General features: G+C 49.2%; 21 protein-coding genes and 1 non-coding gene across 22 annotated transcripts; 8 read left to right on the top strand and 14 right to left on the bottom strand.

The window, feature by feature from the left end:
• Positions 1–18,882: 18,882 nt before the first annotated feature.
• On the bottom strand, positions 18,883–19,230 carry LOC134152334 (beta-keratin-related protein-like). Its single transcript, XM_062597600.1, has one exon. It carries the CDS (start codon positions 19,228–19,230, stop codon positions 18,883–18,885), a length of 348 nt encoding a protein of 115 aa, XP_062453584.1.
• An 18,635-nt stretch (positions 19,231–37,865) lies between these two features.
• Positions 37,866–38,396, bottom strand: LOC134152527 (scale keratin-like). Its single transcript, XM_062597973.1, has one exon. The coding sequence runs from the start codon at positions 38,394–38,396 to the stop codon at positions 38,001–38,003; it is 396 nt and encodes a 131-aa protein (XP_062453957.1). The 3' UTR covers positions 37,866–38,000.
• A 6,049-nt stretch (positions 38,397–44,445) lies between these two features.
• On the bottom strand, positions 44,446–44,892 carry LOC134152481 (scale keratin-like). Its single transcript, XM_062597904.1, has one exon. It carries the CDS (start codon positions 44,890–44,892, stop codon positions 44,446–44,448), a length of 447 nt encoding a protein of 148 aa, XP_062453888.1.
• Positions 44,893–50,264: 5,372 nt separating this feature from the next.
• On the top strand, positions 50,265–50,762 carry LOC134152474 (scale keratin-like). Its single transcript, XM_062597892.1, has one exon. The coding sequence runs from the start codon at positions 50,265–50,267 to the stop codon at positions 50,760–50,762; it is 498 nt and encodes a 165-aa protein (XP_062453876.1).
• A 2,103-nt stretch (positions 50,763–52,865) lies between these two features.
• On the bottom strand, positions 52,866–53,309 carry LOC134152480 (scale keratin-like). Its single transcript, XM_062597903.1, has one exon. It carries the CDS (start codon positions 53,307–53,309, stop codon positions 52,866–52,868), a length of 444 nt encoding a protein of 147 aa, XP_062453887.1.
• Positions 53,310–57,244: 3,935 nt separating this feature from the next.
• Positions 57,245–57,743, top strand: LOC134152464 (scale keratin-like). Its single transcript, XM_062597870.1, is given in 2 exon segments — positions 57,245–57,292; positions 57,294–57,743. Coding segments are annotated over 2 exon segments (498 nt in total).
• Positions 57,744–61,563: 3,820 nt separating this feature from the next.
• On the bottom strand, positions 61,564–61,958 carry LOC134152532 (scale keratin-like). The gene has a single exon (XM_062597979.1). The coding sequence runs from the start codon at positions 61,927–61,929 to the stop codon at positions 61,564–61,566; it is 366 nt and encodes a 121-aa protein (XP_062453963.1). The 5' UTR covers positions 61,930–61,958.
• Positions 61,959–63,645: 1,687 nt separating this feature from the next.
• Positions 63,646–64,011, top strand: LOC134152536 (scale keratin-like). The gene has a single exon (XM_062597982.1). The coding sequence runs from the start codon at positions 63,646–63,648 to the stop codon at positions 64,009–64,011; it is 366 nt and encodes a 121-aa protein (XP_062453966.1).
• Positions 64,012–66,029: 2,018 nt separating this feature from the next.
• On the bottom strand, positions 66,030–66,395 carry LOC134152541 (scale keratin-like). Its single transcript, XM_062597988.1, has one exon. The coding sequence runs from the start codon at positions 66,393–66,395 to the stop codon at positions 66,030–66,032; it is 366 nt and encodes a 121-aa protein (XP_062453972.1).
• Positions 66,396–68,115: 1,720 nt separating this feature from the next.
• On the top strand, positions 68,116–68,484 carry LOC134152543 (scale keratin-like). Its single transcript, XM_062597992.1, has one exon. The coding sequence runs from the start codon at positions 68,119–68,121 to the stop codon at positions 68,482–68,484; it is 366 nt and encodes a 121-aa protein (XP_062453976.1). The 5' UTR covers positions 68,116–68,118.
• A 2,018-nt stretch (positions 68,485–70,502) lies between these two features.
• LOC134152542 (scale keratin-like) lies at positions 70,503–70,868 on the bottom strand. Its single transcript, XM_062597989.1, has one exon. It carries the CDS (start codon positions 70,866–70,868, stop codon positions 70,503–70,505), a length of 366 nt encoding a protein of 121 aa, XP_062453973.1.
• A 1,687-nt stretch (positions 70,869–72,555) lies between these two features.
• Positions 72,556–72,950, top strand: LOC134152538 (scale keratin-like). The gene has a single exon (XM_062597985.1). It carries the CDS (start codon positions 72,585–72,587, stop codon positions 72,948–72,950), a length of 366 nt encoding a protein of 121 aa, XP_062453969.1. The 5' UTR covers positions 72,556–72,584.
• Positions 72,951–74,968: 2,018 nt separating this feature from the next.
• On the bottom strand, positions 74,969–75,334 carry LOC134152534 (scale keratin-like). Its single transcript, XM_062597980.1, has one exon. The coding sequence runs from the start codon at positions 75,332–75,334 to the stop codon at positions 74,969–74,971; it is 366 nt and encodes a 121-aa protein (XP_062453964.1).
• Positions 75,335–77,044: 1,710 nt separating this feature from the next.
• On the top strand, positions 77,045–77,413 carry LOC134152539 (scale keratin-like). The gene has a single exon (XM_062597986.1). It carries the CDS (start codon positions 77,048–77,050, stop codon positions 77,411–77,413), a length of 366 nt encoding a protein of 121 aa, XP_062453970.1. The 5' UTR covers positions 77,045–77,047.
• Positions 77,414–79,433: 2,020 nt separating this feature from the next.
• LOC134152537 (scale keratin-like) lies at positions 79,434–79,799 on the bottom strand. The gene has a single exon (XM_062597984.1). It carries the CDS (start codon positions 79,797–79,799, stop codon positions 79,434–79,436), a length of 366 nt encoding a protein of 121 aa, XP_062453968.1.
• Positions 79,800–81,509: 1,710 nt separating this feature from the next.
• LOC134152608 (scale keratin-like) lies at positions 81,510–81,878 on the top strand. Its single transcript, XM_062598148.1, has one exon. It carries the CDS (start codon positions 81,513–81,515, stop codon positions 81,876–81,878), a length of 366 nt encoding a protein of 121 aa, XP_062454132.1. The 5' UTR covers positions 81,510–81,512.
• A 4,715-nt stretch (positions 81,879–86,593) lies between these two features.
• Positions 86,594–86,665, bottom strand: TRNAP-AGG (transfer RNA proline (anticodon AGG)). Its single transcript has one exon. It is a non-coding gene; the product is annotated as a tRNA-Pro (tRNA).
• Positions 86,666–87,465: 800 nt separating this feature from the next.
• Positions 87,466–88,209, bottom strand: LOC134152606 (scale keratin-like). Its single transcript, XM_062598146.1, has 2 exons — positions 87,909–88,209; positions 87,466–87,839 (listed from the first exon to the last, which is right to left on the bottom strand). Exons 1-2 carry the CDS (start codon positions 88,207–88,209, stop codon positions 87,466–87,468), a joined length of 675 nt encoding a protein of 224 aa, XP_062454130.1.
• Positions 88,210–91,809: 3,600 nt separating this feature from the next.
• LOC134152607 (scale keratin-like) lies at positions 91,810–92,553 on the top strand. The gene is made up of 2 exons (XM_062598147.1): positions 91,810–92,110; positions 92,180–92,553. The coding sequence occupies exons 1-2, from the start codon at positions 91,810–91,812 to the stop codon at positions 92,551–92,553; spliced, it is 675 nt and encodes a 224-aa protein (XP_062454131.1).
• A 4,058-nt stretch (positions 92,554–96,611) lies between these two features.
• Positions 96,612–96,980, bottom strand: LOC134152610 (feather beta keratin-like). The gene has a single exon (XM_062598149.1). The coding sequence runs from the start codon at positions 96,960–96,962 to the stop codon at positions 96,612–96,614; it is 351 nt and encodes a 116-aa protein (XP_062454133.1). The 5' UTR covers positions 96,963–96,980.
• Positions 96,981–103,062: 6,082 nt separating this feature from the next.
• LOC134152420 (feather beta keratin-like) lies at positions 103,063–103,413 on the bottom strand. The gene has a single exon (XM_062597761.1). It carries the CDS (start codon positions 103,411–103,413, stop codon positions 103,063–103,065), a length of 351 nt encoding a protein of 116 aa, XP_062453745.1.
• A 10,068-nt stretch (positions 103,414–113,481) lies between these two features.
• Positions 113,482–113,778, bottom strand: LOC134152332 (feather keratin 2-like). Its single transcript, XM_062597599.1, has one exon. It carries the CDS (start codon positions 113,776–113,778, stop codon positions 113,482–113,484), a length of 297 nt encoding a protein of 98 aa, XP_062453583.1.
• Positions 113,779–131,258: the final 17,480 nt, after the last annotated feature.

Here is a 131,258-nt window from a genome sequence, read left to right as displayed (position 1 = left end):
TTCCTCTTCCCCTTTGAAGAATCTACCTTTTACCTCTTCATTAAAACCAAGGTGAAATAGCAATAAGGCAAATTTCACTTGAGAGCTTTTCTGGGGACAGTCAAAAAAAGAATTTATAGAATACTAACACAATTAAGCAATTACTTAAGTCTCCTATGTTCTAAGAGGATACAGAAACTTATGATTAATTGAATGATTGTTCCAGGCAAGAAATTTAAGCGCTTCAAGCAAAGCCTTAATATGACTGAAGAAGTAGGCTCAGTTTAAAAACAATTAGATAATTTGATTATAATCTTTATGTGACTCTGTAGTTAGGTGGCAGAGTAATCACACATCTTCAGGAAGTGAAATTCCAGTCCCATGGCACAAACCCTGAAATGTGTCACAGGGTGCGACATCTTCCACTCCTAAAAAATCCTGCCGTCTACTAAAGTGGCCCAATATTCTTTTAATGATTTAAGCCTGTAAGTTTTGGGCTGTCTGCCAGCCACATGGCAGTGTGTTTCACAGTCGAAGTGGTTTGTAGGTGAATAGGTAAAAAAGGAGATACCAGCCTAACACATTGATGCAGCATAGTTTTAATGGCAGAAGTACAGAACGTGTTTGACAGAGACCATCAAGCAGAGCACAGGGGAGGCTCCCCAGGCCTTTGGGAAGGGCTGCAGCTCCGCGCACACTCGTGAGCAGGTCGGCTGGGTGTCACGGGACTGCAGCTTCTCCTCTGCAGCGAGCGCAGCCCAGGGCTGCCGCAGCAGGAGACGCGGCCCCTTCAGAAACCACCAGCGTTGCAGCTTCCTCCGCCCACGGACGACGCTCCAGAAGTGTACGACCTCCTGTAACCAGAGGAGCCCCCCAGGCCAAAGGACCTGCCTCCTCCGTAGGAGCCCCCGCTGAAGGAGGACCTACGTCCTCCATAGCAGCTCCCAAAGCCCAAGGAGCTGCCACCACCATACGAGCCCCCAAAACCCCCTCCATACGAGCCCCCAAAGCCTAAGGAGCCACCCCCTCCATAGTAGCCCCCAGAGCCAAATGATCTTCTGCCACTGTACAAGCTCCCAGAGCCAAACGACCTGCCCCCTCCGTATGAGCCACCCACACCTAGGGAACTGCCACCACCATATGAGCCACCCGCTCCAAACGAACTGCCTCCTCCGTACAAGCCCCCAGCACCAAATGAGCCCCCATATTCAGCCGAGTCTGCTATCCTCAGGAAGCCTCCGTCGTTTGGGAGCACGGTGCCCACAAAGCTCTCCTGCGGGCAGGAGCTGAGGATGGGGCCTGGGAAGGTGAGGACCACGGGCGGCGGGTAGACCACAGCGCGGGAGTCTGCGCAGGAGGTGACGTAGGGCTCGTTCCAGGCACCAGCACATGGCTGTGGGCAGGTCACCTCGCATGGTGAAGAGCATCTGCTGCTAAGGAGCTGTCCACCTGAAGACATCTTTTACGATGGATATAAACCTGTAGCACAAGTCAAGGGGTAGAAGTAACAAGAAATGCAGCTCTACAGCTTTATACAACCTCTGTTGATGATAAAAGCTATATGTTTCCTGCTAGAATAAATTATTATATTTCCCATAATATGAGAATTACTCTTGTGAGATGGGTATTGCTAACCCAGTCTGAAATATTTCTTCAGTATGTCCAAAGCTAGATAATACAGAAACAAAGTCTACTGCACTTCAGTATTGCTGTCAGTAAGTGATATAGCTTTCTAAAATGCTTTCAGCTTGTTTTTGTTCTGCGAGTGTATCTTACCGTCTTTTAGCACTATCAGTTCTACTGAGGCTATTCACCAATTTCAACTCTTACATATTTCCTGGAAACAGTTTTGATAGATTCAGTACTTATAAACCAACAGTGGTTCTTGCCATCTAGTAATGTGCATGCATACATATAAGCATACATATGTACATATATATATAAATACATACACACACCGATTTTAAGAAATGCCAAACTAGTCATGTCTAACATGGGAGTATGGTTTTAGCTGTGAACCAATGGAATATTTACGTTTCGGCCTCCTTATTTAATTAAAAGGGTTTAATTGACATTTTCCTCTTCTGGCTTGGCAGAACACAGCCTTGTATTTTAACACATTCCCCTACCAGTGGCTACTGCTGAATGGCTAAAAAAGCTCAACTATGGAAGAAATTAAACAAAACTGGTAATTGCTGATCATTGGAAAGTATTGGTGTAGGCTTCTTTCCCAAGTTAAACTCCGATAGCAACATCCCCAATATTACAGAAGAACTTAAAGAAAGAGAGCTTACCAGGTTCGCAGAGAAAACCAGATGAAGCGAGGAGGCTGGTGAACCTGGAGTAAACACTACGCTTTATATACCCTTTCAGACTGGCCCCAGGTATGCAACATGCTTTTGTATATGAGGCTTAATAGTTAGCCAGCAAAATATTTTGCTGCATAAGCTTCTTCTAATTGTTATAAGTGTTTTGATAACTGATAATGATTAGTAAATCAGCCTCACATCATACAATATGTGCAATACACCCTTGATCTTACTTTAATCCTTAAATAATTTTTATATCCTTTTTATTACTAATGCCACTTCCTGACCTCATTCGAATTGCAGTGGCACTGATTAGAGCTCCATTTGCTTAAGCTACTTTTAAGCAAGCTAAAGACATGAATTTGGTTCTGACAGGAGAAGTGTTTTCAGTTCTGCAAAAGACCCCATTAAATTCAGAATTGCAGAGAGCTGAGAAAAGTGCGTATTTCATCTTTGCAACTCCTCAGATGGAGCAAATCACTTTTTTCTGCCTGTTAATCATCCACCCAAACAGCTGCTTATAAAAGTGCTTTGTCATTCAAGTATGTACAAAGAAGCACCATGGGAGAACATGAGGGAATTTTGACATCTTCCTTCTCCTTTTGTCATCTTTCAGGAGATCTGAAATCATAGAATCATAGAAATATTCTAGCAGATGCACTGCCATTGCCCAGGCAAAAGTAAAGTCTTTTTGGACAAGGAATGCATGTGTGTAGATTAATGTGTCTACAGTTGCTTGGATCTAAACCAAAAAATAAACTTCTTAAGAGCGGTAAAGACTCTTTTTTCAAGAAAGCCACTCCAGTATCCCTAAATGAGTACTTACAAGTCTCTTATTTGCAGATATAGAAAGAAGTCTCTAAATAGGAAGATATCTAAGCAAAATTTTCTTTATCAATAATGAGAAATGTAAGGAGAACATTAGATGTGATCAATATTTTTGTGGCATTGTAACATATAGACTTGATTCTGGTATGTGCTAGCAACAGCAAACACTTTAATGCTTTGTTTTTAAATCAAAATAAAGTAATTCTAGATTTTGACTCAGTCACAGTCATGAGGAGAGAGTAAATGCAACCTATCTGGAATTCAATGGTTGGTTTTTCAAACTGCCACTTTTTGCATTATGTTTAATGTTTCTTTCACACACTTCTGGCATTTTCAAACCTGGTAAGAAAATGGAGCAAGGGAGCTTATAAGGTTAAGATCTTGCATCAGAATGAGAGCGAGTTCTATCAGGCATCAGTGGGCAGCCCTTGATTTAGCAGTTTTGATAGTCAGCAGTTCTTCCTGAGCTCCTCAGTCAATGTGTACCTTCCCAGTTTCCTGCAGTTGGGTTGAGAAATACCAACTTACTTAAAGGAACCTGGACACTGACTGCTGCTTCTCCCCACATTTCAGCACCATTTGGGTGACTTCTACAAGCCACCAGTCTATTTGCAATTCAGACTTTAAAGAAGAAAAATGGAGTATTATGCACAAAAGCAATTTATAAGCTTGATACATCCCTCAGCCAGATGCACCTAGACTCACTCCCTTTTCAACTCTAGTAAGGGCCAGGTATGATATCAGCTGTCAGTTGACTTTGTCAGATTTGGAGGATAAAATAAAACACAGGGTGTGTAACACTTGTCAACCGACTTGGAATTGAGAATAAACTAACGATCGTATCGCTTATGAGAACAATTAGAACAATTACAGAAATAATCCATACAGCAAAACATGGTTTGGCAACACGCAAGGAGCTCTTGCACAAAGCATAGCTCACATCCTACAGGTGGTCTGAGAAGGTATATAAGAGCACTGTGAACACTTCAGCCTCATAACAACTGCTCTTCTGCAACTCTTCTACGCTTCTCCAGATTTGGTAAGTTGAATTTCTTTCATTTTTTAATTTCATTTATTTATATATATTTATGGACCATTAGGAAAATATTTTCATCATTTACTAAGGGCTCAGTCTTCCACAAGAAGTGTGATACACGGCTCTTTGTCTTGTCTTACATATATATATATATGTATAGTCATTTAAATGTACACCTGTGTAGACACAGATGTTAATTGTAAGACTGGATTCTACTAGGCACTAGGATTAGTTCAATATTGTTAATAAGCTCTGGAGTTGTGTATTATAGTCCTACAAAATCAAAAAGAGGAGCTACTTCCAAAGACACAGAGAGCTTGTCTTTGCTTTCCATTGGGATATAACAGTAGAAATTAAGTTTGGAAGATTCAGGTGTATTAGTCCATGCATATGCAATAAAACTTAAGAGAGAGAAATATAATTTTTTCCTAAATCTCTTCTTACAGTCCTTTTCCATGCTTGCAAAAGGGCTCAGATCTACAAGCTCTTTTCCCTCTGGCTTTTGAGCATTTCACTTAAGCTTTATCACATGCTGCAGGTTTACTTCCATCGTAAAAGATGTCTTTAGGTGGACAGCTCCTTAGCAGCAGATGCTCTTCACCATGCGAGGTGACCTGCCCACAGCCATGTGTTGATGCCTGGAACGAGCCCTACGTCACCTCCTGCGCAGACTCCCGCGCTGTGGTCTACCCACCGCCCGTGGTCCTCACCTTCCCAGGCCCCATCCTCAGCTCCTGCCCCCAGGAGAGCTTTGTGGGCACCGTGCTCCCAAACGACGGAGGCTTCCTGAGGATAGCAGACTCGGCTGAATATGGGGGCTCATTTGGTGCTGGGGGCTTGTACGGAGGAGGCAGTTCGTTTGGAGCGGGTGGCTCATATGGTGGTGGCAGTTCCCTAGGTGTGGGTGGCTCATACGGAGGGGGCAGGTCGTTTGGCTCTGGGAGCTTGTACAGTGGCAGAAGATCATTTGGCTCTGGGGGCTACTATGGAGGGGGTGGCTCCTTAGGCTTTGGGGGCTCGTATGGAGGGGGTTTTGGGGGCTCGTATGGTGGTGGCAGCTCCTTGGGCTTTGGGAGCTGCTACGGAGGACGTAGGTCCTCCTTCAGCGGGGGCTCCTACGGAGGAGGCAGGTCCTTTGGCCTGGGGGGCTCCTCTGGTTACAGGAGGTCGTACACTTCTGGAGCGTCGTCCGTGGGCGGAGGAAGCTGCAACGCTGGTGGTTTCTGAAGGGGCCGCGTCTCCTGCTGCGGCAGCCCTGGGCTGCGCTCGCTGCAGAGGAGAAGCTGCAGTCCCGTGACACCCAGCCGACCTGCTCACGAGTGTGCGCGGAGCTGCAGCCCTTCCCAAAGGCCTGGGGAGCCTCCCCTGTGCTCTGCTTGATGGTCTCTGTCAAACACGTTCTGTACTTCTGCCATTAAAACTATGCTGCATTCAAACACAATCCGGATATTTTTTTTTTCCTTGTAGTTTGTTTTCAACTTTGGGATAATTCTGCAGTACCCCTGCAAAAACTAAGTGTCCTAAAGGCCTGAAATAAGAGTCATATTCCTTTATCATGCCATAGAGTTGTGTTTTATGGTGGGAACACAAGTCTTGCATAACATACTTCAGCATTGCTGATGTTATCTGACATAGGCTCAAAAGGTTAAGTCAGCTGATACCTTCCTAGAACTATTAAATAATTGCAGACATGCTCTTCTTGAAAATAAGGACCTATAATATCAGTTTAAGTTCGTTGTTAATTTAACAATTCTTTTACACAGAGATCTCACTGTTTAGATTTTGTAATGAAACATTCAATACTTAGCTCTGTGCACACACATGCCCTTCAGCTCTTGCTTGATTGAGTGCTCTCTGCTCCTCTTAATTGTTTTTGAGATACTTTCCCATAAAGGCATGACTCATCTTTTGAATCTGGTCAGACTGCTCTGCTAACAATGAAGCACCTGTTCGTGTCTTTATAAAAATGGGACCTAAATGTGAATAAGTAAAAGAAAAAAAAAGAAAAAAACAAGAAATCCTCAAAAAAACAGATGAAAACACAGGAATATCAGCTGTGATTTGCTCTTGTCTCTCCCATGCCGTTGGAGGTCTGGGAAGGCAACAGAGAGAGAAACAAGGCAGCAGCAAGGAGTCATCATGAGCATCATATGGCCAGGGAAAGCAACAAGAGAGAGGAAAATGAATCTCAGATCTTTATCCGAATTTTAGCGTGAAGGGAAGAAGCTCTTTCCTTCCCATGTCTGTACTGCCAGAAAAAGCTCCTCTAGCTAGCTAAAGGCTGTATCTACTACGCTTATATGAATTGTAGCCATAGTTTTAATGGCAATGTAGACATAGCCATGAGGTTTACTACAAAATTGTACAACTCTTCAATTTTTTTCTAAATTTAATCAGAAATCTTGCAACAGCCACTTCCCTCCTGGTGTATGTGCACATCAGGTTTTCTTTCTAAGATCTTTATGGGATTCTACATGCTGGAATGGAGATGTGGAAGTCGTGGGTTTGGAGACTGGATGCTAGCGCAGTTACTAAATAAATGTTTGTTGCATACCTGGAGACTCTTCCCCTCCTTATAGACACTTGCAAGTTGACATGTGAAGTTTCTTCTTGGTCTGATTTCACGGAAACTATCCAGCACACTTGATTTGTTTATTTTAGAGAAGAAGAGCATAAGGGGGTTGTATATATACTTGTACACATATACGGCCCCGGGAAGGCAGGCAGGTCTGGGGAAGTGCAACCAGCTCCTCCTGCGTGCAGCTCTGCTCCTCCTGCTGGGCTGTGCAGAAAATGCTCCCCGGTTAGAAATGCGGCCAAGGCATGAGCTGCAGAAGCTGGAAGTGTCTCTCAGGCAGCCAAATGCGGTGCACATGATTCAGGTGGACACTGTCCTGCAAGCTTAGCATTACCAGGAGCATTCATAGACTGACACTGCTTTTCCAAAGCCTTAAACGCACCGTCGAGACTGGGCTTTTTCCCATACTTCCCAACAACAACTGACAGATACTCTTCAAAGCAGACCTAATCTCCCATGTAGACCAGTAGGATAAAAGTTATGTGAGCACATTCAGTTGGGCAGTACTGGCCGGGCTGTCACTGGGCTCTTTGGATCTGCCAGACAGAACAGAGGGTGCATGCACACATTGCATAGTTTCTGGTTTTGTTTCCTCACCTTCATTTCCATATATATATGACATTTGTGTTTATTATTTATGATGCAACTTTTAGGCTATCAATTATCTCTTGGAAGCAAAGTGACTTTGTAGGATCCTCTAGGCAAGAACACTTATTGAAAATGTTCTGAGGAAATGCTTTCAAATAGTTTTGGAAACACCCACTAATGTTTTATACATGCAAAGTATTGTGGTGTTATGATGTTAATAATAGGTTACTAGTATTAAACTCCAGAGGACTGAATCATAGCGTCACTTTGAAATATGTATGTCAGGGCCACCCATGTGATTCTCTAAATCAGGTAATGAAAAACGCCTTGGGAATTTGGATCCCTTTGATTTTTTTTTTTTTTTTTTGATTGAAAGTCAGCTTGGCATTTGTTATCCAAATCATTTAAAATATATTGGCCAAGTATTCACCATTCCACATCAGAATATATTTACCTATTTCAATAGTATGATACTTCTATCATCTGAGGGGCTGGGTCATTAGAAACATGGTGTGAAATGCTACATCTCAACATGTCAAGCTGGGAACAAATGAGTACAGTAACTCAGTTCTCTGTTTAGCCTTCCTGAGTAATGTTAGATAAATCAATTGCTCCTCTTTTTCCTGGTATCCCTGTACATTAAGCAGGGTTAAGTCAGCTTTGCTAGCTTTCCTGAAGCGTTGTTCACTTCTCCCAGGTTTTCCACAGCACCCTTTTCCATACTCACCAGCACTTTTCTGACACAAGTGTGACCATAACCACTGTGGAAGGGACTGGACATACAGTGATCTCATCCAAACCAAACAGAGCAACTTCTAGATCCCTCTCACCATCCCTTTTTAACCAAAAAAGCTTTATCTCCTCGTGTTTCTTCTTTACTGCATAGGGAGAACTATACTGCAGAGTAGGAGACTTCTCACTCTCAGCTGTGGCAAAGGCTACCATGTCAGTCCCTTGCAAAGTAGTATATCCTTGCCTTGGAAGCACCTTGAACATCATGTGAGGAGCTGGCCACCACAGGCAAGGCTGGGCTCTCTAGGAGTGTCTCTCCAAGACAATTCTGACACTACAGTCATGCAGTGACTGTTGTTTTTGTAAACACATCCTAACAAGCTTTAAACTGGCTAGCTTGCTTGCTACTAATACTAGGTTAGGCCCTAATGCATTCTTGGAGGTGTTGATCCTAAGCATAAAACATGTTCCTCTTTTCTAAGGAACTGCAAGAATCAGTCCTACTGAGCCTCCCATGAACAGCAGGACTGAAAGGGCTCCCACGCAAGCCTGGATTTAACCCTTTAACCCTGCAGACCTGCTGTCTGGGCTGCAAGCATGGGTCTGATGCTTAAAACTAGGAAATGAAAAGAATCCATGGATGGGAATGTGCATGTCACATGCTGGTGAGAATAGGGTAGCGAACACAAACACTAAGCAAAACAATTACTGTAATTACACACCAAATTTTGTTTGGGGAGTAATGGAACCTAATGCACAAATATGACGTCATTTTCTTGCATCAGCCTGGTGGTCGAGGAAGGTATATAAAAACATTCATGATTCACAACCTTCCAGCAGGTTCTCTTGACTTCTCCTCCGTGAACTGAGTAAGTTGGATTCTGATGTAGCCTTTTATTGCCAAAAGATGTCACTTTTGAAATCTTTGGGTTTACTTCAGGACTGCATTTTGAATACATATTCTGTGATTCTTTACAGTATTCAGGAGTTTCTTTTCATAAAGGAGCTATTTGCTAAGCAGTCATTTCGAGGCACTGGTGGATTGAGGTTTAAAAATTCATTTGAAGTCTAGATCATGTTGTTTCGTGTATTTAGCCTTAAAATATCTTAGCCAGCAGTATGCATTTGGCAATGTTGTTCTGGACTTGTGGCTTCTGAATTTCGTCTAATTTTGGAGAGAGGCATCATGTGTAAATATGGAGATAGATGATATGAATACTGTGCTGGTAAGACAGCTAGAGTCAGAGTAGAGCCAGCTGGTCATATACAGTGTCTCTAGGGATGTGATATTATAAAATATGCCCGTTTAGGGCTCCTAATTTGTCTTCTGAAATATGTCATATTGGACCTAGGTGGTTACAGCCAGGGAACTCCTACAGCATCTGTCAGTGTAGCTACCTAGAGAAAATGAGAATCTGGAAAATCTCTACTATATAATACTACTTGCTTTTAGGTAAAACATTCAGAAGGCTGTCAGAGAATATATTATACACTGTAAGTATTCTGTACTGTATGTTACATTTTGGGTCTATTTTTTAAGCCATCTATGGCTTTCATTTTGCTGTAGGATTTGTAGCTTAATTCAAAAATATAGAGCTAATAGATATAATAGAATGAAAGGGTGGGAGCTTGGAGATAAGATCCCAATTTAGATTTAAAGGTTTAGACATTTCAGATGAATAATGTGCATTATGGCAACATGTTCAAAACAACAAAAGGAAAAAAAAGGGGAGAAATAACTTGAGTCAAACCAAGTCCCACCTATGTGTTTTTTCTACTTTGCTGCTCAGCTAGACAAAAAAATAAGTAATCACCTTCGCTAAAACAAAAATATTTCATACCATCTGAAACAACACATTACCTAGCTCCTTCATTCCACCTTTTGATCTTGAGTTTGATTAAGTTTGCACTGCTGTCTTGAAATGGGGTTTTATGGCATTTTCCAGATTACCTCCCCATCCTTCAATTTATTTCAAAATAAAGAAATCATAAAATTCATCCCAGATTTATTAGGAATTTTACTTCCTCAGAAATTAAAAAAAAAGAGAGAGCGGGAGAGAGAGCAAAGCAAAGAGGAACAGGATGGTGGTAGCCTAGCTGTTGACCTATGTCCCTTCAGGGCTCACGCTAGTTTAGTCTCATGCTTTGATAATGCCCTACTGGCTCATTTGCTTTTATATTTGCTCCATCCTGCACCTCTCAGGTCTACTCCAGTGTGGCAAGATGTCCTGCGAGAAGACGTTGTGCACTGAGCCATGTTCTGCCCCCTGTGGGGCCAATTGCCCCGAGCCCCTTGCTGCCGCCTGCAACGAGCCCTGCGTGGTGGCCTGCCCTGACTCCCGGGTGATCATCTTCCCACCACCCGTCACTGTCACCTTCCCGGGGCCCATCCTCACCACCTACCCACAGGAAACACTCGTGGGCTCCACAGAGTCGGCAGAGCTTGCCCAGGTCCAGGCTGCCGCAGGGGTGGCTGCGGTGAAGACTGCTGAGCGCGTGGAGCCCTGCGTGCAGCCCTGCGTGCAGCCATGCGTGCAGCCGTGCATCCAGCCATGTGTCCAGCCCTGTGTCCAACCTTGCGTCCAGCCATGTGTTCAGCCCTGTGTCCAGCCGTGCGTCCAGCCCTGCGTCCAGTCCTGCGTCCAGACATGTGCCCCAAGAAGCGAGCCCATCTGTGTCCCAAGAAGCGAGCCCCCATGTGTCCCACAGTGTGCCCCAAGATGTGAGCCTGCCTGTGTCCCAAGGTGTGAGCCCCCATGTGCCTCAAAGTGTGTCTCTGAGCGCTCCTACAGCTATTCCACCAAGTGGACCCATCCTTGCAAGAGGAGCATCTGCAGAAAGGTCTAATTGGCTTAAAACAGAAAGAATACTGGGGAAAAAGAAGCGAAAGAGCACGGCATTTGGTTTCTAGGCATGGCTTTGAGGGTGCTGAGCATCCTGACTTCCTATCAAAGTCAAGGCAAACAGTTCCAAAAACAAAGACCCAACATTGAAATCTATTACAATGCTGGAGCTTAGATTAATGAACTCTTTCTTCTTACGGCTTTGCATCTTGCACTTACGCTTTTAACTTTCTCTACTCAGTTTGATATTGCCCATGCTTTAGAAAGCAATCACACGTAGGGACTGGAAATGAAATTTGAATGTCAGACTCAGCAAGTGTGAGAAAAGTGAACATCTTCATGAAATGTGTCACGTTGGAATGGGGAATTGGTTTTAGCTTTCTTGTCTCTAGCAATATACTCTTTCTAGTCTGCATTAGTCTCTCTGCAAATGTTTACTCCACTTTGCATTTACATTAAAATGCAGCTGCATCAAACCATTGGCCTTTTGAATCTCCTTTTTCCTTTGCTACTTATAATTTGCAGTGCTTTTTCAGCAACTCTCAGCCTTGTATATAGAGAAACAGAAACAGCTCTAAGTCACAGAAATAGTCCTTCCACTGGATCAGTGAGCACCATATTCATTCCTATTTGGAGCCTTATTTTTCTATAAACAAAATGAATCCATATTCAAGATATTCTTCATATTCCTGCATCAAAACTTTTCTGGCTGGCTTTTGCGAGGAATGCTTTTTCACATGAAAATGTTGACAGGTACGTGGGGATCCGGGAGTTTCTTACTATCTCCTGGGTGTTTGTCGAAGCCCAAGGTCTTCAGTCTGCCCAGCTGATGCAAGTGGTGGGTCCCTCTAGGCAGATGCCATTTAGGACATGAAATATGTTCTACTCGCATCAAGCAATTTCAGATGCTGATTTTTATGCTAAATATTATGTTAACTTCCTCCTTCTCTAATGCCTATGTATGTGTGCTCGTTTACTCAAGTCATGGTCTTTTTGTGCCTGGGTAATACCATGTCATTTTGGCAATTATACCCACCCAGAAATGTGCTGAGACTTCTGCAGAGCAAAGGGCTGCGAGGGCACTTTGCAGACACACATCTATGTATTACACAGGTAAAGTGGTATGTTAATGTAATGCTAACAGTATATTACTTGGGTTACATTCCCCAAGACACTGTAATAACTCTACTTTGCAAAAGAAGGTCACGGTTTCACACATGTCAACCTCCACGTCTACTAAGGATATACATATTTTTTCCTAGTAAACTGATGATTTTCAGTAAGTTGTTTTTCTTTTGCTTTATGATGTTTCCTTTTATATTAATGACCAAGATGCTTGGCTGTTGCCGATCAGTCCGAGTTTTGGGGAGGGGCTCAAGAAATGCATTCAGACTCTTTAGCAGAGCAGTTCCAGGGGGCACAGCCCCACTCACCAGGCGACCACATTTTAAAACAAGTTATTTTCCTAACAACTTAAAAACCCCAAAAGGAAAGAGGAAAACCTAAAAAGGAACCAGCTCTAGATAAAACTGCAAAGCAGCAACAACCAGGCACCCATCTTCTTCCTGCAGCTGGAAATATGTGGTCGAGGAAGCAGCAAACACCTTGTCCGGTGGATTTGGAGGTTCATCTTCATGGCCAACTCCCAGTCCATCCCTGGAGACACTCTCCCAGGCAGGTTCAGCTCTCCCGCCCGTGGTAGGAGTGCTGGGGCTGGATGCTCCTCACCAGGGCTGCTGCCCTCCTGTGGCACCGGCTGCAGCAGGGACTGCCAAACCTGTCTCCACGCACGCAACCCTGCGGGCCAGGGACAACTTGAACCACCCACAAAAAGCTCCACTGGGGTGCCCAGAGTGGGTGCTGGCGCCTACTCGCCCACGAGGGCTGCGCTACGCCCAGCCGGCTCCTTTCCCTTTGCTGACGGGCTGCAGACGACCGCCAGGGTCTGAGCTCCGCTCCGGGCTCGGAGCACAGCTCCAGCTTGCGTCACGGGAGGCGCAGTGAGAAGGTGCCACAGAAGTCAGAAGCCTCCTAATTTCCTTCCCCCGTGAGAAAAGGGTTCCCTTTGCAAAGCTGTTGCCAATGCCTCTCCCAGGGTGGTGATCAGCCTGCGCTGCTGCCAACCCTCCATCACCTCTGTCTACACTGTGAGGAGGTGCTGCCTGGCACTCTGCTGGCTGCTTTGCATTTCACTACGTTTTTGCCATTGCTAATGTTTTATGGAAAGCAGGGAGTTATTGCATCACTTTTTTTGTAGAAAAGATAATTGCTGTCTTAAAGCTAATTGACTTGCTACAGCACAAAGGCTGGGATTATAGTCAGTTGCTGCTAGCTTTTTGTGTTTAACATAAATTCTAGTGTTTCCTGCACATCACAGCTAAATTTTAGTTTTTGACAGTCCTGATATAAGCAAAATAGCAGACAATTTCTTCACGGCAGCACCTAAAAGCTACTAGAGAAGGCAAAAAAAAAAAAAAAAAAAAAAGATGTTTGGGCAGATTATTGTTTTGTATTTGCAGAAGAGGTACAGACGCACTAAGTGGCAAATATTGAAAACAAGCTATCAAACATAAAGACTTTGAAAAGTCTGGGCCTCGTGGATTTGTGTGTTACCTGGCCGCAAGCAATGCAATCGGTTATCTGGGCCCCCAATTACTCCTTGGAAGAGCTGTGATAAAATGCAGTATTAAGACCAGTATCGTGAACATATTAAAAAGATTGACAAGTAGCAACAATTATCACATTATGAGCAAGTGGCATTTTTAAAGCAGGTAGGAATGTTTCACCACACATTTGGGCAAGGACAGGGCAATGTCATATCCCTCATCAACATTTAATTTTTGTGCATGAATCAGCTCTGCAAATCATCACAGTAAGACACTTCACTTTCCAAAACTTGAGTCAGTAAGACATGGTAATGAACTAAAACATATTCTTTTGCAAAAGTGATGCATAAGAGGCAGATTCTCCCATGATGCAAAAATCTATTCTGTCCCTGTAACGCTTTTATGTCAGTCTATAAGAATCAGTCACTGGACTCTGAAATGGCATAAGCAAAAGCTGTATGCCAAATACAAGGGCTGGAGAGACCTAACTTTTTGCATTCACCTCTGGAGCTGAGCATCAGCTGAAAATACATCTGCCCATGACATGTCATGTTCAGGCAGACCAAAATCTCTTTGCAGACAGAGCAAAACCCCTGGTATAATTAGCGTGGTAAAGCCAGGATGGTGCTGAAGGTCTTGGTGCTGGTGGCTACGCTTTGTAAGAAAAAGTCAGGAAGCAGCTCTGTACCCTGGGAGCACACTTCACTCCTCAGCATGAGGAATGAATTTGTTTCTGTACTGAATCTGCTTATGTTTTGCTCTTGGTAGATCAAGAGGTTTGGCGTGCTGCCTGCATGTCAAAATGGCCTCTAGAGAGTGTTGAGTCACTGAGGAGATCCCTGAAGCAACACTCTGAGAAAGCCTGCTCAAAACAAGGAGTTTCAGAAGATGTTGACAACGATGGTTCCCTGACCACAGCGATGTGCAGGGTTAGTAACTGCCAGGTAATTGCTGGAGAGAGACGCCCCAACATTGAGTAATTGCTCCTCTCTGAAATATAACATTGGCGGTGCTTCCCCAAGCAGGACACGATGGAGAGCACTGATGGTCAGGTTATGCTACTTAAAACAAACTCTTTTGACTTCTGTGTCGGGGTGTCATTTTTTTTTTTTTAATCAGTGGCCCAAACCCGCATTTATCTCCATAGCCGAGAGCCTGGGTATGGGCAGGAGCCAGCGTGCTCATGGCAGAGGCTGCATGGCCTGCAGCTGCTCTCTGGAGGATGCTCCAGTGTTGCACCTGGTTGTTTTCTAGTGTTTGAGGGATGAATGTGTCAGCACATTTGCTGCTCCGAGCATGTGCTGTTCCTGAAGCCCCGAAGCAGGGCAGGATGTCTATACAGCTTCCTGGGAACAGAATGAAGAAGAGGAAATTAGCTCTTTCCAAGAGGAAATTAGCTACGGGATGGTCAGAGCTCCTGGTAATGACAGCCTGGGATCCTCTGAGTGGCAACTCTCATCTCTTCTAATTGATAGGTTTCCAGACGAAATAGCTCCAAAGTCGTAGTAATCTAGTTCATCGTTTCTGGCTCTTATGCTTTCTTCAGAAACATTTGATGTTGGCCACAGCTACGGTATCCAGCCTGAGCAGTCAGCGTGCACTATGTCACCCCCCAGGGTACTGATTTGGGGCTGTGCACCAGGGTGCCCATCCTGTCCTGGCCCAGGCACACAGGGTGGAGATGGCAACTAGGCTTGCTCTGATCTTTAAGGACTGAGTGTCCATTCCTCATGTCCAGTTTCCACCAGTAGCTGTCAGCAAACCATCAGCCAAGTGACAGGAGCTCTGAACTCACTGAGAAAGCTCATTCCTAAAGTTATATTTTCATTCTGTAAATTATTCATTTGTTACTGAGTCACAAGCACTAGAGACCAAAGTGCTGACCAGAGGGAGGAGGAATGCTGAGGGCAAATGTTAGTAAAGACACTGCTAATGCTGTTAAAGCTAGTGTTAAAATGATTAGCACATGCATCATTTCTTAATTCCTAGTGCAACTGCTGCTGTTATGGCATCTGTTAACTGTTAAATGAAATTATTATCACTAGTACTATGAATTTGTCCCTGGCAATTATGCATGCTGTTATTTTATGCTTATATGTTAAACACCTCAGGAAAGACAGTGTCTCCTGTTCTGGATTTGTGCAATATCTGTCCCTTTAGGGTGTTAAATGAAGCATCTGAGCATTGCTGGCATTTACAAGCTACCTAATAAGATTAAGAGTAGGTAAATGCTAATCTGGGATTTTCTGCTTACTCCCCAGGAGGGTGTCAGCTGTTTTGAGAATGGGTCAGGAATCTTCCCCCAGGAATTCACTTGCTCCTGTGTCTTATTTTTACTGTGATTTTTCACTATAGCTCCCAGCTGTGTGTTTCAAGTTTACAGAGACCTGAGTCTCCATCTCAGGAAAAAAGTCTTTTAATGCAGAGTTAGACAAAATGTTGGAGGAATTTGGCTTAGGCACGTAACTGAGGGCTAACTGAGTCATCTATTAGCCCTCAGAAAATAAGGTGTTGGGAGGCCATAAACATCCACCTGCTTTTCTGCTTTCTGGTTTTTAGTGGATATGTCACCAGCCCCTGGGAGCAGGAACGTGCCCAGGGCAGCAGCGGGATAAGGGAGGCACTTGTAAGGGGCAGGAGGTGCATGGCCCTGGCACGGCGCATTGGACCTCAATGTTCGCATCTGCTCCAGCCTTGCCTGGGGCCAGCATCCCCATGAGACCCAGATAAAAAGGTGGGAGAAAGCCTGCAGCTGTGTTGGTTTGCAAAAATGAGAGGCGTTCAGGGAAATGACAGTCGCTTGGCTGTTAAACTGTGCCTCGTTTAACCAAGACCTTGGTTTCTGGTCAGCACAGCGTTTGCTGCAGTTCACTCCTCTTGATTTGCGTCTCTGTTTAAACCATTCCCCAGACACAGACTCTTTTCTGGCCTTCCCTTCTGACCTCTGGATAAGGTCCATTGCTGCTGCCAACGGTGCGGTAGTCGTTCTGCCCCTCGGTTCGGCTAGATAAACCAGAGGGTGCCTCCTGTGCAGGCTGAGCAGCATTAACCTGCCTCGCCAAATTCTTATTCTTCTCTCGTATTTACGCCTTTACTGCTTGACAATTTAATCTCCGTCCTTTATTATACAGATTATGCTTAAATTATGTGGGCTGGTTATGAGGAAGCTCGAGGCAATGCTTATCTGAGTTGTTCTAATTTTTTCCACGGAATAAAGGACTTCAAAGCGAAGTGTTAATCACTTCCATGTGATTAACATGCTGTAGATGTGTCCTACTAGAATAAGATTAATGACTTGTTGCTACAGTTTTAGGTCTTGGTAATGAGTAATAGTTTCACTTTAAAACATGATCATATCACCCATCTAAGCAGGCTCTTCATAGCCATGCAGGTCAAGGTTATTTTCTGTCCTATAAAAGACAAACCTGTGTCTCTACTCTAGTAAATTTGAGTTCTTACATTTGTGAGCCTTACGGTTTATTTCATGGCATAAATTTGCTCTATCAATTGAAAAGGTACTACAGGAGATTACCCTACACAGAACCTGAGTTTATATTGTAGAAAAAGATAGAAAATCAACCCCATCAAGTGCTAGACTAAGCTCTCCTAATTAAAACATCCATATTACAAATGATACAAGTCCTCCTTTGAAAATGATAACTTTTCTTGCTACTTCATTGTGCAAAGAAGCTGTAATTCTCCGTAGAAATAAATGCCTGCAGTTGTACACAGCTGGAGCTAAGTTGGAGGTTTTGGCTTTCTTCAGCACATAGAAGAACAAATTCAAGCCAAGATTTTCAAAACCTGATGATAAATTTTGTATGCTTTGTTTGCAAAGAAAATTCTTATGCTGCCAGCCAATACTATTGATAATAAAGAAGTCCAAGTCAGTTCTCAGATGAATATCACACTATGCGGGGCTCAGAACTGTGTAACACCACTAAGGAAAATAATTACAGCAATTGAAGGAATGATCCTTGCAACAACATCTGATTTACAAGTAGATGAGCTAATTGCCAACACATGTGTCTTCTAGCCTCTAGGCAGCTGGAAAAATTGGATAAAAGCACTTGCAGCTCCAGGCTCTTTACCTGCTTTTCTAAAGTTTCTCTCTTTGGGGAAACAAGTTTGGCTGGGTTTTTTTGTGGGACTCTATAACTCTCAGAATTGCTAGAGTTGTCTGCTATAAATAAGTCTTTATTGGAATCAGACTGATATAGGTTTTGACAGATGAAGATTTTTGGGACTGATTTCTCTTCTACAAGGTACGATAAGTCTCTAATAGGCATCTGTGCAAAAGACATTTTTCTTCTGCTTGCAGGAGCTCAGTTTCTCTGGAAATAAGAGCATGAATCCTTTGGTTTTAGCCAAAAAAAAAAAAAAAAAAAAAAAAAAAAGCGCTTTAACAGGGGAAAGCTCTCCCTCCATGCTATCTGGGTACAGCTTCATGCAGGGATTCAAGCCAGGGTTGTCTCTGTCAGGTTTGCTGTAGAGCTGCAAACTGAAATCTGTTCTTAGTGCTGCCATTGGCAATTAGCAGAAGGGCTTTACAAGAAATAAGTTTTTGAGAAGTACTGAAAAAACTGAGAGTCCCTTCTCCTTGTAAGCTCTTGGGAGGGTGAAGATAAAACCCACCCCAGCAGGACGATTTAATCCCACCCCTTTCACCATACATCTTTATAAAAGGTTGTGGGGGTGCCAAGCTATCCTGAATGAACATAGCATGCACGCAACACCCAGAACATTGCTCTTTGCCATTGAATAACACCCAGCTGAGGAGAAAAGAAAACCAGAAGTCGAGCATAGTGATGCAATATAAATTTTAATTGGAATACAAGAAGGACTTTGCAGAGGCAGAACACAGTAATACAGAGAGTGCAGGATACACTTGCTGGGGATGGATGTTGTCATCTTCAGGGCTGCAGTTTGTAAGATTCACTTCTGTCTTTGGATCTATAGTATTTGACTGTCGAAACTGGTTGTCTTTTTTTTTTTTTTTCTTTCTAAATCCCAGACTGTGTGAAATAGGGTTGATACAAGCATCAAAATGGATACTTGAAAGGTGTTTTCATTACACATCAGAAGCCATGAAGCCATGCTCCATATATTTAGACAGGCTAGAATATACCAGATCATACATACTCAAGTGCATGTCCCATCAACCACATTGAGTTGAGATGTCATTAGCAGATACCTAATCCAACAGGAAGAAAATATTTCTGGGGTTGTTTCTCAGGATGGACGAGTGTTCCCAGCTCATAAGGGCTCCCACGGGAGCCCAGTGCTCTGCACCTCTGAAAGCCATGCCCTTCTGCTCAGTCGCTAATCAGGATTTTGCTCTGGTCCCCACTGGGTCTCACTTGCTGGAGTGGTTATGGGCGGCTTAGCAGGGCCCACAGGTCCCACGGCGGTAGGTCGTGGACTTGTGGGAGTAGCCACTGCCCTGGGAGATGCCGGACCCAAAGGAGCTGCCGGCGCCCAGGTAGTTGCTCTGGCGAAAGGGGCTGCTCAGCCACAGGGGTGCTGAGGTGCCCACAAAGCTCTCCTGGGGGCAGGAGCTGAGGATGGGGCCCGGGAAGGTGACGACCACGGGCGGCGGGTAGACCACGGCGCGGGAGTCCCCGCAGGAGGTGACGCAGGGCTCGTTCCAGGCATCGGTGTAGGGTGCGGGGCACCTCACGTCACACGGCAGGTAGGGGCGGGTGTCGCAGACCTGCCTGTAGAGAGACATGGTGCTGGCGGGGAGCAAGCCTGCAACACAGGGTGGGGAGAGCGTGGTCAACATTTGTGAGTGGGAGCCCTCGTGTATTCAAACCATAGTACAGTCAAAAAGTTAATCATCTCTAGCTAGGTATAAATCTGATTGCAGTTTCTATGCAGAAATAAAGAAGCCCAGGTGATCTGTTAGAAGTTAGCAAAGTTTCATTAAGATGAAGTGAGAATTTAGCCAGAAGGTTTTAGTAAAAACATTTCCTAAAGCAAAGCACCCCCTGGCCCAGATGAAAGCCGTTGGCACGCTGTTTCTGAAACAAGGAGACTGTCTCCGAGGCCCCGTGGCCTCAGCATAAAACCCGCACCCTGCAAAGCCTACCAAGAAAAAGAAGTTAATGAATCTTTTCTATGAAACTAAGATTCTTCCAAAAATACTCCAAGACATACTAAATATTCATAAGTAAGTATATAAAAACTCATACTATAAAAGTGACTTTAAGTCATACAAAGCATTTAACTGAAGTCAGACTTACTCAGTTCACCTCCAAGAAGATACTGGGAAGAGTGGTTGGAAGAGCTCTGTGCTCCCATCTTTTTTATACGGTTTCTTAAACACCTCCAGGGTCTGAGCCATGCTTTGGGCATGCAGTCCTTCCTAATTACAAAATACACTTTCCTGCATTTGTCATGCCAATAGGTGGAGCAATCATTTTGCATATTGTTTGCTATTAAGCAATTATAATCCTGAATGATGTTATATCCATTTTAGAGCCTACAGATGTCTTCCGTCTCAGAGCTTTGGGGACGATATTCTTCCTCAGTTTCTTTCTGCTCATACAGCAAAAAATAACTTACTTCCTTCGCTCATTTAAGCATCAAAGTATATGTAACTCAGCTCAATAGGACAGTGAACTACTGATCTCACAAAATAAATCTTTTTTTTTTGCAAAATAACATTGATTTTGCCACATTTTGTTCAAAGGTTTTCAAATCTTCTAGTCTCAAAGGCAGATGAAGCTTAGAGACTTTAATTCAAAGCCTTGGCATGATACCTTTTGGCTCACTTCTGTCTCCATTCTCTTTTTCCTCAACAAGGGAAAAAAATCAGCCCTTAGAGACTACAGTTATGGCACTCAACTTGTTCTGCACAAGAAAGAAGCAGTCCTGTGATATGAGGGCATTTCTGAAGCTAATTTCTACTGCCTTATTTTGAAGGGAGAGGGGAAGGGGACTTCAGTACTGCAGAACTTTTCTTATGCCATTTTATTCCTCTTGAACATTATTGTGTATGGCTGTAGTTTGGAAAAAGAAAGAAAGAAAGAAAGAAAGAAAGAAAATAGTCTTAAATGATTTATACATCAAAAAATGTTGCTTACAATGTTCAGCAGCCAGAGCACTGAATTAGGTTATACCTGATGGTTACCTCTTGACAACAAAACTCATGTAAGCGATCGTGTCCCTGCCCTATAGTGAGCTATAATCTGCGCTTGTATAAGTGTATCCAGCCAAGTGGAAATGCTCTCGGGTCTTTGCTCTTTTTTTTTACAGTTACTGGCCTTGCCCCACTCTTGCTCCTGAACCTTCTAGAAAACTACAGTGTGGAAAAGAGAAAATGACATATCGAGGCAAACCAGGGTCAGGGTAAAGAAGTCCTGGTTAAGGACCCCCTTCTGGGGTGATGGGAGCCAGTGGTCCCCCTTTCACCACGTATCGCATTTGTTCATTTGTTCCTGGGAGTAGTGACTGTCTCAGCTCTCTACTTTCACGGTAGCTAAGATCCTGGGCGCCAACGTTATTTACATAATCTAAGAGATAATAGAGTTATAATCACAAGTAATAACACTAATGAGTATCAGACATGACTGTGATCTCCTCCCAGTGGCTCTCTTAATTGCCGAGAGAGGTTGGGTAAATGATCTGGCTTCTGTCTCAGTCATCCCTTCTAGAAATCAGCAGTAGACATTGCCCATTTCATATGGCTGTTGCCCAGGTTTGTGCAGAGAACATCCTGCTGTGTCAGATGTTTAACACGGTGTGAACTGCAGAAGGGAAAGGCCAACTCAGAGGCAGAAGAAGCGGCCAAATGAAAAATGTGGCCATAGCATGCACACTCCTTACACAGAAATTGAAATTGCTTTGTGATCACCCCAATGTCGCTGCAGCCTTTTTAATATTTTCACCCTTTTTTGGCCCACTTTAGTCTTTTCTTACTGCATCTCAAGAGAATGCAAATACTTGCCTTTTCACTGCTTTCTGTAAAGCCACTTATTTGTACAACACCCAAATGAATTGGGTAATTTTTTATTGTTGGTTTCTTGATGGGATAATTAAAGACGGTGGCTTAGTGATGTACCCATCATCTTGTTGATTCAGTGGGACAGCTGGGAGGAGCACTCAAGCATACCAAATCCTCAGCCTTTTATCTCCCATACTTGACTCTGAGTCAAGGACCATTGTTTTGAAAACTGTAAAAATGAAAATAGGCAATTGTCCTGCACTGACTTAAACAAACACCCTCAAGACATTATAGGAAGAAAAATTACTGTCTACACTGCCCAGAAGAAAAGCTCATGTACAGGAAATTAAGGCTGAACAACCAATACTGTGAAAAATACTTGACACAGACTTTCTGGAAATCTGGCTCATCTCAGTCTAGAAAATTAGTAGGGCAGGGACATGGTTGCTAAAACAGGTTGTTGAGATTTAATCATATTATTTCAGCACCTCTGTTTCCAGATAACAATGTATGTTGATGTATGAAACGTTAAGAATTATTAAATGGTATTCCTTAAGTGAAGGCTGTTTAGTATGACACTATTTTTAACTTGAATTTAAGCCCAATTAAATTAGCTGAGAACTGGACATGAATTTCTGTTTTGTGTGTAAAAGTTAAGTCCTGTCATATTACACCAAGCACAGCCAAGTACCCTCTTTCGCAGTGCTCCCAGGTATTTCAGAAGATACTTCTCATGATGGAAATTCATTTCTAATAGTTCAATGCTAAAGATTGTCTTTGAATTTAAAAAAGAAAGATTTACAGTTTTTGCTTCCAACACTTAGGTTTTGTTTTTTGAAATTGAATTGCTAGAAATAGTTGAAAAGTTAGACTGAAAAACTGATTTCAGTAGTTGCAGAGCAATAAAAGGGTCATGCATCTTGCCAAGACTTTGGACAGAGGTCTGGGACCTTTATCTCCGGCTCTGACACTATAAAAGACAAGCAAATATCAATATGTGGCCAACTCATATGGACATTGCTGAAGCTATAAACCAGTAAAATATTTTGAAAAGTTATTTGCAGCTTCATTTCAAAGTCAATCTGAGTAAGTAGAGTAAGTCTCTAATGAAGTCAATAGAATTACAACAAAGATACAGATCTGCTCCCCCTCCTTGACCCGCAATACATCTGCAGGCTATAACGTAGATGTCATACTATTTGAGGTGGAGTTGCTTACTTAGGAGAAACAACATGCAAAACAATTACCGTCATTGTTTGAGTGACACATGCAAAAAAGTTTACTTCGTAATTAGAGGGATAATGAGCAAAAAGCATGGTTCACTTCCCCCAGGCAAACCAACAAACTGTATAAAAGCACCTCTGGCTGAGAGTCTTCAAACCACTTCCCTTCGTTTCTCTTCAATTCTCCTCTTGTGTTGAACAGGTAAGTGATTTTCTTTGTGGGTGGGCAGGGGAGAATTAAGATGTCAGTTTGATTTATCTTTTTAGATTGATTTTATACCCCCTACTCTGCATCCTTATAGACTATTAGATAGGTGCTATTTCCACAGAGAGGCTTTTTCAGAGGATAAGTTGCAGCTTGACCCAGCTGAGGGATTCAGACTTGCAGCTGCAAAGGTCTCAACCACTGTTTCACCCCCGGTGAAGGAAGATATTCTGGCTAGTAAGGCCAGAACTGTTTTGTATCCTTTCATCTCCTTGCATTAAACTGCTAATTCCTGCATCAGAGGCAGTCTGTATGCATCTACCCTAAAAAGGGAGACTGAGGCAGAGTGTAGCAGAGTAGTAAGGGGTGCTGCAGGAAATAGAGTAAATAGAGGAAAATAAAGAAAAATGTATTTCATCTTTCTCATGTCTATTTATAATCAGATTTACCTGTGATGCTTTCTCTTTGAACGTCTTTCTCTGCTGCCGTTGACCACGCTCTCCCCACCCTGTGTTGCAGGCTTGCTCCCCGCCAGCACCATGTCTCTCTACAGGCAGGTCTGCGACACCCGCCCCTACCTGCCGTGCGACGTGAGGTGCCCCGCGCCCTACACCGATGCCTGGAACGAGCCCTGCGTCACCTCCTGCGGGGACTCCTGCGCCGTGGTCTACCCGCCGCCCGTGGTCGTCACCTTCCCGGGCCCCATCCTCAGCTCCTGCCCCCAGGAGAGCTTTGTGGGCACCTCAGCACCCCTGTGGCTGAGCAGCCCCTTTCGCCAGAGCAACTACCTGGGCGCCGGCAGCTCCTTTGGGTCCGGCATCTCCCAGGGCAGTGGCTACTCCCACAAGTCCACGACCTACCGCCGTGGGACCTGTGGGCCCTGCTAAATCTTGCACAACTGCCCCAGCGAGTGAGACCCAGTGGGAACCAGAGCAAAATCCTGATTAGCGACTGAGCAGAAGGGCATGGCTTTCAGAGGTGCAGAGCACTGGGCTCCCGTGGGAGCCCTTATGAGCTGGGAACACTCGTCCATCCTGAGAAACAACCCCAGAAAATCCATTTCCCATTCGTATCAGTCTTCTGCTCATAATGTTCTGGTTCAGTGCTTAATCCCATTTTACTTTGACATGGTATAAGTGTAACCAAATTCCTCTCTGTTGTTCTCTGCAGTATCGCTGTGGTCTGGTTCAAACCCACTTGTCACTCCAAATAAAATCCTTCCTGCATTACAATGTCATCTTTTCTGTGTTCTTTGTTTGGTTTCTAAAGCTTATTGCTGCTAAAATAATCCTCAGTGACTAGTCTCTTGCACCAATTAAGGTTTGAGAAGAAATCCCAGACTTTTGGTGTACATCTAAAATGCTTCATTTACATGGATGCTAACTCAGTTTGCTGCATTCAATAGTCTCAAGATCCAAAAGAAAATCAGATGCAGGTGTGTATATGAGGAACGCTAGCTCAACCCCTTTTTTCTCTCAATCCAGCAGTATAAATTCAGCCACATTGGGACCATGATAAGCCTCCCAGTACCTCCCTGAAGGATGTGGGTATGGAGAAGAAATTAAGATCTCATGCAACAGCTTAAAAAACATCTCCTACACATCCTACATATGCTCCTGGACTATACAAGGGCATTAGCAGTGTGCCGGGCAACACATTCATGTTGTGATGGGTAGCAAAAATAGGCACTGTGCAAGCCTGTTTGCCTCTCTTTTGGATGGCGTCGTGCCAGGGACTGTTTGGAGGCCCTGGGAAGCCTTGAGGGCTGTGGGGATGCAGGTGTGGCCCTCCTTCAGCCAGAGGCTCGGCAACCTGGAAGGCAGCTCTCACTTTGACAGTCGGCATTTTACAACATCCTGTGGTCTAGGTGGTTCTTATTGGCAAGTCAGTTGAGACATCCCGGCAAAGTGTTTTTCTTAGCCTCGTTGGCTGATTCAGAGGAAGAGCAAGGAGGAAAAATGCAGGTAAGCCTGATCAGGCTGGTGCTTTTTACAGTTAGAATTCAGGTATTTTATGTGTTTGGCAATGGAATCCCCTTGTCCTTGGCCACAGAAAATGCAGAGTACCCATCTCTCCCCGAAAGAAATAAAAGACACATGATTTAGTGTCATAGGAGGTCCCAGATGACGAGAAGAAGTGCTCCATGAAGCAGAGCACTCACAAGCTTCGATCTGCCACTGCTAAGTCCACAAGGATTGGTTAGCAAGGCAAGAGACTTATTCAGAATGAAATCAAAAAAAAAAAAAAAAAAAAAAAAGGAAATGCAGAATAGCCTGTTTAGAGCACCAGCTGTCTGTGCCGAGATAATTTTCTGCCTTATGTCACCTAATTCAGTTTTTTCTTTTTCATTGTTCTTTTTTCTGCTCTGTATTTCCCTTCAAATATTTTGATGAAATCAGTGGTGGCAAACCAAGCCTGGACAAACACCCTGGGTTTAGCAAAAATAAACACTGAACCCTGGGTATTTGCACAGGGAGTTGTATTTTTTTTCCTGCTGGTAGCTCAGGACAGGGCAGGGACATGACCATGAGTGCTTGTGTCCTTGCTCACACTCAGAGCATCTGCACTGTTCTGTTTGAAGCTATAAATAATATTTCCTGATGTGTAATCCTCAACCATCTTTCAATCCATCCCCCAAAGGAGCAGCGCTTAGCTGGCATAGCTGGGTACAGTTTTTCTTGTTTTTCTGTTTTTCTTGTTTCTCCATGCAGATCTGCTGCAGTCTATGGGCAAGGATCAGCCAAGAAGCCCATTTAGATCAGAATCTCCTCTCTCACATGTCGGGTGTTTGCTTTTTTTTTTTTTTTTTTGTAAAAAGACCCTGAATGGATATAAAAAGAACTGATGCCTAAACATCCCTGATTTATGAATTGGCTTTGCTTCCTACAATGAGGCTACTGTCCTTAGGTAAAAAATTAAATGAAAAGATGGGTGATAGTACACTTCAGCATGACCATATAGGAATTCCTCTTTTTCTGCCAGTGTAGAAAACTCCTGGGTGGTATGAGTTGTCAGTCAGCTGGTGGCTGAGCTGTTTGGGACATTGACAATCCTATATCAAAACTAAAAGAGATGAAAAATTAAGGTTGCCCACAGGAAAATGCTTTCATGTTTAGGTACTATGAAATTATTTAAAGATTATACGCTTCCTGTAACCCATGAAAAAATAAGAGCAAGTGGGTACTCCAAGCAATTTTCTACTGTCACAGAAATTCCTGCCTAATAATTTGTAAACAAGCACTCATGGACTGCTTCAAACCGAAATGGCAGAAAAGACTTCCCTGGAGATAGATTCATGTCAAACTCCACAAGAATCAGGGTTTTTAGCAGAATATACAGCCACCAACTAAAGCTACTCTTCTATTTGCAATCCAGTATTTAATAAACCATTGAATAAACTCAGTATTAGGCAAGTAATCACACACTGTATAACAAGAGAAGTGGCTGGAAGAGTTTTGACCAGTGAGCACTATTATCCAGTTTCTCAGCCTCCTTGTGGAAGTGTCAACCTCTGTTGACCGTAAACCACTGCTTGTGAAGACCTGCTGAGTTATCAAACAATATTTATTGCATATGTAACTCATCTAGATGATGCAAAAAAATTCCCTGCTTCATCATTTCATTACACAGTGTTACATTGCATAGTTCATTTCCTTCCAAAACTTCAGTGACCAAATCCTTCCTGGTATCAATCCACTCCCTTCGCTGGTTTTGGGTAGGAATGAATCAAGCTCCTTTTTAGTGATTGCTCTTTTGTTTGACCCCTTCACCATTCTAAGCTGTATTAGGGATCTGGTTGCAGGGTCTGTAATGCCATGATGGATATTCATTGGAATTTGTCTCCGTAATTCATTATTTGCAGAAAGTCTGTAAGCAGTATGCTTTGCATTCCCCTCCAGATATCCCACTGTCAACCTGACTGATTGCTTTATTTTATTTCAAGCAATTGCCGTTTGCTCTGGCTGGTGGGATCACAAGGTCTTTGCAAGATGTTTGTATGAATTAGGACTGTGGTTTAAAGTCGCAGTAGCATTTCATTTGTGCATGAACTAAATGCTCATTTTCTGCCTCGCAGTGAACTGCGCAGATTTCATTCAGAAGGAAGCTGCTTCTATTGGAAGGATGATGTAGCAATGTGTGAGGGGAAACTGGGAATTGCCTAATAACAGCAAACAATGAGCAAAATGATTATATGTTTGTGAGGTGTGACATGTAATCACTTCTGTTTTGAAGGTAATCAAACCTCATATGGACAGAGTGCCTCAGATCCTCCAGGCTGTCTGAGAAGCAGTATAAAAGCACCGGCTGTTCACAGCACTTCCACCAGCTCCTCCTGACTTCTTCCCATCGGTGACTTGAGTAAGTTTTTAATTCTTTGTGTCTTTTGGTATGCTCTCTTAATGATAAATCTAACTCAGTCCTTTACGCCTGTCTGTTGGGGCATTGGCAGGGCCCGCTTTTCCATAAGAGGCTCCTTAGCTGTGCAGAGACCTTGAGGTTGGCATTACCCCGTCTACTGAAGAACTTTTGCAGACCTCATTAAGTATTGTGCTTCAAAAGTTTGGAGACTTTTAATTCCTAAAGCTGATATAGAAATGAGCTGAGCCAGAGCTGGGCTTTAGCAAGAGGCGAAGTTCAGTTTTGAAACCCTGAGGTGCCAAATAGTCTTAAATTTTTGTTGCTATAATGTTTATTATTTCTAATTTGGGGTTATTTCACTACTTCAACCAGCTTGGAAAAAATCAATCTCTAACTGTCCTGTCTTTAAGGACAACTGGTGTGAATGTCTACTTCCTTTGCTGTACAATCAACATTTTTAAGCCTTTATCAATGCTTTGAAGGTTGGTAGCCCTAACCTACCAGGTGTTGGAATCGGGTATTTGTGACCAGGGGAATAACCACACTAGCTGTGCTTGTAATCCTGTCCTACAGGATAACTACTGGAAAGAGTGCTGGGTTAGATGGCCATTGGTCTCATGAAATACAGATTTTTTTTTTTAACTCTCCTTTACAATAGAAGCAAACACAATTGAAGCAAACACCACTTATGATGTAGCCCCCAGGGTTTTGTTTGGTACATTCTGTGTAGACATGTCAAAAAATGTAGGTTATCTGAAGTATGCAGGGAGGTTGAGAGTTCAGAGCTTGGCAAGGAGAGAGGGTAAGTGTGAATCAAGCAACATAACAAAAGAGAAGAGCTAGAAACTAAGGTTCCACATCATCTGTGCTCTTGCAGCTACCCACTGACCAGATGTCATTACCTGAGTGTCTGAACATGAATCTCTTGCTCTACCGCCCACTTGCTTTACATTATTCATCTATGTCTCTGTATTTCAGAGTCGCTTCCCCTGCAGAGCGATGTCGTCCTACAGACAGCTGTGCAATTATCCCTGCGCCACGCCGTGCGAGGTGACCTGCCCCCAGCCCATCACTGATGCCTGGAACAAGCCATGCGTTACGTCGTGCGGTGACTCCAGGGCAGTCGTCTACCCACCTCCTGTGGTCATCACTTTTCCTGGGCCGATTCTCAGTTCTTGCCCTCAGGAAAGCATAGTGGGATCCTCAGCACCAGCTGGCTTCGGGAGCTCCTTTGGCTATGGGGGCTCTTTTGGCTACAGAGGCTCTCTTGCTTATGGGGGTTCACTGGGAACCAAATTCTCATACCCTTACTGCTCTCAGAGGTTCAATTGCTACAGGTCTAGAAGCTATGAGCCATGCAAAACCCAGCAGGAATACACCTGCACTAAGAGCAGTCAGGAATCTGAGTGCAAGATCCAAAATCAAGAGTAAGATAAACAAGATGGGCCTCTAAGTTGATGGCATAAAAAAGGCTGATTCTCTCTAACACTTTATATCATATTTGTCCTTATATCTGCTTATGTATTTCTTACTTCTTAATTATAAATATATTGTTCTATTTTTCTCATGGTCAGCATTTTCAAACATATTAATATTCCTTTTGCATTTAGTCTAATGCTGTGTAAGAAGCATAGTGGAACAGTTTCTATACTGCAGTTTCTCTCACTTTACACTGCCTGATGTCAATTAACAATTATGTGAAGGGATGGGAACTGGACTGCACTGCCAAACTGACAGCTGTGAAAGAAGAAAACTGTTTGAAATGAAGCTTCTTCATACACAAAAACTTACTGACTATCCGTAAAGGCCTGGAATTCTGCATTTTCTGTGTGATTATGTTTTACTACTGTAAACTTTGCTTCTCAGTCTCCCATTAAAGATCATGCAGCATCATAATATTAGTATTCTGGTTTTGCATTCTCTGTTTTTGTGAATCAACATGACTGAGATAATCATGGTAATTCATAACCCATCATGGGTAAGCCCTGTGATGAGAGGAGAGTGAAGACCTTTAACTGATTAAAAGCATAGTGCTGGCCCTCTGCTCAGCAAAGAATTTGCCCATGTGGGTTACTCATTTTAGCCCCTGTAGGGAACCATCCTGCACTGCTAGAAAATTGTTGGGAAGAAAACTATGCAGGGAACCATGCTGAGCATCACTGCAGCAGTGTTGAATGCATCTAAGTTAACAATAGTCATGTTTTTTGAAATCTGGTCATACTAAGGCATAAGTATTATTTCCAAAGGATTCTTAAATACTGTTTCTAAATTGGAAAGTGCTGTGCAGCCCCTTCTGTGTGGCAATTATTCCTCTTTCCATCGCACTTCTCTTTTCTTTCAGTCCCTCTGCTGATATTTGACTCCACCCAAGGTATAGGATACATGTCAGTATGACCTGGGTGTGCTATATTTCCAGAGGAGCTAGTTTACTCCCACACGGTAATAGCTGCATTCCAGGATAGGTGACTGTACAGCCGTCTACCACAGACTTGGAAGAATCACGCAGATATCTAGCCATCATGAGCAGAACTGAGATTTCAGCTGAAAGTTGAAATGAAAAATATCCCTTCCTTATTCTCAATTGTGATGTTCCTCTGAGTCAGCTAGGAAGAATTTTTCATCATACTTATACAGAAATAATCCCAATTCAATTAATGGAAGTTTTTGCAGAGCCAGTGAATGTATTTTTCACTATGTTACTATAGAACTTAGTGTTTGATATAGATTTTGTGCTAATTTAGCATATATATCTTAAACTAATTCAGTAAATGGGTTTAATGATTGCTCAGATGCAATGGATCCACACTTCCAGCATCTGCAAGTCACACAGCAGCACTGTGACTGTCAAACATACATGAAAGATATAGTAAACATGAACATCTGCGCAAAGCTAGTTCATATATCATACTAGATTTGCATTTGATAAAGTGTTCAGAGCCAAATACCTTTAATACCATATTTACACTGGCAAAAATGACTCTGGTTCCAGTCAGTAAAGTGCATTAATTTGTCTTTATACTGGGTGAGGGGGGAAACATTATTTTAAGGCTGGGATCCAGAAGCTGCTGGAAATTTGTAAGTGTAAAGGAAGTGGCTATAACCCTGAATTATAATGAGTAAAAAGTCGTGATATGATGCTTTGGGGTGTCAGCAGTACCAATAGATGCCAGCAGGTAGCTTTCTGTGCCCTTTCAGGATGGAATGACAGTTAGAAGAGATGTCTCTTAAAGAATTATGTGATTTATTTGTAGGTAACAGCATCAGTGTCATCAGCCTCTTCCACACTAAGTGAAACCAGGTGTGGCTCTGGCAGGAGGAGCAGACTGGGTGGGTTGGATTTTAGAGGAGAACAACTCACTTCTGGGGGGAATAAAAAAGCTTTTATAAATTATATCAGTTTGGATACACAATGTCCATAACCTCTGTTGAGAACAGTAGTTTTACAGTTAACCACTGCCAGGCCTGAGGCAATCAGTGTGAATCCAGAATGTCTCTCCCCTGTGTGTAAGGGAAACAAAATGCCCGTTGGTTCTGAGCCAGAACTGACGACAGGGTTTGGGGTTGGAGGAACGAGTGTGCTGAAATAAGCAGCCAGTTGTCTGCATCAGCTGTGTTTCAGTCTGAGGCATTTGCAGGGAGATTTGTGACTTCACTCTGACCTGTTTCATCCCAAACTGAAAAGGTCCTCACTCAGCAGGGAGGAGGATAGACTTCATAATGCACCCTTAATAGAGCATGATTTGGAAAAGCAAGGTGCTACCCCAGGTCTGTTTGCTGAAGAGCTTCTGAGCTGTCTTTGTTCTTCGAGGCGTTCAGGGGAAACAAAACAAAACAAGGGCAGACTCATTCCACACCAAGGTGCACAATTGACAGGAAGGCAGCGATGAAGCTCGGTGATGAAAGGATTTGCCAGACTGCCTGTCACAGTGCCAATGACGGGAACACATTAGTGATCCCAGCTCTGATAGTTCTTCGCTAATTGGGGCAGTTACAGGTGGAGTGAATTTTTGCTCAATAACACAATGGGGCTTCACACGCAAAATCTGGCTCGCAGCCACCTGCTTGCCCAAACACAAGTATAAAAGCAGGCACAGTGCAGGGCTCTGCTTGTTATTTCTCTTCCATCTCTCTGCTGTAAAGAGGTAAATTTGAGTCTCTGTCCTTATTACTATTACAGCATTGCTGTAGCAAGCCAGGATCGCTCCTGAGACTAAACTTGATTCTTAGAAATACTTGAAGTATTTGAAGTTTTCTTTCAGTAAGGACTGTTTCTTAATTATTTAGTGGCAGGTAGTGGTGGATAGAAGCTCTTAAAAGTCAGGAACAGGGTTTTCAGAACAGTGGGAAATTCAGGTTATACGAACTTCTTTATAGTGAGATCTTAAACTACCAAATGAAGTCTTGATTTAACTCACCTGTGAATATTTGAGCATTTGTCCATACACAGGTTAAGTCCTGCATTCATAAATCTCCCCTGGTGTTTTTTTTTTTATTATTATTATTTTTCTTTTATTTCTTTTCCCTCCTTCTCTGTGTAAAATAGAGCAGGAGGAGCACTGCTGATGAGATTGCTGTATTAAAGCTACATCCTTAGCTGATGAAACTTAGTTTAGGAAGAAAAAAAGAAAATCAACAAAAACTGATGGGACTGAGGTGGCTTCTGCAGCCTGATCATCCTGCCTTTGGGAAATTGCCTTCCCTCTGAACTCATTGATTTGCAACAGTGACTGCTAAATCAAAATGAATCTGAGTCTAAAACCGAACCAGGAAGCCATCAATAGTAATGTTGTTTTGTCTTGCTCCCTGCAGTTATTTCTGTACGAGATACGAAGCCTGTCATGCATTATGTTGTACACTTGCTTGTTACGCTTGACTTTTTATGCCTAAATTGTTCCTTTTTTAAGGGTTTTAGTAAGGCAAGGCAGAGATTAAGAGGAGCTGCAAAGCAATTTTGAGTGACCAAGTGATTTCATGATTAAAGTAGGTACTCAGCAAAATCATGCATAACTCCTATTTCTGCCCCAATTGATACCACATTCACAGCAGTCCTAGCTCTACTGGAAACCTCACTATGCTGCATTCCCACCCCAAAAGGGGATATTCTGTGGAGCAAACTCTCTTTACGAGCTTCAGCAGTGGGATTGCTGCTTATCTTGCACAGTACCTGCAGGGGAGCCCTAGCAGCTATGTGATTTGGGAGTATCAGTGTCACTAATGACTAGACTTGTTTGAATTTTTTCCTCTGCTGTTACCTCACCAAATGGCTCTGGGTAATGGATTCACGTCTCAGTTATTTCTTTCATAAAGCTGTATGAAGCAAGCCATTGCTATTCCAATTGTTGTAATGATTAGAAGTGGCACAGAATCAGTAAAGAATGTGTTACTACATCAGTGCTAGCCAGTAATTCTAGTCATTTCTGCAGATATTTATTGAAAAAAAAAATCAAGGGTCACAGGAAGTCATAGTCAGGAAAGATGGTGGAAAAGAGAAACGGTAAGGGAGATGAGACTAGCTCAAGTTGAAAGGCACAATTTCTTTGGTAGTTAAAGACAGTTTTATGCATCATATCAGCTCCATAATCAGGAGCCAAAGGAAATGGCGATGGATCCCCAGGGAAGAGGGGCATGAGAAGACTAGAAAATGGATATAACTGCAGAGACATAACTGTGAAGTCATCAACCTCCATCTACTCTTCTCCCAAGCTTTCATTTTTCCCTTTCTTGCTCAGTCTCCATTATTCTACTGTCTGAAATTTCAATTTCGTGTTGCATCAACGATGTGTTTCAGGTTTATCTCCATTCCCAGAAAATCTCTTTCTATGGAGAGATGATCAGCTCCTACTGCCTTGCACCCTGTGAGGTTACTTGCCCTCAACCCATGGAGCCAGCTGTGTGTTATGTCCTGTGGTGACTCAAGAGCTGTGATCTATCCACCCAGGACCAGTTCTCAGTTCTTGCCCTCAGAGTGTGCTGTGCAGCTCAGCACCATCCGACATTGGGAGCTCATTTGGATTCATGAACTTTCTGGGTCTCTGGGATTTCTATGAATCTGGAAGCTTGTACAATTATGGGAAGACATATTCTTCATACGGGTCCAGTAGGTATGGCTTTGGGAGCTGTAGACTGTGCTAAATGTGCAATGAAGAATGAGCAAGGTTCAGTTGCCCGGCAGAAGAAGAGACACCTTAACACACTGTTACTGGCCTGACTTTCCAGGAGCAACAGCCCAGTATTTTCGGAAAATTGTGTTTTTATGGAACTCAAGATAATGATTTAATTTAGTTTTTATGATTATTCTCTCCAGTGGCTCCTGACAATAATATCCATGAATTGGTTATATAAGTGATCTTTATTTGATTGAAAGTGGAACAAGACTGTGTAAGTCTTCCCCTGCTATGAAAAAAAAGAGGAGTACGTGTGGAATGCATAGCCCTGGAGCAATTCTTTGGTTACAGTCTTTAATGAGACACTGGCAACTTATTCTCTGTATTTTTCATTCTCATTAATGCAGTCTACTTTTTACTTATTAAAGTGTTTACATAAAAATTCTGAGCTTTCTACCTTTTTTCTGTCCACCACTTGTTCATAAGCCATTCTGGATGAGAATCAGTCTCTGTGGAGGACCATCAGTGTTTGCGTTTTCAGTTGCACTCGGCACCTAAAGTTGGAAGACGACCGGGTCCTTTAAGCAGGAGGAAGCATAATGATTAGCTTCTGCAAGAAAGTAATTTTATGCTCAATAAACAAGTGTTACAATTCATACAGCTAAGCTTGAAACTTCCTCCAAGACTAGTGCGGTTACAGTGTTTGTCTTGGCTGCATAGTAACAAAGTTGAATACATGAGTAACTTTGAAGATCTTCCTTGTGCTTCACCAATTGCCCAAGGCTCCAACTTAATATTGACTTTATATTCACATATATAAATCTTATATTGACATTATAAAAGCCATTGTTTAAAAATAGCTGGTAGTCATCTGTGGGTAAAACTTTTCTTTGACTAGTCTTTTTCAGTCTTCCTCTTTGCCCCCCTCCTCTCAGTGCCTCCTATGGTTGCGATACCATCCAGGACCCCCAGCAGTCACACACAGCTCTGCAACTCTGCTGTTCCCTATGTGAATCTGCTCTTCCTGGGAATACCTGGAATGCACCAGAGTATCTCCCTGTGCTCCAGCAGGCTAATTCTAGGAAAAGCCTCATTCTCATGCTGGAGAAATTCATCTGGACAGGAACCAACATGTGGTAATAACTTCAAAGTGTTTGGAGGTGTTACTTTACTTGTAAAACCAGCTGGAATGAAATGAGCCTACAAAGTTTTATGCAAACAACACCTCTTCCTTCTCTAAATGTATCTGAAGATGCTGCTTCTCTCTTTCTTCTATCTCCAGTCCTTTGTGATTATTTATGCAGTTGCTGGGACTCTGTCAAAGAGGAAGTATTCATTTGCACAGGTATGCAGACCACCAGCACAAAGCTCTGCAGACTAACTAGAGTAGATATTTTCCAGCCACATCTCTATGATATAGATCACTTCAAAAGATGCATGCAGGCTTTTTTCTTTTTTCTTTTTTCTTTTTTTTTCCTTCCTCCTTTTTTTGAGAGAGAGCTTTGGTTTCATCTGGAAAAGTATCCATCCTCTTTGCGTTCTTTGTCTTGCTACACCTGTGTGCTGAACTTGCAGCAGTTACCAGTTTGCTGTGCTTTGGTAAAAGGGTGCAGCCAGGGATCTTTCCCTGCAGATGGTTGTCAGCACACCTGAGTGAAGCTGCTCTGCCCACATACTTGTTATGCTACAGCAATGACACACATGGGAGCTAGAAGTTAAAGCCTGGGCTATTTAGAGAGAGTGGTAGCGTGTACTAATTGAATAATGTACTCTAATGACTTTGAATGGAGCTTGAAGGGCAGCACTCCACAGCCTGTTATTTGATACAGTGACCTGCAGAGATTGTCACTTGTATGGAAAAAAACTGCAAAATTTGTGTTGCTGATTCTCATGGGCCAGTCTGAATTTGCATGTTGTGGTCATATACCAAAGGAAATACTGGGGAATGACTCCGACTGCCTTCTGTTGTTCTTAAACTTCTCTTGACAATCAGTAACCTGCCACTTTCCAGATGGCTGCACGGCCAGGGCAGTAAGGGAAACGCAGCAAGCTGAACTTGGATTACAGTCACCTGTAAGCGGAATCACAGATGAACACAATAGAAAGAAGAGAGCTAATTTCGCTGGCAGCTACAACACAGATCATGTGCAGATATGAGATGGGAGGAATGCAGGCTGCTGTTGAGCATGATCTTCTTGGCACAGCACTGGGCTCCTGGCGTGGCGCTGGGACCATGTCTGACTGCGATGTCTCCTGCAGTCCTTGGTCAGCTGTGGGAGACTGGGGAAGTCCAGGCTGTCAGCAGTAGGTGCCAGCAACTCCAGCTCCTTTTCCTCCTCTTGGCTCTGATAGCAATGCTGCAGAAGTGGTGAATCATGTCAAACCCCACAGAATTGTCAGTGGAACATATAACTACTAAGAGCAGGAAAAAAACGCATAAATGAAATCAGATCACTATCTGTGCTTGAACCATAGACGTCACTGCACTCTCCTCTGTCTAGTCTAGAAATATTATGAGCGTGTGTTTATAGCCAAACACAAGGTAACACTATCAATAAAGGAGATGCAATCAGAAGCTGATTCATAAAGACGTTGTAAACACACTGAAAGAATCTGTTCTCCCCACGCACAAAATCACAGTTCAGGACAGATATCTGTGGGAGTTAAGCCTCTCATGTTTGATTTTTAATGAACAGTTTCACTAAATACTTGCTCACTAATAGAGTCTAATGCTTTTTATGTGGTTCAGACTCGCATCACAAGCAAATGGCCTGCAGGCGCAGTGACTCAGTATAACTGAACCAGAAATAAGCCTCTCTGACTGCCAGCTTCCTCCCAGGGTTTGACTCCAGAGGAATTAGCAAGTTGCCTATTTACAGTCAACCTTTTGTCAGCTTTGTAACTGTAGGATCCGAATTCTAACGTTTCAGTGGTTTTAAATAAAATGCTCTAGCAGTGAAACTTGAAGAAAGGAAACTTTTTAATGTTCATATTCCATATTTACTTAGGAAACATTCTATAATAAGCCATGTATGGAATCTGTTATTATTTCCTGAAATGTCTCACAATGGACTCTGGGGAAATTTCTTATGTTCCGTGTACTACATGCCATGTGATGTATAGTCTTTCAGCTAGTGTAAGCAGAAGTCCACAAAAATGTGCCAGTTTGATTACCTCACTTTCAGAGTTTTCTTTTTTAAAAATATAATAAGAATGTTTTCTGTTTTGAGCAGCAGCATAAGTGACTCATGACCAAGATGACAGGCAAGTAGGAGTGTGGAAATTCACTTTACTGAAATTCCTCCTGCGCCAGTGTGTGCCAGAGTTCTTGACACCAGAATAGTCCAGGAATATCCCACTGTGTGCTCCTTTCTCCTTCCTGTTTTCCTCCTGAATCTAGATGAGAAGAGCAAGACTGAGCTAACCAGAGGAATAGAAAACTGGAAATGCAGATTTATCTTACGTCAGTTGTTAAATGGGGATCTTGGAGACATGAGCTCAGTTCTGGGCTTTGCCAGGTGTTTCCTATATAACTTGTTGTAACAATGTTACAACAATATTGTAACATTGGCAAATGTTAACTAACTTTTTATCAGAACAGGAAAAAAAAGAAAGGTCCTTTAAATTCTGAATAAAAGATGCCTATCTGCCAAATATCTTGTCTAGGCACTCTGGTAGCACCTCAGGGCAGGGACAGGCTTTATTTGTTTGCACAGCACTGAACATGCCTCATTTGCGGCCTCATTACAACTAGAATTGATCATATTCCCAATGAGCCAGAAGCCCTGTGTCTCTGCTGTTCATGTGATGCTTGTTGTACTGGTATTACTTAGAGGGAGCAGGGGTTGTTGCTCTCCCCTTCTTGGTGGAGGTGGAAAGGCTAATAACTGCAAGGAGCAATAAGAGTGTTAGCTACTTGGGATGTCTAAGCAATCTAAATGGCATAAGTTAAGCATCATCTCAGTCAATTTAGAAGTGCAGATGTAGACATGCAAAATCCTCTGCTGGGCATCTGCTTCAGTTATAAATACATGTTATTTCTAACCTTTAATATCTCCATAGAATCAAAAACTTCCCACTCAGGAGGGTCCTTAAGGAAAGTGACACAGTGTAAATGCAGTCTGTGCATGCAGCATGAAACTGTCCTTTGGTGGCTTTGTCCTGTCCATGGCACAGTATCGCCCAGAAATGGTTGTGCATGGAGAGGGCGTGGAGGTCAAGAAAGAGAAAGCAGAAGGACATTGTAGGAAATAACAACATTTTAATGAGAAAGAAATGCCTCTATCTGCAACATGAGGTATCACAGAATAGGCAAAATCTGTTTCCAGACAGTTTCAGAGACTGTTCAACAAATGCCCTGCTCAGAGATGCCACCTTCTCTGAGGTTTTTCTTCTGTCTGTTGTGCAGTTCTGAAGATAATTGTCATTAAAAGTGACTTTCACATTGCAGAGTCTGTTCCATGGCAGTTTAAGAATAGGAAAGCTGGAACAGGTGATGATAGGAAATAAAAAACTAGAAACCAATGGGAAAACAAAAAGCAGAAAGACCCGAAGTGCTCTGCTGCAGAGCTGCAGGAAGGCAGCACTCCTCCTCCTCACCGCTCTGAATCTGAGTCTTTCCTTCTTGTCACCCTCTGCTCCTCTGTAGCTTTTCTGCTGCCGTTAGCATGGCCCGCAGCTTCCGCGGAGGAACTGGCTGTACCGGCAGGCGGTGGACGGGATGTGGTACCCACCACGGAGCGCTGGAAGCGCAGAAGCCCTGGATCCATAGCCGAGAGCAGCGCCAGCGCTGTACGGGGAGGTGGCCGGGCTTCCCGAGGTGACGTATCCCACCGAAGCAACGGGGCCACCAAAGGCGGGTGCTCCGGACGAGCCCACGACGGACTGCTGGGGGAAGGAGCTGAGGATGGGTCCGGGGAAGGTGACCACCACGGGGGGCAGCTGGATGAGGGCCGTCGAGTCGGGGCACTGCTGCGCACACAGCTCGTTGCGGCTGTCGGCGAGGGGCTGCGGGCAGGCGATGCCAGTATGGGGAACGCACAGGTCGTAGCAGGACATTTCTTTCCCGTGGAGGTGATCCTGAAACAGAGAGCTGAGTAAGCACAAACTCTACTGGAACGACAGGTCAGATGGTTGGTGCTGTGTTGTTGGGAACATGCAAAGCGATAGCCAGGGGAAGAGACAAAATTGTTGCGTTTCCTGTGAATCGCTGCTGCTCTGATCTTCCACATCCCGTAATCCCCTCACTTGTCCCACCTGCCAAACCCTCGGAAAGCGCTGCTCTTTTCTTCTTATTTCCTCACAGAGAAACACAGAGCATCAGCAGGACAATTTGTGCTATAATATGAGCACACTCCCTTGCTGAGCACAGCCTGAAATCCAGTAGTCGCGGAAGCTGTGCCCCAAGTCAATATATCCTAAAAAATATTTCTGTCCAAATATTTCCTGGCATAACAATACAGTTTCATATAGGGTATGGAGTAGATGAGGAAAATGTAAGGAGCTGTCTTTCTGCAACCTATTATTTCAGCTACAGCTTTTGTCACTAAAACATTGTGGCTCAGCAAAAATCCAGTAAAAATCAGCAAATATTATTTCATTCAGAAAGTAGCCCTGTAATGCAGAAAATCAAAGCATTGAAGTCAGTGCGTTTAAACAGCTCATCTAGATCTCAATTTGCAAAGAGATATGAGAAACACACTGGATCAGACCCGCCTTCTACATCTCCTGTTATCTCTGGGGAAAACAAGTAGGATTTAAACAAATCCCTTCCAAATGATAGTTTTTACTTATCCGTAAAAACTCAATAACAACTAGAATTACTTTGCAATAAAACTGCCATGCAGGTAATATGTTTCTTCAGCCGCGTCATTAAACACAGCTTAGGCTATAGCCATGTCTCTGTGAGCTAGTTCTTCACCAAAGCGGTACAGGATAATTCTGCATTTTAAAGCTTATGCCTCCCTACACTCTCAAAGCTGCTGGCAGAACAAGCATGCCCAAACTGGAATTACTGTGGTATAACTGCCTCAAACCCTGTTTTTTACTCCTAGATTCTGTCAATAACAAAGCTTGCAAGCATATCAAAAAAAAAAAAAAAAAAAAGGCAAAAGAAAAAAGAGAGAGAGAACGAGAAGCAAAAGCAGAGTCACAAAAGATTCCCAAAATCTTAGTGTAATGGTAGCAAATAAAGCTCTAAGCTAAAAATTATGAAGCAGAAGGCATTTTGCTGCTTAGAAAGAGATGAAGGATCAGACTTACCTGAAGAAAAGGAGAATATGCAGGAGAAGGAGAACAGATTCATGCAGCAGCACCTTTTATACCATGCTTCAGATGGCCCGGGGGGGCTGAGGCACACAGCACGCATGAAGTCATACTCACCGACCAGCCCAAATTCATAGTACTTTTAACTTCTCCAAGTGATGAAACTGTTTTGGCTTGCTGTTTGCAAAATCACCCTAAATCTCTAAAGAGCCTGATATGCACATTCCAGCTCCAAGGTCTCTTTCATCTGGCATCCTAATTGAGTGGCTTGGTTGCTGGTATCATTCCACCCTCCTTGCCAGCATTGCAAGAGGAATAAAACTGACTTTATGTATTTAGCACTTCCTTCATTAACTTCCCATAATGATTTTAATCAGAGCTATAACCTGCTGTCACACACATTTGTACTTAAGCCCTTCAGAGCTAGGCTATAATCTAACCTACTCACAGAGTTTGCAATTAAATTTTCAGTGAGATAGAAGAAATCTGATCCTGTTCCCACCCACAGCCGCAAAATAAGAGAGTGATCCTGTACCAATAGGAACCCACAGACGCTGGAGAATGTTCTTTGGCTCAGGATTTTTTTAATTGCCCTTGCTGCCTGGGGAGACCAGCAGAAGATATATTAGTAGCTGGAATAGTGTTTAAACAGAAAATTATGTTTTGCTCTGAAGAGATATGACACTATTATTTCAGGATTAGGGCTATTTTGAGGCAGCAAAGCTTAAAGAGAAATCTGCTCTGTCTTTAATGTAAACTTAATAGTGATTGTACAATCAATGCTGAATTTCCCAGTATTTTTGTTTCATCTGGAATATACAAAGGCACACAGAGATTTTCTGCAGGCAAGGGTAACCATTTGCAGCCACACAGAGTGGTTGCAAATACCGACAGCTCATGTAGACACTAGCTGCCCTGCACAGAGATTGCACAGCTCTGACAGATGAGAAGGCACAAGACGGTGGTGGAGCTGGTGCAAATGTCTCAGTTTCTCTGTCAGACTATACATTTCTCTCCAACATTTTAGACCATTAATTCATCCAATATTTTCTCATTCTTCTTTTATATATATATATATAGTGAAAAGTAGCTTGCCCTCGGATCTGCTCCTTCACCTTACAGAGGAATTAAATGGCAGCTTCACTGGAGGATGTCACGAAACAATTTTTGAGGGTTTTCTTCCCAAGCATAGCAGGTTAAGTGGTAGTAAAAGCAATAGAAGTGTCCAGGGAATCACTATTACAGGAATGGATTACTTTTTCTTTTCTTTTTTTTTCTTTCTTTATTACCAAGATATTACCTGCAGAATGCGTACAGTTGCAGAGCCCAATCTTGACTCTCCAGATTTCAAGTGACTTGTCTAAACTATATACTCAGACTTCTCAAAACAAGGGCAAGGACAATAATTACCAGAAGACTATTCATCTTGTCTCAGATGTTTGCCTAAAAAGTAGTTATATCATCCTCAAAACATGACAATTTTACTCCTTTGACTACTGAGAGACTTAGACTGCAAGCTCAAATGAAATGTAGTTTTTAGATAGGGAAGGTTTGAAATGTATTCTGGCCATAGTCCCATATTCCAGAATCCTGTTCAACAAACAGTGCCTGGCCAAGCCTCAGGTTTCCTGTTGATCTGTTGTCTGCTAAATAGCAAACATTGCAACATTTCAACCATAAATTATCCTTAAATTACAAGGTTCTTTTTTTCCAGGACTTTGAGATGGCCCTGGGGGATTGCGAGAGCAAGAGCGCTCACAAAGGGTGTTCCACAGTTTTGTGTGTGGTTTTTAAGCACTCTGCAAATCCTCAATAATGGTTTACGCATAAACTGATGGGTCTTTATTTTAGCACAAGTGTGTGGTTGGATTCAAACAGCCCAGTGTTTTGAAGTATATTCTTAAAATTGTTCTACTCCAGTGCACCCGTTGTGTTCACCTAGCCAGCTGATGATTAGAATTTCAGATCAGCTGGTTTCTTTGTAGAAAGCAGTTTTTCATTTATTTGTTTAACTTTTGCTTACAAGCTCCTTTAATGCTGATCTTGTTTGAACTGTCTCCTCTGAGCTGGCATATCTCCTGCGGTGTCACTGGCAAAATGTTATGCAACATCTGCATCTGTCCTTGTATCTCCCAAGCTTTTCCGAGGATATTCCAAGTCTATCTGTGAGTTTTCTGCCTTTCTTCTGCATTACAAACACATGCTCAGCTTCCTTAAGAAGTGCATTTAGTGAGTTGCCTGTAATCTGGCTAAGAAACTGTTTATATTTGTCACGACCAATGAACTTACCTCTAAGATACAAGGGAACAGAAGGATCAGGTATTCTGGGAGGCAAGGGACAGGCTGCAGTGATTTTTGAAAGTGTTTTGTAGTGAGCCTTTTGATTTTTCCACCGAAATGGTGCAGGATGCTCCTGTTCAAATGTGAGTTCCAACCTCATATAAAGATCACTGATCTCACAAGAAAGACCCTATGTTTTGTATCAATTATACTTTATTTGGCGTGGGTAAAGATGGATGGAAAGAAAATCTGCTTATCACAGCAGATGGCAATTATGACTAACATCAGAGCCACCATCCTTATGTCAGCTCAATAAAATGAGTAAAGAAATGAAGCCAATGTAATTCCTACTGTCATTCTAATGCAGTTAATGGAACATTACCAGGCATGAATGTTGCCAATTAAGTGTTAAGATGAAAGAAATGTTTGTTTTGTCATTTGCTTTTTATGCTGTGTGAGAATTTGAATTAAATAGCAAACATAAATATTGAGCAAATCTATTTCATCATTTGAGGTGAACCATGTGTGATAAATAGGCGTTGTTGTTAATGTGAGTTTCGGATTCTTCAGGCAGTTTGAGGAATTGTGTAAAAGTCCCTCTCCAAAATCCTGTTTATTTACTTCTCTTGCCTTTTTCTTCTTGAACCTACTCATTTTCTAGATATCAAACTGTTCCTTTTTTGTAAGTTTAAATTAATCCTTTTTGTTTGTCACTTATGAGGAGGCAATGTTATATGTGGGTTTTTAAGGCTAAGCTGGTATTTTCCACAACATATTGCTTAGGAGATATCATCTCTCCACAGAATCGGGTCTCAGGGGTGTAATCTGCTAACTAGCTATGAAAACCCAGGACTGCAGTGCTCCAAACTGTGCTGTGCTCCCACACTGCAAATATCTCAATCACAGCCACTTTTAAAGGGGGAGAGTTAATTTCTGGTTAGTTTCTGACAGTTAGTTACTTGATCCAGCTCCTTTTCTAATTAATTTATGTGGAAGAAAGCCCAAGCTTGTAAGAGATGTAAGTAAAGCTTCCTTAGGCAGTGCAGGAGGGGCCTCTGGGGTGTCAGGAGCCGGGTACGCCTTTGGGCAACTATTCCGTATTGGACAGCATCAGGATTTTTGCACATAACATCAGACCAGGTGGAGCTGGCTTTTATCAGAGACAAGATAAGAGCAGCCATTTGTCTGATGAGGCAGGTAACCTTCTATATCCCTATGTTTCCACTGAACGATGGTTAACCATCACTTAAAAAATATTTTTTCTACAGAACTCATACAAATTTGATTAATTACATTGGTCTGAGCAGGTAATAGCTGGGTAATTGCAATTAGGTGGGATGGATCTGGGAGGAATTGGTGTTTCAAGGAAGCCAGGCAGCTGTACATTTCCCATTACGATGGGATCTAGGCTTTTTCTCCTGTTCCAGGGAACCTGTGCTGTGTTAATTCACAGTTCCCCTCACGTTTCTGAGTGACTTGCAGAGAGATGCCTTGCTGTAACATTTGCCCCACAAGTGTGTCCAGCACAAGTGCCCATGGCTGCAAGGAGCCGGTGCCCTGACCTCGGGGTGGTGACTGAGCCAGTACCCATTGCCATCGCTGTCGCCACCACCTTTCCAGGCCGGATGTTTAGTTCCTTCCTTCAGGACTGTACAGCACCCATATTAAGGGCTCCTTTTGTCCTGGGAGCTTTGGCCAGTCTACCACAACAGATTTTCACATGCATTTTCAGCCCTAGGCAGCACGCAGTGCAGGGACCCAGGCTGGTTGGGGCACATCAGTCTCAGTGCTAGAGTAATAGTAATTCTGAAGTTCGTTAAGTATCAGCTGCCAGTCTGCCACGAACTGCGGTGGTGAGAGTCCTTGTACGGTATGGGACTGCAAGTCTGCAGTGACATGTGCAAGGGCTGAGCTTTCAGTGTGTGACTACGCAATTCAGGATATTATCTCACCGACTCAGAAGTTTTCAGGAGTGGGAATCTAATGAAATAATGCTTTTAGAGCAGGCTGCTGTCCTATGGCCAGTGTGCTGTGGCCGTATTGTTCCAGTTCGGTTCAGAAATAGGCCTAAGCAAGGGCTCACCAGAGGGGCTTTTGCCATGCGAGGAGGATTTGCACGGTGTTACTGCAGCTAAATGTGCAATAGGCAGTTTTACACAGAGAAGTTGGCAAACTCAGAATGGATGAAAACAGGAAAACCACAAAAGTGCTTTTTTTAAAAGATGCAACAAAAGTTTAATGAGAATGAAAAGAACAAAAATATTTTGCAGTATCAAGGAGACATATTTAAGATGTCAGGGTCGATTACATTCTGAAAGGTACTAAGTTACATGCTTTGCGGCATTCAGTAACAAACATGATAAAGTAGAAGACAGCAAGGAATTGAATCTGTGAAGGTATCAGAGCAAAACTCAAAGGAAAAAGGAGACTTGCGGAGCATGGAGAGAGACGCTGCGCTGAACAGGATGTGTGAGTGCTTGCACAAAGCTATCACTCATCTGCTCACTGATGAATACGCATTTTTTTTCACTTGTAGGCTATTCAGTGGATTTTCCTGTTGTGTTTAGCATGGCCCGCAGCTTCCACGGCGGTACCTGCTGTACCGGTAGGAGTAGGGGCTGCAGTATCCAGCCCCATAGGATCTTCCATAGCCATAGAGGCCCCTGTAACCCAGGGAGGAGCCCCCATAGCCATAGACGCCCCCATAGCCACTCAGGCCCCCATAGAGGCCCCCATAGCCCCCATAGCCACTCAGGCCCCCATAGCCCAGGGAGGAGCTCCCAGAGCTCAGGGAGGCTGCAACGACTGGTGCTCCGGAGGAGCCCACGACGGACTGCTGGGGGAAGGAGCTGAGGATGGGGCCAGGGAAGGTGACGACCGCAGGGGGTGGCTGGATCACGACCGTCGAGTCGGGGCACTGCCGGACGCAGGGCTCGTTGCAGCTGTCGGCGATGGGCTGGGGCTGGGCGATGCCGCCGTTGGTGGTGAGGCACAGGTCGTAGCAAGACATCTTGTGGTGGTGGAGGTAAGTCTGCAAGACACACTGATGTGTAAATAAAAGGCACACGTTCTACTGGAAAAAGAATTTAGAAGTTGCACAGGCAGACTAGAACAATGACTTTATCTTTCGGTTCTTTATTTTCTTTCCCCCTCTTCAGTTTTATTCATGTGACACCTTTCGCTCTTGTAAAAATCAGCATTGCTGAGATTGCACGCTGTCCAGTCATCATTTTTATGGTCTTGTTCCTAGTTTTTGATGTTTGTTTTCCTGTAAGAATTTGCTCTTTGTTCTACCCCCTTATCAGACACTGTAAAAATACTATCTATCTTACTTTGAAAATTAACTTCCACTGTACTTTGCATCCCTTCTTACAATGTCTGTGTCAAAAAGGTGATTTTATCTCTGATTTATGCTAGCAAAAATAAAGAAGACTGACCTGACAATCAGTAGAGCTCATGTATTGAATTAACAACTAGCTGGAAGAACATCTTTGGCATACTGACTTGTAACATGTTTCTAGAAGCAATAACTAAAACCACGTTGCCAGTACACTGATCCTCCTTTAAATATGGATTAAATGAGGCATTCCCTGCCCTAAAATGCTTGCAATTTAGCTTAAGAATCACAGGGTGGGGAAAAAGATTATTTGGCTGATTTTCCAGATGGAAAACTGGTAAGCTTAGTAAATTTCTATTGCAAGTAAGTACACTCGTATCTGAGCTCTTCTGAAAGATTGTCACTGTAGGATCTGATCCCATCTCAAAGAAAACTCGTGGTAGAGTTAAGACTCAGTACCTCATACACACTTTTTTTTTTTAATTTTCTTTTCTTTTTTTCTCTCTAGAATCAGTTATATATTAGATTAGAAGAGACTTCTGGAGGCTATCTAGTCTTTTATATTACTCCTGGGCAGTCTGCCCCCTCAACAAATGCATACTTATACATAAACACATAATACAAAAAATATATGCAGAATTCTTGAAAAACTCCTAATGACTTGAAAAAGCTTTCTACTGATGTATTCAAAGTTGCTTAATAGATTTGATAGCTCATGTTTGTATTAACAGGAAATTACTGTTTTTGAAAATCCTGATTTTATACTTTGAAATCTGAATACCTTGATGACCAACACCAAATAAGAAAAACAAATGCACAGAGAAATAATCCAACATTATTAAGACTCTTAGAATACTTATTATTGATTCTAACCTCAATTTAGCTGGCAGAAGAGAGATGCTTGGATTTTAGGAAAGAGAGCACATAAAATGACACTTACCCTTTTCACCGAGGAGAATAGGTGGAATGAAGAGCCCTGAGTGGGGAGAGCTTTTATACTGTTCTCCAGATTATGAGGCTCACCCGAGCTACAATTTGTGCATACGCATAATTGAGGCAAACCCAAAACTAATAGGACACGTAGCTCCTCAAAGTTTTGCTGACTATTTGTTTATTTGTTGGTTCAAATTCACATGAAACATGATGGATACATTTAATCACAGAGGCTTCTTTCATCTCAAATTGTTACATGTCATAATCATTCCTGTTATCATTCCATTCACATCCTTTGCTGTACAGCTGGAATTACGCTAACTCTTTTCCTTAGCTTCTCCATTATTAAGGCAATACAAGGTGGCTCACTGGGTGGCTCATCAGAATTGCTGTCACCTGATGTGCACAGATCTTTCCATTAAATCCAGGCTGTCAGATACCTGCCAATGAAATGGAGTTCATTGGAGCAACTTTTGGGGTTGTTGTTAGGAATCTTTATCATTTCTACTCTCAGGTACTTAATGTGAGACTAATACAACACCCAAAGGAAAAAATGTAAAAACTTCCTGTAGTCTTTAAAGGGTTTTCTGAGGTCTTTAAATGGTTTTCTATTGTTTGGACTACGCTCCTGAGCACAGTGCTGGACATTGTCTGATGAACAAGGCATTCACCAAAGTAGCTCTTTCCTTCTTGGTCATGCACTGAGCTCTAGATTATTCTTCTTGCCCTTTTTTTGATCACAAGTAAATTGCACAGGCCATGCTTCCAGGACCATGGCAGAAGACCAATGGAATTTCAAGCAGGTAGCAGAGACAAAGCCTACTTTTAAGTTTTGCAGATTTTTCCAAAAAGTGTCTCTCACTGTACTTCAATCCAAGTTGCAGTCTAGAGACAAAGTTTTACTTATTCTTTCTGTTCTTAAGATCATAAAACACATTATTTGCTGTGTATGGGTCACCCACATCATCCGGTCTTCTGCCTCTTGATACAAAATCTTCAGGAATCCACCAATACTCTTTAGACCAGGCAATACTGAGGGTAATGGAGAAGGGAACACAGAAATGGAAGCTGAATGGTGGCAACTTGCTAAAGCCATCTGGAGATACAACATGATAGAGACAAAACAGTCATTTACCTGCACAACGGCTGATTGCTGGTAGAATTGGAACATTCTGAGAAAATAATCAAATCCTTTGTTACTGTGAACAGACATTGTGCAACTGAAAATGGCAAAGTTACAGTGATTATACAGCTTAGGAAATGCTATGTTTTTTAAGCTTATATTTTATTTTATACTTTTATATTGAAGAAAATTGAGGATGTGCAAATGTCTGGGATTCAGTCATGAAGGACACAAGTGACCTTGACTTACATATTTTAATGTGATGCCATCTCATAATTGCTAGGCTCTGAAATGGAACGTTCATTTATTCTAATTGTAAGAGTGCATTCCCAAATCATTAGTGGATAGTTTGTGGCATTTGACATGTCCCGCAGAAGCTTGGAGATATTATTGCCCAGGAAAAGCTCTAACCACCTCAAAGGCCAAAAATCCATCTCATAATTTAAAGATAATTTATGGCATGGAGTCTGCAGTGTTAAAATAATAAATTGGTAAACAAGGGAAGAAGTAACCTTTGTTTTGCATTATATGTTCCAAGTTCATAATTGTTCCCTATTTGCAGAATCTGCCAACTCAGCCCAGTTTTGACTTGTGGCATGCAGCAATTACAGTATATTACAGAAGGTCATGAATTCCTCAGAATCAAAATCAATAATTCAAAGCACTTCTAAATTTTTCTTTTCACACTCTAGGATCCATTTGTACTGAAAAACTTCAAGTTCCCTCAGGACTATTAACCATTCTCAAGTGCTATTTATGCACTAACAGCATCAAACAAGCAATACATGAGAAAATCTGTTTTCTCATCACTATAGATCAGCACAATAATCTCATTGTAGCTTTATTTAACTTGGAAACTCATTTCATGTCCATCTCTGAAAAAGAAAGAAAATAAAGGTTTCTTCTCCATCTCCTACGTGAAATCGTGTAGACTTTTTCCTGTGCATTTCGTATAGAGAAGACGGCTGTCTGAGTGACTCATGATAGGAGAAAGCAATTCACTTAACATCTGTATAAAAAAGAGCTTTGAATACTCCAAAACTAAGGATTGAACTATTTTTCTGCTCAGAGCCAAATTTCAATTTCCATATAACCCCTATCTAGAAAGCTAGCTACAGCAAACCGCACAGGTGCCTGGAATTGCTGCTGCTGTTTGGAATTGAATCGTCCCTATCGTGGCTAGAGTGAAAAATGTCATCAGCTTCCAAGGATGCTCTGTCCCCTACCTGTGGGTGGGAAAGGTAAGCATGCAGAAACCACCTCCAAGCTTCCTGCATGTTGCACTGACATTCTTTAAGTTCTATCCTGGCAGATTGTAATGTGAATTATATGTACTTAAACAAAAATCTTGTCCATGACAGCAGTTTGTGATTCCGATAAATGTATGAGACGCTCTCCAGGTGTTAAATTAATATGAGTGGAGCTGGCTTAATTTCTGTCCTAATTCCAAGGAAGTGACTGGAATGATGCCAGGTATTAATTTTCCCCAACCATACACAAGATGAAAGAATTCTCTGTAATCTAATATAATGTTTAGGTCCTATTACAGAAGAATTTGAAAGGACTTATAAACTCTAACAATGAGCAAAGCAATTTCATCATCTCTACGGTTTACACGTGTTTGAAATTTGGGCGGGCTACCAATTTTGATCTTACACCTCCAGGTGCTCTAATAAACTATAAAAGCTCTCATCTCTCATAGCTTTTCCACACACTTCCTTTGACTCCTTTGTGGCTTGGGTAAGTTTGATTCTTCTCTGTATCTATGAACATATCTTTTTTCTGCAGGTTTCAACTTCAGCTGATGTCTACCATCTATACTGTAGAGTATTTCTGGGCTGCACTGGGACAAAGATCCTGAAGCAGGCTCTGGGTGGGCAGATATACACATTTTGTTCATGGGACACTGTAAAGGTACTAGCTTGGTGTCAGAAACCCTGGGACATGCACAGCACTACCCTAACTGGAATGCATTTAACCTAGTCCAAAGGTTTGAAGGTGGTTCAGCTTTTAGTAAGGGTGTCACCACTGCAGCTGATCATCCAACCAGAGATGAACAAGCCATGCATCTACGAAGGCTCTTTGTGTTTTCTCGGTATAGCAAATGCTCTTATGTTCTCTATTCCGTGTTCTTTCTCAGAATAATGGTGGGGACTTCAAGGCATGGTAGGTAGAGAAGAGAACTTAAAATTTCATGTATTAAAGACAATTATTCAAGTATAAACATTCCTAGATAAAATAGCTAAATTTGGAGAAGCGGAACTAGACTGAATTCTTGGGTTTATTGAGATCTTGTTTGTCCTGGGATTAGCCATTGGAAAAGAGATTTTTGAAAGATATCAGAGCATAGAATGCTGACTTAAATTTCTGGATTGTCTCAATACAATGGCTGCCTAGGTAGGAACTGGGATAACAACTCTACCATATGACCTTTTATTGTCTTGTCAAATTGCTTAGTAAGCAATCCAGACAGGGAACATCTAATAATCTGTTTACCTACAACTCTCAGCAAAATTGGGATGAGCGGGAAGGAGAAGCTACTGTAATTAAAAGGTATATGATAAATTACATCTCATCTAGATCCACTGAATTCAAATCCAAGTTTTCCTACTGAATCACCAAATGACTTTGGACAAAGTCAATTTGTTTCTCTGCCTCAGTTTTCAGTGTTATGTGTAGATATTTATCTAAAGTATTGCAGGATCTTTCCGAGGGAAAATAATTTCAGAGCTAGATATAATGTTTCTCATGTGATTTTGTATGTATAGACAATGATTTTTCAGAACTTTCAGAAGTTTACATTTTTTTTTTAAAAAAAAGAGGATTTTGAAGCAGTAAGAGACTAAGCTTGCAAACTGGGGAATCCATCTTTTTACCTCTAGACTATTAGCTTAATGCAAAATGTTATAATTATTTTTTCTTTAAGTCTTTCCTTTCTGTTTAGTAGACTCATTATTGTGCCTTGCAGACTTACCTCCACCACCACAAGATGTCTTGCTACGACCTGTGCCTCACCACCAACAGCGGCATCGCCCAGCCCCAGCCCATCGCCGACAGCTGCAATGAGCCCTGCGTCCGGCAGTGCCCCGACTCGACGGTCGTGATCCAGCCACCCCCTGCGGTCGTCACCTTCCCTGGCCCCATCCTCAGCTCCTTCCCCCAGCAGTCCGCCGTGGGCTCCTCCGGAGCACCAGTCGTTGCAGCCTCCCTGAGCTCTGGGAGCTCCTCCCTGGGCTATGGGGGCCTGAGTGGCTATGGGGGCCTCTATGGTTCTCTGGGCTATGGGGGCTATGGTTCTCTGGGCTATGGGGGCCTCTATGGCTATGGGGGTTCCTCCCTGGGCTATGGGGGCCTCTGTGGCTATGGGGGCTCCTCCCTGGGTTACAGGGGCCTCTATGGCTATGGAAGATCCTATGGGGCTGGATACTGCAGCCCCTACTCCTACCGGTACAGCAGGTACCGCCGTGGAAGCTGCGGGCCATGCTAAATCCTGCAGAAACAGCCCCTGAGTGAGGAATAACCAGCAAATGAGAGATACAATCCTGATCCACACCAGAGTTCCTCAAGAAGTACTGCAAAGTACTGATCTCTACAATCCTACTGCGTTCGAGCTGGAAGTGCACAGCATGTCTTTAATTTCTTCACCCTCCATGTAGTCTTTTTGCTTTTTCCACCTGTGTGTGTAATTGATGGGGTAAAGCATATAACAAATTCTTGGAAAATAGCTCTTCAGTGTCCAACAGAAGAAGAAGAGTTATGAAATTAACTGTCATCACTCAGCCTCTTATTCTTGCTACTTTGCAATCCTTTTTCTGCAAATGTTTAATTCTTATTAAAATGATTCTGATTTGCATCAAAGAATTAGAATTTTGGTTTTCATTTCTCCTGCTATGGATAAAAACTCTCAACTCTGTAGGCACTTAAGAAAGGTGGGGGGGAGTGAAGGGAAAAATCTCAAGCCCTTGTATAGGATGACGTTCAGACTTCAAAAACACAGCTGAAATGGCCCAACCATCAATGAGGTCAATCTGCCTTTGCTGTACTCAGTTTATTACTAGTGTTTGCAAGTAAGAATCTTCCCTCCCTAACTGGGCTAGGTCCCTGTAATAACGTGGTGTTAGCAAATAACTACACTGAATTCCCTTCCTCTAACAAGCCTCTTGTACCTCTTCCCTGATCTGAGCAGGAACTGCTCCTATGGTGGCAATGAGGCAGGATTCAAAGCCAACTATGGGAGAAGGGGTTGCAGGTGAGGTGCTCAGGAGGGAGTGATGCTCCTGAGTGGAAAGGATTTTAGGGAGGTTGGGAGAGGTGGGCAAAGGATATCAAAGCACAGGGCTGCTGAGAGGGCAAAGAGGAGGCTATGGGAGTAGAGAAAGGAAACCTTCAGAGAAGAACAGGCTCTCTAAGAGACCTCTTGGGTGAGAAATATTGCAGGTCTTTTGTCAGGAGAAGCTTGAAGTCAGAGCTGCAGAATAAGGGGGCTAAAAATGGCATTTTCTGTTGTGAAGGCTTCCTATGAAGACACAGCAGGAAACCATGGGGAGCTGAATGTGCAGTGGTAGTGCAGTTCACCCTCTAGCTTATGATTGGAAAAATATGTACAGACTTATGATCTTTTCTACCTTCTAAGCTCTCTAGGCACCATAGCTATACCCTATCAATTCTTTACTTAGATACCTTGGAAACTTTCATTTCTTTCTTTAAGGTTTAATAGAAAATTAATTCATTTTTCCTCATAGACTGTTACTGAGGGTAGAGTTTCAATATCTGAGTGATCACCTGAGGTTCAAAGAGATGCACCAAAGACTTACCTGGAAGAACTTTTCACTTAATCCTAATTACATGCTGTTTTTAGAAGAGACTTTAAGTTTATTAATGTATTTTTTTATTCCTCTACTAATATAAATAGGTAATCAGTAAATATACCATGTTCACTTTTCCAGGAAACCAAATTTTTCAAAAGTATGATTAATATGTATATGAAAAATGGGGGGAGAGAGAGAGAGAGAGAGAAAATAGGAGAAACCCCTTCTGAACTGGAGACTCATGCACTGTATTTGTACATTTACAATCTCTGATTTTCCTGTTGTGTTGAACAGGGCATTTCTCTCTATAGTGCAGACCTATTACTGAACAGGTACATAGGTGAAGCTTTCATCATAAAAATGGTTATGATAAATACATGGGGGAAAAAAAAAACATTAGAAAGTACAATTTGATGCAGCAAGCTTTTAATGATACCAGAAAAAGAATACATTTCCAGAGTCTCCAAGTATGAAACTGCTCTCCAAGAAGGTATACATTCATAGATGATCTTTCTTTCCATGTGTTAGGTGCTGATTTGGAGAAATAGGAGCTACTCTGAACAACTTTATGATATATGTTTACCCTAGGCAGTTGAGAAATGTGAGGAGAGAAACATTATGTCAGAAGTTGAAAGAAGAACTTAAAAGGAGAAATTTCATAGGGACTGAAGGGGCACAGCTCCATGGTCCTGAATCAGAGCAGTGGAAGCTCAGAGCTCTTCAGCTGCAAATCCATTGCATCTTGCTTGCCGATTTCCTCACTCAGGGTATTTCTGCAGGATTTAGCATGGCCCGCAGCTTCCACGGCGGTACATGCTGTACCGGTAGGAGTAGGGGCTGCAGTATCCAGCCCCATAGGATCTTCCATAGCCATAGAGGCCCCCATAGCCCAGGGAGGAGCCCCCATAGCCATAGAGGCCCCCATAGCCCCCATAGCCCAGAGAACCATAGAGGCCCCCATAGCCACTCAGGCCCCCATAGCCCAGGGAGGAGCTCCCAGAGCTCAGGGAGGCTGCAACGACTGGTGCTCCGGAGGAGCCCACGACGGACTGCTGGGGGAAGGAGCTGAGGATGGGGCCAGGGAAGGTGACGACCGCAGGGGGTGGCTGGATCACGACCGTCGAGTCGGGGCACTGCCGGACGCAGGGCTCGTTGCAGCTGTCGGCGATGGGCTGGGGCTGGGCGATGCCGCCGTTGGTGGTGAGGCACAGGTCGTAGCAAGACATCTTGTGGTGGTGGAGGTAAGTCTGCAAGACATTTTTGTTAATGATAAAGAAATATCAATCATTAGCTTATGATGCTGGACAGTCAATCAGGTCATCAGTAATAAAGCCAGGCACTAAATACATCTTCTATAACAATTTTCTTTCTTGTACTGTAATCTAAATCCTATTGACTTTAATATGGAGATGTTACATACTATTCATTTGTGCCTTCTCCTATTTGCAGTAAAGCTAGCTTGTGAAGTATTACATGAGAATCAGTTAATATTTTTAACTTAATGAGCTTGATCATTTCCTTTTAAAAACTCAACACATCTCTGTTGAACATTGCCAAAATAATGGCCATATATATGAACAATTCTTTATCTTCTAAAATGGACAAAGGAACTCTCTGCAGCATTATAATGTTTTAAGTTTGGGATTCAAAACTGCTATACATACCCCCAGTGTTCACTTGTATAGTCTGCCTTCACCAGGGCCCAGTATTGAATGAGAAGAAAAACATTTCAGGAAAAAAACAATTCTAGAACACTGACAACCAGGTGGTACAGGGAGAGAGCCTGACTCTAAGTTAAAACCAAGAGTTACTAACAAGAAGTTAAGTTTTACAGAATATCGAAGAAATTTGACTTACCCAATTCACCAAGGAGAGCAGGATGAGAGAAGTGGATAGAAAGCCTGAGTGGAGAGAGCTTTTATACAGCTCCTTAGATTGCCTGGGGCATGTTAGGCATCCCATGCGTGAGATCATAATTAGATACCAACCCCAAACTGCAGGACACGTAGCTCCTCAAAGTACTGAAATTGTTTTTGTGTGTTACAGACACTTCAAACCCACATATAGCGTGACATGTGATTTCCACCACAGAGATCACCATTATGTCTGTGCTTCACGTGTAGAATTATTTTGTATTATTCCATTGCTTTATTTAGAGTTATGGGAGGAACTTAACTGACTCCATTTATTTAGGAGTCCTGGATAATTAATATTATAGGATGACTATCATTTCTTTTGTCTGGATACAGGTCTTTCAGTTTAATAAATTCAGGCAGTAGTATACATGGAAACAAAATTAATTTTCTCTTAGGAGTTCAAATGAAATTTGGAGACTTAATTCTGCCGGCTTAGCACTATTTTCATCTATTCAATGCAAACAAATACAATAGTCAGAAAACCAGGGACATCTTCCTGTGGCTTTTAGAGGATTCTCTGCTAATTATCTTTATTCCTAAGGAACAGAGAAATATTTCACTTGGTAGTTGCAAGTCTCTCTGGAAACTGATTTTTCTGAGTTATTTCAACAAATTTCACTTTCCTTTATATTTTATCATGTTTTCTCCTCCTATTATTAAGAAAAGTACCTTGCAAGCTAGGAGTAAGAGAGGCAAGTAAACCAGAAAGTGGTAAGATGTGATTAGTGAAAAGAATTCTTGCCCTGACACAGTAAAGACAGAACGATTGTTTTCTAGGAATTATTTTCTGTTAATACTTCAGCTAACGTAAGTAGATTTCTGTTCTTGGACCAATGTACGCTTGAATAAAAAGGAAGGTAGAGATTATTTAAAGAAAATAAAAGAAATGAAGTTCCAAAAGTGTTATAAACCATGAACTGATTGTGAGAAAGACCTAAGTGACCTTGACTTATTTATCTAATACGATAATCTTTCATAATAACAAGTGCACACATCCAGATGTTCTTTGTATATAATTATAAAACTGCATATACTAGCTATTAATGGGTGTTTGCGAGGTATTAAAAAATCCCTTAGAATGTTCTCAGAAATCACTGGGACAGCTTTATAGCTCAGGAAATCTCCTAATGTATCTCAAGAGTTGGAAAAGCTCATCATTTAGAGATGATAGATGATAAGAAGATAACTATGTTGATGATTGGGCCAACAATAGCAGCATAAACAAAGAAGGAAACCTCAGCAAAACTGGAGCCAGCCTTTGCTTTGTCTACCGACTTTCCAGCTCATAAGTGCGGAGATCAGAAGGGCAGAGAAGAAACAACGATGAGCAAACAGGACACCAGTAAGGTTCACATATTTCAAGTTGAATCAATATGAATTGTTAATGCTAGGATATCTGTGTAGATCACAAATTTAGGTGTTAATTCAATATAAATTTTGATGATGGGTACTTTGAGTTTTGCATCCCAAACATTACAAATACAGATATCCCTCGCTTTAGAACCAAATTCAGCTTTAAGCTCTAATTTGAACGTTAAATAAAACCTAAAGATGTTTAGGGCATCTGCCACTGTGTTGAGAGATGCTCCCAAAATAATTTTATTCCAAGAGTACTGAAAAATCACCAAGGGTTCCTATAAGAACTGTATCACACTTCAGACAGAATAACTAAGCTAGCAGAAAATATTACATGCCTTGTGAGGATTTAATGATAAACTGTAATTTATCTTTAAGAAGGTGGAAGCCTGATGTAAGGGACTTAGAACGAAACACCACACAGCAGGTTATTTCTGATAAATGCCTGAGCATCATCATCATATAAGCCAGCAAGAGAAGTAAATATGTATAAGCGGCTTAATACAGGGTGCAGCTCCAAAGAGGATAGAAAATGGATAGTAATTTCATGAATCATATTTTAAGATGAAAGATGCATTAATTTTACCCATTGGTGTTTTAGATGAAAGAACTTTGTGGTGTAACAGGCATGTTATGTTACATGATAATTGGAATCAAGCAAACAGAAAGCAAAACAATTTCATCACTTTGCAGAGGTATCAATACAAAAAATGTGCAGTGTCAACTAATTAGATCCACATTCACAGAACCGGCTCTCATCCCCCAGGCAGTCAAGGGATTGTATAAAAGCGCTCTCCACTCAGAGTTCTTCCAAACGTCTTTCTCCACTCATTCTTCTTGGTGAATTGGTAAGTCTGATTCCACTTTTTGCAACTACTAGAGTACCTCTTTGCTATAAGCTTTAATCTAAAGTGATCTTTTCCATTTGTGATCAGTGGGTGAAGTTTTAGGTGAAAAGATAAGGTTTTCCAAAATTGTTAAAGGTGTTAGCTCTTTTCCACACTTGAGATTTCTTTGAAAGTAAATGCAAATCTGGAAGTTTCTTTATATGGTAGAGAAACAGTTTTGTTATTTATTCACTTTCAGTAGATAAATAAATGTAGCTAATCCATGGATTTTTCTTTTCTGTTTGTTTATATCGGTGGCTGAAAATAAACACTATGTCCATTATGTCCAGATCACTTGAGGTTCTTGTATGTTAGAGATACATGGTTATGAATGCTAGCAGAAATAAGGAACTGGGCTATATAGAATATGATACAAGAAATGAGAGCTGTTGAAAATACACTGTAATAGATTGATTTCATAAGTAGAGAGGGGCATAGAGGGAATAAATGCATTCTCAGATGAGGCACTGGATTTTCGGTGTAAATGGAGGAATATCATTTGGAGTTAGATTTCTAAAAGAACTTGGAGCACAGAATGAAAAAGCTGTGCTGCTAAGCTGGTCCTAAACATCTCCATGCACCAATTCAATGTTTGGAAACTGGGGATAATAATATTTGCAATTTTCTTGGAGTAGTCTCATTAAGCAAGTTAGTGAGTAAATCTGAATAAGGAATACCTTTAATCTCTGTTTCCATAAGGCTCAGCACAAACAGGATCAGTGGGAAGGAAGAGTCAGTGTCACAAAATTATGCATAACGACACACTCCATCCTTGGGGAGTCCTAGTCCTTGCAGCTGTGTTGACTCACCAAAGGATGTGAGCAACTAATCTAACCATTCTGATACATTTTTCATTTCTAATGGATATAGGCAGATCTGTGTGTGTCAAAATACTCTTCTCTGAGGAAAGTCAGGGAACTATATAGCATTTTTAGGGATGTAAATACTGTCTTGTGCTTAGTAAAATTGCTCTGTGATGCAGTTGACCTCCATCATCAAAAGATGTCTTGCTACGACCTGTGCCCCACCACCAACAGCGGCATCGCCCAGCCCCCAGCCCATCGCTGACAGCTGCAATGAGCCCTGCGTCCGGCAGTGCCCAGACTCGACGGTCGTGATCCAGCCACCCCCTGCGGTCGTCACCTTCCCTGGCCCCATCCTCAGCTCCTTCCCCCAGCAGTCCGCCGTGGGCTCCTCCGGAGCACCAGTCGTTGCAGCCTCCCTGAGCTCTGGGAGCTCCTCCCTGGGCTATGGGGGCCTGAGTGGCTATGGGGGCCTCTATGGTTCTCTGGGCTATGGGGGCTATGGTTCTCTGGGCTATGGGGGCCTCTATGGCTATGGGGGTTCCTCCTTGGGCTATGGGGGCCTCTGTGGCTATGGGGGCTCCTCCCTGGGTTACAGGGGCCTCTATGGCTATGGAAGATCCTATGGGGCTGGATACTGCAGCCCCTACTCCTACCGGTACAGCAGGTACCGCCGTGGAAGCTGCGGGCCTTGCTAAATCCTGCAGAAATACCCTGAGTGAGGAATAACCAGCAAATGAGAGATACAATCCTGATCCACAACTGAGCTCCTGAGTAAAAAGGCAGAGCATCAAGAATTACCACTTCATAAAGTGGAGTTAGAGGTGTTCGGCATTTTCATTTATCTTTTTATTTCCCACTTGTTCCGCTTCATTTATGCTTCATCTTCTCCTCCGTGCTGCAGGCACCGGCCAGCTCTGTAACAGCACCATTGCCCCCAGGGCGTTTTCCTCGCCCGGCAAGAGCCACTGCATGGCAGAAGCCTGAAGCCATGCCTTGGTGGAAGCCCGAGCTGACCGGCTGCCTGCCTTGGCCTTGTATGTCTGTCTCCAGTCTACGCTGTCATCCCATTGCAATAAAATGAGTGTGCAACCAAAGCCTGCCTCTCTCGATTGCCTTCCAGCGTCCTTGGTGGGGTCAAAGTCTGCCGTGCACCCGTGGCCCCTGTGGTGCAGCTGAGGACAGTGTCTGAGCCGCAGAAGAGCAAGGCTGCTCTCCCTTGGGCTCTGCTCTTGCCCCTTGCATTGCTGCTGCCCAGCAGCAGTGCCGGGGAGGGGGGATCCTGAGTGCAGGGGGCTCCCGTGCCTCAGGGACGGCGAGCGCCACGGCCTCTGCACACCTCCAGCCTCCCTGGGCTCGAGCAACGCTGCCCAAGGGCCTTGGAGGGAGGCAGGGCCAACGCCTGGTGCTGCTCCCCCTCCTTCGTCCCTCAGCGAGTCCGCTCTCTGCCCTGCCACACGCAAAGCCAAGACGGTGCTTCCCCATCTGACCCCCAGCGGCAGAGACCCCTGGACGTGGTGCCCTTCAGGCCTCTGAGGATAAATGTCTACCTGGGCTCCACTTTGTGTTACCCATCCAATTGGATGGGGAGAAGGTCCTTCTGCCTGTAATGTGTATCAGGGCTCATCTCCAATCCTTGCTAGTGGTTAATCATCTCTTCCGGTCATTTCCAAGGCAAATTCTTGGAGGACATATCAAAATCAAGAGAAAAAATGAAATTTCCTTATCCTACATTAATAACCATGTTCTGCATCCAAAATCCTGAGGAGTTGAAGGGGAGGGGCTCATGTCAGAAATCTATCTGCCCAGTTTTTCATTACTACTGAGCTGAAATTATATCCTTGGATCTCTCCTACACTAAATTTTCTAGCACCTGGACTTCTAGTAGTTAGGAGTGGGTGGGTGTTCTGTAGTTAAGCATTTTAACATTTTCATTCCGTTTATTTTTGCATTCTCACAGGTAATGTACTAGAAATCATGGCACTGTCTTCCAATCTAAAGTAAAAGCCTGCCCTGAAGTTCCTTCAAAGTATATTCAGGAAAGAAACAATAGGAGGAAGGGAAACAATGGGAGACAATTTTTTAGATATGTATCTGATGAGCAAAGATCAAGCTCTACTCCTTTATTGTTAAGTGCTGCTATGATAGCTGTTGCCTCAGGGAAGTTGTGGCCAAATCAGTAAGTCAGCTGCATGAAGTAAAAAGAAAAGGAACTGATGCTTTACACAGTCTTTTCTCTACATATGACTTCGCTGGGATTCTTTCAAAGAAAACCTGCATGCGTAAATGTATTATTTCTTGCACTGAAGGAATGTTTACTGAAAGTAAGAAGTTAAGCTAGTGCTACGAAAATGTGAGATAGATTTTAACACATAATTTCTTTGCCTCTGCATGTAACTAGGTATGTCAGATTGCCGTGTGCTGGAAGTAATAATGAGCTGAAATCAACAGTATTCTGACAATATACTTTAGTCAAGAATTTTGCTTTTATTTTAAGACGATACTGGATGAAAGCTGATGCCACTGGCCTGCATCTCTATGGCTCAGTGGTCTCTCTTCCTCTGAACAAAGCCCTCTTTCTCCAGCACGGGCTCAGCTGAGGGCAGTTCCTGGGACAGTTTTATGAGAGGAATTCCCCCCCCCCCTTTTTTTTTTTGGCCTTTGCACTGCTCAATACTCTCAGCCTCTAAGAGATGCTTTATTCAAATGATATTCAATCACAGCTGAACCACGGAGATCCAAATTCCAGCTTTTCCCCTGATGCACTTCATGAGACTCCCAGCTGGATGCATATTGTCTCAGGTGGCAAATGGCTAGCCCAGGATAACAAGCCGTGGTGAGAGCTATTAGCACCAGGCTAATACAATTGCATAGCTTCTGTTTGGGTTGGATGCCTGGGGCAGCGTGAGCTCATGTCTGATTGCAAAACATTCTAGATATAGAGATACCCATCCTATCAGTGTCTAATGTTTTATGGAAATTATAGGCATGGAGTGAGGTAACTAGGCTGGTTACAAAAGATCAGTCTTAGAACACCTTTAATTACCTGCTTGCGTTGATGGCGTTGGAACATCATTTGGGAGTGCTCCATGTTACATGCAGATAACATACAGCTGAGCGGCATTAAACAGATGGGAAGCAAAGACTAGAAAAACTAGATGTCTTAACATATGGGAATAAGAGTAATGGGAAGATCTTTAGTAATACTGTGCAAAACCAAGCACCTGGGGACTATGGAGAATAGTGGTAAAATAAGGATCAGAAATCATGAAAATCAGAAAATATGATAGAAGAGGGAAAATATTCAGGGCAGCTTCAAGAAAGTGATGTATTGTACAGGGAGATGGCATGCTCTGGAGAGAATCTGTTGTAAATACAGAGCAGCAGAGAGTACTGGCAATATGTCAGAATTTGTGAAAACAAGGTGAACAGTATGCCCAAACATCCTTTTACTGACTTGTCATTGTTTCTGCAAAAGATGAAGAGAATCCACAGTCTCTGAATGGAAGTAATCTCAAGCAAGTTAATCCTTTATGTATCAGAAAATGGTGAAAAAATAACCCTGTAAGCTGGATCATGCTAAGTAACACTAAGCAAAAAGATGATCTTCCTTAATATATGTTAGTATTTGACCCACAGAGAGTTACAAATTCCTTGAGAAAGATAATACACTAAATCTCTTGAATTTGAAGACTGGGATAATGAGATGGAGACAACACTTTTTCTTTTGGAGTTACATGAAGAGATGCTAAGCGACTATCCAGCAATATTGGAAAATTACGATCTAATATATATAGATCTGTGTATATCAATATTTGTTTATGTGAATATGTATACTTGTTGAAAGAGATGGTGAAGTCTGATTGTCCCACTCCACATTCGTTATGACACTTAGGTCAAATAAACATTGTCTTCTCAGCTAACAAAGACATTTCCCCTGTGCTGAGGACCTCTCCCGCTGGTGGCAACCAGCAGCGCCCCACAGTCCCCGCCCTGCCTGCTCACCAAGGCAGGGTCCTGAGTCGTCCCCTGGCCAAATACCGGCCGACCCCGCTTTCCCCCACCACCCAGCTCTCGTGCACTGCGTGGATGGAAGCAGGGACAGAGACACTCGCTAGATGCAGGAAAGCTTTATTGTGCCAGTAGGGCGGGAGGGAGTTGGAGAGGGCAGGTTGCAAGGTGCCGGGAGGCTGGCTCCATCCAGCGTGTTGGCTGGGAGGAAGGAGGGTCTTCTCCGGAGCGCACACACTGCTCTTCTGGTCCGGAGCGGCACCTCCTCGGGCTTGGAGGTGTCGGCCCAGGGCAGGCTGGGCAAGAGGCCCTGGGAGCGGCAGAGGAGAGGAGAGCAGGAGAGGGCAGGCAAGTGCCAAGGGCACCAGGCACTCGCAACTGCCCCGCCGTGGTGCGGGGCTGGCGGTGCTCGGTGCTGCTTGGGCAGCCCCCTGCACACAAGCTCAGCCGTTCGTCGGTGGCGGTCGGGGTGCTGCGTGCGCTGGCCGGCATCAGCGGGGTCCGGCTTTAGCAAGGCCCGCAGGTTGCCCACTGCTTCTTGCTGTAGCGCGGCAAAGGGCAAGGGCTGCAGGAGGGCGCCGCGTAGGGTCGCCCAAAGGTGCAGAGGCCTCCCGAGGCGAGCGTGGCCCCGGCGCCGTAGAGGCCCCACAGCCCCAGGGAGCCGCCAAAGGCGGGTGCTCCGGACGAGCCCACGACGGACTGCTGGGGGAAGGAGCTGAGGATGGGTCCGGGGAAGGTGACCACCACGGGGGGCGGCTGGATGAGGGCCGTCGAGTCGGGGCACTGCTGCGCGCACAGCTCGTTGCAGCTGTCGGCGAGGGGCTGCGGGCAGGCGATGCTGGTGGTGGTGGGGCACAGGTCGTAGCAGGCCATGTTGCTGGGCTGGATGGGGATCTGCAAGAGGGCAAGAGAGTAGGAAGTGCCTGTTTGGGAGGGGGCCGGCGAGCCGGAGGGAGCCAGGAGGCAAAGTGCCTGCACACTTACCGTGCTGCCCAAGGAGGAGGCGTTGATGGAAGTGGCTGGAGAGCCTGGCAGAGGCAGAGCTTTTATGGGGCCCCTGCGAGCGCACCGGCACAACGCCCGCCCGCCCGGGCGGCGCTTGCTGCACTGCTGACCTGGCTCGCCAGCTCCTCGGCCCTCCCTGAGTCAGCTCCCCCTGGCCCGGGAATGCGCTGCCTCGACAAGGCTTTGCTCCCCTTCCTGCTTCCTGGCCTCAACCACCTCCGGCGTCTCCCTCGTTCGCGGGGCACGCGGAAGCGCAGGGCCCTGCTTGCTCAGCTCCCTGCCGGCCGCCTCGCCGCGGGCAGGCGCCTGCGTCCCGAGCCAGCAGCTCCGTGTGCTCGGAGCACAGAGGCGCTGCCCGCGAGCGTGGCCGCCCGGCAAGGAGCAGCCGCCAGCGCTGGAGCTCCCCAAGACGAGGCCCTGCAGAGCATCGTCCGAGGGCAACGGGGCTCCCCGGCAGGTGCCGAGGGCCGTTGCGGCTGGTGCTGCGCGAGCCTTGGGCCCAGGCCACTTGTGCCGCAAGTCTCCGTGCTTCTTGCACCATTAACCGCAGGGGGTCCGAGCGCTTTCCCCCAACGCACCCCGCAGAGGCTTCCTGAGAGGAGCAATGGAGCAGCAGCGTGTTGCGCTTGCAAGCGATGGGACTCGCTGAGTCGGGAGAGCATGAGTGGATGCCTTTGATTTGGGTGTTTCGTAACATGGCGCCTCTGTAGATAAGCACCACGCTGCATACGTCACCCCGGCGCTGCCTTCCTGGAGGCTTTTCAAAAGGCTTTCTTCCTGGACAGCGCAGGCGGACACCTCCTGCCACGGCGCTCTCCAGACGAGTCACGCATACTCCGCCATGGTGGGAAAGAGCACCTCCTCGCTTGGGCAGTGCTCCTGGCGTGAAGGTTGCCTGCAGTTTGTCTTTGTCACTGGGCATGCCCGCTTACACACGGAGCTAATGAAAGGACAGGATGGCTAAGTGGGGCCATTAGGTGACTCGGATGCTGCAAAGCACCTGAGTGGGGTGATTGCAGGGGCTGATCCAAGGGTCTTTAGCTGATGGGCAGAGAGCATCAGCAAAGCAGCCGCATCCCGTGCGGGGAGGAGGCAGGGAGTCATCGAGGGAGGGCCGCGTGCCCCAGGCACCTCCCAGCTCCTGCCCACGCTTGGAGGTCCTGCATAAAAGCTCATCCCTCGATGGGTGCTGCTACCTGCTTCTCCTGCCTCGCTCTGCTCAGGAAAGGGTAGGTGGGATGCCTCAGGGTGTCTGCCTCCGTCCGCAGGGTCTCTCTGGGAAGGCTGCGGTGGCTGTGTGTGGGCAGAGCAGGGCAGGGCAGGGCAGGGCAGGGCAGGAGAGGAGTGGTGGTGTTGGGGAGCAGGCTGGAAGGGAGCAGGGTCTGGAGAGTGGGGTCCTGAGGGCGGGCTGTCCGTCTGGGGAAGAGGGAAAGCGTGGTGCAGCTGTGGAAAGGGCAGAGCTCTTGGCCCTGCGCCTGCAGTGCCAGCCTCCCGCGTGCTCCCTCATGTCCCGGGAGTTCTCCTTGCTCACGGCTCCTGCCCTTGGCGCTGTGTGTTTCAGGCTCGGCTCCACCTCGCAGCAACATGGCCTGCTACGACCTGTGCCCCACCACCACCAGCATCGCCTGCCCGCAGCCCCTCGCCGACAGCTGCAACGAGCTGTGCGCGCGGCAGTGCCCCGACTCGACGGCCCTCATCCAGCCGCCCCCCGTGGTGGTCACCTTCCCCGGACCCATCCTCAGCTCCTTCCCCCAGCAGTCCGTCGTGGGCTCGTCCGGAGCGCCCGCCTTTGGCGGCTCCCTGGGGCTGCGGGGCCTCTACGGCGCCGGGGCCACGCTCGCCTCGGGAGGCCTCTGCACCTTTGGGCGACCCTACGCGGCGCCCTCCTGCAGCCCTTGCCCTTTGCCGCGCTACAGCAAGAAGCAGTGGGCAACCTGCGGGCCTTGCTAAAGCCGGCCCTCTGGCCACCGCCTCAGGCACGCCTCCAGTCTCCGCTCCTTCCGCACCTCTCTCGGCCTCCTTCTCATGCCCTTCCTCCTCCGTGCTCCAGGCACCGGCCAGCTCTGTAACAGCACCATTGCCCCCAGGGCGTTTTCCTCGCCCGGCAAGAGCCACTGCATGGCAGAAGCCTGAAGCCATGCCTTGGTGGAAGCCCGAGCTGACCGGCTGCCTGCCTTGGCCTTGTATGTCTGTCTCCAGTCTACGCTGTCATCCCATTGCAATAAAATGAGTGTGCAACCAAAGCCTGCCTCTCTCAATTGCCTTCCAGCGTCCTTGGTGGGGTCAAAGTCTGCCGTGCACCCGTGGCCCCTGTGGTGCAGCTGAGGACAGTGTCTGAGCCGCAGAAGAGCAAGGCTGCTCTCCCTTGGGCTCTGCTCTTGCCCCTTGCATTGCTGCTGCCCAGCAGCAGTGCCGGGGAGGGGGGATCCTGAGTGCAGGGGGCTCCCGTGCCTCAGGGACGGCGAGCGCCACGGCCTCTGCACACCTCCAGCCTCCCTGGGCTCGAGCAACGCTGCCCAAGGGCCTTGGAGGGAGGCAGGGCCAACGCCTGGTGCTGCTCCCCCTCCTTCGTCCCTCAGCGAGTCCGCTCTCTGCCCTGCCACACGCAAAGCCAAGACGGTGCTTCCCCATCTGACCCCCAGCGGCAGGGACCCCTGGACGTGGTGCCCTTCAGGCCTGGGGTGGAGCTGTGCAACTGCAGCGTGTTTAACGGAGCTGTGAAGTGCGGGCTGCCTCCAGGAGGCTCAGAGAGACCTCGGGCTTCTGCCGAGCGCGTAGTGGGGCCTCGGCCGGCTGGTGTTGTGCCCGTGGACACAGCTCGCAGAATGCCGGAACGGTGGCCGTTGGAAGGGACCTTGGGAGATCCTCTAGTGCAGCTCCCCTGCTCAAGCACGGTCACCTCCAGCAGACCACCCAGCACCATGCCCGGACAACTTTGGAAGACTTCTCCAAGCATGCAGCCTCCAGAGCCTGCCTGGGCAAGCAGTTCCAGTGCTCAGGCACCCTCACAGAGTCCAAGAGAATTTCCTGTGCTTCTGCTGCTGCCCCTTGCCTCTCCTCCTCTCAATGGGCACCACGGAAAAGAGCCCGCCTCGGTCTTCTTTACACCTGTCCTGCAGGTATCTCCGCACAGGGATAAGATCCCCCGGGAGCCTCGTCTTCTGCCAGCACAGCAGGTGCAGCTCTCTCAGACTTTCCTCAGGGCAGAGAGGCTCCCATCGCGTCTTCATCTCGGGGGCCGTTTGCTGGACTCCCTGCAGCAGCTGCAGATCTCTCTTGTCCTCCGAGGCCAGCTAGCGCCTTCCTGCCTTTGCAGCCCAGCAGCCCACCATCAACCCGCCACACAGCTGAGCTCTGAGCCTTCCCGACCAACACCAAAAGGCTTCTCTGCACTGAGGACCTCTCCCGCTGGTGGCAACCAGCAGCGCCCCACAGTCCCCGCCCTGCCTGCTCACCAAGGCAGGGTCCTGAGTCGTCCCCTGGCCAAATACCGGCCGACCCCGCTTTCCCCCACCACCCAGCTCTCGTGCACTGCGTGGATGGAAGCAGGGACGGAGACACTCGCTAGATGCAGGAAAGCTTTATTGTGCCAGTAGGGCAGGAGGGAGTTGGAGAGGGCAGGTTGCAAGGTGCCGGGAGGCTGGCTCCATCCAGCGTGTTGGCTGGGAGGAAGGAGGGTCTTCTCCGGAGCGCACACACTGCTCTTCTGGTCCGGAGCGGCACCTCCTCGGGCTTAGAGGTGTCGGCCCAGGGCAGGCTGGGCAAGAGGCCCTGGGAGCGGCAGAGGAGAGGAGAGCAGGATAGGGCAGGCAAGTGCCAAGGGCACCAGGCACTCGCAACTGCCCCGCCGTGGTGCGGGGCTGGCGGTGCTCAGCGCGGCTTGGGCAGCCCCCTGCACACAAGCTCAGCCGTTCGTCGGTGGCGGTCGGGGTGCTGCGTGCGCTGGCCGGCATCAGCGGGGTCCGGCTTTAGCAAGGCCCGCAGGTTGCCCACTGCTTCTTGCTGTAGCGCGGCAAAGGGCAAGGGCTGCAGGAGGGCGCCGCGTAGGGTCGCCCAAAGGTGCAGAGGCCTCCCGAGGCGAGCGTGGCCCCGGCGCCGTAGAGGCCCCGCAGCCCCAGGGAGCCGCCAAAGGCGGGTGCTCCGGACGAGCCCACGACGGACTGCTGGGGGAAGGAGCTGAGGATGGGTCCGGGGAAGGTGACCACCACGGGGGGCGGCTGGATGAGGGCCGTCGAGTCGGGGCACTGCCGCGCGCACAGCTCGTTGCAGCTGTCGGCGAGGGGCTGCGGGCAGGCGATGCTGGTGGTGGTGGGGCACAGGTCGTAGCAGGCCATGTTGCTGCGAGGTGGAGCCGAGCCTGAAACACACAGCGCCAAGGGCAGGAGCCGTGAGCAAGGAGAACTCCCGGGACATGAGGGAGCACACGGGAGGCTGGCACTGCAGGCGCAGGGCCAAGAGCTCTGCCCTTTCCACAGCTGCACCACGCTTTCCCTCTTCCCCAGACGGACAGCCCGCCCTCAGGACCCCACTCTCCAGACCCTGCTCCCTTCCAGCCTGCTCCCCAACACCACCACTCCTCTCCTGCCCTGCCCTGCCCTGCCCTGCCCTGCTCTGCCCACACACAGCCACCGCAGCCTTCCCAGAGAGACCCTGCGGACGGAGGCAGACACCCTGAGGCATCCCACCTACCCTTTCCTGAGCAGAGCGAGGCAGGAGAAGCAGGTAGCAGCACCCATGGAGGGATGAGCTTTTATGCAGGACCTCCAAGCGTGGGCAGGAGCTGGGAGGTGCCTGGGGCACGCGGCCCTCCCTCGATGACTCCCTGCCTCCTCCCTGCACGGGATGCGGCTGCTTTGCTGATGCTCTCTGCCCATCAGCTAAAGACCCTTGGATCAGCCCCTGCAATCACCCCACTCAGGTGCTTTGCAGCATCCGAGTCACCTAATGGCCCCACTTAGCCATCCTGTCCTTTCATTAGCTCCGTGTGTAAGCGGGCATGCCCAGTGACAAAGACAAACTGCAGGCAACCTTCACGCCAGGAGCACTGCCCAAGCGAGGAGGTGCTCTTTCCCACCATGGCGGAGTATGCGTGACTCGTCTGGAGAGCGCCGTGGCAGGAGGTGTCCGCCTGCGCTGTCCAGGAAGAAAGCCTTTTGAAAAGCCTCCAGGAAGGCAGCGCCGGGGTGACGTATGCAGCGTGGTGCTTATCTACAGAGGCGCCATGTTACGAAACACCCAAATCAAAGGCATCCACTCATGCTCTCCCGACTCAGCGAGTCCCATCGCTTGCAAGCGCAACACGCTGCTGCTCCATTGCTCCTCTCAGGAAGCCTCTGCGGGGTGCGTTGGGGGAAAGCGCTCGGACCCCCTGCGGTTAATGGTGCAAGAAGCACGGAGACTTGCGGCACAAGTGGCCTGGGCCCAAGGCTCGCGCAGCACCAGCCGCAACGGCCCTCGGCACCTGCCGGGGAGCCCCGTTGCCCTCGGACGATGCTCTGCAGGGCCTCGTCTTGGGGAGCTCCAGCGCTGGCGGCTGCTCCTTGCCGGGCGGCCACGCTCGCGGGCAGCGCCTCTGTGCTCCGAGCACACGGAGCTGCTGGCTCGGGACGCAGGCGCCTGCCCGCGGCGAGGCGGCCGGCAGGGAGCTGAGCAAGCAGGGCCCTGCGCTTCCGCGTGCCCCGCGAACGAGGGAGACGCCGGAGGTGGTTGAGGCCAGGAAGCAGGAAGGGGAGCAAAGCCTTGTCGAGGCAGCGCATTCCCGGGCCAGGGGGAGCTGACTCAGGGAGGGCCGAGGAGCTGGCGAGCCAGGTCAGCAGTGCAGCAAGCGCCGCCCGGGCGGGCGGGCGTTGTGCCGGTGCGCTCGCAGGGGCCCCATAAAAGCTCTGCCTCTGCCAGGCTCTCCAGCCACTTCCATCAACGCCTCCTCCTTGGGCAGCACGGTAAGTGTGCAGGCACTTTGCCTCCCGTCCCCAGGCTCCCTCCGGCTCGCCGGCCCCCTCCCAAACAGGCACTTCCTACTCTCTTGCCCTCTTGCAGATCCCCGTCCGGCCCAGCAACATGGCCTGCTACGACCTGTGCCCCACCACCACCAGCATCGCCTGCCCGCAGCCCCTCGCCGACAGCTGCAACGAGCTGTGCGCGCGGCAGTGCCCCGACTCGACGGCCCTCATCCAGCCGCCCCCCGTGGTGGTCACCTTCCCCGGACCCATCCTCAGCTCCTTCCCCCAGCAGTCCGTCGTGGGCTCGTCCGGAGCACCCGCCTTTGGCGGCTCCCTGGGGCTGCGGGGCCTCTACGGCGCCGGGGCCACGCTCGCCTCGGGAGGCCTCTGCACCTTTGGGCGACCCTACGCGGCGCCCTCCTGCAGCCCTTGCCCTTTGCCGCGCTACAGCAAGAAGCAGTGGGCAACCTGCGGGCCTTGCTAAAGCCGGACCCCGCTGATGCCGGCCAGCGCACGCAGCACCCCGACCGCCACCGACGAACGGCTGAGCTTGTGTGCAGGGGGCTGCCCAAGCAGCACCGAGCACCGCCAGCCCCGCACCACGGCGGGGCAGTTGCGAGTGCCTGGTGCCCTTGGCACTTGCCTGCCCTCTCCTGCTTTCCTCTCCTCTGCTGCTCCCAGGGCCTCTTGCCCAGCCTGCCCTGGGCCGACACCTCCAAGCCCAAGGAGGTGCCGCTCCGGACCAGAAGAGCAGTGTGTGCGCTCCGGAGAAGACCCTCCTTCCTCCCAGCCAACACGCTGGATGGAGCCAGCCTCCCGGCACCTTGCAACCTGCCCTCTCCAACTCCCTCCCGCCCTACTGGCACAATAAAGCTTTCCTGCATCTAGCGAGTGTCTCCGTCCCTGCTTCCATCCACGCAGTGCACGAGAGCTGGGTGGTGGGGGAAAGCGGGGTCGGCCGGTATTTGGCCAGGGGACGACTCAGGACCCTGCCTTGGTGAGCAGGCAGGGCGGGGACTGTGGGGCGCTGCTGGTTGCCACCAGCGGGAGAGGTCCTCAGTGCAGAGAAGCGTTTTGGTGTTGGTCGGGAAGGCTCAGAGCTCAGCTGTGTGGCGGGTTGATGGTGGGCTGCCTGGCTGCAAAGGCAGGAAGGCGCTAGCTGGCCTCGGAGGACAAGAGAGATCTGCAGCTGCTGCAGGGAGTCCAGCAAACGGCCCCCGAGATGAAGACGCGATGGGAGCCTCTCTGCCCTGAGGAAAGTCTGAGAGAGCTGCACCTGCTGTGCTTGCAGAAGACGAGGCTCCCGGGGGATCTTATCCCTGTGCGGAGATACCTGCAGGACAGGTGTAAAGAAGACCGAGGCGGGCTCTTTTCCGTGGTGCCCATTGAGAGGAGGAGAGGCAAGGGGCAGCAGCAGAAGCACAGGAAATTCTCTTGGACTCTGTGAGGGTGCCTGAGCACTGGAACTGCTTGCCCAGGCAGGCTCTGGAGGCTGCATGCTTGGAGAAGTCTTCCAAAGTTGTCCGGGCATGGTGCTGGGTGGTCTGCTGGAAGTGACCGTGCTTGAGCAGGGGAGCTGCACTAGAGGATCTCCCAAGGTCCCTTCCAACGGCCACCGTTCCGGCATTCTGCGAGCTGTGTCCACGGGCACAACACCAGCCGGCCGAGGCCCCACTACGCGCTCGGCAGAAGCCCGAGGTCTCTCTGAGCCTCCTGGAGGCAGCCCGCACTTCACAGCTCCGTTAAACACGCTGCAGTTGCACAGCTCCACCCCAGGCCTGAAGGGCACCACGTCCAGGGGTCCCTGCCGCTGGGGGTCAGATGGGGAAGCACCGTCTTGGCTTTGCGTGTGGCAGGGCAGAGAGCGGACTCGCTGAGGGACGAAGGAGGGGGAGCAGCACCAGGCGTTGGCCCTGCCTCCCTCCAAGGCCCTTGGGCAGCGTTGCTCGAGCCCAGGGAGGCTGGAGGTGTGCAGAGGCCGTGGCGCTCGCCGTCCCTGAGGCACGGGAGCCCCCTGCACTCAGGATCCCCCCTCCCCGGCACTGCTGCTGGGCAGCAGCAATGCAAGGGGCAAGAGCAGAGCCCAAGGGAGAGCAGCCTTGCTCTTCTGCGGCTCAGACACTGTCCTCAGCTGCACCACAGGGGCCACGGGTGCACGGCAGACTTTGACCCCACCAAGGACGCTGGAAGGCAATCGAGAGAGGCAGGCTTTGGTTGCACACTCATTTTATTGCAATGGGATGACAGCGTAGACTGGAGACAGACATACAAGGCCAAGGCAGGCAGCCGGTCAGCTCGGGCTTCCACCAAGGCATGGCTTCAGGCTTCTGCCATGCAGTGGCTCTTGCCGGGCGAGGAAAACGCCCTGGGGGCAATGGTGCTGCTACAGAGCTGGCCGGTGCCTGGAGCACGGAGGAGGAAGGGCATGAGAAGGAGGCCGAGAGAGGTGCGGAAGGAGCGGAGACTGGAGGCGTGCCTGAGGCGGTGGCCAGAGGGCCGGCTTTAGCAAGGCCCGCAGGTTGCCCACTGCTTCTTGCTGTAGCGCGGCAAAGGGCAAGGGCTGCAGGAGGGCGCCGCGTAGGGTCGCCCAAAGGTGCAGAGGCCTCCCGAGGCGAGCGTGGCCCCGGCGCCGTAGAGGCCCCGCAGCCCCAGGGAGCCGCCAAAGGCGGGCGCTCCGGACGAGCCCACGACGGACTGCTGGGGGAAGGAGCTGAGGATGGGTCCGGGGAAGGTGACCACCACGGGGGGCGGCTGGATGAGGGCCGTCGAGTCGGGGCACTGCCGCGCGCACAGCTCGTTGCAGCTGTCGGCGAGGGGCTGCGGGCAGGCGATGCTGGTGGTGGTGGGGCACAGGTCGTAGCAGGCCATGTTGCTGCGAGGTGGAGCCGAGCCTGAAACACACAGCGCCAAGGGCAGGAGCCGTGAGCAAGGAGAACTCCCGGGACATGAGGGAGCACGCGGGAGGCTGGCACTGCAGGCGCAGGGCCAAGAGCTCTGCCCTTTCCACAGCTGCACCACGCTTTCCCTCTTCCCCAGACGGACAGCCCGCCCTCAGGACCCCACTCTCCAGACCCTGCTCCCTTCCAGCCTGCTCCCCAACACCACCACTCCTCTCCTGCCCTGCCCTGCCCTGCCCTGCCCTGCTCTGCCCACACACAGCCACCGCAGCCTTCCCAGAGAGACCCTGCGGACGGAGGCAGACACCCTGAGGCATCCCACCTACCCTTTCCTGAGCAGAGCGAGGCAGGAGAAGCAGGTAGCAGCACCCATCGAGGGATGAGCTTTTATGCAGGACCTCCAAGCGTGGGCAGGAGCTGGGAGGTGCCTGGGGCACGCGGCCCTCCCTCGATGACTCCCTGCCTCCTCCCCGCACGGGATGCGGCTGCTTTGCTGATGCTCTCTGCCCATCAGCTAAAGACCCTTGGATCAGCCCCTGCAATCACCCCACTCAGGTGCTTTGCAGCATCCGAGTCACCTAATGGCCCCACTTAGCCATCCTGTCCTTTCATTAGCTCCGTGTGTAAGCGGGCATGCCCAGTGACAAAGACAAACTGCAGGCAACCTTCACGCCAGGAGCACTGCCCAAGCGAGGAGGTGCTCTTTCCCACCATGGCGGAGTATGCGTGACTCGTCTGGAGAGCGCCGTGGCAGGAGGTGTCCGCCTGCGCTGTCCAGGAAGAAAGCCTTTTGAAAAGCCTCCAGGAAGGCAGCGCCGGGGTGACGTATGCAGCGTGGTGCTTATCTACAGAGGCGCCATGTTACGAAACACCCAAATCAAAGGCATCCACTCATGCTCTCCCGACTCAGCGAGTCCCATCGCTTGCAAGCGCAACACGCTGCTGCTCCATTGCTCCTCTCAGGAAGCCTCTGCGGGGTGCGTTGGGGGAAAGCGCTCGGACCCCCTGCGGTTAATGGTGCAAGAAGCACGGAGACTTGCGGCACAAGTGGCCTGGGCCCAAGGCTCGCGCAGCACCAGCCGCAACGGCCCTCGGCACCTGCCGGGGAGCCCCGTTGCCCTCGGACGATGCTCTGCAGGGCCTCGTCTTGGGGAGCTCCAGCGCTGGCGGCTGCTCCTTGCCGGGCGGCCACGCTCGCGGGCAGCGCCTCTGTGCTCCGAGCACACGGAGCTGCTGGCTCGGGACGCAGGCGCCTGCCCGCGGCGAGGCGGCCGGCAGGGAGCTGAGCAAGCAGGGCCCTGCGCTTCCGCGTGCCCCGCGAACGAGGGAGACGCCGGAGGTGGTTGAGGCCAGGAAGCAGGAAGGGGAGCAAAGCCTTGTCGAGGCAGCGCATTCCCGGGCCAGGGGGAGCTGACTCAGGGAGGGCCGAGGAGCTGGCGAGCCAGGTCAGCAGTGCAGCAAGCGCCGCCCGGGCGGGCGGGCGTTGTGCCGGTGCGCTCGCAGGGGCCCCATAAAAGCTCTGCCTCTGCCAGGCTCTCCAGCCACTTCCATCAACGCCTCCTCCTTGGGCAGCACGGTAAGTGTGCAGGCACTTTGCCTCCTGGCTCCCTCCGGCTCGCCGGCCCCCTCCCAAACAGGCACTTCCTACTCTCTTGCCCTCTTGCAGATCCCCATCCAGCCCAGCAACATGGCCTGCTACGACCTGTGCCCCACCACCACCAGCATCGCCTGCCCGCAGCCCCTCGCCGACAGCTGCAACGAGCTGTGCGCGCAGCAGTGCCCCGACTCGACGGCCCTCATCCAGCCGCCCCCCGTGGTGGTCACCTTCCCCGGACCCATCCTCAGCTCCTTCCCCCAGCAGTCCGTCGTGGGCTCGTCCGGAGCACCCGCCTTTGGCGGCTCCCTGGGGCTGCGGGGCCTCTACGGCGCCGGGGCCACGCTCGCCTCGGGAGGCCTCTGCACCTTTGGGCGACCCTACGCGGCGCCCTCCTGCAGCCCTTGCCCTTTGCCGCGCTACAGCAAGAAGCAGTGGGCAACCTGCGGGCCTTGCTAAAGCCGGACCCCGCTGATGCCGGCCAGCGCACGCAGCACCCCGACCGCCACCGACGAACGGCTGAGCTTGTGTGCAGGGGGCTGCCCAAGCCGCGCTGAGCACCGCCAGCCCCGCACCACGGCGGGGCAGTTGCGAGTGCCTGGTGCCCTTGGCACTTGCCTGCCCTATCCTGCTCTCCTCTCCTCTGCCGCTCCCAGGGCCTCTTGCCCAGCCTGCCCTGGGCCGACACCTCTAAGCCCGAGGAGGTGCCGCTCCGGACCAGAAGAGCAGTGTGTGCGCTCTGGAGAAGACCCTCCTTCCTCCCAGCCAACACGCTGGATGGAGCCAGCCTCCCGGCACCTTGCAACCTGCCCTCTCCAACTCCCTCCCGCCCTAATGGCACAATAAAGCTTTCCTGCATCTAGCGAGTGTCCCCGTCCCTGCTTCCATCCACGCAGTGCACGAGAGCTGGGTGGTGGGGGAAAGCGGGGTCAGCCGGTATTTGGCCAGGGGACGACTCAGGACCCTGCCTTGGTGAGCAGGCAGGGCGGGGACTGTGGGGCGCTGCTGGTTGCCACCAGCGGGAGAGGTCCTCAGTGCAGAGAAGCCTTTTGGTGTTGGTCGGGAAGGCTCAGAGCTCAGCTGTGTGGCGGGTTGATGGTGGGCTGCTGGGCTGCAAAGGCAGGAAGGCGCTAGCTGGCCTCGGAGGACAAGAGAGATCTGCAGCTGCTGCAGGGAGTCCAGCAAACGGCCCCCGAGATGAAGACGCGATGGGAGCCTCTCTGCCCTGAGGAAAGTCTCAGAGAGCTGCACCTGCTGTGCTTGCAGAAGATGAGGCTCCCGGGGGATCTTATCCCTGTGCGGAGATACCTGCAGGACAGGTGTAAAGAAGACCGAGGCGGGCTCTTTTCCGTGGTGCCCATTGAGAGGAGGAGAGGCCAGGGGCAGCAGCAGAAGCACAGGAAATTCTCTTGGACTCTGTGAGGGTGCCTGAGCACTGGAACTGCTTGCCCAGGCAGGCTCTGGAGGCTGCATGCTTGGAGAAGTCTTCCAAAGTTGTCCGGGCATGGTGCTGGGTGGTCTGCTGGAAGTGACCGTGCTTGAGCAGGGGAGCTGCACTAGAGGATCTCCCAAGGTCCCTTCCAACGGCCACCGTTCCGGCATTCTGCGAGCTGTGTCCACGGGCACAACACCAGCCGGCCGAGGCCCCACTACGCGCTCGGCAGAAGCCCGAGGTCTCTCTGAGCCTCCTGGAGGCAGCCCGCACTTCACAGCTCCGTTAAACACGCTGCAGTTGCACAGCTCCACCCCAGGCCTGAAGGGCACCACGTCCAGGGGTCCCTGCCGCTGGGGGTCAGATGGGGAAGCACCGTCTTGGCTTTGCGTGTGGCAGGGCAGAGAGCGGACTCGCTGAGGGACGAAGGAGGGGGAGCAGCACCAGGCGTTGGCCCTGCCTCCCTCCAGGGCCCTTGGGCAGCATTGCTCGAGCCCAGGGAGGCTGGAGGTGTGCAGAGGCCGTGGCGCTCGCCGTCCCTGAGGCACGGGAGCCCCCTGCACTCAGGATCCCCCCTCCCCGGCACTGCTGCTGGGCAGCAGCAATGCAAGGGGCAAGAGCAGAGCCCAAGGGAGAGCAGCCTTGCTCTTCTGCGGCTCAGACACTGTCCTCAGCTGCACCACAGGGGCCACGGGTGCACGGCAGACTTTGACCCCACCAAGGACGCTGGAAGGCAATCGAGAGAGGCAGGCTTTGGTTGCACACTCATTTTATTGCAATGGGATGACAGCGTAGACTGGAGACAGACATACAAGGCCAAGGCAGGCAGCCGGTCAGCTCGGGCTTCCACCAAGGCATGGCTTCAGGCTTCTGCCATGCAGTGGCTCTTGCCGGGCGAGGAAAACGCCCTGGGGGCAATGGTGCTGCTACAGAGCTGGCCGGTGCCTGCAGCACGGAGGAGGAAGGGCATGAGAAGGAGGCCGAGAGAGGTGCGGAAGGAGCGGAGACTGGAGGCGTGCCTGAGGCGGTGGCCAGAGGGCCGGCTTTAGCAAGGCCCGCAGGTTGCCCACTGCTTCTTGCTGTAGCGCGGCAAAGGGCAAGGGCTGCAGGAGGGCGCCGCGTAGGGTCGCCCAAAGGTGCAGAGGCCTCCCGAGGCGAGCGTGGCCCCGGCGCCGTAGAGGCCCCGCAGCCCCAGGGAGCCGCCAAAGGCGGGTGCTCCGGACGAGCCCACGACGGACTGCTGGGGGAAGGAGCTGAGGATGGGTCCGGGGAAGGTGACCACCACGGGGGGCGGCTGGATGAGGGCCGTCGAGTCGGGGCACTGCCGCGCGCACAGCTCGTTGCAGCTGTCGGCGAGGGGCTGCGGGCAGGCGATGCTGGTGGTGGTGGGGCACAGGTCGTAGCAGGCCATGTTGCTGCGAGGTGGAGCCGAGCCTGAAACACACAGCGCCAAGGGCAGGAGCCGTGAGCAAGGAGAACTCCCGGGACATGAGGGAGCACGCGGGAGGCTGGCACTGCAGGCGCAGGGCCAAGAGCTCTGCCCTTTCCACAGCTGCACCACGCTTTCCCTCTTCCCCAGACGGACAGCCCGCCCTCAGGACCCCACTCTCCAGACCCTGCTCCCTTCCAGCCTGCTCCCCAACACCACCACTCCTCTCCTGCCCTGCCCTGCCCTGCTCTGCCCACACACAGCCACCGCAGCCTTCCCAGAGAGACCCTGCGGACGGAGGCAGACACCCTGAGGCATCCCACCTACCCTTTCCTGAGCAGAGCGAGGCAGGAGAAGCAGGTAGCAGCACCCATCGAGGGATGAGCTTTTATGCAGGACCTCCAAGCGTGGGCAGGAGCTGGGAGGTGCCTGGGGCACGTGGCCCTCCCTCGATGACTCCCTGCCTCCTCCCTGCACGGGATGCGGCTGCTTTGCTGATGCTCTCTGCCCATCAGCTAAAGACCCTTGGATCAGCCCCTGCAATCACCCCACTCAGGTGCTTTGCAGCATCCGAGTCACCTAATGGCCCCACTTAGCCATCCTGTCCTTTCATTAGCTCCGTGTGTAAGCGGGCATGCCCAGTGACAAAGACAAACTGCAGGCAACCTTCACGCCAGGAGCACTGCCCAAGCGAGGAGGTGCTCTTTCCCACCATGGCGGAGTATGCGTGACTCGTCTGGAGAGCGCCGTGGCAGGAGGTGTCCGCCTGCGCTGTCCAGGAAGAAAGCCTTTTGAAAAGCCTCCAGGAAGGCAGCGCCGGGGTGACGTATGCAGCGTGGTGCTTATCTACAGAGGCGCCATGTTACGAAACACCCAAATCAAAGGCATCCACTCATGCTCTCCCGACTCAGCGAGTCCCATCGCTTGCAAGCGCAACACGCTGCTGCTCCATTGCTCCTCTCAGGAAGCCTCTGCGGGGTGCGTTGGGGGAAAGCGCTTGGACCCCCTGCGGTTAATGGTGCAAGAAGCACGGAGACTTGCGGCACAAGTGGCCTGGGCCCAAGGCTCGCGCAGCACCAGCCGCAACGGCCCTCGGCACCTGCCGGGGAGCCCCGTTGCCCTCGGACGATGCTCTGCAGGGCCTCGTCTTGGGGAGCTCCAGCGCTGGCGGCTGCTCCTTGCCGGGCGGCCACGCTCGCGGGCAGCGCCTCTGTGCTCCGAGCACACGGAGCTGCTGGCTCGGGACGCAGGCGCCTGCCCGCGGCGAGGCGGCCGGCAGGGAGCTGAGCAAGCAGGGCCCTGCGCTTCCGCGTGCCCCGCGAACGAGGGAGACGCCGGAGGTGGTTGAGGCCAGGAAGCAGGAAGGGGAGCAAAGCCTTGTCGAGGCAGCGCATTCCCGGGCCAGGGGGAGCTGACTCAGGGAGGGCCGAGGAGCTGGCGAGCCAGGTCAGCAGTGCAGCAAGCGCCGCCCGGGCGGGCGGGCGTTGTGCCGGTGCGCTCGCAGGGGCCCCATAAAAGCTCTGCCTCTGCCAGGCTCTCCAGCCACTTCCATCAACGCCTCCTCCTTGGGCAGCACGGTAAGTGTGCAGGCACTTTGCCTCCCGTCCCCAGGCTCCCTCCGGCTCGCCGGCCCCCTCCCAAACAGGCACTTCCTACTCTCTTGCCCTCTTGCAGATCCCCGTCCGGCCCAGCAACATGGCCTGCTACGACCTGTGCCCCACCACCACCAGCATCGCCTGCCCGCAGCCCCTCGCCGACAGCTGCAACGAGCTGTGCGCGCAGCAGTGCCCCGACTCGACGGCCCTCATCCAGCCGCCCCCCGTGGTGGTCACCTTCCCCGGACCCATCCTCAGCTCCTTCCCCCAGCAGTCCGTCGTGGGCTCGTCCGGAGCACCCGCCTTTGGCGGCTCCCTGGGGCTGCGGGGCCTCTACGGCGCCGGGGCCACGCTCGCCTCGGGAGGCCTCTGCACCTTTGGGCGACCCTACGCGGCGCCCTCCTGCAGCCCTTGCCCTTTGCCGCGCTACAGCAAGAAGCAGTGGCCAACCTGCGGGCCTTGCTAAAGCCGGACCCCGCTGATGCCGGCCAGCGCACGCAGCACCCCGACCGCCACCGACGAACGGCTGAGCTTGTGTGCAGGGGGCTGCCCAAGCAGCACCGAGCACCGCCAGCCCTGCACCACGGCGGGGCAGTTGCGAGTGCCTGGTGCCCTTGGCACTTGCCTGCCCTCTCCTGCTTTCCCTTCCTCTGCCGCTCCCAGGGCCTCTTGCCCAGCCTGCCCTGGGCCGACACCTCCAAGCCCGAGGAGGTGCCGCTCCGGACCAGAAGAGCAGTGTGTGCGCTCCGGAGAAGACCCTCCTTCCTCCCAGCCAACACGCTGGATGGAGCCAGCCTCCCGGCACCTTGCAACCTGCCCTCTCCAACTCCCTCCTGCCCTACTGGCACAATAAAGCTTTCCTGCATCTAGCGAGTGTCTCCGTCCCTGCTTCCATCCACGCAGTGCACGAGAGCTGGGTGGTGGGGGAAAGCGGGGTCGGCCGGTATTTGGCCAGGGGACGACTCAGGACCCTGCCTTGGTGAGCAGGCAGGGCGGGGACTGTGGGGCGCTGCTGGTTGCCACCAGCGGGAGAGGTCCTCAGTGCAGAGAAGCCTTTTGGTGTTGGTCGGGAAGGCTCAGAGCTCAGCTGTGTGGCAGGTTGATGGTGGGCTGCTGGGCTGCAAAGGCAGGAAGGCGCTAGCTGGCCTCGGAGGACAAGAGAGATCTGCAGCTGCTGCAGGGAGTCCAGCAAACGGCCCCCGAGATGAAGACGCGATGGGAGCCTCTCTGCCCTGAGGAAAGTCTCAGAGAGCTGCACCTGCTGTGCTGGCAGAAGACGAGGCTCCCGGGGGATCTTATCCCTGTGCGGAGATACCTGCAGGACAGGTGTAAAGAAGACCGAGGCGGGCTCTTTTCCGTGGTGCCCATTGAGAGGAGGAGAGGCCAGGGGCAGCAGCAGAAGCACAGGAAATTCTCTTGGACTCTGTGAGGGTGCCTGAGCACTGGAACTGCTTGCCCAGGCAGGCTCTGGAGGCTGCATGCTTGGAGAAGTCTTCCAAAGTTGTCCGGGCATGGTGCTGGGTGGTCTGCTGGAAGTGACCGTGCTTGAGCAGGGGAGCTGCACTAGAGGATCTCCCAAGGTCCCTTCCAACGGCCACCGTTCCGGCATTCTGCGAGCTGTGTCCACGGGCACAACACCAGCTGGCCGAGGCCCCACTACGCGCTCGGCAGAAGCCCGAGGTCTCTCTGAGCCTCCTGGAGGCAGCCCGCACTTCACAGCTCCGATAAACACGCTGCAGTTGCACAACTCCACCCCAGGCCTGAAGGGCACCACGTCCAGGGGTCCCTGCCGCTGGGGGTCAGATGGGGAAGCACCGTCTTGGCTTTGCGTGTGGCAGGGCAGAGAGCGGACTCGCTGAGGGACGAAGGAGGGGGAGCAGCACCAGGCGTTGGCCCTGCCTCCCTCCAAGGCCCTTGGGCAGCGTTGCTCGAGCCCAGGGAGGCTGGAGGTGTGCAGAGGCCGTGGCGCTCGCCGTCCCTGAGGCACGGGAGCCCCCTGCACTCAGGATCCCCCCCCCCCCCGGCACTGCTGCTGGGCAGCAGCAATGCAAGGGGCAAGAGCAGAGCCCAAGGGAGAGCAGCCTTGCTCTTCTGCGGCTCAGACACTGTCCTCAGCTGCACCACAGGGGCCACGGGTGCACGGCAGGCTTTGACCCCACCAAGGACGCTGGAAGGCAATCGAGAGAGGCAGGCTTTGGTTGCACACTCATTTTATTGCAATGGGATGACAGCGTAGACTGGAGACAGACATACAAGGCCAAGGCAGGCAGCCGGTCAGCTCGGGCTTCCACCAAGGCATGGCTTCAGGCTTCTGCCATGCAGTGGCTCTTGCCGGGTGAGGAAAACGCCCTGGGGGCAATGGTGCTGCTACAGAGCTGGCCGGTGCCTGCAGCACGGAGGAGGAAGGGCATGAGAAGGAGGCCGAGAGAGGTGCGGAAGGAGCGGAGACTGGAGGCGTGCCTGAGGCGGTGGCCAGAGGGCCGGCTTTAGCAAGGCCCGCAGGTTGCCCACTGCTTCTTGCTGTAGCGCGGCAAAGGGCAAGGGCTGCAGGAGGGCGCCGCGTAGGGTCGCCCAAAGGTGCAGAGGCCTCCCGAGGCGAGCGTGGCCCCGGCGCCGTAGAGGCCCCGCAGCCCCAGGGAGCCGCCAAAGGCGGGTGCTCCGGACGAGCCCACGACGGACTGCTGGGGGAAGGAGCTGAGGATGGGTCCGGGGAAGGTGACCACCACGGGGGGCGGCTGGATGAGGGCCGTCGAGTCGGGGCACTGCTGCGCGCACAGCTCGTTGCAGCTGTCGGCGAGGGGCTGCGGGCAGGCGATGCTGGTGGTGGTGGGGCACAGGTCGTAGCAGGCCATGTTGCTGCGAGGTGGAGCCGAGCCTGAAACACACAGCGCCAAGGGCAGGAGCCGTGAGCAAGGAGAACTCCCGGGACATGAGGGAGCACGCGGGAGGCTGGCACTGCAGGCGCAGGGCCAAGAGCTCTGCCCTTTCCACAGCTGCACCACGCTTTCCCTCTTCCCCAGACGGACAGCCCGCCCTCAGGACCCCACTCTCCAGACCCTGCTCCCTTCCAGCCTGCTCCCCAGCACCACCACTCCTCTCCTGCCCTGCCCTGCCCTGCCCTGCCCACACACAGCCACCGCAGCCTTCCCAGAGAGACCCTGCGGATGGAGGCAGACACCCTGAGGCATCCCACCTACCCTTTCCTGAGCAGAGCGAGGCAGGAGAAGCAGGTAGCAGCACCCATTGAGGGATGAGCTTTTATGCAGGACCTCCAAGCGTGGGCAGGAGCTGGGAGGTGCCTGGGGCACGCGGCCCTCCCTCGATGACTCCCTGCCTCCTCCCTGCACGGGATGCGGCTGCTTTGCTGATGCTCTCTGCCCATCAGCTAAAGACCCTTGGATCAGCCCCTGCAATCACCCCACTCAGGTGCTTTGCAGCATCCGAGTCACCTAATGGCCCCACTTAGCCATCCTGTCCTTTCATTAGCTCCGTGTGTAAGCGGGCATGCCCAGTGACAAAGACAAACTGCAGGCAACCTTCACGCCAGGAGCACTGCCCAAGCGAGGAGGTGCTCTTCCCCACCATGGCGGAGTATGCGTGACTCGTCTGGAGAGCGCCGTGGCAGGAGGTGTCCGCCTGCGCTGTCCAGGAAGAAAGCCTTTTGAAAAGCCTCCAGGAAGGCAGCGCCGGGGTGACGTATGCAGCGTGGTGCTTATCTACAGAGGCGCCATGTTACGAAACACCCAAATCAAAGGCATCCACTCATGCTCTCCCGACTCAGCGAGTCCCATCGCTTGCAAGCGCAACACGCTGCTGCTCCATTGCTCCTCTCAGGAAGCCTCTGCGGGGTGCGTTGGGGGAAAGCGCTCGGACCCCCTGCGGTTAATGGTGCAAGAAGCACGGAGACTTGCGGCACAAGTGGCCTGGGCCCAAGGCTCGCGCAGCACCAGCCGCAACGGCCCTCGGCACCTGCCGGGGAGCCCCGTTGCCCTCGGACGATGCTCTGCAGGGCCTCGTCTTGGGGAGCTCCAGCGCTGGCGGCTGCTCCTTGCCGGGCGGCCACGCTCGCGGGCAGCGCCTCTGTGCTCCGAGCACACGGAGCTGCTGGCTCGGGACGCAGGCGCCTGCCCGCGGCGAGGCGGCCGGCAGGGAGCTGAGCAAGCAGGGCCCTGCGCTTCCGCGTGCCCCGCGAACGAGGGAGACGCCGGAGGTGGTTGAGGCCAGGAAGCAGGAAGGGGAGCAAAGCCTTGTCGAGGCAGCGCATTCCCGGGCCAGGGGGAGCTGACTCAGGGAGGGCCGAGGAGCTGGCGAGCCAGGTCAGCAGTGCAGCAAGCGCCGCCCGGGCGGGCGGGCGTTGTGCCGGTGCGCTCGCAGGGGCCCCATAAAAGCTCTGCCTCTGCCAGGCTCTCCAGCCACTTCCATCAACGCCTCCTCCTTGGGCAGCACGGTAAGTGTGCAGGCACTTTGCCTCCCGTCCCCAGGCTCCCTCCGGCTCGCCGGCCCCCTCCCAAACAGGCACTTCCTACTCTCTTGCCCTCTTGCAGATCCCCGTCCGGCCCAGCAACATGGCCTGCTACGACCTGTGCCCCACCACCACCAGCATCGCCTGCCCGCAGCCCCTCGCCGACAGCTGCAACGAGCTGTGCGCGCGGCAGTGCCCCGACTCGACGGCCCTCATCCAGCCGCCCCCCGTGGTGGTCACCTTCCCCGGACCCATCCTCAGCTCCTTCCCCCAGCAGTCCGTCGTGGGCTCGTCCGGAGCACCCGCCTTTGGCGGCTCCCTGGGGCTGCGGGGCCTCTACGGCGCCGGGGCCACGCTCGCCTCGGGAGGCCTCTGCACCTTTGGGCGACCCTACGCGGCGCCCTCCTGCAGCCCTTGCCCTTTGCCGCGCTACAGCAAGAAGCAGTGGCCAACCTGCGGGCCTTGCTAGTCCTGGCCACCAAGCTCAGTACATCCGGATGTTTTGGAGAATCTTGAAGCATTCTGCTGATCCCTTCTGTTATTTGCATTAATGCATTTTTAGGCTAATTTCTCATTTCCTGATCCAAATCTTTTCCTTTTTTTTCCTCATCTTCCATAGTTTTTTCTCCACAACAGCTATTTTGGTACCTCTTTCATTTGTGATATTTTCAGTGTTCATTATTTGTACAGTTATGCTTTCTTGTATTTGGCCAGATCCTGGTGTATGATCATGTGTTTGTGTCAGTGCATTTATAAGTTGATCTTTATAACTGCAAGAGGAGAAGCTGATCATCATGTTGTCATGTCTTGCTGCTCATCTTCCTTGTGCTTGTATTCTTCATACTCTGTTCACTTTATTCCACTTATTCTTGCAAAAATGTGTTCTGCGTCAGATTTTCAGCTTTTCATAGTTCTTATATATTACAGACAGGTGGTTTGACAATGAGATGTTTAGCTGTTCACAAACCATAAGAGGTTCTCCTGTCCTGTCACAGTCAATATTCACCGTAACCTTTCAAATGAGATGGTACATTCCATCTTGCTGGGTATTTTTCACTATTGATCATTTTGAATAGGACTTACCATTCACGGCCAAGTGAAGAGAGAGACAAATGAAAAGCAAATTGAAGATTGAAAATAATCACTTTCCATCCTGTAAATATTATCTCGATTTTAACATTGCTGTTTACTGTATCTAGTTCTTTTGCTTCATGGTCTTTTCAGTTTATCTTCACTATCATATGATAACCTCTTAAATACATAATAAATTTCTTCTGTTTGTTTGCTGTTACTGCTGTGGTATCTTGCATAAAAAGGCATTCTGAGTTCTTCCTTTTTTTAAGAGCTAATTTAAGACACTTAAATCTCCAAACTGTCTCATTTAAAACACAGGGATGAAGACAAATTTTGACAATGTCACTTTTTTCAGCAATGTGAACAGAAAGCATTCATCATATTCACCAATTTCCTGCCAGACATATTAGTAAACACACTGGGAAGGAGCAGATGAACCTGGATGACACAAAATAAAATCTAGGTCAGGGACAGAGCTCACCAGACCCAAAGGCTATGGAGCACTATCTGATTTGGAGAATGATATGACTGACAATGGCTCCTTCTATAGACTGATGCTATTACTCACCTTTGGGACAGGCACATCACATTATAATAACAAAATAATCTACATGTATAAATCATTAGTCAGTATTTCTGAAGTGCTTTGATATCCTTTGTTCCTGAGAAGCCTCAGAAAATCTGCACTAAGCACTTTTTTTCCCACGGGAACCCCCAAAAGACATGTAGCTTAGAGAGCACTTAAATAACAACGTTATTAAATGTAAAGTAATGTTACCGAGTGGAAGTGGATGCCTTTCATGTGGAAAGGGTTTATTGCCCTGAGACAGAGTAATGAGCAATGACTTGCTGACTTCCTAGTAAAATGTAAATCTGGGTGAGGAAGTCACCCCTAAGCTTGGAGACAGGAATGGCAGTAGTTCAGTTTTGATGCCTGGAGAGAGGTTTTTGTCCTCCCCTGCAGTAAATGCTGGGCAGTTTTTGTTGGGGAAATATGCATTTTAGCCAGTTTTTGTTTCCATTTACCTCCCCTGCCACAACTCCTCACAAACTGCAATATACATAAGAAAACTCAGGAAATCTAAATGCAGTTCTTCTATTGCCTTAAGGAAAAAGGAAAATATCAGGGTGAAGCTATATCACAACAACAAATACTGAGCTTGAGTATTGCATGAATTAAGACCAAATAGTTTGGGTCCTTATCAGAGATGCCAATGAGAAGGGTCTGTAAAGTACCTTGGACACAGTTAAAAACCTGTTCAGACCCAACAGGAGATCTGCTGAATTAACATGTTAGTGTGAATAAAACATATAGAGTGTCCTCTGAAAAAGCACAGAAGATAGATAAATAATCAAAGATATATGTAGAGGTTTTCTGGAAAGTATAGTTTGAAATGCAGAGGTTTATTTTCACCTTTTATACAGCATAAATGACCTCACACTAATACAGGATTTGATGAAGAATCTTGAAGGGGATTTTTTTGGGGGGGAGGGGGGTGGAAGAAAAGAAGAGTTGCCTTCATGTTGATCCATGACAGTCATGACTTCCAATGGTACAAATCATGACCTAGTTAAAGGAATGGCACGCACCACCTTGACTCCTGTTCATTAAAGTGATGCTATTGTGTAACACAGAAGCATCTAAATCATTCACTTTTTCATGCATTAACACAGCATCCAACATTAACTGGGCTGAACATCAACTAATGAATGTTTATGAAATGATTGCAAAGTAGTCTTTCTTGAGAAGCTTCAGAATACCCTTGATCAAGGTTTAATGCCCACAACATCTCTGAGCATATGAATAAACCAATGACTTTCTATTCCAAGTGATTTCTACTCTTACCAACTTGTTGAGAAGGCAATTTTGAACTAATGCTTTGGTCAAGAGGAAGAAGGAGCAGGCAGAGTTGCACCTTCAGTTCTGTCAATAAGAAAAATTGTTTTGTGGTTCAGTCCAGTTATCAGAGGAGCATTATCTGAACAGCTATTGCAAATTTTTCTGCTTTCATGAATTGACAAGGTCTCAGACTATGGTTAAGTAAAATAATGCATTGATCTGGTAGAGAATTTCTTCTGTGGGATTGAGTTCCCACATATACAGACAGATTAAAAGACAACTCCTCTCAATGAAAAGCTCTCAGTAAATGGCTCTGTGCATTGTATGATCTCGAGTGAACGTCACGAGTACTTGAAATCCAGCTAAGCTCATTCTAGTTACTTGATTTAGGAATATGAATGACATAAATTCCTGGGTACTCCTAGGATAAGCTTCACTTCTCTCCAATTTACGTGGTGGATTTAAGGGCCATAAAGGAAAAACGTGCATGTCAGCCAGAGAGGAGTCTTACAAAATCTTTGAGCAGCCACAGATATGACAGCTTATTAAAGGAAGGGCTAACATGTAGAGTTAGCTTAATGTGTGTGGAAATTCCAGTGAGATCACTATAATGATCCCAGAAATTAAACTACCTCATTAAGACCTAAGATTAAAGAAATCATGATGGTGTAACATGGACACCACACTATGTGAGAATTTGAACAAAATCGTAACCACGGTGAACACAACAATATCATCACTGAAAGCTGTTAAACAATTTCATTTAGGCAGTCAAATGCAACCTCCAGCAAGAAGTGAGTTTCAGTTTCTGCAGGCATTCTGAGAAATTACTTATAAACACCAGCCACTGAGGTCTTCCAGACACTTCTGGTTTATCCATATTGCTGAGTTTAATGAGTATGATTTCTTCACTTCTCTCTATTTGCTTAATTGTAACTTATAGTATAGTATAGGTAGAAGATTCTTACAGGTATATTCAGATTCTGGGCAGCATTAGATGGTTTCACTCTGTAACCAGTCTCTTTTTCAAAGTGCAAGCAATGAAGAATGCAGGATTTGGGGGATCAGTACTCATTTCTCAGAAACTGGGTATTCCAGACCAGTTAAAAGTGTAAAAATCACAGATGACAGTACTTTATCTCAGATAGTTATTTTAATATTTTATAAAGACTAGGATAGATCTAATAGATAGCCACCTTTTCAGATGTGTTCAGTGACACCCTGAGGGACATAAGGAGAATTTGGAGAGCTCTACCCACTTTGGGGGATTCTGTGGTAGATAATGTTGCTTGTAATGGTCTTTAAGTGATTGCAGACAATATCAGAGATATCCACTGTAGGCCAGAAGAGAGACTAGTCTGTGGGTATAGCAATTCCTGGGGTGGTCTTTATACAGTCAGAGATTTCAAATCCAATCAGCAGAGCTTCACTCTGATCAAGCTTAATCTGTTCTGTCATTATCCAAGCATTTAGATATCGGTGCATTCTTTTAGATGGGGGGCTGTCTTGAAAATGTTGATTTTTTTCTTTCTTAGAAAGTATTACTGGTTCATGAGCTTCAGCATCAATACCATTGAAGATCATATAGTTTGAATACAGCATGCAAACTGCTTATGGCATTGTTAATAATCACAGAATGGGTGAGGTTGGAAGGGACCTACGAGAGATGATCTAGTCCAACGCCCCTGCTCAAGCAGGGTCACCTGGAGCATGTTAAACAGGGTTGCATCCAGGTGGGCCTTGAATATCTCCAGAGAAGGAGACACCACAACTTCTCTGGGCAACCTAGTCCAGTGCTCCATCACTCTCACAGGGAAGAAATTCCTCCTCATACTCAGGCAGAACTTCCTGTGCTTCAGTTTCTGCCCATTGCCTCTTGTCCTGTCACACGGGACAACTGAAAAAAGTTTGTCCCCGTCCCCTTGACACCCTCCCTTCAGGTACCTGTACACATTGATAAGATCCCCCCTCAGTCTGCTCTTCCCCAGGCTGAAGAGGCCCAGCTCTCATGGCGGTTCCTCAGGGGGCAGATGCTCCAGCCCCCTGATCATCCTCGTAGCCCTACGCTGGACTCGCTCCAGTAGCTCCATGTCTCTCTTGTGCTGGAGAGCCCAGAACTGGACACAGTACTTGAGATGATGCCTTGGGCTACCAGGGCTGAGCAGAGGGGCAGGGTCACCTCCCTCGACCTGCTGGCAGCAGTCTTCCCAATGCCCCCTTTAACTTTCCTGCGTTGTTGGCTCATAGTCAACTTGTTGTCCACCAAAACAGGGCTTGTCCGGGATTTGAACCCGGGACCTCTCGCACCCTAAGCGAGAATCATACCCCTAGACCAACAAGCCCTGGTGTCTTAGGCAATTAGTTGTTGTCTGCAGTGGATATATGGCTACGTTAACACATCTGATTGTGCTATTTTCCTCTAACTTTCTTTCTCACGAAAGTTCTGCTGCGCTAAACAACCAAATTTCTTTTTCTTCCCTCTATTATATTGTCTTTGTTAACAGTATTATGGGATAGGATGCTCAGCTCTGAGCATCAGGTTTCCATCTCCCTTGTGGGTGGACATAAGCCTTGCACAAACCCCACTCCCACCTCCAGTGGGGCTTTTCTCCGTTTCCTTGGCTGCTGTTGTCTTACAGTAACTAAAAATTACAGGAACAAAAAATTTAAATGGCACACCTAAAACCTCCTTGAAAGGCTGAACTGAAGTTCAATTTGTCTCACAGTACTTGGGCTCCTGAGAAATTCCAGGCACTTCTAAACTGAGTTTTGCTCAGTGAGGAGGCTGAAGGACAAATGAAAACCAGAGAGGCTCTTATGCAACACTACAGATTTTTAATGTGAAAGAGGGCTGGAGCAGGCATTTGCAGAAAGTAAAGCCAAGGCAGAACGTGCACGATGCTGAGTGTAACACAGCCCCGCTCAGGGCCCGAGACACAGTCGTTGTGCGCAGAGAGGAGGGGGATGCTGAGGCTGAGCCATGCAGACAGGGCTTGGGGGGGCCAAGGAGAGCAGCCTCCTCCTGCCCCCACACCGAGCTGGGTGGCAGGGGCTGCCAGCCCCCAGGGCTCTTGCTCCATGTTGTCGTGCCGTGGTCCTTGCTTCTGGGCTGTTACTGCCTCTGGGCATCATCCTGGCGGCTTTAGAAAGACCCGCAGCTCCCACGACGGGACCTGCCCCAGCTTTGGGAGCAGGGACGGTAATAGCCCGTGCCGCAGGAGGAGAGGCCAGAGCCATATGACCTCCTGCCACTGCCAAAGCCCAGGGAGCCGTACTGGCCCCCAAAGCCCAAGCAGCCTCCGTAACCCTGGGAGCTCCCATAGCCCCAGGAGCCCCCATAGCCTGGGGAGCCTCCATAGCCCCAGGAGCTCCCACAGCCCTGCGTTCCCCTATAACCCTGGGAACTGCCATAACCGAGTGAGCTTCCAGAGCCCAGAGACCTTCCATAACCCCAGGAGCCTCCCAAGCCCAGGGAGCTTCCATAGCCCAGGGAGCCTCCTGAGCCCAGGGAGCTCCCTGAGCTCACGGTGCCCCCAAAGCCCCGGGAGCCCCAAGAGCCCCCCAGTCTCAGGGAGCTTCCATCACCCAGGGATCCCCCATAGCCCAGGGAGCTCCCTGAGCCAAAGGAGCCCCCGTAGCCCAGGGAGCCCCCCGAGCCAAAGGAGCTGAAGGGGCTCCCGATCCCAGCTGGGCCCCGGGATCCCACAACGCTGTCCTGAGGGAAAGAGCTGAACACGGGGCCCGGCACTGTCACCACAGCCGGTGGTGGGAAGATCACTGCTCTGGAGTCGGGGCACTGCTGCACGCACGGCTCGTTGTAGCTCTCGGCAATTGGCTGAGGGCGGCTCACCGCGCAGGGTCCGCAGGACTCGGTATAGGAAGACATCTTTCTTGTGACGGCAACGAGCCTGCAACACTCTGCAGGAAACAGATTTGGTGTAAATAGGCATCGCCACTGGGTTGGGACAAGATGAACTGAGCTTTTTAATCAATCGCTGAGTTCCTGACTGACTGGCTGAAGTGTCAGGAGCTAACAGGAGATCAGAAGGAGCAAAACATTTCTGCATTCTGCTCTGAAAACCATCATGTCTTGCCTCCCTTGTCTCATTCAAGCTGCTACCTTGCATTGTCCTGAGCTCTTTTTGCCTCTTAATTCTCACTGTTTGCTATATGTTCTATAATTCAAAGCATGACATTGCTTGGCAAGGGTGCTTGGGAAATGCTGAAAGTGAAATTTGTAGTTCAGATTAAGAGCAACATCTCTGCACTGGTTGCCTGCACTGGTATGCATGAATGTACTATGATCCTCTTTTTCAAAAATTTGTTCTGAAATTGCAAATTTAGTATTGGAGAAATTACAGAGTGACAGACTGGACTAGCTAGTGACCTGTCTCTTTAGCACTTTATATAAAGATGCACTATCAGAAATTCAAACAATAGTATAAGAACCAAGGAAAAGAACTCTTACTATAAGAAAAAGCAGCTCAATCATTCTGTATCTTAATTCAGATTTATAAGACACTTGCACCCTAAATATTTATATATTTTTGAGCTCTACTTTCTATCCTAATTCAGTGATTCCTGATGCTGCATCTGGACAACCTGTTTTCAGAAGGAAACAAGGAATCATCTCTATGATAAGCACATTGTTAAAATAAATGCTAATGGTAATAGAAAGACATAGTATCTTTCCAGAATGAGCCACACTTACCTTCTTCACTGAGATGAAGGCAAGAGAAGAGGATAGACGGGCTCTGGGTGTCGAAGGCTTTTATATGTTTCTCTGGCCACTGTCTTTATATTACCCTTTGTACCTCTTATCCTAATTTGCTACAAAACAAATGTGATATTGAGAGCTTTAATGTTGCCACCTCAGCATTGTCCCTCCCAAGTGTTAATATGGGTGTGATACAACATGTACAACAATCATAGCCATTTCAGGGGATTTCAGGGAAGCTGCAGCCAACCTGCATGGCATTCATCCCACTTTAGTGCCTCCATGGTGCAGAAGCCTTTGGGAGCCACATGCACTAACTAGGTGAAGGTCACCCAATGTGAACTAGATTTTGGCTCCAAGGGGACCCAAAGCTGTCCTTGTACTTTATTATGGATCTATAAATTTTGTTATATGGCAGGGATGACATGTTACAGGTTGACTTCTGATGGGACCTCAGTATCGCTAGTAATGGCAAGAAAGCAGTAAGATCTGGTAAAGCTTTTAGTCTGTGTTCTGAAGTTTTCATTCCATCCATAATTAATCCAGTTAGAGAAAGCTATGTCTGACTTAACACACTTGTCAAATGATACAGGGAAAGCTAAGAAATCAATAAAAAACTTTATTGATCTTATTAGAACTTATTAGAAATACCACAAGGACATTGCATCAATCCAAATTCAAAATGCTTTAAATAGAAAAACTCAGAGTTCTCTGAGAGATACTTCCCATCACCATGAGAAATATTAACAATCCAAGGGAGATAGCATCCCGATATCCTTCCCCCAGCTCTTCTGAGATAATTCAGGTGATACTAGATTAATAGAGGAACAGTTCAGCATGGTGGCTTCAGAGAAAGGGAAAAGCTTTGACTGATTTATTGGAGGTCCTTGCCTAAAGGTAATATCAAGCATTTCAAAAAATTACATCTGGATTCCCAACTTATGGATGCTCAGACAGACAAGCATTAAAGAAAAATCTTGTCTTTCTTTAATTTCTCCAGAAGTACTGACCACTTAAGAAAAAGTGGGAAATAAATAAAACAGTATTAAAAGACATATACATTTAATGGGATGATTCTGCAGCATTATTCAGTTGCTTGCAAATCTGTTGTTTGATTGTTTAATGATATTGCAAAAGAGAGACTTGAAATTATCTCTAAATTGTAAGAGAACTGTGCTTTTGAAGTGTCATCAAGATTTGCTGATAATAATGAGAGGCACCTGGAAGATAATGACTTTAAGCTGCTTCACAAATACTCATTAATCCTTAATGCTTGCAGTGTCTGCTATTATCATATTAAATAGAGATTACAAAATAGAATTATTTAAAAATATGCCAACCAATGTCATACCTTTTGTTTCCCTAATCAGACTGTGATTTACTATTTTGGCATTTGCAATGATATGATCTTCATTCATGAGGTCAAGTTCTTTATTTTTTTATATAGTAATATGTCTGGGGAGATTGTATGATGGATCTTCAACTGATATGAACTGACAGAGTTTCTTGGACTTCAGCCACCCAGTGACAACTACCAGAAGCTTGAGACTGGCTCTTACTTAAAAATTATTTTTACTTCAGACGACTCCTAGGAAATTGAGTTGAGTTTACATAGCAAAACTTCACTGATGCTAAAGATGATATCTATGGTTTATTTTTTTATCCAGTGAGCACAGTAGCCATATAACAGACAAGTTCTATTTTCTTAAAACTTAAAGTATAATTAAATAGTGAGTAGACCTAATGCTGGTGCTGCACTGATGATAGAACACAAGCCCAAAAGATCCCATCATTCACCAGACTGAGGACCATAAGCTGGTATTGATAATTGTATCACACCTATTTTTAAAGCTGGGGAGTGGCAGTGCAAAGCAAGCAAAATTGAATCTCTCAATATTGAGGTTGTTTTTTACTATGCACCTGAGGCATAAAGGATGTTTCACATCCTGCAAGCAGTTTGAGAATGATATAAAAGCTCTCCACTCTAAGCCTCTCCATTCACATCTCATAGCTTATTCCTTGTGGTCAATAAGGTAGGTCTGATTTGACTCAATTACTATCTTTCTCCAAGGTGGCTTTTTGTTTATTTGTTTGTTTGGGGATTTGTGTGGTTTTTTTTTTTTTTTTTTTTTTTTTGATGATTATTAAATTGTACATCATGTTATAGAATGGTAGAATCTATTTCTTAAGTTATTGAACTGTGGGTTTTGGAAGATGTTCTTTCTAGGGCAAAAGTAGATATTTCTCTTGTTATCTTCAATAATAATTTCACAGTGACTGAAGTGGGAACTCAGGGGCTAAATATATTAAGAGACTTAAATAGCAGTATGGCAGTATGACAGCATTTGCCTTATTTTTTGAAGCAGGTACTACAGGAGAAGTAATATTAAGCTGTAAAAATAATTGGCTATATTTGACACTTTTATTCTTACTTGCTGCAAACACACTAGAAAATGTCAGTTTGTCTGAGCTAGTCTTGATAAACTAGATTCATCATGCTCTGACCTGCAGCAGTGACATAAAGCAAGGGATTCCCCTTATGTTACATAAGGTGTCTGATTCTGTATGTGACATCCAAGTGCTCTGACAGTAAATGGAGTCAGGGTATGATATATCTGACAAAATGTAGGCATCCAGTTTACAGTGTGATGAACTCTGGAGTATCAAAACTAACTATAAAGCAAGCACAGTTACCGAGCTCAGGTGGGAGAGACAAGGAAAAATCTGTTTCCTGCAGAGTGTTGCAGGCTCGTTGCCGTCACAAGAAAGATGTCTTCCTATACCGAGTCCTGCGGACCCTGCGCGGTGAGCCGCCCTCAGCCAATTGCCGAGAGCTACAACGAGCCGTGCGTGCAGCAGTGCCCCGACTCCAGAGCAGTGATCTTCCCACCACCGGCTGTGGTGACAGTGCCGGGCCCCGTGTTCAGCTCTTTCCCTCAGGACAGCGTTGTGGGATCCCGGGGCCCAGCTGGGATCGGGAGCCCCTTCAGCTCCTTTGGCTCGGGGGGCTCCCTGGGCTACGGGGGCTCCTTTGGCTCAGGGAGCTCCCTGGGCTATGGGGGATCCCTGGGTGATGGAAGCTCCCTGAGACTGGGGGGCTCTTGGGGCTCCCGGGGCTTTGGGGGCACCGTGAGCTCAGGGAGCTCCCTGGGCTCAGGAGGCTCCCTGGGCTATGGAAGCTCCCTGGGCTTGGGAGGCTCCTGGGGTTATGGAAGGTCTCTGGGCTCTGGAAGCTCACTCGGTTATGGCAGTTCCCAGGGTTATAGGGGAACGCAGGGCTGTGGGAGCTCCTGGGGCTACGGAGGCTCCCCAGGCTATGGGGGCTCCTGGGGCTATGGGAGCTCCCAGGGTTACGGAGGCTGCTTGGGCTTTGGGGGCCAGTACGGCTCCCTGGGCTTTGGCAGTGGCAGGAGGTCATATGGCTCTGGCCTCTCCTCCTGCGGCACGGGCTATTACCGTCCCTGCTCCCAAAGCTGGGGCAGGTCCCGTCGTGGGAGCTGCGGGTCTTTCTAAAGCCGCCAGGATGATGCCCAGAGGCAGTAACAGCCCAGAAGCAAGGACCACGGCACGACAACATGGAGCAAGAGCCCTGGGGGCTGGCAGCCCCTGCCACCCAGCTCGGTGTGGGGGCAGGAGGAGGCTGCTCTCCTTGGCCCCCCCCCCCCCCCGAGCCCTGTCTGCATGGCTCAGCCTCAGCATCCCCCTCCTCTCTGCGCACACCGACCGTGTCTCGGGCCCTGAGCGGGGCTGTGTTACACTCAGCATCGTGCACGTTCTGCCTTGGCTTTACTTTCTGCAAATGCCTGCTCCAGCCCTCTTTCACATTAAAAATCTGTAGTGTTGCATAAGAGCCTCTCTGGTTTTCATTTGTCCTTCAGCCTCCTCACTGAGCAAAACTCAGTGTTGGGCTGCATTAATGTATTGAGCACTCTGCCCTGTTCAGTCTCTCTCTCTCTCTCTCTCTCTTTTTTTTAATGTGAAATGAAAGTTTAGTTGGGATCAATAAGGCATCAATAGTATTATGATGGTGCATGTTTGTGAAGCAATTTAAAAATCATTCTCCTCACTAAGTTTCAGAAGCTCAAGATAATTGTTATTGCTTTGAGAATTTCTGGTGACACCTCAAAAGCCCAGAGATCACCTTGTAATTTAGCATTCCATTACTATATAATTGCAACCTTTCTAAACTGTCAAGTAAGTAAGGGAAGAATCATACATACTCCCCCCCCCCTTTGCTTTGTTAATTTTATGTCTTTTTTCCTTCTTCTATTTTTGCTGTTTTAAACTCTTTTGATAGAACTCTGGTTTTGTTAGAAAACTAGAGATCTGAGTGTTGGTGTGTTTGTTTTACTGAGATTTTTTTATTTATTGGGATAGTTCTAAGGAAATGGGAGGTTATGGGATGAAAAAGTTTATTGCCTATAAGAGAGTGTCAGTTCTCAAACCTCTCTTCTCCACTGTTTGTTGACCAGGATGATTATTTGATACTGTATTGAGAAGTATAGCTAAGAGAAAATGTAGCTTAACAAAGGAGGGTATGCAGTATTACTGCTTGTATGCATCTAGACTTAACTCCTCACTGCTTAGTGCAGTGTGATTTAAACAGATCTGCCTGGCGCTAAACTTGCACAGTGGCAAATCCCACTCTGGGGGGGGGGGGATGGAAAGAGGAGGAAAGAAAAAGGGAGGGAGAGAAAAATCAGCAGAAGCTTCTTACTGGGATGCAATATAACTTTAATGAGAGTAAGAAGCAGAAAAAATGGAGCTCTAAAAAGGCCAGAAGTAGATATTTCCACTTCCAGACAAATCAAATGCTTAGCATGCAGCACAGACAATTCGTGTTATCCCTCTTTGTTCCACAAGAATTAGCTCTTTCCAGGTAATCAGTGATAGATATTAAATGCAAATTTAGAAACTTAGGAAAATGCTGACTGCTCTTTTGTTCAGAGCATGTGTACACTGCCATGCACTACTCTTTATGCTGCAGAAATCTGTTTTATTCAGCAGTACTATGTGTTATTGCACAAAGGCTGCCTGAGACCCTGCAAATTTGTTTGTCAGAACCATGGACAGCTGAATTGTGAGAAGGGAAAGGAAATCACCGCATCTTTGCAACATTGTAATCCAGCTGATACTCTGTAGCAGCAAGTGAAACACTTCCTGATTTGCTACAAAATGAAACAGAAAACTTTCACTTTTCGTCTGCCTGCCTGCTGTTGCTACAATGTGAATCTCAGAGAGGCTCTTGGAATAAGGGGGAAAATGATGCTTGAAGCTTGTTTTGGCCTGTTTTTTGAATAAATGAGCAGCACACTGAGCCTGTCTGCTACCGTGTCTGAATGCATGAAGATAGTAAGTCTGTAAAGGCTGCAGGTGCTGAGGGGTTGCTGCTGCAGGGAGAAGGTTTAGGGCAGCTCATTAGAAGAAAAATTAATAGAGGATTGCAGCAGTTACAACAACAGAAAAAAAATCTAAATTCTTTGTAGTGAAAAATGCCATTATCTGTCCATCTGACTGTCTTAAAGGTACCTTAACCATAACAACTGGGCAATGTGTCTTTTCAGCCTCTCTGAAACTGCACAATTTTAACTCTTCAGCCGTGATAAATGTGCGGGCTGACCTCCACAAGAGAAAGCTGTTTTGCTACAACTACAAATGAAGGATGGCTTCTCTGGAGCTCATCTCCTTTGGTCAAGCAATAGTTCAAGTCAAGATGGCAAAAAAAAAAAAAATACTTTACAGCAGAAGGTTAGCCTGAATAAAATATGTGTTATTTATCAAACTGCAAACTTTCCATTCTCTTCTGTTGTTTTTTAAGAAACCAACTCCTTGAAATTATGAATTATTTCATGGAACCAGTGTACCACCTTTAATTCAGCTCCGCTAATGACTGTAGTCATATAACTGTGTCAGCTTCTTTTCCCAGGCTTAATTACAGTTCAGCATCAGTCTGCACAGCCACAGAGACAGACTCCAAGCAAGGAGTATCGCAGATACCTGTGAGTTGCATGGGGAGACAGGACACTGAGTCATCTGGAGCCTCAAGGCAGAACTTTTCAGACCGTTTTCTCTACAAGGAACAAGGCTTCTAATCTATAAAAAATGGTCTTTGTTAAAACACAGACAATGAAGCTAGAAGAAAGCAATGGCCCATAAAGTTCAGATTTGCTAGGCACAGCAGATAGGATACAATTTATAAAGAGACAGTGGAAAAGGGTTAGAATTTTAAATCTTTTAATATCTTTCTCCCAGAGCTGCTTTCAAGTCCAGCAAATATCAGCGGCCAGCTTGGTTGCAAAAATGCCACATAGCCTTGTCTTTGTCATCTCTGAGATTACCCAGCCAGCCTAGTTTAACAGCGCATACCGTACTTATGCAGCAAACTGAGACCAAACAAGTAGAAGTAGCACTTTAGAAAATGGGTTTTCCCCATAATTTCTGGTGTTCCTCATGCCCATCTATATTTTCCTGCCATATCTCTGTCTTCTGCCCCATCTTCTTCATAGATACTTTCATCTGTGAAGTCTGCAGAAGGGTTAGGAGGAATAGAGTTCCTCTCAGCAAGCTTTTCCCCGAAATTAACCTATTCAACTTCTCTTCAAGGAGGAGCTCATCTCCCCTCTCAGATGAGTTTATTCCACCATTCTCATTCCTCATCAAAGCCATCCCTATCAAAACAATATAGATTTCTCATAGAGAATCCATACAAAACAGTTAAACGACTTGTTTTGTATTCGTGTTGCAACTGATAAAGGACCTGTAAGGTAAGCATAGGAGCAAAAAACTTTCTGCTTCTACCACAGTAGGAGACATACCCACTCCAGAGGGAGATTAGCTATTCTTAACTTTTGAAAAAATCTCTTAGGCTGGATGCACATGTATAGCATTGCAACAAATCAGAGCAGAATCTGAGGAAAATTGTACTTCATATCAAAAAGAAAAAAAAAATCCACAACCGGGAACTGAGATCTGTCTCCTTCTCCTTTGGTAATTGCCTTGGACATATTTGTATTGTATTTCTGCCACTGAAGACTTGCAGAAGGGCCTACTTCACTACAAGCGGGCTGGAAAGGGGAATGGGAGTAGAAAGCAATACAAGGACACTCTGAGTATGATGCAGCACAAATTTAATGAGACTGAGAGATGGAAGGAACCAATGTAAACTATAAGGAGTATAATTCCAGGATCCAGTAAGGATAGTACGTGCTCATCCCTTCCACACTGACACTCAGCAAAATGCAATCTTCCTTCTTTTTTGTGTGAGTGGACTGTGCCAATTCAGTCACACAGAACAATTGCTAAGAATTCCATATTTTTTCTGGTCATTATAAAACACAATAAAGCATAAGCAAGCAAAACATTTGATCAGAAATATAAAGTAAAGCATAGCAGAAGTAAGACAAGCAAAGGCCTGTTTTTAAGCGATGCCAAGCTCCCACACTTCCATTAATTGCCAATGGAGCTGTGGGTGTCCAACACCATGTCCGAAAACCATGACCATGAGCTCAGTCCTGTGTCTGGGTCCTGCTTCAACATTTCTGCTCCTTTCTTCTTGCGTCTTACGCGGAGCTTCAGCATGGCCCATAGAAGCCACTGCGGTAGGTGTTGTAGCGACGGTAGGGCCGGTAGTACCCGTTGCCCAGGCCTGAATAGCCAAAGCTCCCAAATCCTGAGGAGCTACCAGAGGAGATGGGGACTCCTCCGGCACTGAGAGCACTCCCAACAGCTGCTGATGCAGAGGATCCCACAGCGGTGTTCTGCGGGAAGGAGCTGAGGATGGGTCCGGGCAGGGTCACCACCACGGGAGAGGGCTGGATCACCACCTGGGAGTCCTGGCACTGCCTGACGCAGGGCTCGTTGCAGCTATTAGCAAGTGGGGTTGGGCCACAGGGGATGGGAGGACACAGGTCATAGCAGGACATGTCTGTGGGATGGAGGTAAATCTGAAACGCAGAGAAGGAAACAAGTGCAATGCAGGAATTATATTTAAACTCTATACAGCTGAAATATTATGATACAGGGAGTATATAGTAAACAAAGAGGAGATTGCATGGGAAGGAAGGTATTTTATCTCCAGATCCAGGGCTGAGCTTGCATTTTCTTCCAGTCCAGTGACTGCCAGGGAGAGTAAAGCTGGTGGGGCTTGGTCAGTAACTTACCATGAAGCCTACATGGTTAGTAAACTCACCTAGGAACTGGAGTATATGCTGGTGTTGAAAACCTCTTCTTTCACATTGCAGAGTGCCCTAACCACATGGCTGTAATGCTACTTGGAAAGGGCACTTTGAGCTCTGCCCCTTGCAGTTGTGGCGGTACATAGGAAAACTATCAGAGCTCCATCTCCTAGAGAAATGAAGACGGACTCGTAGCCTTCAGAGGAGAGTGCTCTGCTGGAATGGGTAAGACGTGATTTGTTATTCCTGAACTAAGGCTTGCCTGTTCACTCAACAGTGAATGGTGATGAACATCCTGCCCAGCGTTAATGTAGCCTTTCCCATTTCCTTCCTATTGGTTCCTCTAATGTAAGTTCTGTCTTGGTCCCTTCTCTCAGTTTTAGAATATGAAAAATAAAAGCCAAAGCACTCAAAATTTCTTTGATAAGAAATGGAAGAGCAGGTAGCTGAGTTCAGGGACACTTCTATTTCTTGTGACTTGCTGTTAGTACTAAAATTATCGGCAGATCTCAGAAGCTGCAGTGGAAATCTGTCCACATATGCTTGGAGCATGGGAAAGTAAGTGATTAAAGCTCACTCCTTACCTGAATGTGAACTATGAATCGAGTTTCAAAAAGACAAGCATGGACTGAAGATTGCTTTTTATTTGGGCATCTGACAACCCAGGAATGCAAAGAACTAAGCGCTGAAGTGGCCAGCATATCAGGACCCTTGTTCTTCTGAACTTCTAGCCTTAGAGGAATTTTCCACAGACCAACAGACCACTCTGGGCAGACTCAAAACCTCACTGCAGATTTCTTATGTTCAGCTCTAAGACCTGCTAAACTGTTTGGGTCCCAAAGCTGAATAAAAGAACCTATCTGGGTAGCCTGCCTCTGATCCCTCCACTCAGCAATTTTTATAATTTCCCATCAACAGAAAACTTTCCCTTTTGTGTAAAAATTCTTCCCAGTTACCTTCCTCCAAGTAAAAAGTTGAATGTACTGCAATACGTTAGCGAAAAAGCTATAAAATTAGAAATTATCAAGGTAACAATTTGCCATGTAGAAAGAGAGCAGATGAATATAGACTTACCCTATTCACGAGCCTGGACAGGAATGCAAGAGAAACGGATGGCAGAGCCTTGAGTTGCTCAGGTTTTTATACTACATCCCATGCTGCCCAGCAACTTGGGATATCCTTTGTGCATGAATTTATTTATGAGCCAATTCTGATTACATGTAATTTTGCCTCAATATTTGTATTTATTAATGTTTTACTTCCTTATCTTGTGGCATGTATCTGACCACAGTTTCTTTCATCTTGAAATATTCTGGGCAAAGTTAATTTCTGGTAACATTAGGATTATTAATTCAGAAAAATTTATTCTGCCTTCAAAACACTTTTTGGTCTGTCTGGTGTCATTAAAAGTGATAAAGCAGAATTTACATAATGCAGTTCCTTGTACAAGCCCTCCTCCCCAAGGTAAATACTGTTGCAAATCATATAGAATTTCAGCTTTTAATGAGCTGGGAGTCAACCCATGAGCACTTGTAGTTTGAGGATGCAAGCCCTTAGGGAAGTGGAGAGACATGGAGTTTTTCAGAAAATGGCCAGGAACATATGCACAATTTAAATCAAACTCAGGTCACAACAAAGGAGGCAATGAACAACATAGAGATGGGAGAAAATGAAGAGTTGAAAGGCTGTGTGCAAAGGCTCTGATATAACTAGAAAATATTTAAGACTGCTATTTTGACGTGGAAGAGAAAACCAGAGTCTAAGTCCAGTCTGATGAGATAATATCGAACTACTACACTTCTAAGGAAGTTTCTGAGACACAAATCTTCTTATGAATATATTTGCTGGCTGGCTCTAATTCTGAGCCTGGTTTCTTAGGAGTTCTTCATCTGAGGAATCCACAGACCCACCTTTATTCCTATCTCAGCTCTCAACACATTAGCAACTGATTTTAGATTAACTTAAACATGCACAAATAAGTTACCTTGCTTGAGACATTTGCTGTCAAGGAAAAGTCCTGCAAAAGATAAAGCTTTGTAAAATTCAGCTGTGGAGGCATCAGAAGTCATATACAAGAATTTTTCATTTCCTGTTACAGTATTCATTTCTCCTGTTGCCTCTGCAGTGTCAGGTACAAGATGAGTTAAGGGCCAATGGTAGCCTAGATGGAGAAGTGCTGAATGTATACAAAATATCAGTAGTTTCTTCACTCAGTATCAGCTCTTCTGTCACTTTGCACTGTTTTCTGGATGGTGCAAGCTATATAACTTCAATTTCTTCTCCAAGGACGACTTGCAGAATAAATAATAAAGAAGTAAAAGGCACACATAAAATGTCCTTGGCACAAAGATCAGTACTCAGGTCTCTTCTCTCCTAGCACTTTAACTACTGAGACATGTAAATCATCTCTAAATTACAGATTTCTTTGTGAAGATCCCCTGGGAACAGAAACTTGTTTGGCTTGATCATAGGCGCCTCACGATCTGACAACTTCAAAGTTTATCACAAACTTTTATTAAAGCTTAAAGCATGCAAAATACCAAATTATGTAGAAATTTAAGATATGTAACAGATATGAATTCTCATATCAATACGTAATAATATACTATTAATATCAATACATAATAATATACTATTAATGTTTGGAGGTGAAGGTCAATCATTGTTCTAAATTAATGTCATTGTTCTTGGCTGCAGGAAATAGGTTTATTTAATTTTTAATTAAAATGTAGCTCGAAAGTTTGTTTTAAGCCATCTTATATTTCAAGGAGCTTCTCAGAGAAATTACTCTATCCTTTCCTGGTGTCACCAACCTTTCCATTCCACAGTACTTCTTAATATACTAAAGGATTAAAAGAATTTTTCAAAAATAATTTCCTCTGTAGCAGTTTGTATCTTGTGTAACAGCATCCCCAGATTACTTTTGTGAAGACTTTTTCATTCTTCTTTCTTCCAAGTTCTGCCTGGAAAAAAAAATAAAATAAAATAAAAAACTTTTAAAATCAGACTAAATGATTTAAAAAAACAATATTTCCAAAGAGAATATATCCTCTCTTGAAAATAATTACTATAATTATTGCTCTAACTCCAACTACTTTATTGTATACTTAGAACAACTTCATGGCCTGATCTTTCTTTAAGATGAAATCAAGAGAGTGAATCAAAAGTACACAGCTGTTTTTATACAATCAGGGACAGACTTGTGTATTCAGATTATAATTAAAGTCTTTGCATGGTATGAGAACACCCTCCTGAGACACACATAAGTGACAAAAAGGCCAGGAGGGAATAAATAAATAAATAAATAAAATTAAAGAAAAGAAAAAGGAAAGAAAGAAACTTAATTATATTGAGACTGAAATCTTACTCATGCTGAGCCCAGTGCAATAGGACTAGATGTAAAAGTGACCCAAAAATCTCTATGTGGAGAAACAGCAACACGTAAAATGAAAGTTTTCTTGTGGAGAAAAATGCCACCTGCAATAGCATTTGAATTGTAATTAATTATGTTGTTCAAAATAAATGGATGCCTTAGATGCTTTGAGCAGTTAAAGCAGTAAAATTCCTTATAACACAGAGCCTTTCCATGCAGTTCCCCTCTTACACCTTCCACAGGAACCTTGATAGTTCTTGCTTTAAACTCTTAACTCATTCTTGGTTCAGTATATTAATACTGAAATTTAGTGGCAGAATTTACCGGCAGCCTGCATGATCTGAACAGCTGTGTGAAGTTCACACAATATTTTACAACACCTTCATCCATGCTGTTGACATTGATGATGCCCTCACTGTGTTAACAACTACTGGTCTACCACCTAAGACAGAGGATATATCTATACCTTAAAGTCTTTTTGCTCAGAGTCAGATGGAGTACCTCTGCATGACATTGTTGTTTCTATTGCAACTCCATTGTTTACTATTATTTGCTGCATTCTTGTTTGATCTTGGCTACTGAAGATGTCCTATATGCGTAATCTAGGATATCTTTGGAATAGGCATAACCTGTGACTTGAGCTTCATAACTTCAGCTTATGTGCTCAACTAGATCCCCCGAAGGCAGAGGTCTTCAAATACAGTGAAGTGTACATGGTCTTCAGAGTTTATACCTCAGCAGAGCTACCTGCATTCTTAATGTTATTCAACTGTTATGAAGCACTGCAAAATAATTAAAGTTTGAGGTTTAGTTTTGCACCTTACTATGATCTAACAATAATTTATGTTACAATATCCCTCTTTGTGAAAAAATAGATACATGCAGATCTGTGGAGTATTTCTGTAAAGAGACAGGTTTGGTGTTGTTCTTACAATAGAATTCAAAGGGGAATGGGAGAAGAAAACAGCAACAAAAATGATTTGTGCTGGAGGGATTTACTCACTAGAGCTTTTGTTAAATATCAAGCCCATCATAGGAGGTCTATGTTTACATAACTCTTTCAATGCAGGTTTTAATTATCTTGCCAAGTCTAATAGTGCAGTTATCATTTCTCTACCCATGACTCTTGTGTGTCAGAGCCACCTTTTTTTGCAGAAAGATGTCTTGGTGCCACAAAGAGACTGAAGAATACATGCCTTGCAACACATCGCTTTGGAGTAAGGGATTGAATGTAATCATTGATATAAACCACTTTCACAGTCTTTTATTTCTTTCCGCCAAGGATTACATGAGATACCACTCACATGAATTTTGCTGCAGCGATGTGCCAGGCTCCTGATTCTACATTTAGTTCCATTAGACATTTAGGAAGGAAGTGGTTACGGCTCACTTCTATGGAGGTGGTGATCCAGGATTAATATGTACTCATTTAGATCCTTTGCATTCCAGTTTGAGGAGAGAAGGGATTTTTTTACTGAAAATAAACTCTTGAAATTGCAGATTTTCTGATGGACTGAAAATTCAGCCTGTCATTCAATTCTGCAGATGCCTGCAGCCAAGGATATTATGCAAGATGTTTTCCCAAACTTGACTGAAGTTCAGCACCAGTCCTTGAAGAGCCACACAATGGCACTACCTGAATGCTATATTTAAGTATCTACATTTTAGTAGCCTTAGATAGATTGGCATTAGTTCAAAAAATACTTAGTATGAAATAATCTGCAGGGAGAGCAAGTTTCCTCTTAGAGCATCCTCCCACAAACTCACTACAAAACTCTTTGGGGTTCCATTTTTATCAGACCATGAGCATCAGAAATGCTTTCTAATGACCAAGAGGAATTTGATAGCAAATAGTTTAGGTGCCTGATCTTGTCTCTGTGATGAAGCCCACAGTTCTGGGAGTGAGATATATAAAGGCTTCCCCTAAATCAGTATTATGTAGCAAGGGTAGACAAAGTCTTGATCTGGAAGAGCAAATCCTCCTAGCTGTAGCAATTATTTCCTGGAGTAGACAGAGCGAACCAAATTATTTATATTTTGTCAAACAGAAAGAAATTTTATCAAGAGCAAGCTGCTAATAGGCACTAGGGAATAAATGAACACCAGAAGACTTAGATTATGATGCAACATGACTTTATTGAAAAGTAGAATAAAAAAGTGCAAAGTATAAGGGATACATTTCCAGGCTTCAGTGAAACAAGAGCTAATATGCCTTTTCATCCTAGGTCTCTTCTCTTCAATCAAGTCCCAGCTATAGCAATAGAAAAACAAACATTAGCAATATGAAGTATAAAAAGAGTAAGACAAGCAAAGGCCTGTTTTTAAGCGATGCCAAGCTCCCACACTTCCATTAATTGCCAATGGAGCTGTGGGTATCCAACACCATGTCCGAAAACCATGACCATGAGCTCAGTCCTGTGTCTGGGTCCTGCTTCAACATTTCTGCTCCTTTCTTCTTGCGTCTTACGCGGAGCTTCAGCATGGCCCATAGAAGCCACTGCGGTAGGTGTTGTAGCGACGGTAGGGCCGGTAGTACCCGTTGCCCAGGCCTGAATAGCCAAAGCTCCCAAATCCTGAGGAGCTACCAGAGGAGATGGGGACTCCTCCGACACTGAGAGCACTCCCAACAGCTGCTGATGCAGAGGATCCCACAGTGGTGTTCTGCGGGAAGGAGCTGAGGATGGGTCCGGGCAGGGTCACCACCACGGGAGAGGGCTGGATCAGCACCTGGGAGTCCTGGCACTGCCTGACACAGGGCTCGTTGCAGCTATTAGCAAGTGGGGTTGGGCCACAGGGGATGGGAGGACACAGGTCATAGCAGGACATGTCTGTGGGATGGAGGTAAATCTGAAACACAGAGAAGGAACTAAATGCAATACAGAATCTGTATTGAAGTTATGCAGTTCAGCTACATAGATAACATATTTGAAAGTAACTATGATTACAGGGGTAATTATTTATTAGATAAAAATCCACAGTAATTTGAAAATAATGTAGAAGTTTATCTGGTCTCCAAATTGTGGCATCAGTAATGTTAAAATTTTACCTAACCCTTACCGGCAATTTGATTTCTCTTTCTCTTTGCTGTTGCTTCCCCTTGTCCCAGCTGTGTGCAGAAAGAGGCATTATGTCTACTACAGAAGGTGGGAATGCAGCTGAAGCTCTCCAAAAGCCCTTGACAGGCGAGGCGAGCAGCTCTGAGCCAAACGCTGACATGTATCCAGGCTTAGTGAATCTGAATTTTGTTGCTAGCAGTTCAGCCAGCAGCATTGGGAGCAGTATAAAAACCTGTATTTAAGGGAAGTTCCTTGCTCCAAAACATCCTATAAATGGAACTAAACAGATAAACTTGGAGTGGGAAAAGGATTATTTTCCAGATCAGAAGTTTCCACCCTAGTTAGAGTTCAATGGAAATGAGGAATCCAGTCTACTGGAATCCACACTTTTCTGTCCATAGAAAAAAAGATTTTGGCTAGATTCAGGAATTCAGAGCAGATCTTTTTTCTAGACAATCACAGATTCTAAAAATGAGACTGTATTTCCATCCAGGCCCATTTATCTCTGGTTTTGTCTGGGTAGCGCCTTTAGCATTGGCCTCTAAAATGGAGCATGAAACTGCTTATTTTGAGAATCAGTCTTGCCAGCATTCTCTAAGTAAGTCCTGTGTCAGCACACCCTGTATCATAAATTAATCTTTCTTTTTGATGGAAATAAGCCTTTCTAATTTTCTTCTCAAAAAGGAAAAAGCTACCAATCCTCTAGTATTTATCAAGAACTAAAGACAAAACAAAAGTAGTCATCAAAGTAAAAATTTAGCATGCAAAAAGACTCAGGGTAGGTTCAGACTTACCTGTTCACCTGGGCGAATAAGGCAAGAAGTGGATGGAAGAGTCTGTCATTGTGTAGGCTTTTATACTGTATTCCAGAATGCCTGAGGATCTGAAACATATATTATGCATGAAATTATTTAATGGTCAGTACTTTTGCATGCAAAATTCACCAAACTGATTAATCTTTTTATTTCAAAATATCGTTTGGTATTTCTGCATTTTTTCCCTCACCCTATTACACTCACATTCCACCTCAGACAATTCTTTCATCTTCAACAGTATGCAGTCTTCTAATTCTTTGGAAGACCTTGCTGATTCATCTGAATTGCGGTAGTAATTATACTGCCTCCTAAGGCCAATGTACTTTTTGTGTTTCATTTTGGTCATCAAGAGGGAGCTTAATGAGAGTGTATGTATGTGATGCATAGCCCTTACTCAAGACTTGGTTCTTTTAGGTGAGCAATCATTTAGCTTGGCAGTGGAAGGTGGTGGTGGGAGGGGGGCTGAGCTTGATTCCCAAGCATTTGCATTTCAAGGACTCTGCCTGACCACAAGACCAGATGTATAACAGATATTCCCAATTTTTACACATCTGCACCATTTCAATCCCACACAAACACACAATTCAGAACACCAAATTCCATGAGTATTGCAAAGGCTAAAGAAAATTAAGACCAATGAGACCTGCTGGCCAGAGATACGACACTTTCTAGACCTGCTAGAGCTAAGCCGTGGTTTTTCCAGTCTGTATAAACACAGCTAATACAAACACATACAAAAATGTATTTCTTCACCTGATCAAAATTTTAGCTTCTTGTTCCCGAAGTCAAGCAACCACACTTTAATGAAAGAGTTTGATGAGCTGATCTGATCTTATTACTTTGGGATGTTTATTAACTGCCTCTAACGCTAGGTTCTGTACAGCCGTTCATCTGAAGAATCACCATTACTCCTGCTGGAAGCCCCGGGAAGTCACAGGAATGTACAGCAATATTCACACCGAATTTAATATGAACTCAGATGTTAAGATTGTTTTCAAGCATTGGTTCTTAGAGGCAGAACACTGCCTAAACTAAACTACAGCATCAGTAGAAGTTGCACCCAGCAGTTCTCCATTTATCATTACACCATTTGTTTCTCCTCTGTAACTGGAGTGGCCTATGCTAGCTGCACGCCAGACAGCTGGAGATACTTGCACAGATGGAAAGTATGCAAAAATAAGGAATCAAGTCTCTCTTTTCTTAGTGCCCCAGCCCCTCCGCAAGAGATGTGAATTAATTCTAAATGAAGAGTGTCTTTTTTAAATGTCTTCAGAAGAGCAAAGGACTTCAAAGTTCAGAACAACCTTTCACTAATGGTACAGATATGCTAAATTTCGTGCTACCTTATGTTCATGGTATGCAACAAGATCTCAACGCTCACATTGTCTAAGCTGAAAGTGTGTGAGTCAAGATCACTTCACAAAATAATTCAAAGTCAAACCTTGAGAAAAATATTTCATTACAAATTGTCATAATTGATTTTAATAAACAGATCTCCATCTTCTACAGATTCCTGGGACTCTACCTGTTTGGATGACTTAACAGAAAACTTTTAGTTTCTCTTTTCTAGAGTTACTGCTCCCTTCTCTTGCCTCAAAATTTCTACCATTCAACATAATACTTGTAGTCTTTATAAATTTTAAAAATGTACCTCCTATAGTAATTGAAAGCTATAATTCACTTTGAGAATTCATTTCCCTTTAATCTATGCAAAGGTAGCTAAAGAATGCTAACTTTTTTCCCATTCTTCCCTCTAGGAACGTAAAAAGTTCTTCTTGGAGGGTATATAATATTTTAGAAACAGACTCTTTAAAGGCCTGGAAATGTTTTCATTGATGTTCTGCCAGTTTAGTCTAACTGGTATCTAGATTTCATCCAAAAGGTTGAAAGCCTTTGGATCTTGCTCTTTGGGATTAAAGATGGTGAGTCAGAACTTAATAGCTCTTACTTATGGATCACTAATGGAATTTCACAATCCAGGCTCTCATTTAAAACACTTTGCTTAACAGCAGAGTGGATTCATAAGAGGCTGGTGAACCACCAAATTACTAAAGACCTAACAAATTACTTGCATGAACTGAAATTTGTATTATTCTAATGTTTACTTCAGAGGAGTGAGTGTAAAATAGTACAAGGCATTCAAATGATCCGTAAGTATCTGAGATGAAAGAATCTTTACGGAAGGCTTTTCATCAGATGCTGGGATAAGATAAGATGAGAAGATAAATCATAAACAAAATAATATAAATACTGGGGACAATTTATCCAGCAGCAACACAATTTGTGTGACATATTTGAAGCATAAAAGAAGCCTCAACTCTTCCATAAAACTAGAATCTCTTCAAAATTTCCCCAAGGTCTGTTGCTTTAGTATCTACAGTGGCTGTGGAAATTCTGCATTTCAATCTCGTGTCCTTACTTTTAGTGAAAATAGTTTACCCAATAGTAATGCCAATAGTTTTTTCTAAAACTTCTATTCTCTGCTTTCCAGTTATCACATTTTCAAAGATGCCAGAAGAATGACAAGATAAAAGCTCTTCCAAACTGAAAGACCACAATAATATCATGGGTATACAAAAAAAATTGGAAAAACTCTGCAAAGGAGAAATTGTAGAATTCATCAAGACAAAAAATGAAATTCCTTCAAGCAGACCGACCATGATGCAGATATTCCCTATAATGACAAATTTCACACCAGGGTGGTGAAAAAAAAGAAAGGAGGAGAAAAACACAATCAGACTCAAATGAGGATGCCAAAACAGTTTAATGAGAAAGAAACTTAAGATGTGTTCCACAAAATAAAGCAGCAAATTCAAATATATTATTCAAGTAAAGAGATGATAAGCAAGGCTCTGTTTTTCCCTAATTCCTGAGTAAATATCAAACACAAAGAAAAATTGAGAGGAACTGCAACATACCAAGGTACTGGAAAAAACTAAAAAGCACAGACACAAGAATAGTTAACAAAAGCAAAAATCAAAATAACTGATATACATTGGCATATCCAGGCATCACAGGCTCGCACCCTTGCTTGCCTCCCTGCTTTGCAGGAGCGTGCGAGGATGCGCAACCCGTCTGGAAACCCTGGCCAGCAGCTCCAAACTCAGCCGGGCACCTGGCTTTGGGGATCCTGCTTGCCGCGCTCGCTGGGCGTCCAGCCAGCCTTTATTGGAGCAGCAACCTTCTTCCAGAGTACCGGCTGCTCCATCCGGAGAGGCCGTAGGCTCCGGAGGAGACGGGGACTCCCTCCTCGCTGAGGATGCTGCCAACGGCGGCGGAGGCAGAGGATCCCACGGCGGTGTTCTGCGGGAAGGAGCTGAGGATGGGTCCGGGCAGGGTCACCACCACGGGAGAGGGCTGGATCACCACCTGGGAGTCCTGGCACTGCCTGACGCAGGGCTCGTTGCAGCTGTTGGCAAGCGGGGTTGGGCCGCGGGGACGGCACAGATCGTAGCAGGACATGTCTGCGGCACGCAGGAGCACCTGCGAGAGAGGGACGGCAAAACACGGGCAGCGCGTGAGGAGCAGCCTGAGCGCAGGCACAGCGAGGGGAAAGGCAGAGGCTGGGCAGCGGGCAGAGGCTGCGCGCGGAGCGGGGCAGATGGTGCAGGCCCACAGCACAAGCAGGAGACGGAGCAGAGAGAGAGGCAAAGGGGAGAGCAGCTCACCTGGTTCACCAAGGAGGAGAAGGCAAGAGGAGTGGATGAGAGGGCCTGGAGTCGCGCTGCCTTTTATGCTGCTCCAGATGCCCCAGGCCCACAGACGCCCTCTGCGCACGTGATGTGCTTACCAACACGCTCATCTTGCATGCAAAACATCCCAGTTAAGGAAATGGGGACACTGCTTTTTGTCCCCTCCAACATTCCCCTTTCATTTCCCCGCTCAGGACATGCCCACTCCACCACGCACGCTCCTTTGAAGTGACGGCACTAGAGGCCAAGCTGTTTCCTGGGGCATTACACACCAGTGCAGGCAGAGGATTTGGGCCGAGACGGAGTGGGGCCACCTCCAGAGCCCCGGACAGCATCTTACCCTCCTGGGGCATGCTGTAAGCATTTGTCCTGATGAATGCGGCTTGGCTTTCCTCCAGACCGGTGATAAAAGGGCAGACTTGCTTTTGCCGGGGCTGGCCGCATCCGTTGCTCTCCGTGCCTCCAAGCTCTTCCGTGATGTCTTGGAGAGCCCCTTTCCTGTCAGGGTGGCTTCGCTGAGAGGTTTTTAGACTCTCTTTGGCATCAGCCTTGGCTCTCAGGAGACCCAGCGGGGCCACTTTGGCCTGCTCACCTCTCTCGGTGGTGACAGAAAGACCTCAGTCCCCAGGACAAACGTTTCTCAATGAAGGCTGTTGCTCTCCCAGAACACAGAATTAGCTGGCCACCCTTCTTGCCTGCCAGAAACCACAGCTCACCAGAAAGCATGCTCGGTGTCTTCAAAACTCTCCCTTCTTCCTACCCGTCCGCTGGCGCAAGCGTCTGCTTCGGCAGCACCGAGTGACTGCACAGCAGACGCTTGCAAGTGCTTGCCAATGTTTCCGGGTGGCACCCCGGCCTCGGCTGCAGGAAACGCGGTCTTGGACTCAGAGCCTGCAGGGCCTCAGACCTCAGGGCCTCCGCAGAGAAGCACGAGCAAGGGAGGAGCCAGCGCTCGGAGTGGCATTTCCTGGGGCAGAACTGGGCACGCAGAGTGCACACGGGAAGGACAGCCCCGCTGGAGGCAGCGGCTGCACGCCCCAGACAGTCCCGGCAAAGCCCGCGTCCCCAAGGCACGCCAAAGGGCCTGCCCGCATTAGCCAGGCACTCCACCGGAGGTGGCCACCTCACTGACCACACAAGTCCTAGCCTAATGCTGCGTTCGCGAAGATGAAGGCAGGTGAAGGAACGTGCACAGGGCTTCCCCGATCTTGGCAGGGGACGTTTCTCCAGGGACGCGTGCAAGCGACAGAAACCCCTTGTGCCCCTCGAACAAAGGGCTCCAGATGAAACCTGCCCTGCATGGTAGGGAACCTCTTCCTCGGTGGAGAGAGGGCCGTTCAAAGCCTGCAGACTAGAGAGCAAACCCGCATCCTCTGCGGGCCTCTTCTCTCACCCCCACCAGAAAAGCACACCACGGCAGGCAAGGAAGCAGCGTCCTCCTCGCACTCAGCAGCCCCACGGCCGGGCACCCCCACCTCCACCCCGCGCCCATGGAGAGCGCCCGCCCAAAGGCTCAAGCCTCTCGCAACACGCTGCTCCGTCTGAACAAGAGCTGCACATGCCACTTTCCTTCCCTCGTGCAGCACGGCATCATCTGAGGGGCTCTCGCTTCCGACGTGGGCTCAGGAAGGCTTACACACACGGAGGGCACGCATGCAGGGGTACAACTGCCTTGGGCAGCTGCCTTCCTCCAGCACCCCGTCGAGAGCCGCGAGGCTGAGCAAGGATTTTGTGGGAGAAGTGCAGCAAGCCTGCTGCCTATGGCAAGGGGAGTCGGAGAGTTTGGGAAGCCTCCGTCACCTACAGACGACAGGCCCCTCCAGGGGCCATTGCTTCCTCCCTCCCAATCCTCCAGGAAGCAAGGAGGTCCACCACAGGCCCTTACCCCACCCCAGGCCCCCGCACAGCATCCCGTTTCTCACGGGCAGCTTGCGAGGGCATCCCAACAGGGAAGCAACACAAGGAGGCTCAGGCTAGCATGCAGCAAAACTTTAATGAGTCAAAGGAGGGAAACAAAGCAGCCCGTGGTGGAAGGCACCCGGTGCCGGGCACAGCCAGGGCAGCCCAGCGAGAGCCACCCCTCAAACACACATCCTCCTCCCGGGCAGCAGCAGAAGGGGAGAGCAGCGCTCCTCCACGCTTGCTTCAGGAACAACCCTTGGCGCAGCGAAGCCGGAGACAACAAGGAGTGGTGACAAAGAGGAGAAAGGGGGAGAAGAACAAGACAGACGTTGGCCGTGCCCAGGCATCACAGGCTCGCACCCTTGCTTGCCTCCCTGCTTTGCAGGAGCGTGCGAGGATGCGCAACCCATCTGGAAACCCTGGCCAGCAGCTCCAAACTCAGCCGGGCACCTGGCTTTGGGGATCCTGCTTGCCGCGCTCGCTGGGCGTCCAGCCAGCCTTTATTGGAGCAGCAACCTTCTTCCAGAGTACCGGCTGCTCCATCCGGAGAGGCCGTAGGCTCCGGAGGAGACGGGGACTCCCTCCTCGCTGAGGATGCTGCCAACGGCGGCGGAGGCAGAGGATCCCACGGCGGTGTTCTGCGGGAAGGAGCTGAGGATGGGTCCGGGCAGGGTCACCACCACGGGAGAGGGCTGGATCAGCACCTCGGAGTCCTGGCACTGCCTGACGCAGGGCTCGTTGCAGCTGTTGGCAAGCGGGGTTGGGCCGCGGGGACGGCACAGATCGTAGCAGGACATGTCTGCGGCACGCAGGAGCACCTGCGAGAGAGGGACGGCAAAACACGGGCAGCGCGTGAGGAGCAGCCTGAGCGCAGGCACAGCGAGGGGAAAGGCAGAGGCTGGGCAGCGGGCAGAGGCTGCGCGCGGAGCGGGGCAGATGGTGCAGGCCCACAGCACAAGCAGGAGACGGAGCAGAGAGAGAGGCAAAGGGGAGAGCAGCTCACCTGGTTCACCAAGGAGGAGAAGGCAAGAGGAGTGGATGAGAGGGCCTGGAGTCGCGCTGCCTTTTATGCTGCTCCAGATGCCCCAGGCCCACAGACGCCCTCTGCGCACGTGATGTGCTTACCAACACGCTCATCTTGCATGCAAAACATCCCAGTTAAGGAAATGGGGACACTGCTTTTTGTCCCCTCCAACATTCCCCTTTCATTTCCCCGCTCAGGACATGCCCACTCCACCACGCACGCTCCTTTGAAGTGACGGCACTAGAGGCCAAGCTGTTTCCTGGGGCATTACACACCAGTGCAGGCAGAGGATTTGGGCCGAGACGGAGTGGGGCCACCTCCAGAGCCCCGGACAGCATCTTACCCTCCTGGGGCATGCTGTAAGCATTTGTCCTGATGAATGCGGCTTGGCTTTCCTCCAGACCGGTGATAAAAGGGCAGACTTGCTTTTGCCGGGGCTGGCCGCATCCGTTGCTCTCCGTGCCTCCAAGCTCTTCCGTGATGTCTTGGAGAGCCCCTTTCCTGTCAGGGTGGCTTCGCTGAGAGGTTTTTAGACTCTCTTTGGCATCAGCCTTGGCTCTCAGGAGACCCAGCGGGGCCACTTTGGCCTGCTCACCTCTCTCGGTGGTGACAGAAAGACCTCAGTCCCCAGGACAAACGTTTCTCAATGAAGGCTGTTGCTCTCCCAGAACACAGAATTAGCTGGCCACCCTTCTTGCCTGCCAGAAACCACAGCTCACCAGAAAGCATGCTCGGTGTCTTCAAAACTCTCCCTTCTTCCTACCCGTCCGCTGGCGCAAGCGTCTGCTTCGGCAGCACCGAGTGACTGCACAGCAGACGCTTGCAAGTGCTTGCCAATGTTTCCGGGTGGCACCCCGGCCTCGGCTGCAGGAAACGCGGTCTTGGACTCAGAGCCTGCAGGGCCTCAGACCTCAGGGCCTCCGCAGAGAAGCACGAGCAAGGGAGGAGCCAGCGCTCGGAGTGGCATTTCCTGGGGCAGAACTGGGCACGCAGAGTGCACACGGGAAGGACAGCCCCGCTGGAGGCAGCGGCTGCACGCCCCAGACAGTCCCGGCAAAGCCCGCGTCCCCAAGGCACGCCAAAGGGCCTGCCCGCATTAGCCAGGCACTCCACCGGAGGTGGCCACCTCACTGACCACACAAGTCCTAGCCTAATGCTGCGTTCGCGAAGATGAAGGCAGGTGAAGGAACGTGCACAGGGCTTCCCCGATCTTGGCAGGGGACGTTTCTCCAGGGACGCGTGCAAGCGACAGAAACCCCTTGTGCCCCTCGAACAAAGGGCTCCAGATGAAACCTGCCCTGCATGGTAGGGAACCTCTTCCTCGGTGGAGAGAGGGCCGTTCAAAGCCTGCAGACTAGAGAGCAAACCCGCATCCTCTGCGGGCCTCTTCTCTCACCCCCACCAGAAAAGCACACCACGGCAGGCAAGGAAGCAGCGTCCTCCTCGCACTCAGCAGCCCCACGGCCGGGCACCCCCACCTCCACCCCGCGCCCATGGAGAGCGCCCGCCCAAAGGCTCAAGCCTCTCGCAACACGCTGCTCCGTCTGAACAAGAGCTGCACATGCCACTTTCCTTCCCTCGTGCAGCACGGCATCATCTGAGGGGCTCTCGCTTCCGACGTGGGCTCAGGAAGGCTTACACACACGGAGGGCACGCATGCAGGGGTACAACTGCCTTGGGCAGCTGCCTTCCTCCAGCACCCCGTCGAGAGCCGCGAGGCTGAGCAAGGATTTTGTGGGAGAAGTGCAGCAAGCCTGCTGCCTATGGCAAGGGGAGTCGGAGAGTTTGGGAAGCCTCCGTCACCTACAGACGACAGGCCCCTCCAGGGGCCATTGCTTCCTCCCTCCCAATCCTCCAGGAAGCAAGGAGGTCCACCACAGGCCCTTACCCCACCCCAGGCCCCCGCACAGCATCCCGTTTCTCACGGGCAGCTTGCGAGGGCATCCCAACAGGGAAGCAACACAAGGAGGCTCAGGCTAGCATGCAGCAAAACTTTAATGAGTCAAAGGAGGGAAACAAAGCAGCCCGTGGTGGAAGGCACCCGGTGCCGGGCACAGCCAGGGCAGCCCAGCGAGAGCCACCCCTCAAACACACATCCTCCTCCCGGGCAGCAGCAGAAGGGGAGAGCAGCGCTCCTCCACGCTTGCTTCAGGAACAACCCTTGGCGCAGCGAAGCCGGAGACAACAAGGAGCGGTGACAAAGAGGAGAAAGGGGGAGAAGAACAAGACAGACGTTGGCCGTGCCCAGGCATCACAGGCTCGCACCCTTGCTTGCCTCCCTGCTTTGCAGGAGCGTGCGAGGATGCGCAACCCATCTGGAAACCCTGGCCAGCAGCTCCAAACTCAGCCGGGCACCTGGCTTTGGGGATCCTGCTTGCCGCGCTCGCTGGGCGTCCAGCCAGCCTTTATTGGAGCAGCAACCTTCTTCCAGAGTACCGGCTGCTCCATCCGGAGAGGCCGTAGGCTCCGGAGGAGACGGGGACTCCCTCCTCGCTGAGGATGCTGCCAACGGCGGCGGAGGCAGAGGATCCCACGGCGGTGTTCTGCGGGAAGGAGCTGAGGATGGGTCCGGGCAGGGTCACCACCACGGGAGAGGGCTGGATCACCACCTCGGAGTCCTGGCACTGCCTGACGCAGGGCTCGTTGCAGCTGTTGGCAAGCGGGGTTGGGCCGCGGGGACGGCACAGATCGTAGCAGGACATGTCTGCGGCACGCAGGAGCACCTGCGAGAGAGGGACGGCAAAACACGGGCAGCGCGTGAGGAGCAGCCTGAGCGCAGGCACAGCGAGGGGAAAGGCAGAGGCTGGGCAGCGGGCAGAGGCTGCGCACGGAGCGGGGCAGATGGTGCAGGCCCACAGCACAAGCAGGAGACGGAGCAGAGAGAGAGGCAAAGGGGAGAGCAGCTCACCTGGTTCACCAAGGAGGAGAAGGCAAGAGGAGTGGATGAGAGGGCCTGGAGTCGCGCTGCCTTTTATGCTGCTCCAGATGCCCCAGGCCCACAGACGCCCTCTGCGCACATGATGTGCTTACCAACACGCTCATCTTGCATGCAAAACATCCCAGTTAAGGAAATGGGGACACTGCTTTTTGTCCCCTCCAACATTCCCCTTTCATTTCCCCGCTCAGGACATGCCCACTCCACCACGCACGCTCCTTTGAAGTGACGGCACTAGAGGCCAAGCTGTTTCCTGGGGCATTACACACCAGTGCAGGCAGAGGATTTGGGCCGAGACGGAGTGGGGCCACCTCCAGAGCCCAGGACAGCATCTTACCCTCCTGGGGCATGCTGTAAGCATTTGTCCTGATGAATGCGGCTTGGCTTTCCTCCAGACCGGTGATAAAAGGGCAGACTTGCTTTTGCCGGGGCTGGCCGCATTCGTTGCTCTCCGTGCCTCCAAGCTCTTCCGTGATGTCTTGGAGAGCCCCTTTCCTGTCAGGGTGGCTTCGCTGAGAGGTTTTTAGACTCTCTTTGGCATCAGCCTTGGCTCTCAGGAGACCCAGCGGGGCCACTTTGGCCTGCTCACCTCTCTCGGTGGTGACAGAAAGACCTCAGTCCCCAGGACAAACGTTTCTCAATGAAGGCTGTTGCTCTCCCAGAACACAGAATTAGCTGGCCACCCTTCTTGCCTGCCAGAAACCACAGCTCACCAGAAAGCATGCTCGGTGTCTTCAAAACTCTCCCTTCTTCCTACCCGTCCGCTGGCGCAAGCGTCTGCTTCGGCAGCACCGAGTGACTGCACAGCAGACGCTTGCAAGTGCTTGCCAATGTTTCCGGGTGGCACCCCGGCCTCGGCTGCAGGAAACGCGGTCTTGGACTCAGAGCCTGCAGGGCCTCAGACCTCAGGGCCTCCGCAGAGAAGCACGAGCAAGGGAGGAGCCAGCGCTCGGAGTGGCATTTCCTGGGGCAGAACTGGGCACGCAGAGTGCACACGGGAAGGACAGCCCCGCTGGAGGCAGCGGCTGCACGCCCCAGACAGTCCCGGCAAAGCCCGCGTCCCCAAGGCACGCCAAAGGGCCTGCCCGCATTAGCCAGGCACTCCACCGGAGGTGGCCACCTCACTGACCACACAAGTCCTAGCCTAATGCTGCGTTCGCGAAGATGAAGGCAGGTGAAGGAACGTGCACAGGGCTTCCCCGATCTTGGCAGGGGACGTTTCTCCAGGGACGCGTGCAAGCGACAGAAACCCCTTGTGCCCCTCGAACAAAGGGCTCCAGATGAAACCTGCCCTGCATGGTAGGGAACCTCTTCCTCGGTGGAGAGAGGGCCGTTCAAAGCCTGCAGACTAGAGAGCAAACCCGCATCCTCTGCGGGCCTCTTCTCTCACCCCCACCAGAAAAGCACACCACGGCAGGCAAGGAAGCAGCGTCCTCCTCGCACTCAGCAGCCCCACGGCCGGGCACCCCCACCTCCACCCCGCGCCCATGGAGAGCGCCCGCCCAAAGGCTCAAGCCTCTCGCAACACGCTGCTCCGTCTGAACAAGAGCTGCACATGCCACTTTCCTTCCCTCGTGCAGCACGGCATCATCTGAGGGGCTCTCGCTTCCGACGTGGGCTCAGGAAGGCTTACACACACGGAGGGCACGCATGCAGGGGTACAACTGCCTTGGGCAGCTGCCTTCCTCCAGCACCCCGTCGAGAGCCGCGAGGCTGAGCAAGGATTTTGTGGGAGAAGTGTAGCAAGCCTGCTGCCTATGGCAAGGGGAGTCGGAGAGTTTGGGAAGCCTCCGTCACCTACAGACGACAGGCCCCTCCAGGGGCCATTGCTTCCTCCCTCCCAATCCTCCAGGAAGCAAGGAGGTCCACCACAGGCCCTTACCCCACCCCAGGCCCCCGCACAGCATCCCGTTTCTCACGGGCAGCTTGCGAGGGCATCCCAACAGGGAAGCAACACAAGGAGGCTCAGGCTAGCATGCAGCAAAACTTTAATGAGTCAAAGGAGGGAAACAAAGCAGCCCGTGGTGGAAGGCACCCGGTGCCGGGCACAGCCAGGGCAGCCCAGCGAGAGCCACCCCTCAAACACACATCCTCCTCCCGGGCAGCAGCAGAAGGGGAGAGCAGCGCTCCTCCACGCTTGCTTCAGGAACAACCCTTGGCGCAGCGAAGCCGGAGACAACAAGGAGCGGTGACAAAGAGGAGAAAGGGGGAGAAGAACAAGACAGACGTTGGCCGTGTCCAGGCATCACAGGCTCGCACCCTTGCTTGCCTCCCTGCTTTGCAGGAGCGTGCGAGGATGCGCAACCCGTCTGGAAACCCTGGCCAGCAGCTCCAAACTCAGCCCGGCACCTGGCTTTGGGGATCCTGCTTGCCGCGCTCGCTGGGCGTCCAGCCAGCCTTTATTGGAGCAGCAACCTTCTTCCAGAGTACCGGCTGCTCCATCCGGAGAGGCCGTAGGCTCCGGAGGAGACGGGGACTCCCTCCTCGCTGAGGATGCTGCCAACGGCGGCGGAGGCAGAGGATCCCACGGCGGTGTTCTGCGGGAAGGAGCTGAGGATGGGTCCGGGCAGGGTCACCACCACGGGAGAGGGCTGGATCACCACCTGGGAGTCCTGGCACTGCCTGACGCAGGGCTCGTTGCAGCTGTTGGCAAGCGGGGTTGGGCCGCGGGGACGGCACAGATCGTAGCAGGACATGTCTGCGGCACGCAGGAGCACCTGCGAGAGAGGGACGGCAAAACACGGGCAGCGCGTGAGGAGCAGCCTGAGCGCAGGCACAGCGAGGGGAAAGGCAGAGGCTGGGCAGCGGGCAGAGGCTGCGCACGGAGCGGGGCAGATGGTGCAGGCCCACAGCACAAGCAGGAGACGGAGCAGAGAGAGAGGCAAAGGGGAGAGCAGCTCACCTGGTTCACCAAGGAGGAGAAGGCAAGAGGAGTGGATGAGAGGGCCTGGAGTCGCGCTGCCTTTTATGCTGCTCCAGATGCCCCAGGCCCACAGACGCCCTCTGCGCACGTGATGTGCTTACCAACACGCTCATCTTGCATGCAAAACATCCCAGTTAAGGAAATGGGGACACTGCTTTTTGTCCCCTCCAACATTCCCCTTTCATTTCCCCGCTCAGGACATGCCCACTCCACCACGCACGCTCCTTTGAAGTGACGGCACTAGAGGCCAAGCTGTTTCCTGGGGCATTACACACCAGTGCAGGCAGAGGATTTGGGCCGAGACGGAGTGGGGCCACCTCCAGAGCCCAGGACAGCATCTTACCCTCCTGGGGCATGCTGTAAGCATTTGTCCTGATGAATGCGGCTTGGCTTTCCTCCAGACCGGTGATAAAAGGGCAGACTTGCTTTTGCCGGGGCTGGCCGCATTCGTTGCTCTCCGTGCCTCCAAGCTCTTCCGTGATGTCTTGGAGAGCCCCTTTCCTGTCAGGGTGGCTTCGCTGAGAGGTTTTTAGACTCTCTTTGGCATCAGCCTTGGCTCTCAGGAGACCCAGCGGGGCCACTTTGGCCTGCTCACCTCTCTCGGTGGTGACAGAAAGACCTCAGTCCCCAGGACAAACGTTTCTCAATGAAGGCTGTTGCTCTCCCAGAACACAGAATTAGCTGGCCACCCTTCTTGCCTGCCAGAAACCACAGCTCACCAGAAAGCATGCTCGGTGTCTTCAAAACTCTCCCTTCTTCCTACCCGTCCGCTGGCGCAAGCGTCTGCTTCGGCAGCACCGAGTGACTGCACAGCAGACGCTTGCAAGTGCTTGCCAATGTTTCCGGGTGGCACCCCGGCCTCGGCTGCAGGAAACGCGGTCTTGGACTCAGAGCCTGCAGGGCCTCAGACCTCAGGGCCTCCGCAGAGAAGCACGAGCAAGGGAGGAGCCAGCGCTCGGAGTGGCATTTCCTGGGGCAGAACTGGGCACGCAGAGTGCACACGGGAAGGACAGCCCCGCTGGAGGCAGCGGCTGCACGCCCCAGACAGTCCCGGCAAAGCCCGCGTCCCCAAGGCACGCCAAAGGGCCTGCCCGCATTAGCCAGGCACTCCACCGGAGGTGGCCACCTCACTGACCACACAAGTCCTAGCCTAATGCTGCGTTCGCGAAGATGAAGGCAGGTGAAGGAACGTGCACAGGGCTTCCCCGATCTTGGCAGGGGACGTTTCTCCAGGGACGCGTGCAAGCGACAGAAACCCCTTGTGCCCCTCGAACAAAGGGCTCCAGATGAAACCTGCCCTGCATGGTAGGGAACCTCTTCCTCGGTGGAGAAAGGGCCGTTCAAAGCCTGCAGACTAGAGAGCAAACCCGCATCCTCTGCGGGCCTCTTCTCTCACCCCCACCAGAAAAGCACACCACGGCAGGCAAGGAAGCAGCGTCCTCCTCGCACTCAGCAGCCCCACGGCCGGGCACCCCCACCTCCACCCCGCGCCCATGGAGAGCGCCCGCCCAAAGGCTCAAGCCTCTCGCAACACGCTGCTCCGTCTGAACAAGAGCTGCACATGCCACTTTCCTTCCCTCGTGCAGCACGGCATCATCTGAAGGGCTCTCGCTTCCGACGTGGGCTCAGGAAGGCTTACACACACGGAGGGCACGCATGCAGGGGTACAACTGCCTTGGGCAGCTGCCTTCCTCCAGCACCCCGTCGAGAGCCGCGAGGCTGAGCAAGGATTTTGTGGGAGAAGTGCAGCAAGCCTGCTGCCTATGGCAAGGGGAGTCGGAGAGTTTGGGAAGCCTCCGTCACCTACAGACGACAGGCCCCTCCAGGGGCCATTGCTTCCTCCCTCCCAATCCTCCAGGAAGCAAGGAGGTCCACCACAGGCCCTTACCCCACCCCAGGCCCCCGCACAGCATCCCGTTTCTCACGGGCAGCTTGCGAGGGCATCCCAACAGGGAAGCAACACAAGGAGGCTCAGGCTAGCATGCAGCAAAACTTTAATGAGTCAAAGGAGGGAAACAAAGCAGCCCGTGGTGGAAGGCACCCGGTGCCGGGCACAGCCAGGGCAGCCCAGCGAGAGCCACCCCTCAAACACACATCCTCCTCCCGGGCAGCAGCAGAAGGGGAGAGCAGCGCTCCTCCACGCTTGCTTCAGGAACAACCCTTGGCGCAGCGAAGCCGGAGACAACAAGGAGCGGTGACAAAGAGGAGAAAGGGGGAGAAGAACAAGACAGACGTTGGCCGTGTCCAGGCATCACAGGCTCGCACCCTTGCTTGCCTCCCTGCTTTGCAGGAGCGTGCGAGGATGCGCAACCCGTCTGGAAACCCTGGCCAGCAGCTCCAAACTCAGCCCGGCACCTGGCTTTGGGGATCCTGCTTGCCGCGCTCACTGGGCGTCCAGCCAGCCTTTATTGGAGCAGCAACCTTCTTCCAGAGTACCGGCTGCTCCATCCGGAGAGGCCGTAGGCTCCGGAGGAGACGGGGACTCCCTCCTCGCTGAGGATGCTGCCAACGGCGGCGGAGGCAGAGGATCCCACGGCGGTGTTCTGCGGGAAGGAGCTGAGGATGGGTCCGGGCAGGGTCACCACCACGGGAGAGGGCTGGATCACCACCTGGGAGTCCTGGCACTGCCTGACGCAGGGCTCGTTGCAGCTGTTGGCAAGCGGGGTTGGGCCGCGGGGACGGCACAGATCGTAGCAGGACATGTCTGCGGCACGCAGGAGCACCTGCGAGAGAGGGACGGCAAAACACGGGCAGCGCGTGAGGAGCAGCCTGAGCGCAGGCACAGCGAGGGGAAAGGCAGAGGCTGGGCAGCGGGCAGAGGCTGCGCGCGGAGCGGGGCAGATGGTGCAGGCCCACAGCACAAGCAGGAGACGGAGCAGAGAGAGAGGCAAAGGGGAGAGCAGCTCACCTGGTTCACCAAGGAGGAGAAGGCAAGAGGAGTGGATGAGAGGGCCTGGAGTCGCGCTGCCTTTTATGCTGCTCCAGATGCCCCAGGCCCACAGACGCCCTCTGCGCACGTGATGTGCTTACCAACACGCTCATCTTGCATGCAAAACATCCCAGTTAAGGAAATGGGGACACTGCTTTTTGTCCCCTCCAACATTCCCCTTTCATTTCCCCGCTCAGGACATGCCCACTCCACCACGCACGCTCCTTTGAAGTGACGGCACTAGAGGCCAAGCTGTTTCCTGGGGCATTACACACCAGTGCAGGCAGAGGATTTGGGCCGAGACAGAGTGGGGCCACCTCCAGAGCCCAGGACAGCATCTTACCGTCCTGGGGCATGCTGTAAGCATTTGTCCTGATGAATGCGGCTTGGCTTTCCTCCAGACCGGTGATAAAAGGGCAGACTTGCTTTTGCCGGGGCTGGCCGCATCCGTTGCTCTCCGTGCCTCCAAGCTCTTCCGTGATGTCTTGGAGAGCCCCTTTCCTGTCAGGGTGGCTTCGCTGAGAGGTTTTTAGACTCTCTTTGGCATCAGCCTTGGCTCTCAGGAGACCCAGCGGGGCCACTTTGGCCTGCTCACCTCTCTCGGTGGTGACAGAAAGACCTCAGTCCCCAGGACAAACGTTTCTCAATGAAGGCTGTTGCTCTCCCAGAACACAGAATTAGCTGGCCACCCTTCTTGCCTGCCAGAAACCACAGCTCACCAGAAAGCATGCTCGGTGTCTTCAAAACTCTCCCTTCTTCCTACCCGTCCGCTGGCGCAAGCGTCTGCTTCGGCAGCACCGAGTGACTGCACAGCAGACGCTTGCAAGTGCTTGCCAATGTTTCCGGGTGGCACCCCGGCCTCGGCTGCAGGAAACGCGGTCTTGGACTCAGAGCCTGCAGGGCCTCAGACCTCAGGGCCTCCGCAGAGAAGCACGAGCAAGGGAGGAGCCAGCGCTCGGAGTGGCATTTCCTGGGGCAGAACTGGGCACGCAGAGTGCACACGGGAAGGACAGCCCCGCTGGAGGCAGCGGCTGCACGCCCCAGACAGTCCCGGCAAAGCCCGCGTCCCCAAGGCACGCCAAAGGGCCTGCCCGCATTAGCCAGGCACTCCACCGGAGGTGGCCACCTCACTGACCACACAAGTCCTAGCCTAATGCTGCGTTCGCGAAGATGAAGGCAGGTGAAGGAACGTGCACAGGGCTTCCCCGATCTTGGCAGGGGACGTTTCTCCAGGGACGCGTGCAAGCGACAGAAACCCCTTGTGCCCCTCGAACAAAGGGCTCCAGATGAAACCTGCCCTGCATGGTAGGGAACCTCTTCCTCGGTGGAGAGAGGGCCGTTCAAAGCCTGCAGACTAGAGAGCAAACCCGCATCCTCTGCGGGCCTCTGCTCTCACCCCCACCAGAAAAGCACACCACGGCAGGCAAGGAAGCAGCGTCCTCCTCGCACTCAGCAGCCCCACGGCCGGGCACCCCCACCTCCACCCCGCGCCCATGGAGAGCGCCCGCCCAAAGGCTCAAGCCTCTCGCAACACGCTGCTCCGTCTGAACAAGAGCTGCACATGCCACTTTCCTTCCCTCGTGCAGCACGGCGTCATCTGAGGGGCTCTCGCTTCCGACGTGGGCTCAGGAAGGCTTACACACACGGAGGGCACGCATGCAGGGGTACAACCGCCTTGGGCAGCTGCCTTCCTCCAGCACCCCGTCGAGAGCCGCGAGGCTGAGCAAGGATTTTGTGGGAGAAGTGCAGCAAGCCTGCTGCCTATGGCAAGGGGAGTCGGAGAGTTTGGGAAGCCTCCGTCACCTACAGACGACAGGCCCCTCCAGGGGCCATTGCTTCCTCCCTCCCAATCCTCCAGGAAGCAAGGAGGTCCACCACAGGCCCTTACCCCACCCCAGGCCCCCGCCCAGCATCCCGTTTCTCACGGGCAGCTTGCGAGGGCATCCCAACAGGGAAGCAACACAAGGAGGCTCAGGCTAGCATGCAGCAAAACTTTAATGAGTCAAAGGAGGGAAACAAAGCAGCCCGTGGTGGAAGGCACCCGGTGCCGGGCACAGCCAGGGCAGCCCAGCGAGAGCCACCCCTCAAACACACATCCTCCTCCCGGGCAGCAGCAGAAGGGGAGAGCAGCGCTCCTCCACGCTTGCTTCAGGAACAACCCTTGGCGCAGCGAAGCCGGAGACAACAAGGAGCGGTGACAAAGAGGAGAAAGGGGGAGAAGAACAAGACAGACGTTGGCCGTGCCCAGGCATCACAGGCTCGCACCCTTGCTTGCCTCCCTGCTTTGCAGGAGCGTGCGAGGATGCGCAACCCGTCTGGAAACCCTGGCCAGCAGCTCCAAACTCAGCCCGGCACCTGGCTTTGGGGATCCTGCTTGCCGCGCTCGCTGGGCGTCCAGCCAGCCTTTATTGGAGCAGCAACCTTCTTCCAGAGTACCGGCTGCTCCATCCGGAGAGGCCGTAGGCTCCGGAGGAGACGGGGACTCCCTCCTCGCTGAGGATGCTGCCAACGGCGGCGGAGGCAGAGGATCCCACGGCGGTGTTCTGCGGGAAGGAGCTGAGGATGGGTCCGGGCAGGGTCACCACCACGGGAGAGGGCTGGATCACCACCTGGGAGTCCTGGCACTGCCTGACGCAGGGCTCGTTGCAGCTGTTGGCAAGCGGGGTTGGGCCGCGGGGACGGCACAGATCGTAGCAGGACATGTCTGCGGCACGCAGGAGCACCTGCGAGAGAGGGACGGCAAAACACGGGCAGCGCGTGAGGAGCAGCCTGAGCGCAGGCACAGCGAGGGGAAAGGCAGAGGCTGGGCAGCGGGCAGAGGCTGCGCGCGGAGCGGGGCAGATGGTGCAGGCCCACAGCACAAGCAGGAGACGGAGCAGAGAGAGAGGCAAAGGGGAGAGCAGCTCACCTGGTTCACCAAGGAGGAGAAGGCAAGAGGAGTGGATGAGAGGGCCTGGAGTCGCGCTGCCTTTTATGCTGCTCCAGATGCCCCAGGCCCACAGACGCCCTCTGCGCACGTGATGTGCTTACCAACACGCTCATCTTGCATGCAAAACATCCCAGTTAAGGAAATGGGGACACTGCTTTTTGTCCCCTCCAACATTCCCCTTTCATTTCCCCGCTCAGGACATGCCCACTCCACCACGCACGCTCCTTTGAAGTGACGGCACTAGAGGCCAAGCTGTTTCCTGGGGCATTACACACCAGTGCAGGCAGAGGATTTGGGCCGAGACGGAGTGGGGCCACCTCCAGAGCCCCGGACAGCATCTTACCCTCCTGGGGCATGCTGTAAGCATTTGTCCTGATGAATGCGGCTTGGCTTTCCTCCAGACCGGTGATAAAAGGGCAGACTTGCTTTTGCCGGGGCTGGCCGCATCCGTTGCTCTCCGTGCCTCCAAGCTCTTCCGTGATGTCTTGGAGAGCCCCTTTCCTGTCAGGGTGGCTTCGCTGAGGGGTTTTTAGACTCTCTTTGGCATCAGCCTTGGCTCTCAGGAGACCCAGCGGGGCCACTTTGGCCTGCTCACCTCTCTCGGTGGTGACAGAAAGACCTCAGTCCCCAGGACAAACGTTTCTCAATGAAGGCTGTTGCTCTCCCAGAACACAGAATTAGCTGGCCACCCTTCTTGCCTGCCAGAAACCACAGCTCACCAGAAAGCATGCTCGGTGTCTTCAAAACTCTCCCTTCTTCCTACCCGTCCGCTGGCGCAAGCGTCTGCTTCGGCAGCACCGAGTGACTGCACAGCAGACGCTTGCAAGTGCTTGCCAATGTTTCCGGGTGGCACCCCGGCCTCGGCTGCAGGAAACGCGGTCTTGGACTCAGAGCCTGCAGGGCCTCAGACCTCAGGGCCTCCGCAGAGAAGCACGAGCAAGGGAGGAGCCAGCGCTCGGAGTGGCATTTCCTGGGGCAGAACTGGGCACGCAGAGTGCACACGGGAAGGACAGCCCCGCTGGAGGCAGCGGCTGCACGCCCCAGACAGTCCCGGCAAAGCCCGCGTCCCCAAGGCACGCCAAAGGGCCTGCCCGCATTAGCCAGGCACTCCACCGGAGGTGGCCACCTCACTGACCACACAAGTCCTAGCCTAATGCTGCGTTCGCGAAGATGAAGGCAGGTGAAGGAACGTGCACAGGGCTTCCCCGATCTTGGCAGGGGACGTTTCTCCAGGGACGCGTGCAAGCGACAGAAACCCCTTGTGCCCCTCGAACAAAGGGCTCCAGATGAAACCTGCCCTGCATGGTAGGGAACCTCTTCCTCGGTGGAGAGAGGGCCGTTCAAAGCCTGCAGACTAGAGAGCAAACCCGCATCCTCTGCGGGCCTCTGCTCTCACCCCCACCAGAAAAGCACACCACGGCAGGCAAGGAAGCAGCGTCCTCCTCGCACTCAGCAGCCCCACGGCCGGGCACCCCCACCTCCACCCCGCGCCCATGGAGAGCGCCCGCCCAAAGGCTCAAGCCTCTCGCAACACGCTGCTCCGTCTGAACAAGAGCTGCACATGCCACTTTCCTTCCCTCGTGCAGCACGGCGTCATCTGAGGGGCTCTCGCTTCCGACGTGGGCTCAGGAAGGCTTACACACACGGAGGGCACGCATGCAGGGGTACAACTGCCTTGGGCAGCTGCCTTCCTCCAGCACCCCGTCGAGAGCCGCGAGGCTGAGCAAGGATTTTGTGGGAGAAGTGCAGCAAGCCTGCTGCCTATGGCAAGGGGAGTCGGAGAGTTTGGGAAGCCTCCGTCACCTACAGACGACAGGCCCCTCCAGGGGCCATTGCTTCCTCCCTCCCAATCCTCCAGGAAGCAAGGAGGTCCACCACAGGCCCTTACCCCACCCCAGGCCCCCGCACAGCATCCCGTTTCTCACGGGGCAGCTTGCGAGGGCATCCCAACAGGGAAGCAACACAAGGAGGCTCAGGCTAGCATGCAGCAAAACTTTAATGAGTCAAAGGAGGGAAACAAAGCAGCCCGTGGTGGAAGGCACCCGGTGCCGGGCACAGCCAGGGCAGCCCAGCGAGAGCCACCCCTCAAACACACATCCTCCTCCCGGGCAGCAGCAGAAGGGGAGAGCAGCGCTCCTCCACGCTTGCTTCAGGAACAACCCTTGGCGCAGCGAAGCCGGAGACAACAAGGAGCGGTGACAAAGAGGAGAAAGGGGGAGAAGAACAAGACAGACGTTGGCCGTGTCCAGGCATCACAGGCTCGCACCCTTGCTTGCCTCCCTGCTTTGCAGGAGCGTGCGAGGATGCGCAACCCATCTGGAAACCCTGGCCAGCAGCTCCAAACTCAGCCCGGCACCTGGCTTTGGGGATCCTGCTTGCCGCGCTCGCTGGGCGTCCAGCCAGCCTTTATTGGAGCAGCAACCTTCTTCCAGAGTACCGGCTGCTCCATCCGGAGAGGCCGTAGGCTCCGGAGGAGACGGGGACTCCCTCCTCGCTGAGGATGCTGCCAACGGCGGCGGAGGCAGAGGATCCCACGGCGGTGTTCTGCGGGAAGGAGCTGAGGATGGGTCCGGGCAGGGTCACCACCACGGGAGAGGGCTGGATCACCACCTGGGAGTCCTGGCACTGCCTGACGCAGGGCTCGTTGCAGCTGTTGGCAAGCGGGGTTGGGCCGCGGGGACGGCACAGATCGTAGCAGGACATGTCTGCGGCACGCAGGAGCACCTGCGAGAGAGGGACGGCAAAACACGGGCAGCGCGTGAGGAGCAGCCTGAGCGCAGGCACAGCGAGGGGAAAGGCAGAGGCTGGGCAGCGGGCAGAGGCTGCGCGCGGAGCGGGGCAGACGGTGCAGGCCCACAGCACAAGCAGGAGACGGAGCAGAGAGAGAGGCAAAGGGGAGAGCAGCTCACCTGGTTCACCAAGGAGGAGAAGGCAAGAGGAGTGGATGAGAGGGCCTGGAGTCGCGCTGCCTTTTATGCTGCTCCAGATGCCCCAGGCCCACAGACGCCCTCTGCGCACGTGATGTGCTTACCAACACGCTCATCTTGCATGCAAAACATCCCAGTTAAGGAAATGGGGACACTGCTTTTTGTCCCCTCCAACATTCCCCTTTCATTTCCCCGCTCAGGACATGCCCACTCCACCACGCACGCTCCTTTGAAGTGACGGCACTAGAGGCCAAGCTGTTTCCTGGGGCATTACACACCAGTGCAGGCAGAGGATTTGGGCCGAGACGGAGTGGGGCCACCTCCAGAGCCCCGGACAGCATCTTACCCTCCTGGGGCATGCTGTAAGCATTTGTCCTGATGAATGCGGCTTGGCTTTCCTCCAGACCGGTGATAAAAGGGCAGACTTGCTTTTGCCGGGGCTGGCCGCATCCGTTGCTCTCCGTGCCTCCAAGCTCTTCCGTGATGTCTTGGAGAGCCCCTTTCCTGTCAGGGTGGCTGCGCTGAGGAGTTTTTAGACTCTCTTTGGCATCAGCCTTGGCTCTCAGGAGACCCAGCGGGGCCACTTTGGCCTGCTCACCTCTCTCGGTGGTGACAGAAAAACCTCAGTCCCCAGGACAAACGTTTCTCAATGAAGGCTGTTGCTCTCCCAGAACACAGAATTAGCTGGCCACCCTTCTTGCCTGCCAGAAACCACAGCTCACCAGAAAGCATGCTCGGTGTCTTCAAAACTCTCCCTTCTTCCTACCCGTCCGCTGGCGCAAGCGTCTGCTTCGGCAGCACCGAGTGACTGCACAGCAGACGCTTGCAAGTGCTTGCCAATGTTTCCGGGTGGCACCCCGGCCTCGGCTGCAGGAAACGCGGTCTTGGGCTCAGAGCCTGCAGGGCCTCAGACCTCAGGGCCTCCGCAGAGAAGCACGAGCAAGGGAGGAGCCAGCGCTCGGAGTGGCATTTCCTGGGGCAGAACTGGGCACGCAGAGTGCACACGGGAAGGACAGCCCCGCTGGAGGCAGCGGCTGCACGCCCCAGACAGTCCCGGCAAAGCCCGCGTCCCCAAGGCACGCCAAAGGGCCTGCCCGCATTAGCCAGGCACTCCACCGGAGGTGGCCACCTCACTGACCACACAAGTCCTAGCCTAATGCTGCGTTCGCGAAGATGAAGGCAGGTGAAGGAACGTGCACAGGGCTTCCCCGATCTTGGCAGGGGACGTTTCTCCAGGGACGCGTGCAAGCGACAGAAACCCCTTGTGCCCCTCGAACAAAGGGCTCCAGATGAAACCTGCCCTGCATGGTAGGGAACCTCTTCCTCGGTGGAGAGAGGGCCGTTCAAAGCCTGCAGACTAGAGAGCAAACCCGCATCCTCTGCGGGCCTCTTCTCTCACCCCCACCAGAAAAGCACACCACGGCAGGCAAGGAAGCAGCGTCCTCCTCGCACTCAGCAGCCCCACGGCCGGGCACCCCCACCTCCACCCCGCGCCCATGGAGAGCGCCCGCCCAAAGGCTCAAGCCTCTCGCAACACGCTGCTCCGTCTGAACAAGAGCTGCACATGCCACTTTCCTTCCCTCGTGCAGCACGGCGTCATCTGAAGGGCTCTTGCTTCCGACGTGGGCTCAGGAAGGCTTACACACACGGAGGGCACGCATGCAGGGGTACAACTGCCTTGGGCAGCTGCCTTCCTCCAGCACCCCGTCGAGAGCCGCGAGGCTGAGCAAGGATTTTGTGGGAGAAGTGCAGCAAGCCTGCTGCCTATGGCAAGGGGAGTCGGAGAGTTTGGGAAGCCTCCGTCACCTACAGACGACAGGCCCCTCCAGGGGCCATTGCTTCCTCCCTCCCAATCCTCCAGGAAGCAAGGAGGTCCACCACAGGCCCTTACCCCACCCCAGGCCCCCGCACAGCATCCCGTTTCTCACGGGGCAGCTTGCGAGGGCATCCCAACAGGGAAGCAACACAAGGAGGCTCAGGCTAGCATGCAGCAAAACTTTAATGGGTCAAAGGAGGGAAACAAAGCAGCCCGTGGTGGAAGGCACCCGGTGCCGGGCACAGCCAGGGCAGCCCAGCGAGAGCCACCCCTCAAACACACATCCTCCTCCCGGGCAGCAGCAGAAGGGGAGAGCAGCGCTCCTCCACGCTTGCTTCAGGAACAACCCTTGGCGCAGCGAAGCCGGAGACAACAAGGAGCGGTGACAAAGAGGAGAAAGGGGGAGAAGAACAAGACAGACGTTGGCCGTGCCCAGGCATCACAGGCTCGCACCCTTGCTTGCCTCCCTGCTTTGCAGGAGCGTGCGAGGATGCGCAACCCGTCTGGAAACCCTGGCCAGCAGCTCCAAACTCAGCCCGGCACCTGGCTTTGGGGATCCTGCTTGCCGCGCTCGCTGGGCGTCCAGCCAGCCTTTATTGGAGCAGCAACCTTCTTCCAGAGTACCGGCTGCTCCATCCGGAGAGGCCGTAGGCTCCGGAGGAGACGGGGACTCCCTCCTCGCTGAGGATGCTGCCAACGGCGGCGGAGGCAGAGGATCCCACGGCGGTGTTCTGCGGGAAGGAGCTGAGGATGGGTCCGGGCAGGGTCACCACCACGGGAGAGGGCTGGATCACCACCTGGGAGTCCTGGCACTGCCTGACGCAGGGCTCGTTGCAGCTGTTGGCAAGCGGGGTTGGGCCGCGGGGACGGCACAGATCGTAGCAGGACATGTCTGCGGCACGCAGGAGCACCTGCGAGAGAGGGACGGCAAAACACGGGCAGCGCGTGAGGAGCAGCCTGAGCGCAGGCACAGCGAGGGGAAAGGCAGAGGCTGGGCAGCGGGCAGAGGCTGCGCGCGGAGCGGGGCAGATGGTGCAGGCCCACAGCACAAGCAGGAGACGGAGCAGAGAGAGAGGCAAAGGGGAGAGCAGCTCACCTGGTTCACCAAGGAGGAGAAGGCAAGAGGAGTGGATGAGAGGGCCTGGAGTCGCGCTGCCTTTTATGCTGCTCCAGATGCCCCAGGCCCACAGACGCCCTCCGCGCACGTGATGTGCTTACCAACACGCTCATCTTGCAGGCAAATCATCTTATTCTCACAGAACAGGCTTTTGTCTTTTTTTTCCTTCTGTGCCCCCTCTTCATTTCATTGCAAATGTCATGTCCCTTCCACCACTAAGCCTTCTTTTATATGGCATGAAGATGAAAAGAATATCTAACAGAATCCTGTCAAGTCACACCATTTATATATTTATGCCGCTCTGTTTATAAAAATATATTTTTTCCCCTCCACTCTCTCAGTTAATCATTGCCTTGTCTTTCACAGGGCCATTTGGTAAAGAGAATCATGCCAGACTCACAGTAAATATCATTTGAAAATTTGTGTTTTATACAAACTAATTTCCAAGTATTTTTCACCATTTCCTAGTATTGGGCTACACTGTAATTTCTGTCTCTTCTTGGAAGGTATTTTGCACATAAATATTAGCTATATAAAAGCATAAGGAGACCAGGCTGAATATCATCAGCAAGATCTCTCCCCTATCACACTGCAGTTAATTGTTGTGAAGCAATATAGCCCTAAATTATGAGATCTTGTGTAGAATTCTTGAGAAGTAAAAGCATTGGTTTTGGTGCTAGGCCTCTGAAAGATGAAAAACTTCAAAGTCCATCCTTAGCTTTCATTAAGTGTTCGGACACTTGAAGTCTTACATCATCAAGATGCTGAAGTGGAGAGATATTATTTGAATACTTATGTTTCCTGCATACTTTCCTGTATATTTTTTAGTTTGTGAGCCAACATTAACCATTTTATTTCAGAAATTAATTATTTGTTTTTTTTCATTTAGAGGTTTTTCAATAGGACAGTTGGGTTTTTTTTTTTTTTTTCATAGTCTTACTTTAGAAAGTTCAGGCCAGACTTAAGAAATACAGGGAGATTTAAGAGTACCATACTGCATTGCTCTCTTATTTTCTAAAACACCCATTTACTTTCAGTTACACACACATAGTATGGTAGCACCAAAAATGTTTAAATATATATATATATATTCTTCCAAGCCAACTGGTGACCGCAAGCCACGGTTAAAAATACCCCTTGACGTGCAGAGTAACTTTTACAGAAGACTTCACAGCGCCTTTTTATTTATTTATTTATTTATATATATATATATATATATATTTTAATTTCCTTCTCTCTTCCAGTAGTAAATCAAGATTTGCTTGGAGGATATCTCTTATTTTACATAGTCTTGAAAGGGAGCAACAGCTTCCTAGGAGATTCCTGAACCCTCTCCTGACAGCAATTAGACTTAGAATTGGCTCAAAAAGCCAAGACCAAAAGCTGTTAGACTTTACAGACTCTCATTTCAAACTGAGCAAGGACAATGAATTAGACAACTGAGCTGTTTCTATCTGGCCAGAGATTGAGTTGAACATCCAGGATATCAATTAAAATCCATTGTGCAAGATCAGACACTCCAGAGTCCTGCATAGTACAGAAAACTCTTTACACAGTAAGTCTTTGAATCACCCATGACAGCAATGGAGACTGCAATAGTCCAAGGCATAGAACAGAATATTTCTCAGTGAAAAAGTACTACTCAACATTCTTCAGGAATGTGTCCTGTAGCAATCATTGGACTGGAATGAGTGCTGACTTCCAGGAGTGATGGAATGTTTTTATAAAACATTATTTCATTCTATAAAAGTATATTGTTTATAGTAATTTCTTCTACCTGGTAATATCAGAATCTTGATTTTCCATTTTCTTCCATTATATATTCAGAAACCACCGAGGTGTGTCTGTTTGCAGATCCCTTAGGCTGTATAACAGTATTGAAGCTTCTCTTCTGGCTTCTTTAAAGGAAAGAACTTCAAAGTTAGTCCGAAATATTCATTAACGGTTGAGACATATGAAGTGAATATACTATGTAAATATTCCAAGCATATGACAAAATTCAAATAGTTACATCACTCAGACAATAACATCACTTTAAATTTCAGTCATGGTTACTCCCTAGGCATGCAATATTTAATAGTTTCATAAACCAGAGTTATTAAATTTTTCATAAAAAAGTGATTTTGTGTCTGCCATAAGAACTCTTTATAAAACTTCGGGAGTTGATCCTCAACTACTCTAACTTTTTACGACTATATGAAGCACTAGTCAATAAAATAAGGTTGGAATATGATTTTGGGGAACTCAACAACACAAACCACCCAATTTCCCAAGCACTAGCCTGCTGCCAATAGTTCTACGACTGTCTCTGTTACTTCCAAGATTTGTTTTATACATATCCTATGAATTATGGCTTTCCTCCCTTCGTCTTTCACCAATCAAAATTGGATTTTTTTTTTAAACTTTTTTCCTTTTTTAGAAAGGGGCAGTTCCGGCCATCCTAACCTTTTCTGATAGACAACATGTCATTCTATGCTCAAGCTTTGGTTGGCCTCTGCAATGCTTATTTGGGCACTGACCCTGATTAAGGGTCTGGATGAACAGCCGCAGCCACCGAGGATAACAAGAACTTTTCTCATCTCTGCATAATTCGTCTTTTCGCTCCT

Source organism: Rhea pennata, chromosome 31 (genome assembly GCF_028389875.1).
Source record: "Rhea pennata isolate bPtePen1 chromosome 31, bPtePen1.pri, whole genome shotgun sequence".
Taxonomy (NCBI): Eukaryota; Metazoa; Chordata; class Aves; order Rheiformes; family Rheidae; genus Rhea; species Rhea pennata.
Note: the sequence above shows the minus strand (reverse complement) of the source record. Positions and strands in the feature narration are given on the sequence as shown.

What these genes read in the sequence shown, in the direction of transcription:
- LOC134152610 (XM_062598149.1), bottom strand. Translation starts at nt 96,962, where the DNA reads ATGTCCTGCTATGACCTGTGTCCTCCCATCCCCTGTGGCCCAACCCCA.
- LOC134152607 (XM_062598147.1), top strand. Translation starts at nt 91,810, where the DNA reads ATGTCTTCCTATACCGAGTCCTGCGGACCCTGCGCGGTGAGCCGCCCT. An exon ending in GGGCTATGGGGGATCCCTGG is followed by an intron (nt 92,111 to 92,179) that starts GTGATGGAAGCT and finishes CCGTGAGCTCAG; the next exon opens with GGAGCTCCCTGGGCTCAGGA.
- LOC134152608 (XM_062598148.1), top strand. Translation starts at nt 81,513, where the DNA reads ATGGCCTGCTACGACCTGTGCCCCACCACCACCAGCATCGCCTGCCCG.
- LOC134152481 (XM_062597904.1), bottom strand. Translation starts at nt 44,892, where the DNA reads ATGTCTTGCTACGACCTGTGCCTCACCACCAACGGCGGCATCGCCCAG.
- LOC134152542 (XM_062597989.1), bottom strand. Translation starts at nt 70,868, where the DNA reads ATGGCCTGCTACGACCTGTGCCCCACCACCACCAGCATCGCCTGCCCG.
- LOC134152538 (XM_062597985.1), top strand. Translation starts at nt 72,585, where the DNA reads ATGGCCTGCTACGACCTGTGCCCCACCACCACCAGCATCGCCTGCCCG.
- LOC134152334 (XM_062597600.1), bottom strand. Translation starts at nt 19,230, where the DNA reads ATGTCTCTCTACAGGCAGGTCTGCGACACCCGCCCCTACCTGCCGTGT.
- LOC134152606 (XM_062598146.1), bottom strand. Translation starts at nt 88,209, where the DNA reads ATGTCTTCCTATACCGAGTCCTGCGGACCCTGCGCGGTGAGCCGCCCT. An exon ending in GGGCTATGGGGGATCCCTGG is followed by an intron (nt 87,840 to 87,908) that starts GTGATGGAAGCT and finishes CCGTGAGCTCAG; the next exon opens with GGAGCTCCCTGGGCTCAGGA.
- LOC134152539 (XM_062597986.1), top strand. Translation starts at nt 77,048, where the DNA reads ATGGCCTGCTACGACCTGTGCCCCACCACCACCAGCATCGCCTGCCCG.
- LOC134152534 (XM_062597980.1), bottom strand. Translation starts at nt 75,334, where the DNA reads ATGGCCTGCTACGACCTGTGCCCCACCACCACCAGCATCGCCTGCCCG.
- LOC134152541 (XM_062597988.1), bottom strand. Translation starts at nt 66,395, where the DNA reads ATGGCCTGCTACGACCTGTGCCCCACCACCACCAGCATCGCCTGCCCG.
- LOC134152537 (XM_062597984.1), bottom strand. Translation starts at nt 79,799, where the DNA reads ATGGCCTGCTACGACCTGTGCCCCACCACCACCAGCATCGCCTGCCCG.
- LOC134152536 (XM_062597982.1), top strand. Translation starts at nt 63,646, where the DNA reads ATGGCCTGCTACGACCTGTGCCCCACCACCACCAGCATCGCCTGCCCG.
- LOC134152332 (XM_062597599.1), bottom strand. Translation starts at nt 113,778, where the DNA reads ATGTCCTGCTACGATCTGTGCCGTCCCCGCGGCCCAACCCCGCTTGCC.
- LOC134152527 (XM_062597973.1), bottom strand. Translation starts at nt 38,396, where the DNA reads ATGTCCTGCTACGACCTGTGCGTTCCCCATACTGGCATCGCCTGCCCG.
- LOC134152480 (XM_062597903.1), bottom strand. Translation starts at nt 53,309, where the DNA reads ATGTCTTGCTACGACCTGTGCCTCACCACCAACGGCGGCATCGCCCAG.
- LOC134152543 (XM_062597992.1), top strand. Translation starts at nt 68,119, where the DNA reads ATGGCCTGCTACGACCTGTGCCCCACCACCACCAGCATCGCCTGCCCG.
- LOC134152420 (XM_062597761.1), bottom strand. Translation starts at nt 103,413, where the DNA reads ATGTCCTGCTATGACCTGTGTCCTCCCATCCCCTGTGGCCCAACCCCA.
- LOC134152474 (XM_062597892.1), top strand. Translation starts at nt 50,265, where the DNA reads ATGTCTTGCTACGACCTGTGCCTCACCACCAACAGCGGCATCGCCCAG.
- LOC134152532 (XM_062597979.1), bottom strand. Translation starts at nt 61,929, where the DNA reads ATGGCCTGCTACGACCTGTGCCCCACCACCACCAGCATCGCCTGCCCG.